Genomic DNA, 126,286 nt, shown 5'->3' on the forward strand with positions numbered 1-126,286 from the left:
TGCCAAGAACACCACCCACAGGTCCAACAGGAGAATATGGGTCTGATTTAGACAGGGAGGGAGGGATCTATCCTGTTTGCTTTGGGTTTGTATGTCGTGTATGTACATACTGTTCCATGCAAGTATGTGTATCTTATTTTATCAGCATGATTGTCATTTCTACATTGCTTTGGATATTGCAAATGTGTCATTCATGGAAATATATGAATCCCAAATAAAATGGATTGCATAAGCACTTTCCGAGTTTTGGCAAGCTTTTACATCGACAGCATTTAACCAGTCATGAGCATATGCAAACATTGTCTCCTGAGGCTGCCACCTGCTAATCAGTTCAGACTAACATTCACATGTATTCACATCCTATTAGGAGCCATTTGTGGTTCAGCATATTGCAAAAGGACACTACTGAAAACTGAATGTATGGCGCCACGGATCAAACCACCAATCTTCCGATTTGTGGCCAATGCTCCATCTCCTGAGCCACAGCCAATATGGTTCAAGATATTGTCTTGAACATTATTTTGAGTTGCTTCATTCAGATACTGTATAACTGAAACGCATTGGACCTGTCTCTTGGCCTTATTGCTGGACTCCTGCAGCGGGGCCAAACAGCTGTGCTGTTCGGGGCAGCAGGCCACGGCCCTGTATGTTTTCTATCTACGGTGGAATTTATATGAGCCCAGGGTTACAAACACATGAATGGGCCCCAGTGTGTTGGCTGTTTTGACGTCACCTCATCAGTGCGCATGTGATACACTCGTTAAAACTGGGACACTCATGGCTAGCATGTATTTCAAAGGGAACTTGGCCCCCTTTGAAGGGCCAGTGTGGTGATTTGAACAATAGACAGATTTGTTTGTGCCACTTTTAGGTAAAGAACATTCCAGAATCCCCTGTTCATTTTAACCATGTATCGCTATTATTATCAATATATGTTTTGCATCTGCCCAGAGATATTCTTGTACTCTTGACAATTCTGAACTTGACAATGTTGAACTGCATCAAACAGCAAATGCTTTCCAGAACGCTAAGTTTGAGGAGTCAAATCACATGTCATGCAACATGGTTTTCTGCAGAAAGTATACAGTAGCACAATGTTACAAAACGGTAACATTTAAGTCATTGCTAAATGTTCATAATACTGTATTTATAGTATTGTATATGCTAAGGACCTCGGATATGTGGTAATGTTAAATAGCATAGTATAGTAATAAAGTGCACCCAGGAGTCGAAATAGTAACACCACACAAGTAGGAAATCTTTGTTCACATATATTTTATAACATTTTGAAGTACATTAAGTACATTTTAGAAATAGAAGCTACAGTTTATAAAACCTTTCCAGCAGAAATCATTGATGGGCCAGCATCAGCCTTTTTTTCTCTAGCAGACAGGTCTGTTTTCTATATATAAAAAAATAATGAAAAACAAAAACAAAAGAAAACGCTACATTATTTTGTCCTGCGCTACCTTTAAATTCCCATGAAAGCACCAGCTGTCTGCATCTCTTGTCTTTTATAAAATATAAATTATTGAAAAATATTCAAATGTTTGTGAACTAAATACAATAAAAATGATCTCATAACAAAAATACAAAGACACTATAAAATATACAAAAAACAATAACATCCAACAAAAAAAAAAGTTCCTTCTGAATCCATTCTGAGATATGCCTATGACACAAACTAATGGTGTGTATTCACTTGCACAACAAAGGTTCATTAATACATAAGACCTGCAGTAGATTGTAATCTGTGACATTTAACAATAGTATATTTCCCGACAAAATGATTCTTTAAAATACTAACATTTAAGGTAACGGAAGGAGTTCTTTAAGCACAGTATTTTGTGAAGCCGACCAAACTGATATTATGACCTTTAGTGGGGGAAAAGAGGAGTTATTTCAATGGCACTGACAAACAGTATAATTATGTTTGAAAATGTGTAGAGCTTTCAGACATTGTAAAACTATTCTGAACAAAACAGTCTTTTGAAACCTTGACATCAACATGCAGAGAACAATGAAAGCGCAGTGCAGCTTGTTACTAATTGTTGAATTACTCATGTCAGATGATGTGCATGGGTGAGAGTTTTACGAGTCGGTGCTTGATAATGGCGGACAAGCGTGTTACCAATTAAACATCAGCACATATCCAGCATCTGTGTTCTACACTCAGTGGGAAACCCATATCAGCAAAGGCATTTATCTTTGTCCTAAAGCTTGTGTGCTTTCCATCATATTAACAAAAGATAAAACAAAAGTCAACACTTTCCAAAATTGTGAGAGAATTCTGGTCCTCGTCTTCCGATATTGTGGAGGATACCCGAAGCACCGTGACCAAAGACCTCACAAGGGTTTTGGTTATTTTTCCTGCTTTGTATCTTGCTTATTTGTGTAATCTGGGTCTCAATAAAGCATTATGAAATACAATCTGTACAAATAGACATCTCAAAAGATATTTTCATCCATATGGGTAACATTCAGCCACTGTAAACAATAACATTGTATTCTAGGATGATATTCCACTTTGGCATTTCCCACAAGGCCAGTGTGCAGCCACTGTTCCCACTGTTGGTAGGAAACGACTACCTTTTTGCTCAAATATAACCAGTTCATATTCAGTATGTATTATATATTGTTTTGCTCATACATAAGTAGGCACAGATCTACAAATGAAATGCAAATGTCTGCCACTAACTGTAACCCTAACACTAGCCCTATTTGCAATGAAGTTTAAGCTGCATTCATGCATCCAACCTCAATGACAGTGGAAAGTAAGTACTCTACCAATGTAATGCCAACTTCCAAGCATCCACCAACTTGCGTCATTTCTGTCAGTCTTTCTCTATCAGATCTTACAAGTGATCATCAACTGCAGTATCCACAGTTTCCTTTCAAACACCTTCATCTATCCCGCACAACTTCAGAACCTTTCTGGTCGCCATGTTTCTATTGCCTATCCCTTTTTCCTACACTTTACCTTCACATACTGCAGCCGCTTCCTAATGGACAAAATGTATTGCATAACAAAAGAAAAATAAAAAATAATCTGACATACTTAGGATTTGAAAAATCACTCAAATATTTCACTTGTGATTTCATTTTATAGACAGTCAGAAGACTATTTAAACACTTCAAAAGCAACACTAACATGGACAGTGAACCGACAAAGTATGCATCTAATCTGCACATTAAACAACTCTTTTTACTAAAGACTCCTGAATTTCCCCACATAGATTGTCTACAGTTTGCTAATACTGGTGGTATATGCAAAAATGCATAAGTTTCAGTCATAATATGTGTCTCCGACGAGGTGACAAACGTATGTATAGGCGAAAGCGTCAGTTCCAAAAGCAACGGCTACTTTCATATGTCTGTCTGTCAGACACTCTTGCTATGAGTAATCTCATCGGGTCCTCAAACCCTACAAAGCATAGGGCCAGTGTCTAGTGTTGTCTGATAACAAATCAGCACATTTCAGTTAAAGGCTCACCTACTGTAGAGAACTAAACAAACAAACTTGGCATCTAATGTTTGGTTCCACTGTAATACCTTAATTGACAACAAAAATGAAAACAACTCTCCAATATATGCCTGGTTTACATTGGGTGTTCTCAACATCAATAATATAATACTGGCACAAGCATATACGCTCCTCAAACCACAAATTAGAAACGACACTTTTTGGTCCAAGCTGAAAATCCTCTCTCATGTATGTAACTGTCATTATACCTTTCGTAGTTTGGTATTCATGTTTTGGCAACAGGAACCTTCTGCCTGCTCTTCCCCAATATTTAATTATTCTGCTTTTCCTCTCTTGGTCTTCTCTGACTTTCTGTCTTTATACTTTCGTCTCCAACACTGTGCTACTTAGGCTGGAGGGAACCTGAACTATACCCGAAAGCGCTCCCTCTGCCTTGAGCTGCTAAATAATTCCGGTACATAATTACACATACGCTCACACACACATGCGCACACACATCTCAAATGCAACAGGGTATGAATACAGGCGTTTGGCTTGTGCCTTCTTTTAAAACATGGTCTGAGAGGCAGGAGGTTGAAATTAACAAAGCCATGGTAAGTCGTTTAAAACATTTTTGGTCCCCAAAAAACGGTTTACCAACTCTATCAAAAAAGTTAAGACCACTTTATGAGCCCCAGTCCTTGTGTCTCCTGAACTTTAGTCTTCACTTCTTGTTTCTTCTTTGCTTTCACTCGTCCGTATCGGGCTTTACGTCCAACATTGCATGGAGCTCCTCAGGAGTGTATCCCAGCAAGCTTTTTAAGTCACAGACAAAGCGGTAGACGTAGCGTTTCCCCGATGTCTTGTGGATGATGTTCTTGTCATAGTAGTAGCGCAGGCCACGGCTCAGCTTCTCGTAGTTCATCTTGGGCTTGTTTTTCCTCTTGCCCCACCTCCGAGCAACCTAAAAGAATGCAGAAAATAAGCGTGTCAAGATGTGTCATACCAAATGACTTCAAGTGAAAGCCACAATTGTTTGTTTTCTGAAATATGGTTAGCTCTGAGAATGTAATAATCTACATTAAAACAAATAAACAGTTTTTTTGTTTGTAGTCTTGTTGCAATGAAATACTACAGATGCAAAACCAGACACCCGTCCAAAAAAAAGATTGATGGAGCCCAACAAGGCATGCAAACATTTTCACAAAGGCAGAAGATATCTTGTTCATCTGGCTAACTGCTTAGGACCTCCCAGTAGGTGTGCCAGTGGCCAGCAGGGTCACAGCCTCTCACCTCATCTGGGTCAGAAAGCTTGAACTCCCAGCCGTCACCTGTCCAGCTGATGAAGGACTGGCAAGACTTGTCGGTCAGCAGCTCCAGGAGAAACTGCCACAGCTGGATAGGCCCGCTGCCTGCACAACAGATAAGAGAGGGAGAGAGAAGGTGTTTGTTTAATAAAATAAAAAAAGTACACTGAGGAGACATATTGTGGTTGCGTAGAAACTCGTTGGTGTGTGGTTTTAGAATTAGATAAGTGTGAGGTTCGGGAAAGATATCAAGATCCAGACTCAGGGTATAATCTCAAACTCTGTAGTCCTATTTTAACAATGCTTGAAGTACTGTTTCTTTTAATTATATTGCATATAATATATTTATACACAGTATGTTGATGCTTACCCTTAACCTGAACTCAAAAGTGGCAAAACACAAAAAAAATCCTCCAGTATTGGAGTTTACAAAAGAGAGAAACATTGCATTGAACTATGCAAAATCTATATCGTGTTAATGCATAGCGTGGATAAGTACAAAACCCCTCGAAAAGTGAAGTCATCTCGAGATCAAAAGGAGGAATTTATTATGTCTCTACAGCCTATACTTCTGTGCTATGTATGACCGTGTTAAATATGCATGCCGATTATTCACTTATGTCTGAAGAGGGACAAAGTAAACCTTCTAATGTGGGTCAGACTGAAGTACAGCAAAGGGACCAAATGTCTTCGTAAATACAACAGTCCCATTCTTCATGTATCTCCTTGTCTGGCAGTTGCCCTATCCAGTATGTGAATATAGAGTCTGTGTCTGTATGAGTTCCATACTGATGAAATCACTAGTTTAAAAAAAGAAGGGGTGTATCTAGATGTTAATGCAGACTGTGCGTGAGAGAAAGAAAGGGTTTGCTAGGTCATCCATAATGTAATGATGGATAAAGAATATAGTAACCTATAAATACAGCGCTAGAAACACTGCTTATTACATCTCATGGAAAATGGAGGGAAAGCAGAAAGAAGATAACCAAAAAGGTCTGATCTCTGAACTAGATTCACTGCAGCGTATTTTGATCTTGTGGTTTTTTTCCGCACATACACTCACCCACCTACTTTTGAGGCTTGCATGCTGAAATCACACCTGCCTATGCAGCACACAGCCTCAGCAAAACTGAAGCTACGCAAAAGTCACCTCTCTCGAGTGCCTAAGAAAACTAAATGTACCTTTATGTAACACAAACAAGAGCTTTCAGGGAAACAGACGTGTGGGTTGAAGACTTGAAATTGTGCTTGTGAGCTCCTGCAAGGATTGGAAGAAGGTGCATGACAACAGCCACCAAGACTTTGGAAAATGAGCGGCTGTGAAACACTGGGTCTCTTTCAGACAGAGGGCTTTCACTCACATTCCAAAAGTCTGCTACTGTAAAATAGCGAGCCCTCATAGGGGTGATATAGTGCCCGTTTACCAGCCCTATGAGCTCTCACGCCAGAATGTACCATTTGACAAAAAAAGAAAGTTTCCAAAAATATTTTACAAGTCTCCATGCACAATGGGCCTCACAGTGTGGCAAAAGGGAAGGTGGGTGGGGGCTTGAATTCACAGCAGAGTTAAGTATCTGACCCATGGTTTGCTAAATGAGTCTGGAGTATATGGCTACGGCAAGAACGCTGGGTGGGGAGTGAGCTGCAACTAAGGCCACATTTTACTGAATGTAGAAAAATGAAAAAAGGTACAAATTCAAAGAAAAACAAATCATGGATTCCAAATTCTAAAAGAAAGAACCTGTATGTATTTTAGTGTTTTATCTTAACTAAAACACTTTTTAATCTTAACTTTAAAACAATGTAATACACTTGAAAACAAGTTTTAACTTGACTTTTTAGTCGAAATGAATTGTAATATTATAGTTGTCATGATTATGTGCTGGTATAGGTTTGATAGATACGTACGTTGATGTTTCTTCATATGTGTTAATGGGATAGAGAGACTCAGTCATGTTAGTAAGTGTATGTTGAATGGTATATGTGTACATGCCCAGGGATAGCAGATAGAAAATAGCTGATCTGGCATAAACCATCTCTTCTTTTTTTAGATGAATGTATTTTTATGCTTGATACTTGTTTAATAATAGACATAATAACAGTTACGATATTTTCCACTTCACTAAACCGACAGGCAAGGCAAATGAAAAGGCAAGTATCATGTAACAGATTCAGAGTTTAGCGTGTGCAATGTGACTTTAGAGAAAGGTGTAAATGGCAAATTGTCACAGGAAACCACTGAGATGACAACTAGAGCTTCACTTATCTCTCTCAAGCTTATCGGACTCCCTGTAAAGTGTCACCTGTCACCCTGTGACTGGGACAGGAAGCCGAACAGAGCAATCTGTCATAAACATCCATTTGGAATCTTAAAAAAAGTAATATTTGAGGTTTCTCTCTTGCTCATCCTTATACTTTTTCATCAACCCACACATTTGCACATGGGCAAACACACAAATACTTCTTCCATCTTTGAAGGACTACACTCGCCTTTCAGTGCTCTTAATAACAGCTTGGACTGCAGGCTGCTCCACATTTTTCCCTTTCAGAACAATTGGGGTATATTAAAATTATTTGTTTTAATCTTTCCATTTTTTCTTGGTATAAAAGCTTAGAGGAAGCACCTTCTCCTCAGCTGAGTACACTATGCATTAGGCTGGAAACACTCACCAGTCTTTCACACATGTGCTCTTCGGAGACATTTATCCTGTCGTAACAACTGATACATGTAAGACGTCAAAACCAAAACGGTAAATGGAGTGAGAAAGCTGTGGTGAACATTTGAAAAAGGTTTAGAAAGAAGATATTTCCACATCCTAGGGTTTACATTCTGATCTATTACAGACTTCGGTCAAAGCTTATTTCATAAAGCCAGATGTCATATTGTTGAATACAAAATAAACTTCCAAAAAGCTTATCTGGTTTCAGCTGATTTAACAAAATGTATATTTAGTTCCTTGGTTCATATAGGGTGCATGCAGCAACTCAGCCTAATAGTCACTAGAGGGGCTTTTAGACAGTGTCTAAAGCTTTATTATTTGATGATATGTGCATTACGACATCTTTCCGACATCATTATGAATGAATGACTCACTGTTCTATAAGAAGCTTTTGAACTAATAGCCATACAGATGACCAATTCACTTGTGCATACCAACTTTAGGACAGTCAGTTGAGATCTGATGTATGCATTGTAAGTGTTGTTGAAGAATGTGCTCGGATTTCCCCTTTTTGAATGCTGGCAATCCGACAGCCGTGTGACTATAATTTAAACACAACCGTCTGAAAAAGTCCCAAACACTTTGACCCTAAGATATGATCCTCAAAATGTATTTTTAAAACAGCAGTGTATGTCATAATAAGGTTAACTTGACCCTCCTAAAAGGTTCAAAATGCATTTTCTTCCAAATATATAGTAACAGTAGTTTTTTTCTTTGCACCTTTTGAGACCAAAAACCCTGACAGATGCTAAAATAGTGCATTTGCTTGAAAAGTGTGCAGTTATCTTCACATCTGACTGAAGTTGGAGAACATATATGCCTGCTCTTAGAGCATGTACGAGTATGAAAATGCCTCTTGTGATGAAGAGATAATGTTACTCCGGTGCTATGTGCAGGGGCAGGCATCCTTTTTATGTTTCACCAGCGTTGCCAGGACGACCTCGGAAAAATAGGTTGAGATGCGGGCTGCAGATAACAAGGAGGTAGATGAGAAGTGAAGACAAAACACAAGAGTGTGAGACAGAGTGAGAGAGAGAGAGAAAAAAAAGAAGAAGGTAGAAGCAAAATCTATTTTGCTTCCTGTAATGTGCATGACTCGGGTTGCCAAGGTGTTCTCTTTGGTCTAAAAGTGGTGCATTTAGACACCCCCACATCTGGGGCTTTTGCAGAGCAACAAAAAAAAAGTGTGTTACAGCTGCACAACATCTTTTAGAGCCTCCTCATAACATCGATGGAAGTAACAACATTCTACAACTTCTGTGAACATTTCACGCGAATAACATGTTGTTTATCTTCATGGTTATGTACAATAAATACAACATTAAAATATGAACGTCAACAATAGGATCTTCTAAAGCTAGAGTAACGAGAGTAGGACTTGAAATTCAGATGGCATTCAGATACTATCAGAAATGAGCGAAAATACATATTGTACACTCTACATTTGTTTTATGTGTACTAGTGCCAGCCCTGTGATTGTGCATGCTGGGCAATGTAGCAGCACAACTTCATGGAGCGATTCTGTGATTAATGTTATTGGTTACCCTGTGATTTAAAAAGAAAAAGAAAGATGTCTGCTGTGAAAAGTTTCTGTGGAAAACTACAGCCCTTTTCAAGGTAGGGCTTTCTCAAAATCTAAAGGTGGACCTGTGGACATCTCACCTGTGTATCCTGCCAGTGCTGCCGCGGGGATGACAGGTTTATCCTTGCTGAGGTCCGAGCGCTCCCTCACATAGTCTTTGAAAGTGCCCTTGGGCTTGTGGCTATGCAGGGCAGTGGGGTAGTCTTCTGAGTCGAAGCTGTCGTACGAAGGTACCCGCTGCAGGCTGCTGAACGAGGACTGGCTGCTCCATGACTGGGTCAACCGGTCGCAGCTCTCAAAGCTCTCAATGCTCTCAAAGGAGTCCTGGCCTCCGAGTTTACCTGGGAGAGAGAAATAAAGGTGTTAAAAAGATAATAGTAACATTTGATTCAACCTGAATTTGTATTATGTATGGCTTTCCTACTCTACTTTTCAAGTCAACACCTTAGAAGTAACTTGTATATTATTCTGTACAGTTCAACATCTCTGTCCATTTCACACCTCATTTCATTTTTACAACCACCATTTGGGTTTGATTTTAAATTGAAGACAATCACACAAATTGCCTTGCTATTTTTGGCCTTGGGAAAGATAAGAGGAGCCTTTGAACGGCGAGCTATTAGCAAATGACAGATAATGCAAGTCAACTCGATTGATGCTGAAATGTTCTACTGCTGAAATTGAAGCCACATGTGGATAGCAGTTGTGCTACGAAATACTTTCCCACGTTTGGAGAGCACCATTCAACGCTCAAAAGCTTTGCATGTGTGATGCGTAAGGATCAGACCACATACCTTGCAGGCAAATGCTTAGAGCACTAGCAGGAGACTTGCATGCATGGTGTACAAAGCTATTCATTTATACAGCTGGGGATTTGTGAGAAAGAAAAATCCTAGGTTTATGGCTTTAAATGTAAACCATGCTACTAATTCTTCTGTAAACTATCACTGGGAGAGAAAACAAGCATGCACATTGAAAAAAACAAACAGTTGCATGAGAAAACCCCACGCTTGCTTGCTGAGGATGACACCTCTATCTCCTTACTCAGAAGTCGAGGAAAAGAGGCCAACAGAAACAATAAAAGAAAAAAAAATGTCTTGAAGGTTACACCACTTGAACTGTTTTACATAAAGGACGGGCGGCAAGAAGAGAACAGGTTGTGGCTTTGGTTCGTGTATCACACTGACAGAAACAATAGAGTTTTCTTTTTTTCTCCCAACCAAGTCTAGATTGTGTGAGGCGGGTTTGCTTGAACCACAAACCAACCAGAGGGCCTGCTTTTCTTCTCTTCTAATACTTGCAAGCTGATGTGGCATGACAAGATTCTGGTGGCCTCAGCACAATCACACGCACTCACAAACCCACACAAAAACATGTACCTGCACTTTTGTCGGACATATTTATCACAACACATCGGTTGAAAACGCTGAAATGCAGCACATTTCCACTGCTTAAATCTCAACTATACTACGTGTCTGGTTTGTGACCCCTCACCTCGGCTGAGTCGTCCCACACACATGTTGTCATGGGATACCACCTCCTGTTTGACGGTGAAGTAGTCCCCCTGCAGCGGGTTGAGGGGCGTGTCCCGTAGGATGACAGCAGGATATTCACTCTCGTACTTGAGCGTCAGCAATTCCTCCGAGCTGATGGGATGAAGTGTCTGGTAGGACTCTGTGATGAAGCCGGGCTCTGAGTATTCAGAAGGAGGGACACATTGGGCATGTTCAATTCCGTAGCCTGGAGACACAAAGGGAAATGAGTGTGGATAGAAAGCAGAGAGGAGCAGAGCAGAGGAGGAAGATCAATCATAGAGTGGAGTCATTATATATATTGTGCTCAACTGCTGCCCAATTGCTTAGTGTTCGAAAAGCCCATCACAGAAACAGCCCTGAGTGCACAAGATTGTCCATTTGAGGAAAGATTATTGATTTGTCATGCACCCATCTTTAGCAGAATTTACATTCATGCCATATTGCTTCCTATAATATGTCATCAACAAACCTAAACAGGCTTTTTACTTGGATATAAATCCAAAAGTGAATTTCTTCCTAACACTAAATCCCCAAACTCTTTTATTCACTACGCAAAACCACACCTCTTTTTCTATTCAAGGAGGCTCACGTCTTGTGCTATTACGCAGAGTGATTTTAGTACTTACTGACAAAGTAGTCTGAGGTATAACGGGATTCCTGGAAGTTGGAGGTCAGTCCATTGATGGGGTAATGCTTTGCATCCTCTTCATGAAAAATAGATAGAGAAAGAGCGTCAGTGACCTCACCATTGATTTCATGTATTGTGTAACTGCATCCAGCATTATCAAAAATTAATGACCTGAGCTAAATTGTGTCTTCCCGTTTGGCTCCTGTTACTATAGCAAATGTCAACACTGTCCTACTCTAAATTGGAAAGAGAAGTGATATCACCCTGCGTTGGGATATGTTTCCTCACATACTATATGTAATTTATAAAGTTGCTGTCTTAAAACTATCTAATAAAGGTGGCATGGACAATTAAAAAAGAAGAGCATTATGACAAATGTGGCATTACCTTTCTGAAGCATTTCTAAATGTTCCCAAAGGATGTCACCCACAAAGTCAGGCGCTAAGTCTAGGAAGCGATCCTTCCCCATCGCACACAGGCTGGCTCCGTTCATGCAGAATTTTTCAAAGTCGACATTCTTCAGACTGAACTCGTTCACTGTCCATGTTAGCCACTCAGCCACATGGTTGTCTGTCCACTGTCTGGGATCTGAAGACGAGCACACATAATAATTGGAATACACAGTTAGAAAAGGCCCTTAAGTACATGTGCAATTCATTGAATCCTAATCCTCATGTCCATACAGAGTATGGCGCAAACCACATATTCTCTCTGAACTACAGACTGTTTTATTCTTCATGCCATCAAAGATTATGCAACCAACTTTCACACCGCCTCTGTGGTCAATGTATCTAACCATGACAAGTCAATCAAAAACAAACAGGGAGGCAGGGGTGGATGTAAACAGAAGTGGTAATGACAAGCTAAAACCAAAGTTTGCACATATAGTACGATTACATGCTGAGAGTCCTGCCGCTTCCAAACAGCTTGAAGAGGCTCTGTGGTTGACTTCCTTTTAGGAAACTAAGTCATTATTTTAATGTCTGTCTCGAGATTCTCTGGAAGCTGCAGTCAGACAGTCTGCCTGTACTGAAATATATGTAATGTACGGCCATTTCTAGAATAACTGGGTGTCTCCTTATGTTCAGTCCTTAAGAGATGCCTTCACAGAATTATCTAAAGCGGGCTTCATTGCCTGACATGTGACACGTTGAGATTCTTTGAAAATGTTATGAGGCAATTATAAAAAAGCTGACAGTCTTACCTTTGGGAATACCAAGCCGCTGCTGTTCCTTTGTGAAGCCGCTGAAGGTGGCCTTCAGAGCCTGGGACATCATCTCTTTACTTCCTGGAGTGAGAAGGGGAACATCTCCACACTCCGGATCTGCAATTCACAAAGAAAATTGATTATGATATTATTTCGAATTTTATATTTCCTTTATTTGAGATTGCAATATGTTAACATATGCTTTAATTATAATTGACAACCCAAGATATGAGAATGCATCCTGTATTGTATGTCATGCCAATAGGTTTCCTGAATGAAAAATACAATTGAATCAGAGAAGAGGGCGGGAAAGAGTGACTTGTGAATGTAGTTCAGTGTTCACACACACACACACACACACACACACACACACACAAAATAGACAGTTGTATCGGACCGTGATGAACAGCAAGGCTCAGCAATTACATTTCGTCTAGACAGAAACTGTCTACATATCTGATCCAATCTATTTTAAACAAGAGCTGTCTACAAACGGAGGTATAACTGCATGTGTCAATTTGTTTGCTTAATATTACACTTGTGCATGTTTTTCAGGATAAATAGTACAAAAACACTTTAGTGCATGGTCATTTTGGATAGTTCACAGGAAGTCTTTCTAACACTTTTCTTTTTGACTCTTGTCTACAGTTTCTGCTTTTCCAGGCAGATTCCTGAGGCAACTCCCACTCACCTGGCATGCTGCATTAGTATAAACACACACGTTTATTTACAAGTACTACAAACATTAACCTCTCTCCCAGCCGCACATTCTGGGTGGGGGAGCAGTGCGTGGTGCCCATAAGTGACACCCTGACCCCTGCTAGCCCTCCTACCATGTTGCCCTGACACAGTGGGCCTACTGTCACCCGACCAAGCATGGGGTCAAACATTCTGAGAGTTCAAAGGTCGAGGGATGAGGTGATGATGTCACCGTGGCTGCTGGCGGGTGGCTTATAAAGTTTGGGGGTGGGCTGTCTCAAGGGTCTTGGTCACACACACTAGGGTTACTGTTCTCTGATCACAGCCAGTGGGCACCCTTTGTGGAACAGAGCCCCCTTTGATGGCTTTAAACAGTGCCTGATGACTCGCACTCATCTAATTAGATTGACTAGGCTGCAGAAGTGTGGGTTGAGGGGGCAAAGCAGGGGAGATGATAAGGGGAGAAGGGGAAAGATCCCCGGGCCACCAACACAAGAATAGAATAATCTGGCCAAGACTCCACGAGCGACTTGTAAATAGACAATAAAGGCCTTATAGAGTTCCAATTAACTGACATGTCTTTATCAAAGCACCCACCCTCATTTACACAACAAAGAAAGACATATATCGTGATCAAGTCTGCAGAAAATAATATAATCATCTTGTCTAATCAACTTGTGAAAGTAAAGTGTGTGAAGCAAATCTTCGGCAGGGTTAAGGTGCATGCAAAATGAAGGGTTCAGCAGGCTTTGATTTGTGCAGCATGTCTTTCTCCTTAGCTCATCCCTTTCCGTCCGTCTCCATTGTGCATCAATTAAAATCATTAAAAACCAGATCAAAAAGGCTTAGCCTGAAGGCAAAATCATGATGAGGATGAGTTGTGTAACTCCTCTCTTCGAACCCAGATGTTCTGGCATCTCCACTGGCTGGTGGTTTTATCTGCCAGTCGAACACTGGGGCAACATACAGTTCATGCTTGTTTTCACCACTCGTTGACGTCTCGACCTCGTCTGGAATGCACAGCAGCTGCTTCGCCCATGTAACCAATGTCTGTCTGGCTGTTTGTCAAATAAAGACTCCTAGTTTCTTTTTTCTGTCTATTTTCTCTCCCCAAAGAACAAAGCCTCATAAGAGGTCAGAGACAGACAAGAGCTCTTAGCTATTTCATGTAATTTAATTAGGGCTTGTTTTAATATACAGCTCTCTGTTACACTGATGAACACAGAACGTTATTCATTCAAGTCAGAAGTAAAAGCAAAGCCTAAAAGCTGAGAACAACAATCTCACATTGTAACTAGTCAGTTTGCACATCAAAATAAATTGTGCAGTTTCACAATGAAAATAAGACCAGAGCTAGTCTTTGTGTACAAGTTGCCCCTCATAGGAAGGTTGTCTAGGCCTCTGCTGAGCTCATTTTTCTTTTAAGTAGTGTTGGAAGTGTAAAAAGGAGGGCACTGCTAACGGCTGCAAACTGAGATGGGACTGGGGCTCAGACAGTCTGCGCTTTGATGTGAAGGCAGGGCCGAAATGTGGCAGTTTATTTAAGCTGGATCCAGAGGAGTTTGTCTGCACTTTCGAACCGATTTCCCCCTCCCTCTTCATCGCTTTTATCACCCTAGCCCCAGTGTGCTTGCCCACACAGACTTGAGTCCACTTTAACACGAAATCCTCCATAGAAGAAACTCAACACCACCGTGCACGAGGACTACCATTAGACCCTCCAGAGGGAAATATGTGAACCATGATGATAGAGCAAAATGTGAACTGGAATGTGTGTGATTTCTTTAGTTATTATTTTTAATAATATGGGATTTTTGTTTAAATCTTGAACATATTCAAAGCATAACAAATGTTTTTTTAGGTTGTGATACTACAACAGTCTCTTAAAGACACATTCCTCCTTCAACTAAATCATTGTAATAGTACATTATACTACTAAAGGTGCATTGCTTTGCTGTTTTGTTGTCTATCCCTAAAACAAGATACAGAGTACACAACAAGGCTGAGAGGCAAACAAAAGACCTAAAAGTGCAAGGATAATAGAGCAGCCTCCATGGCGAGTGATCCATATGAAAGTTATCTGCGGCAGAGCTAATGTACAGTGTGCATCCATTAGCGAGAGAGGCGAGCTTGGATCTAGACGATCTCTAGTAAATGATGAAGTCCTGATAGGATTTCAATGCCTGTGAGTCCCATTAGATGCAGAATGGTCAGTATACTGAGAGTTAAAGCATCCACAAGTCATCACTTTCCACATTAGATGGTGTGGGTCTGTCCGCAAAATGAGTCCCATCCACTTAGCTCACGAAATGTAGGAGTGGGTGTAAATCACAGGGAACATTATGGCGGTTCACTAACAGCTAACAAAAGTAAAAAGAGCATCTTGAATGAAAAGTATGCAATGAAACCAATTTCTCTGAATGATGTAGAAGGAATAATAATAAGTACATCTATTCTAATAATTGCTGATATAATGAGACTGAAGTTGAGTCTGGAATTCACAGTTAAACATATTGATTAGCCACTCCCATCTTCCCATGATATCAGTAATGTTCAGGCTGCTCAGTGCGACAACCATACTTCTCCAAGGGATTCTCCATGTGCCTCTGTGACCAAGCCCTAACTCAAGCCCATCGTAGGTTCTAGCTCTATGCTGTTAAACTGACACACATTGATACACACATACACACACATGAACCAAATTAGCAGCCTTCTTCGCCTGTGCGCAAGAGCGTGGGCGTGAAATTGGGAATGTTTGCGACTGGGGCCAAAGTATATGGGGCTGGAACAGACATGGCTGGGCAGGGCAGGGTAGGGCTGGGCTGGGGAAGATAGCAAGGGAGCATCCCGGGTGGGTGAGGGGTGAATGAGCAAGGGGGGATGACTCACCGGCCTGTAATATGAGCCCATCACAGGACAAGAGAACCGGGGGTGGGCACAGTGGGGAGAGAGAGAGGCAGGAGAATGAATGGGAGGTCTCATAATGCTCTCTCTCTTCTCCTTGTCTCTGGAGTGACATCACAGTGGGATCAATGCCATCTCCCAGCCTCTGGCGGAGACTCAGTTCATTCATAAAGCCTGGACTACTGCCTCCACTCAGAATGATGCAACGATACAAGCAGAGCAGGCTACCAGACCCAAAAAATGAGGGACAATATGGTTTCTGTCATGCGATTGAGCTATAAATAGCCCTATAGAGTTTATCCAAAGAGTGGGAGTGTGTTGGCGTGAGGAACGAGAGTCGGCTGTGAGAGAAATTGAAACAAATTACAATGAGGATGACATCTGAAAGACCATTCAGAGATGTTAGGGTCATGGAGAATGTTAAGGTCAAATAGTCATTTATTTATAATGGTGTCAAAGCATGTGGTAATTCATGCCTCTATTTCTATGCCCATCTGTAGTGAATGGTGGGGTTTATTTAAATCTGCAAAAAAGTCAATTTCCTGTGGCTAAGTCGCCACTTCCTGTGGGAAGCGAGGTGAGTTGTGGGTTCAGTTAAGGGTCATATCCCTACATGCATGCAGGTATATTTCAGCACACTGCAGGGAAAATGAGAGGAGGTCTTGGATACTTGCCAAGGGTTCATAAACGACTCTTTAAGGCAGACCAGTCTGACCACAGCAGACCAGAGGTGGCACTGGTATCTGAGAGAGCCTTTGATGGAGATTTGTATCTGGACCCCTGATCTGAAAATCCGGGGTCATAAACCCGACCAACATGAAGGGTCCCATTCAGCGCTACAGGGTGATAAAGTGGTGGCTGAGGGTTGCAGTGGAGCAAGAGGAGGAGGATGGGGTGGCAGTCTGACTTTGAGAGGACCACTTGTTCAGCCAGCCGCTCCGCTGTTTTGATTTCCATCTCAATGCCAAGGTCCAGGAATAGATATTTAGGCCTGGCTCAAGCCAACGTTGAGAAACCAAACCAAGCCTAAACCCAAGTCTGCTCAAGCACAGGACAATGTTGACCAGAACAGATCCTACAGACAACCGAGGTCCAACCCAGGACCAACCCACCATCACAGAAAACCCTGCTGAAACACTAGTTGTATTCTTAGGTCACCGCTGGCTTCTGGCTGCACTCTTAAAGCTCAAGCCTGTGGTGGTGTTAAACAGCTGTACGCCACGAGGCCACTACTGCTGACATCTGTCTTTGACCATGAAACTATAGAGTTGTCTGGGATCATCAACACCACAGACATACCGGCTACTGAAGCAGACAATAATCCAGACTAATACCCTGAAGCTGCTTTGCTGTCTTTCTCTCTTCCACTCTCTCCATCTCTGAAATCATATTAGCTTATGATTTGAAAGTGCATTACCTCTACTGTTTATGCCAAAGTCTCAGCACTTGATATGATACGCCATCGGCAACAGACGCTAAATATGTTTTTGCTAAAAGCTTGATGGAAAGCCTTTTTACAGAAGAACAAGTCATTCAGAGGCGCTTTCAGTAGGATTAAGGCTCCTTCTTACTTATAAAATTGCCTACAAGCTTTGTTTTTCTGTAATCTTTAATGGTGTCAAAAGGCATGTTTAAGGTATGCCTCAAGTATTTGGTTGAGCAACAGTACCGTACTTCTCTCAACAGCTTATTGCACAACCTTCAACTTCTCTATTACTTATAGAAGACAAACTCAATTGGGAAAAAGCTAAAAGCTGGCTTACACTGAGACCTGACAAATTCACACAACTTGATGGTTTTCAATGACCTCCTCATATGTTCAATATTTAGAATGAAAGCACTACTTAATATATACTTGGTATAGCAGTGAGAAAGGGGATCTGACAGGAGCGTTATACTGGAGAGTGCAGGTGGTGTTAGCCTAGCTGTATCCAGGCTAGCTGCCCTCCCAGGCTCCGTTGCTGTGTAAACAGACAGGGGATGCTCTGGGGGAACTGTTTAGGCGTTAAACCAAACACACAGCATATCTGACAAACAGTTTACTCTCTGTGTTGCATTTTTTCCACAAAACATGGTGCGGTGTCCCTTTTTTGTCCAAACTGATACATTCCACAACCAGGTTCCTGATATAAGTGTAAATTATGTGGGACGACATGCTGGCACACATTCTCACACATTGATGAATTGTTCGCCCTACTCAACCATTCTTTCAGGCAACACATATGCATATAAGTCTTGCAGTGGCTGGCTCTAATTATACATCGCATATATAAGAGCTTGTTACTTGTTTGAAGGCAAGTTATGGGCGACAGATGGATTCTTGATAAATAAATTCCCCCCCAGACCAAAGTGTTTTCATGCTGCGTGCCTTACATTCCACCTCTGTTTTACAATCACTAATGTGCTTCTCACAGCTTTCTTGTTTTCCTCTAATGCGACCAAAAATGACTTGTGGTCTAAGTGGCAAAATGGTTTCAGCTCAGGATGATAAATTGTCCTTCTATTTTAAGCCTAGTGTATAGGCTCCGTGACTAAGGAGTATTACACATCAAGCGTATGACCATATCTCATTTTCCTTATCTTATTTAAAGCTATGGGTGTTTTTTTATTTATGACGCTTTGAAACATCCAAGCTTTGGCTGACTTTGCTGCCGAGAAAAGATGTGAACTGCGATTTGACAACTGGAAAGTTACAACTTAGTGTTTTGCAATAACATGCGCATTTCTTTGCAGATGTGGAAACTCATGATCACCTTGTCATCCATCTAACTCTCTCTCTCTCTTTCTATCTCTGTTTATCTTGTTCTGCCTTTCTTTCTCACACACACACACACACACACACACACACACACACACACACACACACACACACACATCACACACACACACACAACACACACACACACTCACACACACACACACACACACACTACCACACACACACACACACACACACCACACACACACACACACCACACACACACACACACACACACACACACACACACACACACACACACACTACACACACACACACACACACACACACACCACACACCACACACACACACACACACACACACGACACACACACTACACACACACACACACACACACACACACACACACACACCACACACACACACACACACACCCACACACACACCACACACACACACACACACACACACACACACACACACACACACACACACACACACACACACACACACACACACACCACACACACACACACACACACACACACACACACACACACACACACACACACACACACACACACACACACACACACACACACACACACACACACACACACAGGCAGACTGTGACTCATTCTATCAAATAATGACTGGACTTCAAGGGATACCGTGCTGCTTCATCTGAAATGTGACTGGTCATGATGAAAGCATTGACCATATCTTGTGAAGTTCCTGCTCAATGACTCAAACTCAAAATATGTCACAGTTACACATGTTTTAGGAAACAAAACAGAGCATATCTAATATGCATTTGTGAATAGTCAGAATTTTCATTTCCGCTTGGACAATGGCCTTAGTGAAACCGAATAATGTCAAAGTCAAGTTCTTATAATGTTTCGGCTTGTCAGGCCTACAGCGTAATAGTGAGTAAAGTAAAACATGTAGGAGGTCAGGCTAGGCAGACAATGGAATCCAGCTTTTTTTACACTCATAGCTAAACTCTAGAGGCAGTCTCAAATCGTACACAAGTCCCATTCCTCGACCTCCTCCATGGCTGCCAGAACACATGTACCTCCCATTTGACTGCGTCACTGAGGCCCAGCGCATCATGAGCGCCACAGTGATAGCAGAGCCAGCAACCCACACAAACGCATCCTTTTTCATCTTCATTTGCTTAGGCCAATCAACCAATACAAGTCTGATGCTGGAGGTACACATAAAGTAAGTTGCTATGCCCCATGTATGCTCTTGATTGCAAAAGCAGCGTTCTGACTCCAAAAACAGGTGGTGTGCAGAAAACGAAGAAAATCTTGAACATTAACTCAACAAAACTAGCCTGATTTCCACCCCAGTATAAGAAACACATGTACTAAATAAGGAATCATAAAACAAAATCGAGGACAAAAAAAGTTGTTGAGATGTGTGGGAAGTTGTGGAGCCATTTGGGTGCAGTGTCAGGCCAGTCAAGGCTCTCAGTCAGAGTGGTAAAGTAGGGGGGGGAGGGAGGGGCTGTGGTAGCAAAAACTAGTTAGCGGGCCAAGCAGACACACAGTGGGATGGCCAATGGCGTGTGGTGCAGCAGGCGTCTAGTGGATGACTCAGGGATTACAAGCAAGGAATGACTGGGGATTGGACACCAGGAACTCACTACACTATACACCACATCAAGGTGAAGTTAGAGGAACCCATGTGGCCAACAGAGAGACTTTGTGAACAGAGGAAGAAAGGGAAAGGAGGGGGAGGAACATTTGAAGGAATTGTGTGAGTGGGTGGGTGAATGATTTAAAAATACTTGTCTGGTACCAACAAAGCTTGTTAATGCTTTATTTCCCCAGCCAAGGAACATATTGTCCTATGTTTTTGTTGTTGGCTTTTTTTGAAATGGGACTAAAAAGGGAAGCTGTTAAGCGACAAATTGTTTTGATTTCTTGTTATTTTTTAACTATTCACTACCATCAAATCGGCCACACCTTGGAAGGCCTTTCTTTCTCCATCCCTCAAACACCCAACCCCCTCTCTCTCTCACTCACACCATATGCTTACTATTTAGCAGCCTGCTGTATCTGGTACTAACACGCCTTGCTTTATGACTAAGCTTTATAAGCAAAGATTAAGGCGTGTAGTCACCAGGGAAGCATCGAGATAGGACACACGCGGTATAATGGTTTTATGCTTATATGGGCAACACGGGAAATGACGGGCTGTATGACAGACCAATGAATGAAACACCGACTGAATGGAGGGATAACCCATTTGATGTAACACAGTGGCTTACTGAACAACGTGGGGACGGAAAAAAGACAGGGTCATTGTGGAAACTCACAGATAGCTCCTTTACTTCTATTCACCCAGTCTGTTGACAAGTCTGACCAGCACAGGGAGGCCCATTGAGGAAGCTGGTATCAGTTGCCCTCTAGGCATATTCATGGCCTGGTCAAACACTACCCAATGACATTTGGGTGATGTACTGAACATTGGGCTGACTAATTGAGTTTTGATCCGGCAAATCATATCGTCCTCATTTTGACATGGTGTACATTAGATGAGAAACCGACCGGTTTTGCTATGTTTGGCCCGATTCATTGACAGACCACATCAAGAGGAACCTGGATCACCCAAACAGTGTTTGCACAGCTGCCAGGCAGCCACGCACACTCAAACATTGGCATATATTACACAGCACTACTGAAGGAGTGCTGACACAAACACACCAAAGAAAAAACCTGATCTTATGTAACAACCTCTGTTCTGACACAAGCTACGTACCACTCTCCACAACCCTACCAAACATAGGAGGCACCTTGGAAACGAAAATCAGTGAACCTTTTCTGAGGGTTTTTCGTGTATGTGCTTGTGTGCATAGTGTATGTGGCGGGCGTGGAACAAGATGCCTTATAAGGGCTCTCAGAAGAAGCATCAGGCATGCCATAACAAACATCAGCGTTTTGATCAGATAAAAGTGAGACTCCCACTCAAGCTCCTGCTATGCCTCCATGCATGCCACCCAGCGGGGCATGCTCACAAACATTCCTGTCAGTCACTGAACCTCGACCTTCAGGCCTGACCAACAGAGAAAGAAAGTAAAAGATGGACGACTCACTCAAGTTTAAAGTGGACAACTCCTTGTATTGTAAATGATTGACAACTCTCTTGAATAATAAATCTATTATCGGTTAACGCCAGAACAATGTTACTTGAGTATACTTTAACACTCATAAGAACTTCAGCAATACAAGAGCACTTGTACTTTCCTGTCAGTCGTTGTTCACAATCCAACACCTTCCCTGTTAAGTAATACCCTCTCCTATCTGTAAACCTTGTCTCTGTAGAGCTGAGAGTTTTGTTATGGCTACATGATGCTTTCAATAATAATTTTTAAAAAGCTACCATGGTCTGGGTTACATTGAAGTAAGTGTGCTGTGTCAGGAATTGACTGCTATAACTGAACAGAGGAATAAAAGCTTTGTGGAACTTAAGATGGCTTGTTAGGGGGCACCTATGACCCTGGCACAGTGTGAGCGCTTTAAAAGGAATTACCTCCGCTGCATGGAGAGAGGACAGGCCTTGGGTAAGCTGACACTGACTTCACTTCCGTCGCAAAAGAAAACAAACAAAATAGTAAGGTGGGTTAAGCTACTTAAGCCTGTTAGTGGGGTATGTGTGTATGTGGTTGCAGGTGTTTAGAGAGAGAAAAGACAGCATTTGAAGTTCCCAAAACTGCCATGTCCAATGCTGATATCACAAATCCAACAAATGCATTCTGGCCTTCTGTGGAGCACTTATCGCTCTCAGCAAGTTTTAGGCAAAGAGCCTGTCATGGTCCTTAACAAGCCTGCAACACTGAACATCCCTGTTTTGTATTATTAAGATCAGGAACAGCCTTGGACATTGGTAGAACACTTATCTAGTGAGCATGGAACTACCAAGGAGTGAACAGAACAGCATGTGAGAGAGAGGTGGGGAAGAAGAAGTGTTTGTGTGAAGTTGTGATCTGCTCCTTGGCAGCCTCAGCCTGACCCAAGTAAGAGTATGGAGCGAGCATTGCGAAATGGTTTTGCAAGATAGCACTACGCGTTTGGCAACTTAACTGCGGCTGTCAGCACTTTGTATGTGAGTTTGTGAGAAGTGTATGTGCAAGACTACTCTCTGCAGGTATTGCCAGAAAAGAGATCATGGTTAATGTGGTGAGTCACAGCTCCCTTAGTGGGTCAACACAAGCAATTAGTGTCACATTTCCATGATGCACCAATGCTGATTACTGCCCTACTGAAAGGCTTAAGGCCACCTGAGCTGCAAAAACACAGGGGATTTGTTAATGTAAAGAAAGCTGCTAAATGCAAATCACCCAAACATGCCACCATGTGTAACATCACTCGCAACAAAGAAAAGAGAAGTGAAACCACACAATGGATTGAACCCAAACACTGCTCACAGTTGTGGGCTTCCCTGCATGTGCCCTGGACTATCCCTGGAGCAAGCCAAGTCTTCCAGGCAGCAGGGTCAGAGAGGCAAGCCTCAGCCCTGCAGATTCATCACCTCAGCCTGCCTCTCCTTCCCTCTGGAAAATCAGTTTCAACCACCACAGAGCAGGAGGAGGAGGAGGTGGATAAGGAGGGAGGGAGGGAGGGAGAGGAGATAGTGGGGATGGTGGGGAGGGCAGTGACGGCCTGTCTCCAATGCCGGCAGGGCAAAATGCCCTGGCTCTCCAAGTATGGCACTGAATATAGTGTCAGAGATACTGTAGGTGTTAAGATGGGAGAAAGGGAGATGGAGAAAAATCGCCAGTGAGATCAAAGCAGGAAGAGAGTACATCAAAACTACAAAGCGTCAATTTGAGCAACACAGGTTCTGAATACAATATAATTTATTAAAAAACAAACATTTATAAGCCAATCGTAATTAAAACATTAAGAGTGTTAGAAAGTATCAGCTACATGAAAGCAAACACATTGAATAAGTAATGTTTTAGAATTACATTAAACATTGTTGGAACTATAATGTGTGACAATTAATTTAGCCTACAAGACAACATTAAGTCTACTTTTGTGGTGTGTCCACACATGTAGCCTACTAAATTAAAGCCCTCGTTTCACACACATCATCAGATTTAATTATAAAGGCACGCTGGTCAGAGTCTGATTCATTCAATAAGAAACACACAAGCTTGTTGTACTGTATAGCCTTGTGCATGACTGTAGAGCCTCCGGCGTGATTGCAATTTCTCAAGTGTTGTGTATTGTCCGATATTGAGCAACCAACATCGTCTTCACAGTGAAATATGTCCAGGACGTTGTGTCCCTCTGAGCGCATCTATTAGCGAGAATTATCAACATCAACGTAATCTTCCAGCAGCCGGCTACGTTACAAGGAAACATCCAGGAGTAATGTTAGTCTCGTGTTAACTGTCAAGCTCTCACAGAAGAGTTGTAGTACTCACCGTCCATTTTTTCAGTCTTTATGATTGTTAACGTCGGTTTCATATCGACAGCTGCCGTCATGACCATCAGTTCAGTGTGATTTAATAACGCCGCGTCCCTTTTTTATTCTAACAGCTCCAAAAAACACAATATAAGGAAAAATCTTCTCTTCCTTTGGCGCCCCGGTCAATTCTACTGGCTGGTTGTTTTACCTTTTCTCTCACACACAAAAAAACAACGATTCAGTTTCTTTAAGTCCTAACTTCTCTTTCCCTCTCTCCGGTACTTGTACACACACTCCCTCTTTTCCTCGTTCTTTCTTACACACTCACTCACTCACTTCTTCCTCTCTATCTCTATGGGCGTTGCATTGCTGAGAGCCAGAGAGCGACGACAGCTGAAGGGGGCGGTTTTTGGGGCTGACTTGCCAGTTGATTCACAATTCAATTACAAAGCCCCCCACACCCCTCCCTCAAACACGCACACGCACACACACATTATTACCACCTCCCCCGTGTGTCTGTGAACCTTCTTGTACTTCACGTCATCACACGCAGTTAAGAGTCTACATGTTCCCGCAAATTACTCGCGTTTTACAGGGATGAGAAAACACCCTGGAGATGTGAGGTCTCCTCAGAATCATGGGAACTAACTGAAGTATTGCGTAACCACATTTCTTCCAAAATACAACAGCAAGCGGTTTATTAAAAAACTCCATCATACCACCTCACATGACAAGAAAACAATCAAGTTTTAACACATATAATATTATTATAACACCATAGGTTCCTAAATTAATTATCCACCTAACGTTCTGATTTACTGCACATTTGATTTTGTTCTTGTTTTCTTTCCTTATTGTACTTGTTTGTATATTTTGTATGTAGGCTATATACAAATATAAATATATATTTTTTTATTTCTTTACTTATCTGTTTATTTTATAAAGTTATTTGTTTGCTCCTTTTTTCCAACCTAATTCCTCTCACTATATTTATGTATTTTCCATGTTACACTAAATAAATGTCCTATGTGAACCTACTTGGCAATATGCCTGATTGTGATTGTGATACTGGAATAGTACAATCAAAAAAGCGAATGGAGAATGCAATATTATAGCCTATAGGAATGTGTTTTTAAAGTATTGTGATATATGAGGGTGAGTTTAAAAGCAATATGTATTTGGAGATGTTTTTAGATCCTAAAATAGCTACATACAAACAGTTTAGCTGATTTGTATGCGTGGACGACCTTTAACAAAAAGGAGATAAAAGGAAAGTCCGGCCTGTCTGTGTCCTAGATGCTGCCGGTCCAGGCTTCCTCATAACTTGTAACTCACCCTCATAAACACCTCGGAGTATTTCCTGTTCACCTTGTACTGATCAATAAAAAACATGTATTTTTTCTTTACGCAGCTGCATCAGTTAAGTAAAGTACATCTTTACAATTGTTATGTCACAAGTATTGTTAAATGAAAATTAGGCAGGTTAAAAATAGTCATAACAGTCATACTGTTATTAAAATCAATCAAAGTGGGTCTGTCACTAAAGCAATCAATACAAATTGAGTTTGAACAGGGCAAACTGTCTGTCCTAATTCTCAGTTTGCTTTGCTTTTCTTTTTACTTATGTTCTTTCTTATCTTCAATAATCAGGAACAATGACCATGCCTTACTGGAAATTGAATCATGAATTTGTTCTGCCACTGGAAAAGAACAAAAACAGTAGAAATACTGGGTGTTTTAGCCACAATAAGGCTCCACTCTGAGCAAACCACTGCCAATAGGGAACACCTCCGTTGGCAACAGATAACCATAATAACAAATTATAATAGTTAAAATCACGTACATTCCTCTGAAAGCAGCATGATAACTGCAGTGATAGTCTGTTGTTCATTAAAAAGAAAATGTAAATGATTTTCGCTAAAGCTTCAGCCCCCTTTTCCTGTAAATCCAACTACATCATAAGCGATCCTGTTAGAGTAAGTCAAATGGCACCACCTATAATGCACGCCAATGTGATACATCTGTATGAACTGTATGCATGTATGTATGGAGGCTGGGGAGCCAGGAATATTGATCACACATGGATTTTTCAACCGGTGGTACTTGGCCAGCTCCATTAGCAGCCCTGGATCAGGTTTCATTGGCCTGATAGGAGCCTCGTCTGGGAAGAGTGCTGGTGGGTTCTGTGGTGAGAGGGGCTGCCGCACCAGGGGCAAAGTAGAAGGGGTGATGGAGGATAAGAATGGAGGGAGGAACAGTACCTCTTACTTCATCTCAGTCAGTCTCTCACCCTCTCTGACTGGACCTCTTTGTTTTCTGTTAATGAACTCCCTCGTATCTGTTCTTAAAAGGACAGCCCGGGTCCTTTTGTGCCTAGGGGCAGCCATTAGGGGTTTAATGGTGTTGCTGACTAATATCTGGGCTGGCGTCACTGTAGCCCATTTGAGTATGGGTTTTCTTCTGTCTGTCTTCACTACTTTACATCAGACTATTTGAGTATTACATGAAAAGCATTTTTTGTACTGATTATTCTCAGAATGCATACCGAAACTAAGCTATTGAAGTGAAATTTAAATTGTAAATGGGGTGTATGAGGATAAACGAAGTTGATTAAATTCCTGTTGCAGGAAAGGTTCTTAATATATTTGTGTTTTTCTATATCAAAACAGTGTGTTAAATGTCTCTCAGAGCAATGACCATTTCTAGACAGCTTGGTGTACAATGACCTTGAATACAAACACATTTTCATTAACACAACACTGTTGTGAGGAAAGAAATGTGTTATCAATAGTTTATCACCTCAATAATAAGTGTTGGAATTTGTGTAAAAGTTTTGCACATACATTTTTTTTAATACAAAATATAAACAATATACAAAATTGTACACAAAGGGATTATTAATGATCTCACACTGATAATATAACCAGTAGCAGTCATTGTAAGTACACTTTAGACATGTCCCAGATCAAACACTTTTTGGTTTCAATGTGTCTTTTCTTCACCTGGCAAATGCTGTTGCCATGGTTTTGACAGTTAGCTGGCTTCATTCATTTTGTGTTGCAACATAGCACCCTTTTCTAAAGCAGCTTTCTCTCTCCTGCTCGCTGTCTGTGTCTCGCTGGCACATCTGTGTTGTCTGCCTGTCTATAATCCCTAGATGTAACCGTTGCACCTGCTACTTTTCACAGAGTTAACTGAAAGGTTATTCGATTTAGAGCAATCCATACAGCTGTCAAGCGATATCGGTCTTTGATGCGTGTGCCCTCGCAGCAAGTCACAAGAGCATTTCCATTTCAGCCTGATGCTTTCATTCTCATTTACAAACCTAAAAGCTGAAATGATGACCGAGCTGACATAAACTATAAAACATCTCAGAAAGTGGATATGGTGGGTTTGGTATGTGTGAATTCAGCATGTAATCTCTCAGTCACTTATTTACAGACACTAGTAGACGCTCAGATGGCTGATTGACACGCTCACACACGCACACACACTGAAAGTGAGACAGAGAGAGCAGACAGTAACACAGTAAAACAGTGGGGTCCAATATGGCCCCTGTCTAGTAGCTCGGTGTCAGCTCTATCTGTGGTGGAAGCAGCCTGAAGGTGCCACAGGCTGGATGCACTCCTGCTGAGATCAGAGAGTAAGCTGGGACAGGAGTATCTCTAAGTATGTGTGTGCTCATGCATGTATGTACTGTGCTCATGTTCATCTTTCTCTTTTGCCTCACATTCCAAAGTCTCTTCTGAGAGCGTGTGTGTGTGTGTGTGTGTGTGTGTGTGTGTGTGTGTGTGTGTGTGTGTGTGTGTGTGTGTGCGTGCATGCATGCGTGTGTGAGTGTGTGTGTGTGTGTGTGTGTGTGTGTGTGTGTGTGTGTGTGTGTGTGTGTGTGTGTGTGTGTGTGTGTGTGTGTGTGTGTGTGCGTGCATGCATGCGTGTGTGAGTGTGTGAGTGTGTGTGTGTGTGTGTGTGTGTGCGTGCATGCGTGTGTGAGTGTGTGTGTGTGTGTGTATCAGTGAGTGCAAGTGTCTTTGTGTGCACGCTCTTTAAATTGTGTGCATGTAAGTGCACTGGGAAAGTAGCAGGGCCTCCCTGAACAAAGGCTCAGCTCTTTTCTGAACAATTAGCTCCGCTAAAAAGGACATCTCTTCCTCCATTAGTGGCACCACGTGCCCCCCATCACTCCATTGTGCAGATAATTCAATTATCCCCACCCCCCTCCGAGTCTCTCTGCCTCCCAGACCTCCCTCTTCTCATCTTGCCCTCCCTCCTCTCTGTTACCACCACACTCTCAGATAAAGCTAATACTAAGACTGAGGGGAAAACACATCTGTCTGCAGTTTAGATTAATTTGTCATTGAATATAATGGTTGTACATCATAATAATTAGAACAGTACACTCTGAAAAATAGTAATGATACAGATGTGATTATACAGCTGCAGTTTGTTGTGTTTTGGTGAATAAATGTCCATTATTTGAGTGCTTTTAGGGAGATATTGACCTTTACCTATAATAGGATGGACTCAACTATGTTCATGAATTCAACTATGAACTTCACACACAGTAAGAGGTATTCTCTTACCATCACCGGTGTACACTCATTACAGCTAACAGTCTGTGACTACTGCTATACTCATGATATAAACATTAAAACAATGGGAGGCCTCTCTTAAGATTCATTAAAGCGCCACCTTTCCTGATGAGCTGGCATATGTTGCATCATCACCCGTCAGTGATTGCATGTGTTTTAGAACGATTTGTTCTCAAACTGAAGTGGTTTGTAATTAGTCACCAAGCTATGAAGAGGAACTTACCACACATTATCACTTGCTCGAAATAAAACTCCTTGAACTCTGGGAAAGGGAAGTTTAACTGTCGGAAATTTTGGATGATGCTTTGGAGCAGAGCATCTTATTAGATCGTTAAAAATGGCAGCATGAAAGTGAGCCGTCTTTCTTGAAGCAGGGTACAACTTTTAGCAAAGGAAAACACTTAAATATGTCTTAAGGTCAGGAGTATTACCATTTTGGGGTAGAAATGCCAGAGTGACTCAACTGTAAATGCCGATTTCACTGCAACCACTTCTCAGAAGTCTAATGTGGAAACTCAAAGTTCAGATGTTTAAAATTACTTCAACATGAACAAATGCACGAGGTAGTAGTAACTGATTGCTTCTTTCCTCTGTTTATTGACTAACACCCCTTGCTACAGAACTGTCATCACACTATGCAGTTCAAATCTAGGACCATGGCAGCGTTGAAGCCCATTCCTCCATAGTTGTCTGTCGCTTTTCCGTGTTTCCCTCTTGTTTTGTTTTATTGTTGGAGGGGGAAGTGTGCACCGGCCTGATTAGCATCACTATTTCCTCCTTTCCCATAACCCCCCAGACCCCCGCAGGCTGCCTGTTTACTTTTAGAAATAAAAAATGGGCCTGCGCCCGTGAGGACGTGCCCCTCATCAGAGGCGAAGCCCCCCGTCTCCCACCCCTTAAGGCTCCACATCCCAGATCCTCCCTCCCTCCCTCCCCTCGTCTCCTCTCCTCCCACCAACCCCAGTCCTGTGACTTATCCGTCTTCTCTCCTCAAACTGTATTCCGCCCACTCCTCGCTGCTTTCCACCCCGTTCCCCTCCTCTTCCAACTGTCCAGCTGTCAAATCACATCAAATAAAACACAGGCCAATGGTCCCTGAGTGCCAGATCACAGCTGTGTCTGCGTGTACTGAATGGGAGGGCATGTTTAAATGTACAGTGAACTCATGAGTGCCTGGGAGTGTATGTGTGTGTCTCTCTGTGTGCTCTGTGTGTGTGTGTGTGTGTGTGTGTGTGTGTGTGTGTGTGTGTGTGTGTGTGTGTGTGTGTGTGTGTGTGTGTGTGTGTGTGTGTGTGTGTGTGTGTGTGTGTGTGTGTGTGTGTGTGTGTGTGTGTGTGTGTGTGTGTGTGTGTGTGTGCCTGCTTAACTCTGAATGGGAGGATGCTGTAACACAATACACACCAGAGTGCAGGGTGTGAATTTAATGAATGAATATGTGGAGTGTGCATCACTGCAGGATGTTTGTGGAGTGTGTATGAATGTGTGTGTTACCTGTGCCTGGTTTTCAATGAGATTGCACAGAAATACACCCCAATACCGTTTTTTCCCACACATATACACATGGATTTCCACAATGGGAGTTTACAACAGGCCACGCAGTGTGAGTGTTGGATAGTGAAGAGTAAGCGGGGATAGTGTAAACATCACCGTGGCATGGCTGTTGTCAGGAAGCAGTGTGTGTGACATTGGGCTCAGGGCCAAACATACGATGGTCCTTTAACATCCAACATCCCCGCCTCACATCTGCTCTGTACTCTTTCTTTCTCACACTAACACATTTCATTTTAACAACACCCAATCCATTCTCCAAGAAGTGACTGGAGCTGTAAAATCCTATGTAACCTACCCAGTTTAGAAGTTAAATAACATATATCAACTCGTATACCGATGACAGTTGAGTTAGTGTGTGAGAAAGTTAGACATGTCAACTAAAGATGTACATACTGTATGGTGCTATATACAACACATAATGGGTTTTATGTTTAGAATATCTTTCATACATTTTACTGAACTTATGTAATGAACTTTTGTTCTAGTAAAATACTTTTATTTCAGTCTGGTTTCATTCAAAAAGACCAACATCGAGAAAATATTATACTGTCTTGCATTCATCAGGTGGCCACAAAAATGACTCCATTTGAAAAATAACTACTAAATGTGTCAACAAAAGTTTGCAGATTCATCAGGTGACAATATGCCAATCTTGTGCTGTTATGCTTTCCCAAATCAGGCCAGAGAAATCAGGTAAGAAGATTTAATGAATACTATGTGATAAGTTTGAAATGAATGATATTTTGTTATACATTTGAATATATTATAGCAAATCTTAGGTTGATTGGCTAAGATTCCAGTTTTTTTTTTTTTTTTTTTAATGAAGCAGTTGCTCACTCTTAATGAGCAAACTCATAATTAAAAACCGGCACAACCTCTTTGGTTAATTAATAAATGGTTTACACTTGTAACTTCTAAGTAGACATTTCAGACAGGCCCAATGACTTTCACAGCAGGAGAAAAGCTAAAATAGTTGGAGCCCCATATTCTAACATTATACACATTGAATGGCTGTGCAAAAATTGCAAGTGCAGAACATTTGAGGTGAAGCCGTGTTTCAGTTTGAGAGATATGAGTCAAAGCAACGGCTGCAGGGTATGAGGACTGTGTCAGAGGTTATGTGGCTGCTTTTAACGTTAGCTCAGACTCATATCAGCATATACCACACAAAAAACTCAACAGACCTTTGTGACACTACCAACAGGAGCTAAATGACTCTAACAACATCGCCAGGTGGCTGAAACGATCTTAGACCTGTTGTCTGCATAGTGTAGGATTTAGGAAAAGGATGAGAAAGAAGAAAAAAAAGGTCAGTGCTCGGTCATTTGTTTCCACTCAGCAATGTTTATGTCAACGGTTTAGCGCTGGGAGCAATGAAGAGAGGGCTCCAAAGGAGTGTGTCTCTGGCAACAAACATCAGCAAATCCCATCAAATCCTGACTCCCTCTCACACACACACACATGCACACTCAGGCCCCCTCCATCTCTCCAGAGACCAAACCAGAAGCTTGGGAAAAAGATGGCCGCCCTTTGGCCCCCTGTCTTGCCCCCTGCGTCCAGCTCAGGGAGGTGACGGAAGAAAGCTTGTGCCCCCCAGCACCCCCACCCCACTCCCGTGGCGTGCGTCCCAGACCGCTATCATCAATCACTTTTGAGAACAAGAAGGGGCCAAAGTCAAACACAGGCAATGCACTAGAAGGAATGTTCCAGTTTAAAATAAAACACATATGAAAAAAATGAAAGAAAAAATAAAGGATTGAATAAGAAATAGTAGTTGTCCTCGGTAGAAAAGATAGCGGGGGGGGGGGCAGAGAGAAAACAAGGGAGAGGGGGTATCTGGTAAAGGCATTGCCCTCAGGGTCAGCATCACCAACATCCCCCCCCCCCGCAGCAGACGCAGAACAGCAGGCCAAGTTGAGACTGTGTGTGTGTCTCTTCTAAAACTAAATGCTGAAGTTGATATGTGGGTGTCAACATAACAGCCACATGAAGTCGTTTGAGACGAGACTTTGTGTTAATGTTCATTTAAAGGTTATTTTATTGTGTTTACTCACAATTAAATGTTGATCATTATATATTCAAATGTGTATTATGAGTAAAAGTAAAGGTTATTTTTTAAAGATGTTAAATGTTAGATGTTACCATAGTGGAGGTCAGGCTGTCGGTGTGCATCTCTTACCTGTAGGACCCATATCGTGTCCATTGGGCACCTCCTGCAGGGGGATGTCCTGGATGTAAAGGGGCTGTGATGGGTGGTACTGGTGCTGGGATGAACCACACCTGGGGGGTGGAACTGAAGGCCCACTGCCATCCCACCACTGTGCCTCTGCAACAAACAACACCAAGTATGCATAAGCCTTAAAGGTCTCCTATTATACTATTTTATATATTATAGGTCTCAGATATATACAAAACATGTCTCTGAAGTGTTTGGCTGGAAATACCAAACAGATCATTGCAGCATTACCCATAATCCCCTCTGTTTCAGCCCTGTTTCAAAAGTGCTGATTCTCTGTCTGTTACTTTAGATGAAAATAAGGAGCCCCTCCCCACGCCCCTCTGGGAGATGTTTGGTTAGAAAGAACACAATGGTGCTCTAGGAGGAGATTCAGGTGATAAGGGGGGGGGGGGGGTTACCTTGATTCGTGATTGGCTAATGGTTACACAAGCCAAAACATCGTTATGACATAAAAATCATAAAGTGCCCAAAATCTGATCAGCTCATTTTCAGACAGGTTTTTATAGAAATGGATCAGGACAAAAAGTGTGCAAATCTTTTTCCTGAAATGTTCAGAATCTCTTTACACAGAGGGGACACATGGTGATGTATGAAAGACATGAAAAAGTGGATTTTGCACAAAAGGTCCCCTTTAATAAACCAAAATAGATGCATAATACTGCTTGTTTGTTTAAATCAACATGCAGCTGAAGAGCAATTATCCACAGCTCATATGAAAGTCACAATAAGTTATATTGTTATTTTTGTTTGAATTCTTAAACTCTTATGCCATGAATGAATGAGAGTTATAGTATGCACATCTCTTAGCTCAATAAAAACAAACACAGGGTACATTTATAGTTACAGAGTATGTTATATGAGCTCAGTAAGTGCTTTTGACAGTAACTGATGGTGTCTTCCTAACTCTTACTTTAGTTATGACAAGGATCCAGCTCAACTTAAATCAAACATTTGAGCTTTGGATAGAATCCAAGCTATAAAATAAACTATAGCATGAAAAGCTTAAATAAAGTTAAATAAAGTTTAATCTAAATTCTAAGCACATCAATCATACTTGACAGTGCATGGGCTTGTGAAACATACCAGTGTTTTACTCCGCTGAAAATAAATCAGTGTTTTTATGAAAGAAATGTTTAGTTTGTATCTCTTAACCAATGAAAAAAAGGCAGCGGGAAGTATAGAAAAAGATTAAGCTAAAAACAACTGATCAAACTACCCAGTGGCTTTGACCGTCAGCGTAACCTTGGATTTTGAAAACATTGTTTTCCTGTACAGATAACCCTCGCTGCTAAATTTGACTCATTCAGTTTATCTTTTGCCGTGTTGATTTATCGTGCTTATCATAGAACTGTTCACATAAGAGGTTGCACCAAAAGGGAAGTCTAAAGTCAGCACTTGACACAGGAGCAAGAAGGGATATGAACTTCTATGTGTATACAAGAGATAGCGGGGTAGAAGATAGCCACTTGGCCATTTTTAGCATATCAAAGCGCTTATTTGACAACAAACTTAAAACTCAATAGATATTGTTGGACCTTTCTGTTTGATGAGAACAGGAGACTAACATTTTCCTCACAAGAGTCTAACTAGCTTTTTTAAACCATGTTTTAAAGGTTTATATAAAGTCTTTGTTATATTCTTCACATTCGCCATCAGCTTTTTTATTCATATTACAAGAGTTTCAAAGACAAAAAAAATTATTATTTGTTATTTGCAAAAAAGACAGTAAAATATATGATTCAGCTTGCCAAATATAGCCTACAATAAGATGGTGTTTGACTGTCATATTCTATACATCATAAGTAGAACTGACAGTCTGTCTGACAGAGTGACTGCTGATCAGATAAGCGACCCAGTTTAAGCACTGTGGCATTTATCAGTCAGCTTTATGGATGGCAAACATGAGCAGATGATCGGGTTGGGGGGGGGGGGGGCAGTTTACGAGGTTCTCTTCAGATGTTGGCGTGGGACGCAGCCTTCTCCTATCAGTGCAGTCAGCAAGGGGGGGAAAGTTAGATAGGCGTGTAGGGAGCCAGATGGAAGATTTATGGATTTGACAGAGAGACTGATACAGATAAGAGTGAAGATAACATCAACACAATAACACTTTTTGATCAGTGCAAGTGCAAATAACTTTAAATGCAGAGATCAATCTGACATACGTCAAAGTATAAATAATACTTAAAACATTCTATAAACATTATTTTTTGATATGTAGTTCCAGTCCACAAATAAACATTTACATTTTTGAAGACATATCTGGCATTGTTATGTATTGATTTTATTGGCTCGCTTTATTTGATGTTATTTGTTTATTTGTTTCTACCAGTAGTATGGGGAAAAAGCAAAGCACAGACACCAGCATGGTTCTTAACTCAGATTAGGCTTTAAGCTATTTTACATACAAACACAATGATTAGTATGGGAGCGTACAAAACAGACACGATATTTGAGAACTGAAAACACAGTAAATAAAGAATAAAAGTATGTATGAACAGTTTTGCAATATGGGAAAATAAATCATTACAAAAAATAAAAATCAAGTAGAAACAACATGTTTATGAATGTGAATGGGAACTATGACATTTAATTTAGGATAATGAATTCATGTGTTTGGTTTCTCTGCACCTCTAGTGGTTATTAGAAGGAATTTCACTGTCCACAGTCATTGGACAGATGTGATTTAATGCTCTTTTATGTTAAAAGGAAAAACACAGGTGTAATAAATAACAAAACCAATAGGCTACTGTTTGAGGAGGATGCACAAGTCTGCTCATTTACAATAATCTTTATGGAACTGTTCTGTCTCTAATATTCTGCCCTTTTACTTAAATTACATTTATATATCTGTCATGAAAAAGTCCTAGGCTGACTGAAAATCACTTCATATTTATCATCTAGTATATATTGGTAAACCCGTTGCAATATGTTTGGTGTGACATTATGAGGCATTACCAAAAAAACATAAATTACTTTAAGTACCCGTTTCACATTTTATGATTGCTTGACCAACACCAGTCGGTAATGACGCAAAACAATGCTGATTCATAAATGCCTGAAATCTTAATGTACTACTTCCTTAGCGTCTGGTGTACACTGCCCTGCTGAAGCTGTTCTGCTTATAGCCTAAATCTGTGTTATATGATTTCAAATATATCCTTTACAGTCAAGCAGCTTCTAGTATTTTAACTGGCTGCTTGAAAGCCCTATTTCCCCTTTCCCTTTCCGCTCTCTGCATACAGTCTTTTTGAAACATATCAGACACAGTAAATCACTAAAGTGTAAATATAACAAATAAAACACACCATGCCCTGCTGCTGTTTGCTAATAATTCATGTAAATTCAACAAAATAGAGCGACCGAGGTGATCCTGGTTCACCTTTCAGCCAAGTCTGCCCTGGTATACATAGTCTCAATTTCAAAGGCAAGCCCCACCACCTGAGCCAATTAGGATCCGGGGAGCTGTATCCTTCTCTCTATCAGGCCAGGGTGGGGTTGCCATTTGCATATAACCTCAGTCTCTTATCCTAATGTGCCGGCGCTCTGCATACAAATGGAGGCATTTATTTTGACGCTCCTTGGCCTTCACCCTTCAAATGCTCATCTGACAGGAATCCCAATGTTCCCGGCTAGCATCGTCTCTGACTCTGTCTTCAGCTCTCTCATTTGGAAAGCGTTAACAGCCTTGGTGTTCTTGCAAACAGACTGCTGCAAAGCGCTGTGCGGGTGGCTGAGAAAAGTGTTATTCATTGGGGATGGTCTGACTCCAATTTGATTTGTTAGTGGCAAGGTTGGAGGCCTACAGTTCTCAATATTTACAATATTACTCACTAAAGAAGAAGTGCATCTTGCCGCAGGGTGGTTGTGCAACACAGAGGAGTACATAAAGGCGATTTCACAACCTTGTGTTGTTCAACAGCTCTGCTTCCTAACTTTTGACAACATGATAAAGAACAGCATGTACACATACAGGCACTATTAGCGCAACTCTGCTGGACTCCACCCAACAGGAAACATTCTCAGATAGACTGTGTTCCTGTGAGGTGATGGAATCCAGAGTTGCAAATGGTGCTCATCTGCTGCTGCACATATTCCAGCTAACACACACAAATGCTCATTCCCTCACACACTCCCGGCCGGCTGCGTGGCAGGTAGCTGAGGAAGCCTTAACACAGAGGTAATTTATGAGGGGGGGGTCTTACCATTGCGCCCAGACGGTCACAGGGGTGAAGGGCCGGGTAGGAAGAAACTGGATCCATGTAGTAACTCATGGTGGACGCTGCGGACAGGAGAAGCAGGGCCTGCTGAAGGGATCAACACGCAAACAGACGGGGCCGTGTGGAGTCCTCCTATCTATCACAAGCTGTTTACACTTGGTGTGCAAGATTGTGTGTGGTATATACTATGTGTGTGTGTGTGTGTGTGTGTATTGTGTGTGTGTGTGTGTGTGTGTGTGTGTGTGTGTGTGTGTGTGTGTGTGTGTGTGTGTGTGTGTGTGTGTGTGTGTGTGTGTGTGTGTGTGTGTGTGTATATGGAGGTGTGTGAGAGAGGGGCAAAAAAGAAATAAAGGAAAGAGTGAGACATTTGAGCTGGGATTCAAGTGCCTGTAACATCAGTTCCAAAGTTAGTAAGGTTATGGGCTTTTTCTTAAAACAAGTCATCCCATCCAATCTTTATCTAATTTAGTTTAATTGGTTAAGGAGTATCATGTTTGTATTTATTTATAATCAAATACTGCACATTTGTATGTGGAAAAGAAGGTATTTCAGCTGAAACAAATCCACCATTCCAGAGGCTTGTTAACTTAATCCATCTCTTCTCTATCACTCTCTTCTCCCCTGATCTGCCTCTTCCTCCTCCTCTCTCTCCTCCTCTTCTCCTTCCTCTTCCTCTCCTTCCTCCCCTCCCACACACTTTGCTTATCACTTAACATTGTTGACTTGAAGCAGCATCAACAAAAGAGACTGGAAACTGAGCTGAGGGATTACATTAGAGGAGGAATGGTGTACATGGGCAGTGGCAGGTCCCATCCTCCTCACATTCATATGTTAAGCAATTTGGCATATTTAGTTTGAGGCAGCTGCTGACAGACTGAGGCAAGATGTGCCACTGCTCAATGCTTGCAGATGTTCATCAGCTCAAAAAGACTCAGATGCGCTTGTTTCAGAATAAAAGTACCCATACAAAAAGTGAATAATGTGCAAATCAGTTGTGTCATTCAAATGCATGCACCACCTTTAGGCTTTACTTACATTTCATTGAATTGGCATGTACAAAAACATAAAAACCAATGGTATAAGAGTTAAGCATTCATATTAACCCAATCTCCATTTTTGTATAGGCTATATAAATAGATACAGTGTATGTTTTGAGCGATTTTTGAATGCCCACAAAGTGTAGGAAATAAGAGGAAAATGGCGAAAAGTTGTTTTTAAAAACATACAAAAATGTTCATGCAACTTTACTTTGCGTTTTGAGTGCTACTGCGGCGTCACAATAATACACCGAGATTAAAGAGCGCATCTTAATTAAGAAGGCACGGTGCAAGAGAATTCCTATCGGGAGAAACAGAAACTTTAAAGCCCCACACACTTTCACCCTAATGCGTGAAAAGGAGCTTCGAGCACCGATGTAAGCTTCCTGCTCATGTGCAGTTAATTGCGGTAATATAAAACTTTGCACTTACCGACTGCGGTGTGAGAAGTTTCCTGTGGAGTGGACGCGCGGGGAGCTGAGTGTGACAGCTGAGCGGTGGACTGCAGAGATGATGTAGCTACCTGCTCGCAGCGAGTCCTACAGAGGAAGGAATATTATGCACACTTTTAGTCCCTCCCTCAATCGCACGGTGATCCTCTCCAAATTCTCTTCCCCTCTGTGTGTTGTCTTTGGACTTCACAGTACAGGTGTAAACTTGTAGAGAGTCTCTGATTGTCAATTTAGTGTGACTTTCCCTGTCTATCCTGTGGGTGAATATTTATCCAATATCAAGTCAGGCTTTAAAGTCCCTAAAACTATCAGCAGATTTATAATCTCTCATCCATTCCTGTGGCTTATTTTCGTTGAAGCTAAATATGAATTTCGTTTGTTTACTTGGTTGATTGTTTTCCTCTCACATAGTCGTCCTGGGGAAAATAGCAGGAAAGAGGCAGGAAAACATCACACAGAGAAGGGGGTGCGATGATAATGACAATGGCTGATCTTCCTGTCATGTTGTCATCTTAAAAAAACAACATCTGCATGTACAGTACTGTATGTGTGTCACCTATATGTGTCACATCAGCTAGAGGTTTGTTTTTAACACCATTTAGCCATTTTTAGACATCAGTATGTTTTTCGGTGTCCTCTATTGAAAATGTGTTGCTACATTTCTCCTGGCATATTGTCCCTGCATGGTGAATCTTTCAAATCTGGCATCAAACCAGGCTAAAAGAACCATTTGAAGATGAGTTGCCGTCAAATCAATTTGATTCAGGTCTTGCCAGAGTGCATCTGAGAAGCATCTGCTTCTTGAATATTTATTTTCTGTACATCACTGACTATCACATCATCCTCCAGCTCGTTCCTGAGCCAGACCATCAGCCAGTGCATGTGGGACACTGATTAAAGCTGTAGCAGAACTGTTGACCAGTCTTCTGCGAAATGAGAAGTTTCTCCTGTACAACAAAAGATCTACATCCACCTGCTCTGATAGAGGTTGGTGATAGTGAAGGATTTATCTATTTGCTTATTTATCGCTATATATATATATTTTTTTTTTTCCATGCTGCGAGGTTGCAAGCTCTCCGCTGCATTGCAACCCAAGTGCAGTCCCCCGCTCCTTCTATCAGCTTAACACTCAACACTTGCGAGTCATCTGAAACACCTTGTGACTCCACGATAATTCCGTCACCCAAGTGCAGCATTTGTTTGAATTTGAAAGTGCACGGTCCTGACAGCCACTGCTCTTAACAGTACATCTTTAAAGTATTGTGGTAAGAAGGTGTGTGTGTGTGTGTGTGTGTGTGTGTGTGTGTGTGTGTGTGTGTGTGTGTGTGTGTGTGTGTGTGTGTGTGTGTGTGTGTGTGTGTGTGTGTGTGGTGTGTGTGTGTGTGTGTATGTGTGTGATAGTGAAGAGTTGAGGTTGAGGATGGGGGGGTCAAGTCCAAGGTGAGAGGCGTGGAGAAGTACCATAAGGGGCTCAGTGGCAGGCAGCCTGCATTTTCTCAAGAGCTCGGCTGTATCCCTCTGCTTTTCTGTGGGCCTCAGAGCCCCGGGCCCCCAGGGGACACAGATGGGCAACATGTCGAGGGCAAAAGGCGAGGGGTATGACTTATTGCCATGTGGAGAGAAAAGCACGGAGCCTCGGCCCTGCGATGGGACTAAAATTGAATAAAAGGGAGGATGAATGCGATCCAGATCTTCAGCCGGTGCCCCGCCAATGCTGTTTCAATTAGCTGGCTCACCAGTTCAAAGGCGAGGCTCCTGATGCACTTCTGCTCCGCATGAAGCCACTATCATCGTGTTGCCCCCTCGCCTTTCACCTCCCCATTATGATACCACCTTTTTCCGATCAGAGCCTCTATCTATGCTCCGGTTTGTGCTCATGTTTTGCATTAAACAGATAGTGAACGCCCTGCCATCACCGGCAGTAAAAGCCATTAGATTATGGCTCTCAACATCATGCGCTTAGTAAAGTTTTACAGTGTTCTTGAATCTAGATCAGATTTTGATTAAACCAATGTGGGTCCATTTCCAACTGAATTTCCAACTAATTCAAATAATGTTCAAACAAAAAATATCCTCTAAACTTCTATTTTAACATAAAGTACAGCCCTCAATGCCAAATTCCTCACCTAAAACAAGGAGTTTGAGATCTTGACCATTATAGTTAAACTCTAAAATGTGAAAGAAAGGTTCTCGTGACACGTTCATCCTTGAAAGATACAGTGTCTGGAGTCAAGTAGAGGTCATATAACTTATCATTACCATCTGTTCAGAAGTGACAATCTCACTATACTCTGCGGAACATCAACTGGATCATCTCTCAGAAAAAAAAAAGATACATTGAGACTTTAATTCAACAACCCAAATGTTTTGTATTTGAGACATCAGTAATCATAAATGGGACAGTCCTGTATCTCTCATATTTGGCACATTGATTGATTTCTGTCAACACCGAACCACACTGTCTTCCACTGGTTTCCTGTGTTTTAGTGAGCAGCGCCAGACTGTGAATCCCATTTTCTCCTTTTGGATCTTCCAAAGATAGCGCTGACAGGTGATATTAATGGTCTTTTATTAGCATCATTCTGATTGCTACAGATTTTTGGAAGAAAGAAAGAGCAAGAGATAGAACAAAAAAAGAAAAGAGAGGGAGAATATGGAAGTCCTCCGCCCACCGCTTCTCACAGGAGATCGCCTCTCTCTTTGATAGCCTGCCCGAATCTGTTCCTCCCATAGAAACTGCCCTGCAGATGTTGTTGCTGTATGCTGACTACAAAGAAGGAGCCCTTTATGAGAAGAATATCTATTTTGGGCCTCAGTGTTTCCGAGCTGTGGCGCTCAGTGAGAGACGCACAGGCCTAATATGTGCCGCTGAAAACTCTGTTTTATTCCCTGCCCGTGATATTTTTAGATTAAAGACAAGTCCTAATATTTTATGACAGTATCAATATGCCATCACCACAGTGGGCTTGGCCCTCAAAAAGCCTGCGTTGCTATTGGCATCGGCAGAGAGAAAGGGGGGAATATGGGGCAGGAACCTCAGTGAAATAAAGAACATGGAGAGGCCTTTGTGTCAAGTCTGACTATATTCATTTAGAAGTGGATAAGACTCTCACCCTCACCCCACAGAACCGTGACTTTGTTGCACTGTTGACTGTGAGGCAAAGGTCTTGGGGGCAATATTAGCTTTTGATATTATCTTACAATTAAAGCAGCAATCCCTCAGCCAAGTTGTCCAAACAGTCCTAAATAGGCCCTGTAAGTCGGACAAACATCCTCAATATTTGATGGGTCGAGAGTGTGCACTATAGCCTCCAGATGGTCTGTGTTTCTCAAGCGTTTCACAAGGGATGGTACGGGACAGCAATCTTCTGTTCCGAGTGTTCCTATTGACAGAACGAGTTCCTCCGAACCACACGCTGAGTTGTTGGATTTCTGCCTAGGTCGCTGTCTTTCTTTTCTTTTCTCTGTCTGTGGGTTTATCTGTAGGCTCTGTGTGCGCATATACTGTAGCCTTTGTAAGTAAATGTTGAGTTTAATTAACAGCCTGCCCATGACCAACTGATTTAGGCTATTGAAACCAACACTTCACATTTAGCTTTTGATGCAAAAAGCCAACACAACACACCAAGATCAGGGATTTTATTTATTTCTTCAAAGACTGAGAGAACAAGTCTTTAAACCATCTTAAATAAGCGCTAACATTAATGTTGCTTGACAAAATAACGCCTTTATGCTGATCTTTTATGAGGGGAAAAAAATGATGTGTAGTTAGATGAAAGGAAAAATCAGGAGGGAGGGAGAGAACGAGATGCCGAGTCCAACATGCCCCGGTTGATAAGCTTCTGGACTGGTGCCAGAATACTCCCACCCAACACACACACCAGTGGCCAGCTTGACCCCTCTTTTTTTTTTTACACACACACACTATTCCTCTTCATTAGCGTTCTAGAACGAGATGCTTGTCATGTAATTAGCAGAGGAGGTTCTCTGAATGCCTGTGTAACACACGCTCTCATTAGAGGAGTTAGAGAGGAGAAGTGCAGGCCTGGGAGGCAACTAGAGGGAGAGCAATCAGTGAGAAAGATGTGGGGAGAGATAGACAGGGGGACAGAGGGCACATGCCAGAAAGAAGTGTTGATAGCACCAAGAGAAATGGAAACTGACACGATGAGGGGCGAGACTTTTTGACTTGAGTGAGTAAACTACTAACAACCACTTGGTGTGGACTAAATAATAAGGATTAACAGTCAATTAGCCCTTCATTTGTGTTAATAAAATCAGCAACATGCATTTAAATCAACTTTCCTTCCTGAAGAGTCTTATTAAATGATATTAAAAAAAATAATGTAAACTGTCGGGCGGCCATTAAAACCAACTAATATCTCTCTAGCAACTCTGCTTACACTCAAAATATGTAATCCTGAAGTGTGTATTCATCCATATTCCGAACCCTAACTTTGGATTGTTATCTAAAATCGGAGAGCAAAATATGGAATCACCCAAGGTAGTAGACAAGTCAATGCTTTACCTTTTACCAAAACCCTTGACTTCAAAAGCAATCAGGAAACACAGGTTTGTTTACTGAGAGGCAGAGACGCGTTTCAAAATAAGGCCGTTTTTATTCATTGTAATCAAAACAGAGGAAACTCGTGACATGTTGCTGCAAGAAATATTCAGTTAAAATGATCTTTATTACAGAATGTAATGTAATGTTTCAAATGTGATATTAAAAGTATGTATAAAGGAAAATCAACTAAAAAGGTGAGGCAGTAAAAATGCTGGCAGGCTACGTTGAGTGAAACTAGGGTGCTACCAAATACTCACCAGGTGCAGTCAAGCCACACACACAGCAAATGGGTCACTCACTCCCCAGTGCTCTTCACCACAGCAAACTGAGGCTAAAGGCCAATAACTAAAAGGCAAAACAGGTATACACACAAACAAACTGAGCAAAAACTATAAGACAAATGCAAAATAAGCATAACTAATTAATACAATCAAAACGTAAACAAAAACACAACAACAAAATAGCAAAGACAATATATTAAAGGCCAAAACAGCAGCAGGTAAACCTGAAAACAAGTCAAATGTAGGTTACAAATGGCTCACCATGTGACATACAAACAATGTGTGTTCTGGCCCTACTTACCACAGGAATGAGGTTTCAGCAAACGACTGATGTGCAGGACGATAGGTGGCTAGACACAATGTAAGGAAGCAGCAAGTGAGCACAACAAGCAGAAAAAGAGACCAATTTATCAATGTATTGAAATAGACAGCCTACCTGTACCACCGACCACGACAGACAGAGCTAAAGGGAAGAACAAAATGCCAGGTGCCTGTCATACACAGCTCTAATGAGGGGAGTGGTTGGGGGAGGAGTGAGGCCAAGAGCATTACCAACAACAGCTGCAACATATAGAATAAATAGATCAAAACGTAAAAATACAAGACATACAAAAGTGCAATACAATAGTGCATTAGACACATGGTTGAAGTAAGTTGCAGAAATAAGAAAACTATGTAGATAAATAGAATAAGATAATACATACAATTGAGTATACAATTAAATAATGTTCAATAGAATAATCGTATACTGTAATGCTATATAGAATTCCTTCAATCAATCAATCAATGTTTATTTATATAGCCCAACATGTTACATTTGTCTCAGTGCACAGTTTGCACAGAATATCAATATGACAATACGACACCCTCTGTCCTTGGACCCTCACATCGTACAAGGAAAAACTGGGGGAAAATGGAACACCTCAGGGAGAGCAACAGAGGAGACTGCCCTCTCCCAGGACGGACAGACGTGCAATAGATGCCGTGTGTAAATTTAAAAGATAATACATTGCATCAGGTACGATGGTTTTGAAAATAAACAATCCTGACAGAGCATTTCACACACATACATTTTGGTGGCACAAACCTTTTATATACAAAACCAGGAATGATTTCAGTTTGTCAATCGGATTTCACACTATGTGAGACATAATTAAGGTCATGGTTGTGCCACAGTGTTTCAGTATTTCCCTGGTCACTTGTTGTGAGAAAGAGGTATCATTAGTTCCACTACATCCCTGTTGTGTTCACACTGATAACAACATCAACGCGCTGGTAGACCTGTCGGCTTTGTTCAGGTCGTACAGCCGGTGATGAGGTGTGTGGTTCAGGCAGCAGAGGAGGCCTTATCAGCGCGATGAGAGGGAAGAAGGAGCTGCTTGTCAGTGGCTGCTTTCAACTGAGTCTGTGTAGTGTCCTGTGTCTGGTCTCCTTCACTACTGTTTCAACATCCCCTCTCTACCACCAGGCATGGGTCATTACAACAATTGGTTATATACTTTGTTTTATCAACCCAGGTGACAAGTAAGTAGTTAATAGTAAATGTATGTATTTTTAAATAATGTTTGCATATCACCATGTTTCTTTAGACAGGATGATTTTTTACTTTCTCTCAGCTTCTGAAACAAGCATGTTTTTTGTGATAAAAGGAGAAAATAAGAACAAGGATTTAAAAGTGACATCAAGATATTTTTAAAAAAAAATACATTTGTTTCCTTTATTAACATATGTACATGCTTACATGCTGTTACAATCATAACTGAATCTACCTGTGTGTGTTTTCACACTTTCACCTCAGTCTAAGTCCACCTAGATTCTGATTGGTTGGCTCAATCACATGTAAACCAGGAATAAAAAAGTGCTCTGGTTGGGAATCTAATCAAGCATGGAGCCCACTCAAGAAAGTTATCCCTTCTCAATCCTGCTGTTTTCTCTCATTAGGAGGAACATATCATACCTATGCATCATACAATCATGCTCTTGCAGAGGATATATGTTAGGATCAAAACCAGGGTAACGGCCAGGGTTGCCAACTCTCACGCATCTGGCGTGTGACACACGCTTTCACTCTCAATCTCACGCTCTCCCCCAGACCCCCCTGCAGGGGTTGGGTTTTCAGCATGTCAACTCTTTCACCTGTGGGGAAATTGCAAGATTGGCTCCAGGTCGCACTTTTTATTTAATACAAGACAAATGTCCCTTTTTATTTCATACAGTTCAATTTGGATTGAGACAGGGAAATAATCTAAACCTCACGCGTGGCGTTTCACTGTCAAGGGGAGCGTGTATGTAATTACATTGCAAATACTGACTTGAGCCCCACCACTGTATGGGTTAGCCCTACCATAGATTACCCAACAAAAATACTCTGGAGCCGCAACTGCCGACCCGTATTGCGCATGCGCAGATCTAAGATCCAGTAGAAATGATAACAAGTAAAAGTCTACTTCTTATTGTTCTACTAGGCCAAAATAGAGTCAGATACCTCATTCACACCAATGGTGTTTCAGGGCCGGTTCGGAGCTGGAGCTTGAAAAGCACCGGGTTTTGCTCTTCACACCGCAGCGGAGCAGCCTCTTAGCTCCGGAATCCGGTTAGTTTCAACCGGCCAGAGCAAAAGCACCGCATACTGTACGTCGAGGCGGAGGCAGGGGCGGGATCAACTCCTGAACAACAACAATAAGCCTGCGTTTTATACAGCTTGTACACAACGATGGAGAAACTTAACAAGCAGCAGTGGTCCACTGAAGAGACCAGCTACCTACTGGGAATCTGGTCTTCCGAAGAGGTACAGAGGAAGCTGCCATTGTTGTTGTTGTCGGTGTCAGCTGTGAGGGGTTTCTGCGTGGTTTGGCTTTATGAAGCAGGCAAGAGTAACCCCCCTGCACAAAAAGGGCAGCAAATTGGACCCAGGCAACTACCGCCCTGTTTCTATACTTACCTCCATCTCGAAAGTCATGGAAAAAATAGTATATGAACAGGTCGAAAAGTACCTCGCGGAAAAGAAACTAATCTATGAATTTCAATCTGGCTTTAGAACATCCCACTCCACTGACACATGCCTTCTTTATTTGAGCGACCACATCAAACAAGAGGTGGACGAGGGCAAGTACTGCGGCATGGTGATGCTGGACCTACAAAAGGCTTTCGACACTGTCAATCACCCCATTCTGATTGACAAGCTAAAAGCAATTGGTTTTGATAAACTATCGGTGAGCTGGATGCAATCCTACCTGGAGGGGAGAGAACAGATGGTGGAGGTAAACGGTACTCTGTCCCCCCCTCCTCCCAGTGAGCTGTGGTGTTCCACAAGGAAGCATATTAGGTCCGTTACTGTTCCTAATTTATGCAAATGACATGTCATCAGCATGTGACTGCAACTTGTTCCTGTTCGCGGACGACTCAGCCCTGCTGGTCTCTGACAGGAGCAGATTGCAGGTTGAAAAAACCCTCAGCTCCGAGCTCGGCAGAATCTGCACCTGGCTCGCAGATAATAAATGATCATTACACCTGGGTAAAACAGAGTCCATTCTCTTCGGTTCGAAACATAATCTCAGCAAATCCGACGACTTCTCAGTTGCAGTGGGTGACATTATTGTCACAAGTAAGAAGGAAATTACATACCTAGGATCTATTCTTGAGGCAAACCTCTCCTGTGACAAAATGGCATCCAATGTAATAAAAAAAGTCAATCAAAGAACTAGATTCCTATACCGGATCTCCTCTCTGGTAAACAAAAACACCCTGAAAACTCTGGCAGGAGCACTCATTCAAGGGTACTATGACTATGCTTGCACGTCATGGTACCATAGCACCTCCAAGGCGCTAAAAATAAAACTTCAAACATCGCAAAATAAACTGGTCAGACTACTGCTTGACCTTTCATCTAGAACCCACCTCACCTCTGCCCACTTTGACAATCTAGGATGGCTTAGAGTAGACGACAGAGTACAGCTACTTGCAATGGGACTGGTCTACAAGATCCACTACACCTCTATGGTACCCATGTACATGTCAAAATTCTTCCCAAAGGTCAAGGAATACCATGATCATAACACCAGAGGGAGCTCCACAAATCATGTGAAACCCAGATTTGGCACAAAAAAAGGGGAATACACGTTTCGCAATTATGCCACATCAAGGTGGAACGCTCTTCCCACAACTGTAAAGGAAAGTAAAACTATACTTACCTTCAAAACCTCTCTTAAAGAGCACCTTCGGGGGAGAGCATTGCAAAACTGGCCCCGGTAATGGTACAAATCTCAACCTGTAGTACAATGGACAGCTTCCCCCCCATCTATGTATATACTCGCATTTTAGACTCTGTTACTAACTGTATATCTGTAGACTTGGTATGTCTTAAATGTCCGGTTAGGATGTATTAGAACGAAATCTAAAATGAAAATTGTAAATAAGCAATCTGTATGTAAAAAACCACCTGTATGTAAATTGTAAATAAGCCATCTGTATGTCAAATATGTCTTATATGTCTTAAATGATATGATGAATTGGAAATGGGGGGACCCTGATGTAAACAAGACGAAAGTCTTTCTCTGGTCTGCATCCCCTTAACAATTGTATGTTTTGAGCTGTACTGTACTGTACCCAATATACAAGCTGTTAATAAACTTTTCAATCAATCAATCAATCAAGCACGCAAACGGTTACGTCATGACGCAAACGATGACGCAATGACGCAGCACCAGTCGGACTCTGCAGTGTGAAAAGAGCCGGAGCTAAACCGAAGAACCGGTTCTGAACCTGAAAAGCTCTAGCACGGTTGCGTTGGTGTGAATGAGGTAAAAGAGTATATGAGAGTGAGAGTGTGTTAATTAATATATTTGGCAGGTTGGAGTAAGTCTGTAAATTTGTTTGTGTGTGTTTCATGTATAGGCATCTCACGATAATTAATTTAGTTGGATACATTTTTCCGGAAATTATTGCGATAAACGATAATATTGTCAGCACCGTTGTATGACCATTTTAGACCACTGACATAATGATAATATATAACAGTAATTCAAGTACATCCTTTCAAACTGCTAGTCACATCCTCATGTAAATGGCAATTTATCGAGTTCATTTTTATTTATCGTACCGAAGTCAACTAATTGCTTATCGCGACAGGCCTATGCACACAATAAAACAGTGGAAACAAACATGTGTTTGACTTCCATTACTGAATGAAACTGTGTGCCCTTTATAGTCTGTGTCCAATATTGTGTATTTGTATATATTGTATATATATCCTATATATATATGCTAAGGTCCCGCTGCTGACACGATAGCAGTCATTTCGTGCGCATATCTGTAATCAAACCCATGATACCAAAATCTCACTCCAGCCAGGTACCCAAAGTTGGCAACCCTGGGTAACCTATTTTGGATATATCTCTCATAAACAAATAAAGTTAAACAGCTAACAAATGGCATTTAACTATTGAGAAAGGGTTCCTGTGGGGCCTACACCACTGGATTTATGGTAAGTGGCCTGTTGGTGACCAGAACTACAAGGAGTGTGCTTAAGATGATTGACATACAGTTTTTACTGCTGGTTGTGTACAGTTTATAAAGGCTGACTGATGTTTCTTGGTCAACTGTGCAACATAGTCTTCAGGAAAAACATGTATGAGCTGCTAGCTAGCTGATCTGAGGAAAGTGATTGAGAGCACAAATGTGGCCTATAGGCTACGGTTTTTGGGTGAGGGAGGACATCTCTTTTTAAATATATCTATATACAGAGTTTTGTAGAAGATATCAAGTAAGTATGTTATTCTGAATTGAGTTATACATGTGCCGATCTAAATTTGAAAAACTCACACACATCTTTGCACAACCTCTGTAGCTTTGGCGCTCCCCTAATGGACCCTATAGGAACCATTTACGGCCCGTCCACACAGCGGCGTGCGTTGACGCTTGGAGGTGGGCGTATCTGAAGCTTGGGGATTTTTTGCGAGCAACGCGACCAACAACCAATCACATGAATCTCCCGCCCCCGACATACAAAGCAATAGCAATGTTAAAACGAAGTAAACAGGATATAAAATCCCCAAACAGGCAAAAACCTACCAGTTTCACCCACTGTCTCTGCCACCTCCCTCCATGCCTCGCTCCTCCGGTTTGTATCCCGGTAGATTAACAGAGACTGATCATACAGCACCGGGTGATTCACTACCGCTATAATGAATTTTCCCTCCATTTTGTGGAATATGAGGAAATGACTTACGTAGTCTCTCCCAGCATACACGCGGTTTGATTGGCTAGCGCTTGTACTGGCAGATTTGCATAAACGGGATTTCATTGGCTGACGCCTCCGTTGAGGCGTCAAAAGTTGAACATTGCTCAACTTTTGAAGCCAGCAACGCCAGCAACGCTCCACGTCGCTTCCCAAAATGCAGTTCGGCTAAAAGTGACGTCACCCCATTCAAAGTGAATGGGCGAAGCGTTGAAAGCATTTTTCGATGCCTGTAGTGTAGACGGGCCGTTAGAGGAACACATTGAGGCTTTCAATGGAGCCATCAGAGCCAAAGTATTGAGTTTGAAATTCAGACATTAGTTGGTTGAGGAGAAATTATTAGTGATGTTATGTATTGCGCCGAGGCTTCGGAGCGTGTGTCGAGTAATCCCCGAAGCTTTTTATGAAGCATGTATCGAGGCTTGTATCGTTTTGGGCCAGTGACATCATCGATGACAAACGAAGCCTCGCTGCCTGTCGATACCACGTGACTGCTTCAGGAAGCCATTCAGATCGGTTGAAGCGTTGAACCACAACGCTCATATGGATGTATAATAAGAACCATATTACTCCTCCTGTACCCGGGCCCGGTGACACGATGGAATTAAGAGAGCTCAGACCATTACTTATATAGAGGTCGGAACATGTCATAAGTATAAATAGATACAAGCATAAATAAATGTAGGAATAAAAACATGAATAAAAACATGAATAAATACAGGAATAAATATGCTCCAGTGTTGTCAGGGAGATTCAGTGTGTGTGCTGTGGCTCGCTCAGCTGGAAAGCAGTTGACTCATGACCGCAGGGTCCCTGGTTCAACGACTGACTGAACAATTCGTCCTTTTTGTGGTTTATAAAAGCTACAGCTAAATGAGATAATGTAGTTAATAAATGTATTCTTTGATATGGTTTAGCCTTTCTCAGGCTACAACATGGTTACATATATGAATATTATTAAGGAATACAAATCCCTCTTTGTAATGTTTACCAGCCTCCTTAGGCTTTTCAATCACAATCATTCAACTGGAATTAAAACAATATCGTTAAGATGAAAATATGATTTAATGTTCGTTGTTTAGAGTTATTCTAATGCTTTACTCATTGGGAACTCGGTATGAGATAGAGCACACTGTTGAGATGTCCAATCTGCCTGTTTTACACACTTTGACCAACAGGGGGTTTGTGTCCAAATGAAGCCCATGATGAAGCCTATGATGAAGCCTCATGAAATGAACCCTTTTGCGAACCAATTGGCTGGAAAGCTTCATAAGGCTTCATCTCGCCATCACTAGAAATCATAGCTAACTGTCCAAAATGTAGAGTGTGTGTAGAAATAGTTGCTTAGAGTTACCTAAAGTTCTTTGCAGCCATCCCATGAATGTTTGACTGTAGGGTTGGGTCCAAGCAGGCAACAAAGCCTCCTAGTGCATTGTGGTCGATGTTGAGAAAGTCTTCTAGCAGAACATGAGTGAAGTCTGTCTTTCTACACATCCAATCTTTCACCTGTTTTACAAGAGTGAGTATTCACTTAAGTTTTGGGATGGCAGGGAGTAATTTGGCCCAAAATCTACTCAGAGTAAATCCTTCACTAAATCACAGTCTCTCTGGGTTTAAAGAGGGAGGCTATCCCAATAGAATTATGCATCCTCGGCTAGTGAAGTGGGAGGATGGAAGCCATTACTGTAGATATGTTCTGCTTCAGGTCATAGACTCCAACGTCAAATTGTCGAGACAAACTTGTTCCTTATTCTTTAAAAGAAAGTGGACGATCGATTTTCAGGGCCTGAAGACCATACTGGGGGCTAAATGAGGAACACTGGCCTTTTTAGCGTGTGCTAACATCTGCTGTTGTGTGGGAGCAGGCTGCAGCTCATTACATATTGTGTCAGAGAATTCAGAATCTGCATCATAACTAGCAACTGCAACAAATTGCTTTCCCAAGGATAGAAAAATAGTACTTCCATAAGACTTTTTACTAAGTGAAAACTACTGTGACTACTTACTCCCTATTTCCACTTTCACTATCTTACTCCTACTCCCTATCTTCCTCTATCTTAGTCACTCTCTCATACACATGCAGCCAGGAAATATCTGTCCAATCTCTCATCAGTCATCACCACTGTCTGTTTCTTTGTTTCCCTCCAACTTTTCACTCCCAGTCTCATGCGCTGATTCCCATTTCCAACCACCAGCCGCCCCACCCACACCTTACTCCCCCCTACTCCCACTTCTTACTGTGCAGAAACAGGGGCTATTTTTAGAGCCCCATTGATGGTTTAAGGATGTTAAGTCCATAGTGTGCCATGGATTTTCAGAGAGGAAACAGGCTGTTTCTCTTGTTGCCCCCTAACCTCCATTTCATTTCCTTCTCTGCATCCTCTCCTTCCTTCTCAGTAAACCTCTCTTCAAAACCCCCTTACACACTTTCTATTTCTCCTATACCCGAGCCTCAGCTTGTCTCTAACCACCCGATTGTCAACACAACACCACCACCACTCACACCTCACACCTACACATTTCTCTCTCACTCTTGTCTTCTTTCTCTCTCTTCCTATCAGTGAGATGTTTCTCTTCCTCTACTTGCAATCTGGGCCTGTCATCATTCAGACTGTTACCCAATCTGCTGTATGTCTATGGATGGAAGATTTTGCAGTAGAGAACCTCAGAGTTCTGTGCTACCAAGCCGTCCTTTATACAGCTTGTGTTTGTGATGTATGGATCAATACAACAAAATCAATCTAACTCTTGTTTTGTACACTTGTCACTTTAATTTGTTTTAGTTTTTTTATTGTAGGGGATTTTAACTTACAATTAGCTTTCTTCATATTTCCTTTGACTTGTCATAACTAGAGGTATGGGAGAAAATGATGCTGTAATGTGTAGCTAATGGTGCTAGTTATCAGAATTGTTTGTCTAAAAGGTTTGTAACTCCTTAAGAATTTTTTTTAGCACAAGCCTGACATGCCTTACTCGTTTCACAGCTCAACTCTGCCCTCTATCACTGGATCTCTGCATTGCAGACATAAACATAAACTATCATCTTTACCAGTATCATGACACAAGTTAAGAATAAATGTCTCTTTAGCTTTGAATAGAAATCTCTCATATTAAATGTTGATATATTTTTTTTTTACATTTAATCAATTTCTGTCTCTTTTGCTTAAGGGAAACAAAAACCTATACAGCTACTTTTTTTCTAAAAACACTACCTGAACATGTTGAGAGCTGGCACGGCCTACTAGCTTCTGTGCGTCTAACCAGCCATCTCAAATAGCCCTCACCATATGTTAACACTTTACTCCCCAAATACCCATGATGACAGCGTCGCTCTGTCTCTTTAAGACCCGGCGTGGAATGCTGTGGTTTTGCCTAGGCGTTTGGGGTAGTGCCCTCACCCACACATAAACACAACCCTAAAAGTGACTGTGACTCACTCTCCTTCTCCCTGTCCCCTTTCCTCCTTCATTCTCAGATGCCTCCTTCTCCTCGCCCCTGTGTGAGGATGATTTTTTTTTTGTGGTTTTGCTTTGCTTTGCGGCCTGTACTTTCATTCGGCTTCATTTAAAAGTGTAAGAAACAGGGAATCCTGCCCTGATCTAGCTGGCACTCTGTCAGAGCACTGCAGCGTCTGTTTCCTGTTACACTTGTTTGTTTGTGCCACAGGTGAAAAGGGAGGTTGCCATTGTTGTCTTTGGACTCAATAATCCCACATGGTATATGGAAGAGTAAAACATTCCATATACCATCTTGTAGATATTTGCACACATTATGTTCATTTTTGATACAACACATGTAAAAGTTTCTTTATGATTAATGCAAACATATTTTCTTTGGAACATTTTATTTTTACTTGTAACCTAAAAAATCATTTGAATAATGAATCAACTAATTTGCAGTAATCCGTTAATAGTCACTGATGGTTTATAATGTATCCCATTCTGAACAAAGGGGTACTAAAGTGCTCAATGAGCTGCTTCTAGCTTGAGCCAGAGAGCCCTCCAGTGGTTGCAGTTGGCAGTAGCTTTCCCCATGAATAGGATCAATAGACGAGCTCCCTTTATTAGATCCAGATTTGACCGTCTGAAGGCACAGATGAATGATTTTTGTAGTCTGGTGAGCAGCCCACATCGAGTTCAGCCTGTCAGACATGTCTGGGGGGACGTGGGGGAGGAAAGAGAGACGCGGGCCTCAAAAGCCTTGAGAATGCGGGACAGGGGTAAACCCTAAACCTGAGAGCTCAGCCCGGGCTAGCAGCCTTCCAGGGAACAACACTTTTCTTATTGAGCCAGCGGGCCAGACCCAAATGAGAGGTGACAGCATATTCATTTCACTCCATGTTTTTCTTTAAGGGCTTTTTAAAATGCTGCTGAATGATGAGCGGTCAGTGGATTTATAGTTCAGGGGATGATTTAGGCTTTCTAAATGGCACTGCCTTCCTCCTGCTCCTGCTCACCCTGCTTTTTTCCACAGAAGCAGTCATTTTCAGAGGCTTTATTTCAGCCGTATGCTGTTAAGGTAGGGATGACTCTCCCTGGCAACCAAGATTGATTTAAAATGTAAAGTGAGCACCTTGTTTCCCATGCCCAGTGGCATGGGAAACAGAGGCAGGGTGTGTCCACATTTACAGCTGAATTGACACAAGATAAGTAGTCTGGGAAATCCATGTCTACACCCTCAGAAAAATGGAGATACACAGTATTTTGTGGTGTGTAAAAAACGTATTACACTGTAGATGCATAAAGCACAGACACGCCAGACGCTGACCTAAATACACCCTCTTTTCTTTTGATTAAGTGCATACCAGAACATATTATATGCAATGATAACATGCATTTTGTCTCGACACCACATGTCCTTCCACAAATATCCACTCTCCCAAGCTCTCATCTCAGCACAACCCCCAGGGGCAAGAATACCGAGACTGAACATGTGAGGTCACATGGTGGACCTATCAGGGGTTGGCTCTGGACCTGATGAGTGGCAACACATCAGGAGGCATTGGGAGGTCGTTAATTTATAGGGATGCTGTTACCTTCATAAATGCTTGCCTCATAAAATGACTGGCTTGCTTTAATTTAATACTTCCCGTTGCTAATTATCACCGCACACACTATGGGTTGCAGTCTGCGCTCTGTGTGAGAGATTTTAGGAGTTTTGATAAGTTTATTTGAATGTTGTTCTTGGGTAATGTGTTGTTAATTTGGGAATAGCATTTCAAATATTTTCCACATGACAAAAGAAGCCGTATGAAGTTTGTGTCAAGGGAGGTGTTTAAATTGATGTAATAACATATTTTCTTTTTCTCGATTAGGTTTAATTAAACCCTAATTCAATAGAAGTATAAAGAACTTCCACTGTGTTGAGCTTCTTTTATGAGAGATATTTTAAACGGACAGGCGGTGTGAGAGTTTTGATACGTTTTTTTAAATTCTGTTGTTGGGTAAAGTCTTGTACATTTGGGAATATCATCACAAATCTTTCCAAATATTTTTCACATGACAAAAGACACCGGAGCCATTCCAATGTGTGTCAAGAGAGGTGTCAAAGTTGTTGATATACATCCCCTCTCTCCTTTTTCTTTAGGGTAAATCTTACAAACTGTAATGCAGTAGAAATATAAATAACTTCTACTCTTTTGAACAAGAACCCTGAGCTTGTGCTCTGTGTTAGATGTTTCATACGGACAAGCGGGTAAGAGTTTTGATTTGTATTTTGGTTGGTGGATAATATCTTGTACATTTGGGCGAACTATATTTTCCTTGTGACAGAAGAAGCTTTCCTGTAAAATATGTGTCAAAGTTATGGGAGTCATTCTCTTCTTTTCTGTCTCTCAATTACATTTATCAAACTCTAATGTAATAACAAAAAATCATGCGAATATTAAGATCTTCCACTCTCTTGAACATAAGCTTACATGCTGCTCCATGTCTGGCCTGGATGCTTGTAAGAAAATATTTGATACTCTGCCCTGCCTTCCCTGGTGCCACACTGCCATTTTCTCTTTCCCCACGGAGCAAAAAAAAAAGTGGGACCAGTCTCCATCTCCAGATCATCTCTCAGTAGCCCCTTTAACTAAATAAATAACTCATTACAGTTCAGAGTAAGGAGCTTCATTTACTCGAGGAGATGTAATCGCTGATTTAGCCCGCATCATCTCAAATACAAGTGTTTTTGGTAGAATCCCAGGAGAAGGAGCTCTGAAATGTTAAGTGAGGAAAGACTGGCTGTGTGGACTCAGCTGTATACATGAAACTGTTGATGGTAGATTGTTTGGTCTCCCCTGCACAGTAGGATTTAAGTTTGCAATAAAAGTGCATAAGGAGATTTTGTTTTCAATATCAAAGCGAATGTATGCTAAATAATTAGGGAAGGGAAACTGAAAGGACTTTTGTGTGAGCAGTCCACAAGAGGCACAATCACCCCAGCCACATTCCACATTTAATGTCAATACCATGGCAGAAAACAAGAAGTCATGGATGGTTTAAGGCTTGATGAAACAACCAGACAGAGGACCCGAGGCACTTTGCAAGAAAAAGAAAAAATAACATTTTTTTTCTTCAGCTCCTTAAAGAAACCCAAGAAAGAGTGTGGCCACATAGGACAAAGAGGACAGTGTCAGAAACTTTAGACGGTTACAGTAGATCAATTCAGCAACCTCTGACAAGTGAAAAAGCACTATACCATTATGCTTGCTTTTGCCATTTAAGGTTAGATAAATGCTAATGATTAACCTCAAATAGTAAATAGCTTTTACTAAGTGTGTCTAGTATAGCTTGGATTGGTTCTCATTTCTAAAAACAGTATTTTTCAAACAGTTATGGAATTTGACTATTTATTTTCTTTCGCAATGCTAACAGATAACAACCTATGTCCCTTTATTCTAATTTGAATCCACTGAAATGGGATTTAACTTAATCTGTGATGTTTTCAAAGCTGATGGCACATTTAAGAGTGAGTTTTGAAGTTCATCAAAAGTTGTTTTAGGTTCAATTGGGACCCTTTACTTTGTCTGCTGTCCCATATAAACATGTCTCTACCTTGTATTAATGTTACCATTAATATCAGCTAATATCAGACCACAACATATGCATTTTCTTTTTTACTTGAACATATACTAGTTGCTGTTCAAATGTGTTAGAAAACTTCTCCTACTGTATCCTGAGGAAGGCAACACAGCAGGCGCATGAATGCCATTTTTCAGTAAAACGGATGTTGGGATTTCCGTCCATTGTTTCGTTCTGGGAACATTATTATCAGTGTTGTTGTTTTTAATCATTGCATTAGGAAGCGGTGCCACAAACAGACGGTCTAGCCGGTGATGAAAGACGAACTTTTTACCAGATGACCGCCAACATTGTAAAAAATCAGAGAAGTCAGTCAGTGTAATGTTTCGTTTTAAGATTGCAGTGTTTTTATAAGTTATTGTTTTACATAAAGCAGTGTCATTAGTCTTTAAAACGTTTCCAGAATTGTTGACACGTCATTACCTCACGAAAAATGCACCTTTTTTATGATGGAAGCTTGTTACAATGAGCACATGAAATAAGTCTTAAATCCCACATCTCACACTCGTTTTTCGCATTATTAAAGGCCCTCTAATGCGCTCCAGGAAGGCGACTTCTTGGTTGCACTTTGGTTGCTCCGCGTGAAATATGGCGACCTTGATGAGGCTATAAAATGCCATGGTTGGGTGACTTTCCTCGCCGTGAATTGCCCCACATCCTTTGGGGGACCCCTGGTCTAAGATGAGGGCAGCAATGTGAAGGAAATGAAGTTAGTGAACTGAGTGGGGTCAACTGAGCAGGAAGAGAAAAGGCACTGCAAAGGAACTGCTGCTGGTTGTATTCCTGCGGGAACTGTCAGCATGAGGACAGACAGGAACATGAATGAATATCTTGAAAATCCTGAGTGGATGCTGCTGATGGCTGATTATTACATTACATTTTACTGAATCAAAATGAATGAATGGATCGTAGGCTATGCCTTAATTAATGTTTTTTTTTGCAGAGAGGTGTGAAAATCAAATGTTTTCTAATTGTTTGATACTTATGATTGATGCATTATTAAACATGTGTCAATATATACAGTGGGTGCCTAATTGTGTTTTTTGCCGAAGAAGGGTGGAAACAAACAATTCGGTTGGAAGAATAATGTTTTTGACAATGATACTCTAAAGTTGTCAGGGAGCAGTTTACGGACATGTCATTTTAGCAGTTTTGTGTATGCATTTGATCACAAATCAAAACAAAAAAATGCCTATTGCATTTTTCGACGCTGTCCTACTAAAAGACTGTATAAAGCAGATTTATGAAGCTCTTTCCCTGTCTGCTTTTCCCTTATTTCATGGTTCAGTGGCCTCTCTCGGCAGGCAAGGGGAGGTTTTCTCTCGCTGCTCATTGGTCGCGTCTCTCCCATCTCAGCAACATTTCCATTCATACACCCGGCGCTCCTTTTCAGCCCCTTTCAAAATAACTCAACTGTCATCATCATTGGAAAACGGCTTTGCCTGGACGGGACTAATTATTTAGAATTGGCTGCGGGGTGATTAGATCGAAACAGATCAAACGATCGACAGAAACACGACAGGTGAGTGAGAAAAACAACAGTTCGTGTGTGCTAAAAGTCCTGCTCAGACTTACTCTGCAGCGTATGTGTGCGTGCATGAAACAATAAATCCACTTGTTTTATTAGCCTACTATTGCTGATGCGCATTGTAAAAACAGATTGCAACACAATCGATCCGAAAAAGGTGGATATTTAGAAATGAATCCGATAAAGAAACTGTGACATATATTACAAACACGTTTGTTATAGTATGTCTTATCGCATCAGAGTTGTTTCCAGAGTGTTACCTTATTAAAAGTCTGCGTTAAATACCCATTTTGCAATCGAAAAAATACACCTTTGTTCACCTCTCTTCTCAGTCAAAGGGGTTTAGTCAAAAGGCCGATGTAAAAAAAAATGTAATTCGTATTAACTGGAAATCAGTTGGCTTTCTTAAATTATGGATAACAGCAAGGTAGGATGCTTAAAATGTAACACTAGAGGGGTCCCGGCCCACGGGGCTGTCTCGGAGCGAGGTTCACGCCGTTATTCACCAGCCCTCCTCTGCCTAATTGGCTGCAGATGCCGTATCCTATGCTCTTTTTACCGCGTAGAAATTTGATGCATTTGGGGAACTTTATGAGGCGAGCCCTGCGTTTGCCTGCAGGAGCAGAGAAGACAAAAACAAAAACGTTGGTGCTCTACAAGTATTTAAATCGTGCCACGTTCATATACACCCCCTTCTCCTGTCTCGGCTTATTTATCAGGAGGCTGGAATTCATGAAAAAACTTTAACATGAAATTACGCAGTAAAAGGGAGAATTTAAGTACTGTTAAACCTCTGATCGTGTGTAGGAATGTTTAAGTTCCCCTGTGTTTGTTAGCGTTTTATTTTAGTGTATTTCTTCCCTGTCAGGTATTGGCTTAAGATCACAATTGCATCCACACTACTAATTATACTCCACTCAGAGTCGGTAAAAGGTTGGTGATTGTATATTTATAATGCTGGCAGGTCAGAGCACACATGCTACTGAACAGGAGAATGATGTCCCATAGGCCTTGTTAAGATAAGTTTTTAACCTTTAGTGGTGAGTCCTGAATGCCAATGTAGAGGGTCCATATAGGTTTGCTTTTATCACACAGTCCATATAACAAGCATTTGGGATATGCCACTGCTTTCCTAATAATTGCAACAGGGAGGGAAGGGCTAAAGACACCGTCCTCCAAGTGCCCTTTCACCCTAGACTTTGTAAGCTGCACTTATTAAAGCGAAAAGTGTTTTCAATATGTGGTAAGCTTTAGGGGGAAACGTGATGGGGGTTGGGATGGGGCCCTTCTTCTTCATCTTGCTGCCCAGCTCCTATTGGGCGACTTGGAGTCATTCATCCATGTTACCAGTAGTGCATAAGTTAGTGTTGTTAATGTACGGACAGCAGGTAATTAAAACCTCCCCGTATACCTCTGACCACTTTGTAGAAAACGAGAGGCCTGAATGAATCAAAGGATGATGTGTGCAGTCAGACGTACACAGGGGGGACGTTAAGCAAATGTGACTTTCCCTTTATTTTGGTGGAAGTGGTAACCCATGTGTCGAAGTTCACAAAACCTGCGGTAATTTGCGTGAATGTTTGCTGTCACGTCACGTGTAGCTGATCTCTTGATGACAACGAGCAAACACTTTTCTGCGAGGTATTTTACGTTTAAAAGTGTACCAACATTTCAGATAACAATTAAACGACATGTAAATATAATTAAAACACATCAGGTAAAATCGAATTTATTATTACGTTATTATTATGTTTTTCTTTCCTCAGGACCCATTGGACACTGAACACCCTTGGGCCTGTCTGTCCAATAGACATGTTTCAAACTGTCCCTGACACGTCGTCTTACGTCAAGGTAAGACACCACCATCTCTTCGCTCAGGTAATGTAGGAGGAACAAACTGGGGACCTTTCTTTTTTTATTATGTTTTTTAGGCTCTGATATTCAAATATGTCTCTTTCTCTTGATGTGTTTCAAGTAGAATGCAATGTTTACACTGCGTTTTTTACACTGGTTTTATATGAGACAAATAAAGACTTTCTTCATTCAAAATTACCAAGGGTGTATAAGCTTTACGCAGGTGCCAGGCTTGTTGCATTTGGTTTTCACCTTGCTATTTTTTCCCCTTGTTGTGGAGAATGGCTGCATGTTTACGCTGTGAAGCCACTTGTTGAAATGTGGCTCTGTTGTGGTCTATGTGGAGTGCCAAGATACGTTTGATTTTGTCGATTTGAAAACATCTTAAAGTCTTACGAATCGCTGTTGTTATGGATCATTATTATGTTTGACGTCATACATCTCTCTCTCTCTCTCTCTCTCTCTCTCTCTCTCTCTCTCTCTCTCTCTCTCTCTCTCTCTCTCTCTCTCTCTCTCTCTCTCTCTCTCTCTCTCTCTCTCTCTCGACCGCAGTCCTGTGAATGTAAATAAAGCAAACAGTGCACATCTGGCTTTCACATAAAACGCGGCATCGCGTCACACCGCGTAAATACCTGCAACTGCTACATATCTGAGTCACTGAAACCATTACATATGTTTTATATATCAACATGTATATAAGTCCATTAATGTCAAGTTCAACGTGCACTTTGCTCGCATTTACTAAGTCAGTTAATTTGGCCGAATGACGTTTGCTCACATCCATTTTAATAATCTTCCGAGGGTGACTGCTCGGATTGTGCCATTATAATGAGCCATTGTGCAGAGGCGAGCTGCTATGGTAATATCTTCATAATCAAGGTATTTTTCCAAGGGCGACTGTTAATGTTTTGAAGACTTATTTCCCCTTTGAATAAGGGCTCTTTTCATCCAGCCACAGCGTTTGTGCCACTGCAGAGAGGCTGCGCGTTTCTGGGCCCAGAACAATTCCTGGTGTGTTGTGAGAGCGTTGAATAGCACAGAATGTTTGAGGAGAAAATACGCGATTAAATGAGTCTTTCTGCTCCCTTAAAAAAAGACAGGAGGCCCTGAAGGACAAACAGAGACTTCACTTGACCATGGAAATAGTTAACTTTCATTTTATCTTGCATAGCTGTTTTGATTTGCTGTGGAGATGCAGTCCGGATCATTTCTGCTTGTTCTGAATCCAATAATGTTATTTTTTTTATTCAAGGGTTAGCGTGTATTTTTCGCGTGCAAGTGCTGCACTGACTGGCTCACTCACATTCAGAGAGATATTGGTCAGAATGTGGCACGCCTCAATACGAGATTTAAAGAAATATTCCTCATTCAAGCGAATCCACGGCCCAACATTTGGTTTTGTTTGGTTAAGGCCAGGCGAGACTGGAACTCTCCAATAAAAATAAATCTCAAATTAATTATGGCCTAGAGCGAGGGGCCAGACAGTTCGTGCTTGACTCCACTTTTTGCCCTCAGTATTTTGACTCGGGCTGTCTTTTAGCTTGAGAGAAGGAATGATCAGAATACAAGTCTGCTGTCTGATAAAGAGCAAAGTTATAGGCTCATGTGACAGTGACTATTTTTCTTTGGAATAACACTCCGCTAAAAAATGTTTCTCTCAAAACTCAGTATTGGATTCTTAATTTCCCACATCGGGACTGATCAAATAATGTATAGTATACCCATTAAGTACCTTAATCTGTAAAATATTTTATAATCAAGTTTTCAACTGTTTTTTTTTTTTTTAGAAATGGTGAGGAGGAGAATGTTGACTTGTTTTGTCAGTTTTGATGAATCTACTCAGTTTTTGTTACCAAATTACCCTTAAAGAAAATATGAGTCCCTATAGGATGACAATTGAAAGGTTGGGCCTATTAATTGAAAGGTTGCTGAACATAATCTCTGTAAAGTGTCCGCCCACCTCTGGCTGGTTCCCCTGCAGAGAGACTGAGGAGCTACTGGCTCGTGGTGTAAGGAAGAAATGTCTGGCTGTCTAGTTCCAGCGTCAAGCCAGATGTTCTGTGGTTCACTGTGTAAACCAACTTGCATCTGTTTATTGGCCTTCCAAAATGTTTGTTACCACTGTATTCATTATGGTCTTGGTAGGTCCTGGACCCCCACTGTTCCTGATAATGTTCTATGACGGGATGGCAGGTATTTAAAGAGAGATTGTGTGTGAGGCAAGCTGTTGATGGTTTTTGATTAGAAAATCAGACTTATATGGAAAATGGGGGTTTGTTTTGTTCCTTGAAGAGCATACATACAATTATATCCTAACACCGCATTTTAATTATTTACTAAACCTAAATTAATTATACGATTATAGTTCAATGGAGGGTGAGCTTGTGTTTTTATCAATGGAACCTGGTGTACAAGACGCACATCCAAGTAAAAAAACTAAAATGATGTTAATATATTACTGGTCATAAAGGAGGTTTTGTTGTTCACCAATTGGGGGTGACGTCTTAAGCACCTCCTTCATTTGCCACGTTATCACTCACCTACCTAAAATAAAATAAGTATAAGACCGCAGACTTAGGAATGTATAGAAAAACAAAAAAAAGAAACCATAGCAGTCACTGAAGAGTTAAACAAGGTGTCTCCCTTAATTACCCGAGTCTGAACTGGCCTCAGGCAGGAGAAGCCTTGACCCTTAGCAGGATCCAGATGTGGTGGTCCCAAGGGTGGGGGCCCTCAGCCCCAACAGACCCCCAAGTCGAGAGCAGACAGGCCGGCCCTGCTGTCAGCCCAGCGAGTCTCTGTTTGGCAGAACCCCAACACTGCAAAAAGTATTCATCATATCAACTAAATCGGTTTATATTGTTAAACATCAGGCTATAACAAATGGCAGTGTAAGGAGATACATTGACTTTGGTCCAAAGTAAAGTTATCCCCTATATGTGATTTTCTTGATATGGATAAATGGTTGGTGATCTGCTAAAGCTTGTTAAAAATCAATGAAACAAATCAAATACAATCTGGGTTAGAGTGAATTTCCTTTTTATCTCTAAATCTGAGTTATACTTCTTGTATGAGTTTCATTTATTGTAAATAATATATCACTTAAATGCTAAATGTGCTATGAGCATTTCTTGCAGTGTTATGTCACGTTCAGAGCTGGCTCCATGTCTAGCATCTGCACCAAAATTATGCTTGAATTGATGAGGGCAATTTCATAGGGCAGACGAAGAGGAAAGAAAATACCTATGTGGGGGTGGGGATTTGGGGATTTTTTTTTAGGAGAGTAGGAAGGGACCTTTGGATAACTATAGCAAAGTCAACAATAACAATAATACATTTAAAACCCCGTTTACCCCTTTTTAAATGCGCCTGTGTGGAAGCAGGCTGCATTTCATCCATTCACTCCTGCGCTGAACAGCAGACGCACACGTGTAGAGCAGACCCTCAGACTGTAGTGCGGTTAGGAGCTGAATGCTTGGTTTTATTAATGGTGTCTCAGGAAAACTTCACAGAGAGCTGTAACAAAAAAAGACAAGGTTGCTACAAGTCCGTTCATAGGTGTTCAGGTTTGTCTCCTGTTTTGATTTAGAGCTCCATCAGCAGAAGGAGAGAAACATCTGTCCACAAAGAAAGATAAACTTTATTTTAATGTATGACTTTCATTATGAAATATAGGGTAAAATTGAGCATATGCTGATTTAAAGAGGGATGGAGGCATGGCCAGATGTAAGTCTGATGTGTAGGCGGGAACCAAAAGGGCTCTAAAACATGGGATCACATAACTTAAGAGTGGGACAGTAAAAAGTCATTCCCCAAATCCTCAGTTAAATGTGTGCAGAAATATTTCATAACTCGGACAAAATAGTAAACCCTTCCACACCATCTGTGACACTACTGGGAAAGCAAAACACACAAGCCTATTCTACAGCAGGCTACAACAGCAATGGCTGTGCACAACGCAGGCAGTCATCCTGTAAATATTTCCGAGCAGAAAACATAACAGCGGAGCGAACACTCAATTGTTTTCCCTGCTTATCTCTCTGGGACAGTATCCTGCTTTTTTGAAGGCAGGGCTTTCGGTGACACACAGCTTCCTTCTCAACCTTCTCAACAGTGGTGACTTCACTTCCCAAATTTAGAGGAAAGAAAAAACTCAATCCGGTAAAAGTGTCTCTTTCTCTCTGCCACATACCGGGGGCTGGAATTAATTCAGGAGCGTGTCATGTTTGGGATATTGTCGGAGTCCGTTGAAAATTGCGCAAAATGGACGGAACTATTAAGGTAAGGGTGGAGAACGGGGTGTATGAGTTTGTGGGAGACTGCTTTTTCGGAGTTGCGCCTCCTTTTTTAAAGCAATGGGTTGAAATGCCCCTCTGTGTCGGTCTGTGAGCTGGGACCTCAAATCTGACGACGATGAGCGGCTTTTTTCTCTCTGTCTGAAAGCGGTAACCAGATTTCCTCCTTTTTCTTTGAAAGTTTTTAATATGCTTCGTGGTTGTGAGGATACGCTACGGTTTGGATTAATAAATCAGAATATCACGCTTTGGATTTTGGGGACCAAGCGCACAATTACGCACGTCTGGGAAGGCAAAAAGGAGTGGCTATTTATATAAGACAACGTGATCATGTACTTTTATGTTTAAGTTATTCACGATTTTAGTCTGGGCAGCGGGGATTGAGCAATAGCCATGACTGGATGTACCGCTGGATACGATGTGTCGAGCTGCGCAACAGCGGTGTGGCACATCGCCCGGCTCGGTCCGAAGATCCTGTCGTGGGTCAAAAAAGTGTGATGATTTGACATTTATACAAGAAATAACACCTCTGTCTGTGTTTTTGTTGATAACTGTAACTTCTCTCTCGCCGCCACAGAGAGAGTTTTGTGAAAGTGTAAGCAAAGCTGTCATTTGGTAACTTCATGCGGCAGTTTGCAACACTTAAAACCCACAAGCATCACAATAATACCTTAGCCTGCTACTTCTAGAGTTGCACAACTATTTTGAAACGGTTTGTTTGTAGTCAAGAGAACTGGTGTATATTAACTGTTTCTACTGGCCCCCGACAGTTAAATTCCAGATGCATTATGGCAACAGCCACCAGATGTTGAATGGCAAGTCCCCGTTAGTTCATCCTGCACGCGTTCACTATGTGTCCTCCGGTTAGCAAGTGTATACTCACAAGAATGCAGTGTTTGCATTTAGGCTACTCGTTTTGTTACTGAAAAGTAATGCGACGTGTTCTCTTGGATCTCTTAAAGTAGCGGGTTTGTGGCGGCTGGGTGTGGTGTGAGCTTTGGGGGAGTGTAAACGTTGGGCAGACAAAAATGTCAGGCTGCATATAGTCACTTAAATCCCGTCATTCACCGCTCACAGAGCTGGGATTGTTTGTTTCGGGGGTGAAAGCCATGCTGCAGAAGGACATTCAAGTCTCAGCCATGGATTCCTGTAACAAAGCAAGGAGTTGTGACAAATGTAATCATAATTGAATCCTTGGGTGTAAATGACTGGCTGCTAGCTGCATTCAGGCACACTACAAGAAAGGAAGGGCTCTCTAACCATGAGAGCTTCCTGCTGCGCACAATCTTTTCCTGACAGGTTTCCTTTTCCTCCTTAAACAAAAGACAGGAATGCCCCCCCCCTCCCCTGGGTGGCTCCTGTTAGATGGCTGTGTGTGTGAACGCCAAACAATCACACGTGTAGTCTGGATGTGGAGCTATTGCATATATCCAGTCTGCGTCGTGACGCATTTGGGGAGATGGACTTGGTTGATGTAAACAGAATAGAGGTGGCTCCCAGCAGGTGTCACACTCGCACAATGCTTTTAATAGGGCCTGGAGCAACTGAGCCATGATTTATTTGGTGTTTTCCTCTCTTTGTCTGTGGCACTGCAGATATGTTTATACGAAATATTGCAAAAATAGAATACAAATCTTACGTATGCCTTCAAAAAATGACAAAATAACGTTTTATCCTCAAAAGCTGTATTGACGTTGTTGGGATCATGTTCACGAATGGTACTCAGGAGAAATTCATGATTGTCTTAGAGTAGAGACTTATCTTTGGACATTTTGAGACAGACAGAAAACTGCCTCTCACTGAATGTGTTCCATGCAGATACTGTAAGGAAAACATGGACACTGATCTGTCATCCTTTTAGCTTTCTCTACAAAAGAGTGGTGTTGTTCTATTTTTAAAAAACCCACTGCAATCTTGATAGGCACACACCACTTGCCAATCATGGTTTCAATTGCACAGGCTGATATGTCACTGTAAATATAACGTGCAACAGTCATAATAGCTCAGTGAGGCCTTATCAGACCGTAATGAGACATTCCCTCACTCTTACAATTTATCATCCGCAGACTAGCTGGTGTGCTCCACTCAGATAGCGAGCCCTGCTGCCAGGGTTCAGACTTTGATGGATCCACTGATGAAATCACTGGAAATCTAATTTTGGTGAGATAGATTAATACTCCAGAGAGTTTTATCCACCCACTAACCTGAACCTGAGTAGTATATTATTGAAAAAGTAAAGTTGTTTTTTTACATGTGGCATTAACAAAGCATTTATTTTGTCTGCTTCCTTTTACTCTTGTGTCTACAAGCTGTAACACTTTGCATATCTCAATCCTTACTTTAGGTACAGACAGTTGCGGGTCAGTGGCATTACAACAGAGGGCACTATTGTGCAATTACACATTGAGATAACTTGAGCAATATGCTTCAACTCTCTCTTTCTTTTATTATATTAGTTTTATCCAAACTAATTGGTTTAAAAATGTTGATTGAAATTAGTTTAACTTGAGGAAAAGCACCAATGTAATGGTGTGAGTATATGCTGCAAATATGATCAACTATATTGATGACATTTTTTTACGATAATACATTAACTGAGTAAGACAGTTTAGTCATACTTATTTGTTCAGTTTGAGAACTCATGCAACAGCATCATATTTTTTATTTTAAGTAAATTAGTTTTATTGTTGTCTTGATCATTTTTACAACCACCAAACAGACATAAGACACAGAGGTGGTGATTATTGGATAAGGATAACTGAGCGTCAAAATGGACTTGGCAAAAAAACATCTCTGCCATTCATAGTCGCTGTAGTGTTTTGGCATGTGCTTACATACGGCATACAATTATAAAGTCACACCCTCAAAAATAGAGATATTTATCTTCCAAACTGGGTTAAGTAAAAAGGTTTTTAACTTGCATACAATTTCTCAGAATGGAATCGAACTGAAGTCATTTGAGATCATGAGGATCTTGCTTTCATAAAAGCAACATTTCAGAGAATGCAAACGGCTAGAAATTGGAACTACTGATCAATGAATATCAAGTAGTATTTTTCCCCCTGAAGCAGATATGTGGCATTTTGGAATGAAATAATTCAGTCCTCTGGAATTAGACACGTCTCGGTCTAAGCTGTGCCATCAGATCCTATCAGATCCAGATGTACATCAGACCCGAGCCTAATCCTTATAGCAGAAGCATATGACTGTAATGATTTCACTTGATATTCTGACTTATTGTTTTCTTTTTGATTATTGTTACCAACGATGGATGGAAGAATTTTAACAAATGCTGACTCAGTAATCCCCATTCTGTGCCAGTTAAAGTTGCCTGGCACCCGTCTGAGCTGGTGACATTGCCCGACTTTGTTCACTGTCACAGTATTGAGTGACTTCTGAATGGTAAATGTATTCCACCAAGTACAGAACCCATGTTTTACTCCCAGGACGTTACACGAGGAGCATGTTGGAAAGCACGTAATATCTTGGCCAGCCGCGAGTGTCTGCGTTTGTTTTCTTTAATAAACTTACATTGCTCCAGCTGAGCCACAGCAGAGGGGTCAGTGTATCCGTGACCCCCCCTGCTTCTGTTGAGTCTTCAGCTGTGGGGGGAAGCCCAACGCTCAAAAAAGACAGACACAGCATTGCATGACAGGGGATTTTTTCAGTCCACGTATGATAATGCTAGAAACGAAAAATGAGTACACTATCACAAATCTGGGACATTTTGTATGGAACATGTTTAATTGTCAGCCCATATAGTAAACGTGAACATTTAAGAAGCCATTATGTTGGTTTATTTGTAAACCAGTGGGTCATTACTGTTAGAAAAGCGTATTGACTGATGATTTCAGAAAACCAGTACGGTGGTAGGTGTCTTACTCCATTGGGGGCAAGATTGAAGTCATGGTAACATCAACAGGAAGTTACAGATGGTACTTGGGCTGTGTACACAATCTACTTAGGATGCCAGACTGCGATATGACTCATAACTGCACATAATTGCTGTAAACAAAAAATACACAAGAGATTGAACATTTGACATCACAAGTTTCTGTTTACTGTCAAATGAAAGCCTGCAGTTGTATCTGTTCATGTTTGTGAGTTTATTCTTATCATATGTATTACATGAGTACATCTCCCAACTTCAGACATTTCCTTTCTTGCACGGAGTCAGATGAGAAGATTGATACCGCTGTCATATCTGTCTGTTAAATATGTTACTGCAGCCAGGAGAGAGTTAGCTTAGCATAAAGAAGCCAACGAAAACAGCTAGCCAACTCTCTCCAAATGTAAAAGAAACCAGCTGCATGCACCCTTTAAACTCTTTATTTAATGATTGATAATAATTTAATTTATTTGACTGTTTATCTTTTTTTTCCGATAGCACAACAAGTTGTTTTTTTCTACCAGGCAACAACTTAAAAAAAACTATAACACGTAAAACTAAAACACCTCAAATGTGTTGATTCACTTTTATTAGAAGTGTTAGATGTTGTTTTACGTTTGGATGGAGCTAGGTGTTTTTATTCTGAGCTAACTTCTGGCTGTAACCTTATATTAAAAAGACAGATTTAAGATTGGTGTTGATCTTCTAATCTAACACTGCATTTAAGCATACAAGTCTATTTCCCAAATTATTGAAGTACTCTAAGAGTGTATATTGTTTAATTTGGATATAATCGGCTTGCATGACTGAACACATAATAATAATAATGTGCTAGTATTGTAAAATGAGTCATGAAAGACATACCAAGTATTTTTTCCTTCTACCTACAGGAGGCGCTATCAGTGGTGAGTGAAGACCAGTCCCTATTTGAGCCTCCATACGCTGCTGCTGCCCCTCTCCCCAAGACAGACATGACTGCATCTGGAACACAGGACTACGGCCAGACCCACAAAATCAACCCCTTACCCCCACAGCAGGAGTGGATCAACCAGCCAGTGCGGGTCAACGTCAAGAGAGAATATGAGCACATGAATGGATCCAGGTAGGGCATGACAACCACTTCCTGGGTCTTACATTACTTTTTGTTCAGTGAGATATGAGTTTTTATCAATCTTAAATAAACACATAGGACAGTTGTTTGTCATTAATACAGCCGCTGCTATAAATGTTATTATTTGTCATTCAACAAGCCATTTCTTTTCTGCAACTAACCTTAGCTTTTTTGCCTCTAATCTTCAGTAGACTGGGCCCTGGCCTGTGTAAGGCTTATGTAACCATTGCCAAAGTCAATGACTGGAAAAGAAAACCAGCAACACCCAATTTATCTGCTGATAATATTTTTACAACTTTCTTGTATGTGTGTTTTTGTAGCAGGGAGTCTCCAGTGGACTGCAGTGTGGGTAAATGCAATAAGCTTGTCGGGGGTAACGAAGCATCTCAGATGAACTATGGAAACTACATGGATGAGAAGAATGCCCCCCCCCCTAACATGACCACCAATGAACGGAGAGTCATTGTACCTGCAGGTATGTTAGTATAGAAAACATGAACCCGTTGAATATGTGTCATAAAACAGTGAATCTGTATTTGCTGCGTACTTATACAGGTGCTAATTGTTCTAGCAGTTTTTCAGTGCTGCTGCTGCGTTTACAGACATAATCCCTCCTCTGTTTGGGTATAATTTAGCCAATGTTGTAAATACTATTTCTATTTAGCTGGGTTGTGGGGCATAGCATTGTTCCAATGTTTTGAGTCACTCGTGGGAGCACGGCTGAATGCATGCAGGTACTAATGTCTGTTTGTCCGCCAGACCTATATATCACTTCACTAGTTTCACAAATTTGATCTTCTATAAAGTGAAACAACATCGTTTGAGAAGTAATAAGTGTAGTTTAAATGTTCTGGCTTATAGAAAAGTTATTTTAACATGTTGATTAGGTTGCTAGACGTAAGCCAGAGAGCCAAACACAATGACTGTACTTTACCAAAAATGAGCACAATGAGCACAATTTCATTAAAATCGAATGGAGCCTTGGTTAATTTTCCATTGTTAAGGCTATACAAAAGTAAGTGCTAAACTGATGCAAACGTCCACTCATCCATTAACCTAATAAGATCTCCACATGGAGGCCCCTCCTAAACCACAAGTGGTGAGTTTGGGGTTTGGCTTCTAGATTGGCTGTGCAGTACATCAAACTTGGGTCAAATAGTACTTGCAAATGTGATTGAAAACATATTCCATAGTGTGTACAATCACAGGAAGGGATTTCAGAGCGTACTCTGTGGAAGATTATTTACCTGGAACATAAAATGAGTCATCTGGCGAATCCTGTTCATGTCGATACAACAAGACAAAGAATATGTACAGCTTTCTGAGCGAGGTCTGCTACTGATACAAAATCCTACATACATTCTGTTTCCAATTTGTTCATTGCCCCCCTCCGTTTACCTCAGACAGATACGAGGCTCTCGCAACTGTCCAACAATTATTATAAGTGAATTAACATTGTCTCTCTTCATTTTTTCTCCCTGCAGACCCCTCGTTGTGGTCACAGGATCATGTGCGCCAGTGGCTAGAGTGGGCCATCAAGGAGTACGGCCTGGTGGAGATCGACACGGCCATGTTTCAGAACACAGATGGCAAAGAGCTCTGCAAGATGGGCAAGGACGACTTTCTTCGGCTCACCACCATGTACAACGCCGAAGTGCTTCTCTCTCATCTCAATTACCTCAGGGAAAGTAAGTACACTGTGCAACAAATATAAGATTAAGAGTAACAAATACGTAGATATAAGCTTATGTTACTCGAAATTTGATTGATGATAAAAAACAGAACAATTAGAAGTTCAGAAAATTGAAGACATTTAGATTTTGAACAGTCATTTTGGTGAACTCCACTCCTGTTGTACATTCTGCAGTTTGTCCTTAAGTTAACGTCAGCACTGGCATCCATCTCTGCCAAGGAATCAAGTAAAAATTAACTTCCAGTGAAGACACAAGCCACTTTTCTCTGCTTTTGGATGAGAAGTGAGACCAAAACAATGCCAAACCCAAGCAAATAACATGACACTTTTCTTTTTGTCACCGCACTATACTCACATTACCATAAGACAAAACAATGAAATAGCTTTTACTGGAAACTAATTTATCCAAAAGGGCTACAAAGTATTAAGCAGAGCTGTGGAAACTAAGGGGGTTTTTCCCCCTTATCAAGATAACCATCAACTACATCCCCCACTTGACTTTGCTGCGCCTTATTCCACATGGTCCAGAGAGATGAAGCCCAGGTGCATTGCCTCAGGAATCACGTTAGGCCTGTGTGTTCAGCACAGCAAAGAAAGTTGATCTGCAATTCGCGATGGAGGCAACTACATTTGAGCTTCTAACCTTTGAAGATTTCCTCGCTGCAATCCATGCTTCATATGTTTCGGCTGGGAAACAAAGCCAGTTTTCTGAGGCGGTGTGCAAATTACATTTTGATATAAGATGTAACATCTGGCAAGGCTGCCGCTTGGAATACACAGAGATGTGTAGTTGAGACATTAGGTATGTCTACTGTTTCCGATTTTAAAAAAACATATAGGAGCAGTGTGATTGTTGAAAAGCGTGTCCCTTCTTTGAAGTCTTTGCATTTTGTACTAAACATTTTAAGTGCTGGTTTTGCTGCGGCTGCACAATATCATGACACCACGCTGGGTGGAGTGACTGATGGCTCAACTATATTTAACATTACTCCCAAAGAATTGCGATGGGCCTCCGCGTGATGTAATGGGAACTGCATTTTGTGGGTGTCAACAGTTTTCTCAGCGCACAGGGTCTGGGCAGAGAGAGATGCTTGTCATGAGTATAACAGCCTCATTGTGCAGCGGGTGGATCTGTCTGACCGCCACTGGGCAGCCTCTGCAGGGCAGTTTTCATTATGGGCTGTGCGACTTAGCCACGACTTAGGCGTGCTGCACCGCGACTCTGCCCGTCGCTGCCCTGTTTATGATTCAGACCTTGTGTGTTTTCGAGACAGAGGAGATGTCTCAGGAATTCTCTCCACTTGCCCAGTTGAAATTGCTTTGGATCAGTTCCCGACAATCACAAAGATGAATGCTGCCGTCTCGTGCCTGGACTGACTGACCTGTTTAGGGGCCGTTCAGGGAAGCGAGCAGCGTGTATTATTGACACTGAGCGCCGAAGGGCAAGAGGAACCATGTTAGTAAATGAACGTCTAAGGGAGGCTGAGGAGGAGGAGGAGGAGGAGGAGGAGGAGGAGGAGGAGGAGGAGGAGGAGGAGGAGGAGGAGGGTTGAGGCTTTATGCAGACCCTGCAGGGCTGATGATTTGGAAACTGAAGTCGCTCTCTCGTTTCCCTGCAGCACAAACAAACACAATCATAGACGAGGAATAACCCCGTCCAGAGAATAGACCTCTGGCTTCACTCACAAAAGAGAGTTGGAGCTGAGCCGAGCTTCCAGAATACAGAAAAAAGAAGAGGGAAGGGAAATACTGAGCCAAGCCCTGGAAGTATTAGTGATTACAGGTCATGTGATGACTTCCTCCAACCCCAATCATTCTCTTACTAATACATTACCCCCCATTCTGATCCAACATTTTCCAAAAGGCAACTGCAATCTTTCATACACATCTGTCTGCATTATGTGTGTTTTTGGTTCTGTTTATTGAACCTCTGATTAACATTCCTCAGAGTCATTAAGCCCTGTACGTACACTCGGCACGGGGCAGGGACACACTTCCCCACCCTACAGCCATACCATAACAAAAAATCCTGCCACGTCATACGTCAGAAATATGGCTCAGACGGCCGCACTGGTGCAACCGCGGGCACAATCTGAGCATCTGTCTGGCTACCCAGCTGCTTGCAGTAACAAGGGTAGTTGCCCATGCATTATTTTGGCCTCATTGTTGGTCACTTATCCAGATTTTTATAAGTAATGGCCGCCCGCACCCCAATGTGCTTTCAATTTGGGGTGCAATTTGAGAATTTGTTCAAATTAGTCTGTCAGGGAGGGACCACGGACTGTTTGCTTTATCGCACCCATGTAGGTCGGTTTGATACCACATGTGCTGGAAACGGAGCGGAGCAAAAAGAAACCTCAGACAATGAAAGACCGTATCCTCCGACGCACAGAGATGTGAGAAGAGACGGGGGAATATGAAAGGGTCGTGAGGAGGGAAAGTGCAGAGAGAGAGAGTGGATAATGTGATATTGGATGATAGATTTTACAGTAGTATTTGAGGACATGAGCAAGATTGTGTGAGCAAGAGGAACAATTAAGTGAGGTAGAATGATAAGTCAATGTGGGGGAGAACTTTTTTTTGGAAATGTGTGGAAACGGTTCGAGGGGTTATGATTGAGTGTCGTTGGAGAATAGCAATAGTTCTGTTTCCCAGCTGTCGCCCATGCTTGTGTGTCTGGATGGATTTACAGCGAGGGAGTCAAGACAGACAGAGAGAGAAAGAGGGAGAGGAAGAGAGTGATAAGTCTGGGCTTCTGCACTGCTGCTGCTCACTCAAGAGTGGGGGACATTCTCGAGCCCTCAATAGTTTATACAGACCATAAACATCTGGGCTCGAAGGCTGAGTAGGGAAAAAGGAGGTCTGGAGAGCTATTTTCTCTCTCTCTCCCCTTTCTCCCCTCACAACATTTTTATTGAGCTCCCATTGCATTAGTTCCTTCTATTGGCAGATTATCACTGGTGCACAGGGGCTCAACAGCCTGGCTCTGCGCCCTTTACTGTTAGCAGTCTGCTGCTAGCCACCCTCACAGAGCAGTCTCACTTGACTGCTGGGGTTCAGCCACTTAGCATTACAGGAATGTATGTGCATATCGCATTAGCATAAGTGCGGGTGGATATTAAGCGGTTGCTATTCATGTAAACACTGAGATGAGCTCAGCTGTAATCGAAGCTAGCTGCTCAGAGGTGCATAATAATTATGCTCACAAAACAGTCGCCAGATTCTGTAGGAATGTTATTTTTGGGAAATTCTGCAAAAACAAGGATTTCAGTCAGTGATGTTTTTTAGCAGTAATCCCAACGTTTATTGCTTTTAATTTCCCCCAACACACCTTTCTGTCATGTAAATATTTCTGCAACTTCCTGTTGACCATATCCACTTTCAATTGGACAGGTGAGGTGAGTTAAAGAAATCAGCAGGGTTTGACTGATTACATTCATTATGCAATTTATTCTGGGTTAGGTTTAGGGTCACAATTTATTCTGGGTTAGGTTTAGGGTCACAATTTATTCTGGGTTAGGTTTAGGGTCACAATTTATTCTGGGTTAGGTTTAGGGTCACAATTTATTCTGGGTTAGGTTTAGGGTCACAATTTATTCTGGGTTAGGTTTAGGGTCACAATTTATTCTGGGTTAGGTTTAGGGTCACAATTTATTCTGTAATTTTCTCAGCATACAAAGTTCTAAAGGTTTGGTAACTAAAACACTTGGTAAAAATAGGGACATTTTGATTTATGTGAAGGATGCTCAAAATATTGTCAAAAACAACGTTATGATATGAAGAATAATCTCTGTATCAATTTCACACACTTTGTTGGTGTCCACCATAACCTCCTTTTTGTTCTTTTCTCATAGCTATAACAACATAAATCTACTTTTAGGAATCCAATCCTATTACATAATTTTCATGAGAGGAGGATCCCATAAACCAAGTGTTTTTACGTAGCGTTCAAGTTGAATAATTTCACAAGAAAAGATTTATGTCGGATGCCAAAATCCAGTGCCAATGCCGCTATTAGTGCTCCTTTATGTAGCAAGGTTGGAAGAAGAGTGAGACAGAGACACATATGGTGTTGAGCATTTGAATCCCATTTTTGTGCGTCATTTAAGTTTTGCTCGCTAAACCATACCAAACCTTCAGTAGTGGTAGCAATTCTTGAATATGACTAAAAATCACTGACAAAGAAAAATTACTAATTAATTTACGTTGCTGTATTTTGGGGATTTTATTAAAGGTTTGACATCAGTTTGGTTTCCCTTCAATTGACTGGACATGCAGCTTGTAAGGTGGTTTTGTTGGGCACTGTTAAGCCACATTTCTTGAATCATATGGTTTTGCCCAGGGTTGCAAAAAAGCCCCTTTTACCTCATTCACACCAACGGTGTTTCAGGGCCGGTTCGGATCTGGAGCTTGAAAAGCACCGGGTTTTACCTGTTCACAGCGGAGCAGCCTCTTAGCTCCGGAATCTGGTTCGTTTTAAGCACCAAACAATTGTCCGGCTGAAGCAAAAGCACCGCATACGTCACGCTTACGTCGAGGCGGGGACAGGAGCGGGAACAACTCCTGAACAACAACAAAAAGCCCGCGTTTTATCCAGTTTGTACACAACGATGGAGAAACTTAACAAGCAGCAGTGGTCCACTGAAGAGACCAGCTACCTGCTGGGAATCTGGTCTTCCGAAGAGGTACAGAGGAAGCTGGAGCACAATCGGCCATTGTTGTTGTTGTCGGTGTCAGCTGTGAGGAGTTTCCGCGCGGTTTGGCTTTAAGAAGCAGGCACGCAAACAGTTACGTCATGACGCAAACGATAACGCAATGACGCAGCACCAGTCGGACTCTGGGCGGTGTGGGAAGAGCCGGAGCTAAACCGAAGAACCGGTTCTGAACCTGAAAAGCTCTAGCACGGAGCTTGAACCGGAGTTGCGTTGGTGTGAATGAGGTATCTGTGACCTTGGTGCTTCTCCACAGCTCAGTTGTTTATATCGCAGCACACACTTTTTTTGTAATACCTGTTATCCGTCAGCGCTTTGCATCTTCTGTGGTATTGTTTATGAATTCTCAAGTGTTAACTATCGATCTTGTCTGAGAGCATCATTTCCTGTACTGTATAATAACCAAAGTTGCTGCCAAATTGTGTGTGCTGTTGCGGAAAGGCTGGAATAGATTTATATAAATACAAAACAATTCATTTAATTTGTAGGCAAATTCCTCAACACTGCTTACAAACATTGTCATGTTCACAGTTGGGAGTGTAATCTGATAAAACACTCATGAGTTGTTATGAAAGGCAATGACTAACATTTTTTATTTTGGATCAGGTGACTCGTTAAAAACATTTCTTATGCACTATGAAAGCCTAGTATGAAGTGGTAGCGTTATCAGATAGCGATAAAAGGATCCCTTTCTGTTGGCTCGAGCTTATTTTGCCGCTTTGAGGTGACAACATGCCCAAACTGGGCGACTGGTTCCCTCAGTTTGTTGACAAAGCTCAGACCACATGTATGAGGCAATGGTATCACATAGCTCCACAGAATAAACAGCAGGGGCCCCTGGTGGTCAATCACAATGCCGAGCCCTCAAAGATCTCTTTTGGTGTGCACAAACTGGAGCACAAGGCCCTTTGAAAGAGCCATCAGTCAAAAGAAGGAGAGAAAAGAAAATTGTTTGTGGATGTTATGTAATCTAACAGTCACTGTGCAGATGTGACTGGAGAAGGAACCGTAGAGAGTGAGGGTCTTAAAGGCTGAACGCTGGCCAGTCCTCCCACTGTGCTGTCAGATTACCGGGACGTGTTTGTTTTCTGAGAGAGGAAGAAGCCATCCAAATAAATAGGCAGCACAGCCAAGACTCCTTCCACCAAACTGTCAGCTGTGGTGTCTCTCTCTCCCTCGCTGACTCTCACTCTCTCTCTCTCTACAGCAGCCCTGAATTTCTCTGTGGGATGGTTTTGAGGTTTTCTCAGCAATGCTGCCTGTTTGCCTGTCTGGGTCAGCCCACATATGTGGCACACAGCAGGAAAAGGGTTAACAACCCCCTCCTTCTCCCTTCTCTCCCTCTATTTTCTGTCTGTCTGAACATCTTTCTCCCCCATTCCAAAGCTTTTGGTGGCTCGCTTGCCCCCGTGCGCTTACACTCTGCGTGTGGAATTATTTTTGTACGGGGAGCTGCATTTGATTGCTGTGCAGGGACCCTGCCTCATACAATGGCTCCCCTGTTCTGAGGCCCCCAGGTTTCTAAACTAGACCCAGAGCCTTGGGGGTGCCATGGAGTAGCTAGAGCTCAGAGGGGTGGGGTGTTGGGAGGTTAGAATACATTTGTGAAGCCCCCCCGCCCAGCCACCCCCTAAAAAAACAGACCCCTAGTCTGCCATCATGGGCCCCTTCATCCCCCAAACTTTACCGCCAGCAGCCCAGCGAGTGAAGTAGGGATCCTGGATTACATTTTAAGAAAAAGCACATCATAAATTCATTTTTGCCCCCATTCAGAAAAGGTGTCTTCCTTACTCAGCAGCTCTGTAGCCGTCTTGGTGCTGAATCTTAACACTGCCCATGCAGTAGCTGCTCTTGTGTTTTCTCTGTGCATTTTTGGCTCTGTTTTTCCACTCGCTGATTTATGCCTGGGGGCAGCTAAAATTAAGAGAGCATTTTGGTGCCGCCCAGGGTGCCTGTGTAAGTGGAGGAATGCAGTGCAGAGTTCTGCTCCATAAGGTGAAATGAATAGGCAGCCATATGCAGACTCTGACTTTATTATTCAGGAATCAGGTTTGCAGTTAAAATGCTGACAGGCTTTGGGGTTTTTCCTACAGTTAAAGGAGTGACTGTCTGCTGGATTTTCTCTTTTGGGACTGGGTTTATGTGTCATAAATTATTTTCTCTCTGACAAAACAGACATACAGGTACACAATTTAACTAAGTAAATGCAGTAATTGAGCTGAGCCTTGTACTGCCACCTGCTGGCTTTTGTTATACCTTTCAAACTTTTTGTCACACTTCAAGGGTACACCAGGGTAATTACATTTTACCGTACGCCTTATTTATCAGAAGAATATACAAATTCACATCTCAAATTACTCATTACTTAAACTTACTTAAAAACGTATTTCTGAACCTTAATATTCATTTAAACTGTGTACTGTTAATCACTGCATGCTTCCTGAAATGTAAGGATTTATGAAAACGACCATATTTTCTAAAGGGTTTCATGCTTGTTTTTGGATTGTATTTGACTAAATATTGTTTTGTCTAACTAGGCTCTCTTTTATCTCACTTTATTACAGGTAGCTCATCATTATCCTACAATACGCCATCTCACACAGACCCTTCCCCACGTCTGGCTGCCAAAGAGGGTAGGGACTACTATTTTTTATAATCTTGCTTTATTGTAATATTATGTCCGTGTGTGTGTGTAGTATTTGGGCTGATGAGGTAGTTGTCAATCACAGTGAGAATAGTCTTCGAGCTGAAGTTAAAGAGAATAATGTGAGCTGAGCTATGTAATTTTATATTTTATGTATCTCTCGGTACAGCACTTTGGTCTGGAGGTTTTAAAATGCTATATAAATAAAGTTGGATTGGATAAAAAAGAGAAAGAAACAAAGGGCTTAAACCATGAATTCATAGTGTTAAAAGAAATGATACGTGTCAGCTTCATACAAACAGAAACATAGACAGCGCCCACTTGAGAATAGAGACACACGGATCCAAAGCACATGCATTTGCTGATTTCCACAAACAAAGCTCTGCGCAGGTGCTCCTTTTGTGTCGTTGAAATAATACGAGCCAAGCTGCCACTGCAGACCGTGCTATTCACGTCTACCTGGACGGTGTGACAATACGTAGTGGCTCATAGAGGCCGTGTCAGGATAAAGGCGTGTTAACAAAAGTGGGCTGATGAGTTCAGTCTACAGCAGCAGGGGTGAGGACAGACGGTGAATGTGGCAATTATCCGAGAGAAGGCGTGTGAATGAGAGTGTGAATGATGTTTGTTAGAGAGACGGGCATCAGGGACAGGTGCTGAAGCAAGTGTTCATAAGGTAAACATGGCGGGAGATCTGATTGGTTGCTTCAGACCGGGCTCGAGTGAAAAGGAGTGTGTGTTTCACTACTTTTATTACAGCTGTGTGTATAAGTGTATTAATGCCAGAAGGGATGGTGGTAGGTAAAAGGGAGAGTAATCAGATTTAGAATGAGAATCAGGTTTCTACATGAACACAATAAGAGGAATTCATTTGTAAAAAATAAACAAATATTTAAAAGCTTTAAAAAAAATATATAAAGTATGAATATACAAAAAGAAAGTAGAATAAGATTATGCCAATTTACTCTGGAATAAAAAAATATTTTTGACATTAGTGTTTGTAACTGTTAAAATTGACACTTCTTTCTCTAAAGGAACATTGCGTTAAATAAATACGATTTTAGGAGTGAACATAAAAGTAAAAGACACATTAATATGGACTTTTTGTTACGTGAGCTGCTTGGTGATTGTTTTTCCCAAGTTTCTTATGACCAAAAATGAAATCTGTTAAGCAATGCAGCAGTCAAATGAGAGCTATGGCAGTGTAGGTAATTTAGCACCAGTAAAATCATTCTTTCACAAGCCAAGCTGAGTTTCTCAGAACAACGCCCACAGCAGCGCTGAATGATTGTCTCTTTCCTCTGGATACCTTTTCACTCTACAAACATTATTTTGTGCTGACACCTTACCAGCTAGACGAAGGGTACAGAGCGTATCTGTAAAAAAAAAAAAGAAAAGAAAGAAAATCTACACATCCTTTACATCGGCTATATGGTGTCACCACTAGAGACGGGAGACAGGACTGCAATAACAGCGATAGGCTCGCTGGCAGGATGAGGGGCCCTATCAAGGCAGCAGGAGAGGAAACACTAAGTCTGATAAGTGTCCGAGAATGCCCTCTGCCGCTCTCTATCTGCCCCGGTGGTGAGCGTTAGCAGGCTTGTTCTCGCCCGGCTTCAGTACCAATAGTCCAATGGGCAGGCCCGATAAGATTCTGCTCAGTCACCCCCTGACCCCGGTCTTCCTGGTTCTCAGCGCCAGGTATTTGGACTGGCAGGAATACAGGGTCACTCCCTTCAACAGCATTTCCCTTTCACAAGAGGTGGCTTCTATTACGGGCTCCTGAAACCCTGACTTTGGCTCCAGTTGTGTCCCGTGATCGTGGACACTAAACTGTTTCTAACAGAGGAAAGTTTCAAACAGGGTGACTTTTCAAGAATCAGATTTTTAACCATCCAATTCAAACATTTATCATTTGTTTTAACGTATTTGGTTTCATACGGAAATTCTGCAACTTACTAACCACATTAATGTTACTTTCACGCAACATTACTGTAAGGAAATACATCAAAATTGGAGTTAGGAGTTGGTGACTCAACAATAAAAGAAACCTTCCTACTGTACAAGGGAAGCCTTTATCAAAATGTTCTCAGATCAGCTTTGCCAGATGTTCCAGTTCATATTGCCTTTCGAGAACAGTCAAATACCACAGCGGCTCTTTGGGGTAGAGTAAGCACGAGCATGCAGCAGGAGACAATCCTTAATCTGCCCCAGACTCTGTGGTGTAAAATGCAATGTTATGAATAAAAGAGAGCATATAAAACACGGAATGCAGCAGCTATGAAAGGGTGTGTGTGTGTGTGTGTGTGTGTGTGTGTGTGTGTGTGTGTGTGTGTGTGTGTGTGTGTGTGTGTGTGTGTGTGTGTGTGTGTGTGTGTGTGTGTGTGTGTGTGTACTCTCAGTTTGTACCTTAGGTATTTTACTATGTGCCTGTGAATAAGCGCGTGTGTGGCTCTCAGTGTGTACCTTAAGTTTTCAAGCACTATGTGAATAAGTTGTTGTCTGTGTGGGTGGTGGGTTTCTGTATTTATCACTATGTGTTACAGCATGTGTTTCAGTGTTGTTTGTGGTATTGTCTGGCTGTTATGAAACAGATTTTTCCCAGAGTCTTTATACCGTTTTCATGTTCTAGCTTCTGGTTTTGTCGCTGCTTTGAAATGTATGAATTTGATCATTTGCAGCAAGGCCACTCACATTCTCCGCTGCTTCTCACTGAAATAGGAAAGAGGATGATTCACCTCTGAATGCATTTATTCTGCTGCCAAGCCAAATTGGCAACACAACTTGAAGAGGGACATTATGTGTACAAGCTGTTCTTCTCTTATGACTTTGAATTAGCTTTCCTGGGCTTTAAATTAAAAATAAAATGCAGTTTTCTTTTTAATATGAAAACAATACTACTTCAAATGTTGCCCTTAACTTAGAGAATAGGTTGTGTGCTGCAGTGTGGCATCTTTTGACGTTGATGCTTCTCCTCTGCCATCATTCCTTCCTCTTATGACTTCCTCCTCGTACAGATGGCTTTTACTGCACCTGTATCATTGGTATTACAAAAAAAGAGTGCCCCGTCTGGGTTCCTCTCCCTGGCTCAGACTCCAGGTTGAAAGCAGTCTACCACTAGACAATCTACCCGTCTTCTATATCTCAGTCCGTCTCACCCTCTTTGCTCAGTTCTCCTTTATCTCCTTCTCTTATCTCCCGTCGTCTTTCTCTCTATGTCTCTCCCCCTCTCTCTCCCTCTGTCTAGCGCTCTGGCCTTGTTTTGACTAACTGGTCCTGCAGCCGAAGTCTCCCAGGAACATGCACCACACCCCAGACCAGAGTGGAAACTGGCTCAAGTCGCTGTCAGAGCGAGGCCTGGAAAAATGAAGGAGAAAGGGGTGGGGGATGGCAAGAGGAGGCTCTGTGTGCACATTTGGGTCTGTGTCTGCGTGGCTTCTTTGCCCCGAGTACCCCTGACCTCTTGGGCTTTGTACAATCTGCTTCCGTCTTCCACTTCCCTACCCTTCATTCACTCCATTAAACCCTGAAACAGATTGATTGTATTGTTAAAACCCTTGAATTGTTTCTGGTCTTGCTTGAAAATAGATTTGAAGGTTTCACTTATTTGGTTTTCAACAACACAATTAAGAAAATGTAGTACTGGACATCCCTTCCAGCCCAGTAGCCGGGTTTGCCGCCACTGTTTTCTTTTCAAATTCCACAGTTGTGTTTCGTCTGACATTTTCTCACTCTTTCTCTCTTTTCTCTTGGTTCCGTTCAAGCCTTTTTCAAGCACTCTGTCTCCATCCTCATCTGTCTGCTTCTCAATACTCTCTTTCTGTGACTCGTTCACCTTCTCTCTCATCTCTTCTTCATCCATCTCCCCGCTTCTCCCCCACCATGTCCTCTCCTGCTGTTTGTAACCCCTCTCTGCACGTATGGAGGTAGCCCCGTTGTGTTTTTTTCAGGGTGGTGAAGAGTAGGATGGAGGGGGGAGGGGGAATGGGGGGGAGGCTGGCGGTGAGTAGAGGGGAAAAAAGGGCCAGTAAAACAAAGAGAGGTTGTCTGCAGGCGAGGCAGGCAGGAAACGCAAGTCTCCCAGGACTCTCCCCCAGTCACTGCTCCTTGGCTATCCTGCCGGCCCACACCAGATTGAACCTGACAGCGCCGCTGAGCCACGGCAGCCCGCTTGCTATTCGTCCCTCTTCTCCCTCTTTTTGTCTTCCACTCTATTACACTCTCCTTATGATCATATTATAATGTATTCACGTTTCTTTGGCTTTGTTGCGAGCTCATATCCTTCAACTTTACCTCATACATTGTACGGTCACTTTTAACTTGATTTTGAATATCTTCTTTTTTAGTCACAGAGATTAGAACCCCTCTTGTGGTCTCCAAACAAGAGTGAGCCATTTTCGGAAACCCCAAAGAGTTAAAAGTTTAACATTTTGAAATGAGTGGGATGATCAAGCGGTCCCTATGCAGCAGAGGATATTATATGAAACACTTAAGGAGCAGAATATCAGGCGAGCTATGCTTTTATGATAGCAGAGAGACTGTAATCTTAAAACCAGTTGTGCTTAAGTAAGAATAAGGAGTTTGAATTGATGTATTTTTATTATGTATTGTTTATTTTAGGAATACCAATAATGTCCAGAACCACAGGAGGGCAGTGTTGTACCGTGTTTAGAGAGGGTTGAGGTGGAATCTGATGATAAATGCTGTTCCTCTGGTGTGGTTGCATAAAGTTATATTGGTCATTACAGCAAACACAGCCCTAGTGTGTTGTTGTGGCGAAGATGTTCATTTGTTCTTGAGACATAATAGCTACAAGCCCCTCAGTTTTTCCAGTCAATCATTTTGGAAGTGTGTTTTGCTTTCCAAATTGATGGAATGTTCAGATAATATAACAAACATAAGATCTATAAAGTTAAGACAAATACAGGTGCAGTAATTCAGAGTTTTTGATTAGTGGTAGCTCATCAGCATGCCTGGGAGTTGAACGCACTAGTTGGAACACTTTTGAGAATAATTTGCAAACACATACATATTCATGTCTGGAAAACAAACACCTACTCACACAAATACACACAGATAATGCATTAAGGTTCAACACACTCACTCACTTTGAAATTGTAAACAAAAATACTGAAATGATCTCTTCAGGTTGATAATTAATCGTGCATGTTTTGTAAAAGAACAATGATGTAAGCCACCATTTTTCAATGCTAGACAGAAACACCTGGTGATATTTATCAGCCATGAAATGCTTGATATCCACACTGGTTTTACACTGAGTAGTTATTAGCAATTACTAATTAGGTGTCCACTTTGCTATAGCAGGATTGAGTCGAACAACCAACTCATTGTCAATTAGCCAGCTTCTCAAAATGGTTACATACACTGATGGGAAATGGATTGCCGCTTGGCTTTCTAACACCTTTTTTGTATCCCTGCAACATCCCCATTACATTGTCTCTGCCCTCTGGGAGAAACTGCTGACAAAAAGATGTGCAGGTCATGATAAAACTGTGAATAGCATGTGGCATAAAACACAGTGCAAAGCCCATCTAGCTACACAACGCATCATATTTCCATGTATTCTGGCAACTGATAGAACTGTTTTAGCCCACAACCATAACAAACCCATTAAGGGTGCTGCCCAGGTGCACTATGAGTGTACCAAGTTGTTTTGAGACAATGCCATGGGAAGAATACCGTTTTGTCTGCTTGTGTCAGAGTAATTGATTGTTACTGGATACTGTCCAGCGTAACACTCAGAAGTGCAGACACACAGCAGGTAGAACTCATGCTAACTGGGCCAGTTTGGCCCAATGTCAAGGTTTCATAAAAGCTGCTCTTGTGGGGAGAGGGGTGAGAGTGGGTATCATGCGCAGGTATTGTCTATGTGTGTGTCTCTGTTGTACGATCATTTGCATCAGTCCCTTTATTTGTGGTCAGAGTGTTGCAAGCTGCTCAACCAACTGTTCTCCGTTAAGATTGTGCCATCTACTATATTTAAAGCATCACAGCGAGCCAAACAAAACCACATTGCCATGTCCAGGTATCCTGTGAAGGGCATCTAGAACGATGTTTTGATAGATTTATGGATGCCATTTGGCACTGCATTCCCAATGTTTTGCTGCGACAGTTGCAGTCCTGTAATAGGCTAGCACACAGTGAGATGGAGTCCAACCACACAGCAACATTTAAATATTGTATACACAATTTCTTAGCCTCTTTGAAATAAATGTTTTTTCTTTAAATATACTCAAACTTTGCCTTCCTTTCTTTCCTCTCTTTGTCAGACCCTTCATATGATGCTGTACGGCGGACAGGCTGGTCAAACAACATGCACAGTGTCAAAGGTGAGGGCACAAAAGTCATTATGTGTTTTTATCTAGACGACGAGTAGTAGTACGAAAGTAAAGATACTTTCTTTATAAAGGGCCAATGCAAAAACTGAGTTACAAGGTGCTGTACAATGCAGATTAGAAAGTAGGCTCACATAATATGGTGAACATTATCTGTCTGTATCACACTTTAGAGGCAGTTCCAACATCCACAGAGTCTAGACGTGTGGGAAGATTACAGCTTCTGTACACTTATTTATTTTGGCCTCAGATATGTAGCCTGTATCTGTAACCACCCTTCTTTCCCTCTCACTTTCCGTCTCCCCGTTGTCTTCCACTGATTGCTTTTATTTTCTCTGCAGGTTCACCCGTGGTTCCTCAGAATGTGACCAAGTCCACTGAGCAGCCCAGACCTCAGCCAGGTAACCCTAACAATCTCAACGTTATGTTTCAAACTCACTCCTTTGAATTATCATCATTATTTGTTGTCATCAGTTGTTGCTCAGTTACGTGTTTATGTCTCCTCATTACTGTGTGTCACCACAGTAATCAGTGTGTAGACCAACAAGCTCTCCTTTTGTCCACAGATCCTTACCAGATTCTGGGCCCCACCAGTAGTCGCCTAGCCAACCCTGGTAAGTCTTTACTATACATCTGAATAGGCAGTTATCATGGAAGTTTCTCCAACACAGTATATCCCTCGATGCAGGCTAGATAATGAGTTGTTCCGGTTTATAATGATGCTCATCTATGGTGTTGCATCTTTGATCACCGTTTGTGTGTGTCCACCATCAGGTTCAGGTCAGATCCAGCTGTGGCAGTTCCTCCTGGAGCTCCTGTCTGACAGCGCCAACGCCGGTTGTATCACCTGGGAGGGAACCAATGGCGAGTTCAAGATGACGGACCCTGATGAGGTGGCGCGGCGCTGGGGTGAGCGCAAGAGCAAGCCCAACATGAACTACGACAAGCTGAGCCGTGCGCTGCGCTACTACTACGACAAAAATATCATGACCAAAGTGCACGGCAAGCGCTACGCCTACAAGTTCGACTTCCACGGCATTGCTCAGGCGCTGCAGCCGCACCCCACCGAATCCTCCATGTACAAGTACCCCTCGGACCTAGCCTATGTGCCTTCCTACCACGCCCACCAGCAGAAGGTCAACTTTGTATCGCCACACCCTCAATCCATGCCCGTCACCTCCTCCAATTTCTTTGGACCCACCGCTCCCTACTGGAGCTCGCCCACTGCGGGCATATACCCCAACCCAAACGTTCCCCGCCACCCCAACACCCACGTGCCATCCCACCTGGGTAGTTATTATTAAACCTTCCACTCTGACCATCCAATCCTTTCAAAATAAAGTCCACAATTGCTGACCTGCACTCCCAAATGACGCAGAACCAATGAAGACTGACTTGATCGAGGCGTCTGTCCTCTGAAGAAATGATGCTCCTAAATGAAGGATGATGAAAATTGATGGAGAGTTTTTTTTTTTTTTATATTTGTAAGAAAATATAAACAACTGGATGCTATGGTCCAAAATGGAATACTACTTACCCTTACCGGACTAGCAACTGTTTGTTTATGCTTTTTGGATGTGCGTCTAAGTTTCTTTCTCTTTCCTAAAGCTTTTACCTTTTAAAAAAACCTCCCCAAAGCCAAAGCAGGACAGGAGAACAACTCGAGCCTGTCTCCCTCCTCGCCAAGCTACAGCACCAGACATGGGCCTTTTATTTATGGGTCTCAATCTACATCCTCCTCAGTACATTATGCACGTTACGCTTTAAGCATCTGCCTTTTCTGCCTGTCTACGGCCTTGTTGGGGTTTCTTGTTCCCACCACATCTTCTGTTTCCACTGTCTCCGTCTGCTCGCCTGTCCATCTGCATCGTTTTATGTGTGTGTGGAGAGTCTTCTGGAATTCGCTGGACATGGAGGAGCTCTCAAAGAGATGGACTTTTCTCAGCACTGAATGAAATTTGGCAACTGGAATATGCCATTCACAAATTTATTTATCCTCCAAACTGGAAGGCTAGAGAAGAGTTAAACGCCAGAGAAGGAAGCGCTGTATGTTTTGCTGACCTGGGTGAACTCACTTACTTTAAAATCTTTCTGTGTGTTGTGTGCAGAGTTCAAAATGGGCGACGAGTGCAGTTGACTCGAGTGTGCTGCGGAAGCTGAGTCAAGATTGAATTGAAGTAATTTGCAACAATAATTCAACCCAGGTCAGATGTTTTCAGGGGGCCACACACTAGGCTTTTAAATGTTTGCCATGCTGTTAACCCTTCAGCCATGCCATTTCCAGATGTTCTGTTGCTCGACCATGTCAGTATTAATGTGAATGTTTTCTGGTTTGTGAAACACATGTGAAAGGGATCGCCTGCAGCAAAATCAAAATTTGTCAGATGTTTTCATTCTGTCTAATGAAAAAGTCCTTAATTTTAAACACCATGTTTGCTGTACATTTCTGTATCCAAAACATGAAAGTGCCTTTTTTTGGAGATGTTGTCTAAACAACAAGTCTGTATGTTTTTTTTATCCCAAGTGTCTTACAGTGAATCCAGCTTTAGTACATGGCATAATAAGAGATGTTATCCTCACAGTGCCTTAACTGCTGTTTTATACTATATCTTTTATATTCATTATACACAATACAGCATTCAATCTTTTAATGAATAGTAGTACATTTCATAATGATCTATATCCGTGTCTCACCAGAAATCTGACAATTTTTGATTTTGAAGTGCACTCTGTCAATAACGGCTGCCACAGTGTCTCCTTCCTCCATATGTCAGCTCAGAGGAGTGGCCTAGCGTTATGTAATGTTAGCAGACAGTTTAGGTTGCATTTTACCAGGGCTGGATCCTAGTTTGAGAGCAGCATGTGTGTTTGAATGTTAGTTTCTCACTGATCTGAAGCCCAGCAAAATGCACATGAATCTCAAGTCAGGATTTCATCATCATGTAAAAGTATCATGTCTAAATACATATCCATCTTCAGGTGTTCAAAGCTGTTAATAGCCAAAGTATTCCTTCAGAGTTACTGAATATGGACACTTGAAAATAAATTACTTGGGACTGAGTAGTTTAAGAACAAAAACCAAAAAGTATGACGAGATGAAACAAAGAAATCCTCAGATTCGCAAACGCTGTGCGTTTGTCAGACCTATTTTTTATTATTTTATAAGCATCAGTCAACTAGGCATTAAAGCAACTTACTGTATAAATTATGCAGAGTTATTTTCATATGTGACACAGTATAAAATGTCATGAGAATTAATACGAGTTGACCTCGGTCAAAAATGCAAACCTTTTAAGTCCATTTCTGCTAAGTAGTTTGTTCAGCATGTTAAACGTTTTATATCTGTACATTTGGGCAATACATTGTATCATTTTTGTTTTCTTGTTACTGTTATTATTTCTGAAATTTGGTTGTAACATAAGTATCTTTATGTGCACAAGATATTTTCGTGTATTCCCAAAACCACAAATGCCTGCTTGAATCATAATCTAACAGCCTGGAACTTCTCTCTTCTACGTGATTATGATGGATGCACCATTTTGAATCACTTCTTAAGCCAAATAGCCCTGGAATTAATAGCTTTTCATTTAACTAATTCAGGTATTTTTATGCAAAACAATACAAATAGTGTTACTATCCACAACCAGTTTCTGAAAGTTTATAGCTTTAAAAAAAAAAAAAAAAGGGAAATTGTAATTTGTAGCATAAAGAAATGGTTCTGATGTACCCTTAACCTCCATGTTTCACAAGCATCATCAATGAAAAGGGAACTGTGCTACTTCGTATATGCATTGTATTTTGGATAACAAATATATATAAATATATATATATATAAATGTGTATAATTTTTACAATTAACCAATGTATTATTATTATTGTCATTCCTGCAATGTATGAAGTAATAGCTTTTGAAAAAGGGCTTTTGTATAGGGAAATGTGACAAAATAAATGTTTTTACCTCTCAAGTTATCTTCCATTTCCTGACTGGGCTTCACATGATAGAATATTTGGGGAGTAAAGCAGCTAATTACATATTTTCAAAGTGCCTTTCTTCGCCTCCTTATATTTCTTTACATATGCGTCTTTGCATAATTTCAGTGCTTTTTTATGAAGCTGAACATGTACTATTTACACCTGCAGAAAGAAAACGGCTTATAACAAGGAACAAATAACAATTGTAGACTGGATTCAGTTGTGCTTTTAGGAAAGAAAAAGTGACCATCACAGTTTGTGGTTATGCAGCTTTATCTTGATCATCCCTGCAGGCTTGTTATCTGATTGAAATGTAATCAAATGTACGTATGCACAAACTAACCATGAAAAGGTACAAGTTTGAAATGTTGCAGGTTTATTACAGTAGGTACACCTAATGCAGTATAATACAAGATCAATGTAATAATGCATATCTTCATGAAGGTTATAACGTTCAGCTTTTTGTAACTGTTGTTCTTGATTTAGCTTTAGTAATTATTGTAGGGTAGAATTTGTAGTGCTGTTGAATTACATTAACATTGTTTAAAATATTAAAATAAAAATGTCCACCCCAATCAACAAGTAGTAATGATGATAATATATGATCATTTTAGCTCGGAGAAATTAATAAACTCGCGCTAAATGTTGTATTTAAATGTAATTCAAATAAATCATTTCCGGTTGTTAGACAAGAAATAGGAAGGATAATGCAGCATTATTACAGGCTTCCTTTTTATGACGCAATATTTTTGCCATGATAATTACAAATTACATTTTGTCATTGCAAAAGCAGTGACAAACCATGTTTACACCTATCTTCGTTTGTATCAGCAGATCATTCAAGGCCACAAGCAAACGAGGACATTGTAGGTGTAAAAGCACTTTAGGCCGCTGCACGTCAATTCTCCTGAGTGTTTTCTCTTTGCATCATCAAAGTAACTCTGAGCACAGATTCAAATCATGGGTGTTGGGAATGTAACAACCTGTGTGTATCTTTGATGACAGCTACAGCCTTGCCAAATGATATGTTAGTTTCCGTGAACCATGTAGACAAAATATGAATCACATACCCAGAGAACATCCGCCAAGGGACTGTTGTAGACTTGTTTTTATAAAAAAATCTGTCTATGAGGCATCATCTTTAAGCTGCTCTGTCTCTTCATATGATTGCCAATAATATTCACAATCTTTTACTGAGTCCTACTTATTATACTATCACTTGCTACAGCAACATCTCTGGGTGCAGACACACACATATCACACGCAGTTCATTAGAGCGGTTTTAGTGAGACCTTGGCATTCAACAAAACCTTCTAAATCTCAATTAATTCTTGCGTACACTATGTGCTGTAATTTCTCTAATTGGATAGATCTGGTTTCGTGTTCATGACCTGCAGGAAAAATAATGGGCAGCAAGCTCTTGTCTCCCAAACACTTCCACTCTTTTGTGTTTGGATCCCTGTTTGCTGTCACAACTTCGCTTTGTTTACATATGAAAAGCCTCGATAGGGGTTGGCACCTGTCATTACGCCACTTTCACCTTTTTGATCACAGTCCTAATGTGACATTCAGGCTCAGTTATCTAGAGAATAATTAATACAACAACACAAACATTTTTTATTAAAAAATAGCCTTTAATTTACTTCCCCTGAGATAAAAAACAAAACAAAACGTAACAAGAACATAGACAATTGATTTCCGTACTAAAGTCAGTGCTGCATGCAGGCATATTTTAAGTGTTTCCGGACAGTGATTTTCTCTAGCAATGTGTTCACTCAAGTAGAAAAGCACAAGTAAATCACCCACTGTTTGAAAGGAGTGGCCCCTGAGCCCGGCCCTTTACTAGTGCCTCGATGTCTGAATAGTTAAACATACTCTAATGGTTCAAGTCGAAGTGTCTCTGTGTACAGCAGGCTGCATGCATTATTAAAAGAACCACCATATATTTTCTTCACCCTCGTCAAAAGCATGGCCTTCAATGTTGGTCCTTCAAGTAATTGAAGGATTTATTCACGGGGCAAAACATTTGCATAGTTATTCAGCCTCTTTATACTCAGTAAACCTGTTCTGCAGCCAGAGGTAAATACGAACCAATCATCTTCATTTAAATTAAATGCACACAATGTATAATCCCCGAGGAGAGTATTTGGGAAAACTCTGTTTCTGTTGTTGAATTGTAGCTTCACAATCTTCCATGGCCTGACCTCACTTTTGAGAACAGGTTTTTTTGTCATCAGACAGTGACAGGTGTGGTTTTTAAATACAAGTTCTGCATCTGACCCACAGACGGCTTTCTAATCTATGTTTAACACAATAGAATAACAAATAAGCAGGTTGATGGGAGGTTAACGGCCCGTCCACACTACAGCTTCGACAGCTTCAAAAACGGTTTCCAACGCGTCTGCCCATTCACTTTGAATGGGGTGACGTCACTTTTCGCCGAACTGCATTGTGGGAAGCAGAGCGGAGCTTTCCTGGCGTTTCATGCTGCAAAAGTTGAGCAATCTTCAACTTTTGAAGCTTCTGAAGCTTTCGGTGGAAGCGTCAGTCAATCAAATCATATGCCAGTACAAGCTCTAGCCAATCAAACCGCTGCTTGTGTGTCAGGGGCGGGAGATTCATGTGATTGGTTGTTGGTCGAGCTTCAGACACGCCCAGCTCCAAGCTTTTTTTGAAGCTGTAGTGTGGACGGGCCGTAACAGTTTCTACTGTTCATTGCAATGCGTCTTACATCTTAGTGACACTGGGGGGGTCATCGATATTGATCACATCAAAGCCCTGGTTGTCATGTCCATCTCTGGAGTGGTGATGGTGACCCTTGATGTTGTGGTAACAGTAGGCACAGTGTGCGGTGGCCACTGGCACCACCTTGGAAAAGTTGGAGAAATCTACTCTGTACTTGCCCTCCTTGTTTCTGGAGATGATAGGTAGGAAGTTGTAGCCCCACATGATCTCCTGAGGAATAAACGAGGTCCGAACTTGGCAGGCAGAGCTTGTGGACTCTGCTGTGCCGTCTAGGAAGACTACTAGCTCAAAATCTTGTTTATGGAGCGTGTCCACCGCCATCTCGAAGAATGGGCTGCTCTTGTCAATCATGTGGTAGAGCATGAGGGGACACACAAAGAAGAGGTTGTCCTTCCCGGCATCCACTATGAAGTCGATGTTCACCTGGTCCATGATGATTGTCTCCCCGTCAGGTGAGTTTGTTGTCCTCAGCAGCTTGCCGTAGATCTGGCTTCCAATCATTAGGGTCTTGCGCAGGTTGGCCACTCTCATTGACAGGCAAAGAGAACCATTTTTGATGCTGATGACGGCCATGTTACTGAATGAGATGGTCTTTGCTCGCTTTTTGGGTAAAGAGATTTTGGACAGGATCAGTCCACACATGAAGCAGTTAATAATGGCTCCAAGGAGGGACTGGATAATAAGAAGGGCCACAGCACCTGGGCAGTTATGGGTGAGCGATCGGCCTCCATACCCAATGGTTGTCTGGGTTTCTAGGGAGTAGAGAAACGCTGTGGTCAGTCCAAAAATATTTTCAATACATGGAGAGTGGTCTAGTTTGGGGTTTTGCCAGGGTAGATCTCCATTACTGCGGGCTATCCAGTACCACAGCAGGCCGAAAAGGAACCAGCTGAGGGTGAACGAGGCGATGAAGATCAGGAGGACAAAACGCCACCTGATCTCAACAAAGGTGGTCCAGAAGTCAGCCAGTAAGGATAAGTGGTTGCTGTACTTGATGTTTCCATATTCAATGTTGCAGCGACCGTCTTTGGTCACTAGTCTGTTCCTGTGGATTTTTCGCCTCGCCAAGCAGCCATTGATATATTTGTTCAGAGATCCGAACATTTTTCACAAGCCCACGACCTAAAAAACAACAGAAAACAGCAAATGAGTACAAAGTAGAGCACCTTGAACAGTCACTTGAACAGTTATGAAAATACAAAAAGTTACTATTCAGTACATGTGAAATCTATAACAATAGACATCTGGAGCCCAAAAACATTGTGCGAACAATGACAGAATGTTCTAATAACATTGTACAATACAGGTCATTCGCAAACTTGCAGGTTAAAATGATGGTAGCAATAATATTTGATGTTACATTCATTCTTAAATACTGAAATTCAAAAGTCATAGAGCAAAATGTCAAGATGATACAGGAGGACGTGCAGGCACATGTTGTGCCAAGGATCAAACGTTTATAAGCACAGTTGGTGAGGTACAAGATACAATATTTAGGACAGATTAGTACAACAAAGGAATCAAACAAGTTAGGTCAGCTGATGTGAACATTGTTTTAGTATTAAAACTTGGGGTATTTCAAGTATCAAGATTAGTAATTTAAGTACATCAGTACATGAGTACAGAGAGAATAATACATATAATGTCAGTATCTGTCCTGTTTTCCTGCTCTAAATGTGTCACTCCTCTCCCCTGGTTACTTTGCTGACTCTCCCTGCGTATTTGCAGTCTCACATGCTTCCAAGCCGCTCTGTCCCACTGCAGCTTTAATCCTAACTGAAAGGCTATAATCCTGGGTGGAGGCAGCACTGAAGTAAAGACCTGAAGCTAATGGGAAACAAAACTTTCCAATGAAGTGTAACACATAAGTGCCTCGAATAAACCCAAAAGATTTTGGTCGCATGCAAGTGTCTCAACACAAGGATCTGCTTTGTTTGCTAGAATGTAATGCTGCAAAAAATAAACGTGGCATTACAATAATTTAGGAGCCCAGCTGCTCACAGACATAACAGTCATTGATGTATTCAAGCTCTCATAACTCTGGCGCTTGATGGATGGTAACTGGCAGTATTGGCTTTACAGAGGTTTCCAAACAAGTATGGACTCTGTTCTTGCCAAGCCAAGCAAACTGCCCATTTGGATCATGGTGTGCTTGTTAGTGAGTGTGAAGAAATACACAACGAACAGTGCTGTGAGTTTATGGTTTTGTTTTCAACCCTTAAAGCTCACATCCAGTCATTTTGCCAACAAAAAATAACCTGACGATTATTCAGTGTAGCTCGTTTGCAAGCTTTAATCTTTTGGAAGCACACTTAGTCATTACACACCTAATCATTAGGTCAGCATGTTCTCATACCGTGACCGGATAAATGCTTAAATCATTTCAGCTATTTAGTATGTTAATTGTATGTTTCACAATGTACTCAAAATGACTGCTTTGCATTGGAAAACAACTGGGCGAAGAATGGAAATGGACTCTTAAAAAGCATCCACAGAATATACTGGAAACACAACTTTCACTCTACTTTACTCTCATGACAACTCTAGCATGTCGACCTTATGTAACATCTGAATTTATAGACTTAAATGTGTTGCATTATGTTGTGTTCATTATGTTATTTTTGTTTTAGTTGTACTAGACTTTGTTGTAGCTTTACTTGATGCAGTCTTCTTGAATGTACCTTAAATGCAGTCATTGCGGCATTCAAATAAATGTCTCTTAGATTAAAAGCTTTGAGACTCTTATAACTTTTGTAGATCTGGATTTACCCTGTATATTGTTTTACTATCTATTTACTGCAGACCCATTTAATGTTGAACTTATTTCCCACTGTAATATACAAAAGTTAAATTAAACAATTAAAACAGACAAGAAAGTATGTAAAAAGATTATCAATATTAGACTTACCTTTTTTAAACTACCTAATTATTTTCCTTATAATTCTGAAAAATGTTTAAGGCTCATTCTAATATAATAATACCCACAATTATGTGCAGGATATGTGTTACATAATTCTAGCTGCAGCATGGATTGAACAGTTGGCCAACTTTTGATTTAAAAGAGATTATTTGAAATACATCACTAATGAGCTTTAACGCCTTATTTGTACTAAATGCTTTCATTTGTCAGTGCATTACAGCTTAAGTAACAAAGAAAAAGTTGTAGAAAAATATTTCCCTTTGTTTATTTCAAAAGCATTCGCAGTGGCAATCCGATTTACAGGAGATCAAATGCACTACTACTGAACTTCTCACACAAGACATCACACTATCACCATAAACAATCAAATATCTTACCCTGAAAGCACATTTCTCTAGTTCAAACTCACCTCTTCAGTTTGAAGTGAAAGTAGGTTGCAGCACATCCAAAGGTTGTTGAATAGCAAAACACAGCTCCACCTTCCCCTGTCTCCGTCTGTGTGTTTCTACTTAACAATTGATTGAGACAGTAAAGGTGTGTCCTCCTATAATGCGTGTTCACCGCCACCTGTGGGTTTTATACTGTCACGTCCCGTTGTACTGGGTTCATCCAGGTGATGTTTACGCCCACAGAGACATCAAGCATCCCTCCGCCCCAGAACACACACGCATATCCTTCCCCCGCTCCTAATAAGATGTTTACCCCACATACGCCTGGCACCAAGGGCCAAGCTGACCTTTATCCGCCACACTCCCAGTCTGAGCTTTGCTCTGGATTTTCTTTTGGTTGTTCCTATTTTATGATATATTTGAAAGTAAGCTTTTTTCTCACAGTTGCACTCATTCTAAGAAAAAGGGAATGTTTACAATGTAAATGCAAAACCATTATGTTCTGTATACTCTGCATGAAAGACTATGTTTGTATTTACTATAGGCATACACACCTTTATTGGTATGTTTTTGGGATAACATCATTTTTTCTTGTTGTTTAGTAGTAAAGATGTAAGCTGTAAAGCCGGAGGAGGGTACAACACTGCATGTTGTTCCTAGATTACTGTATGTGCCCATGTTAGAAAAGAGCCTATAACTCACATTCATTTAAACATGTTTTTTTCCCCGTCTCTGAGAATGATCATAAAAACATGTGCAACACATCCCGTTGTCTTTATTAATCAAAAATCAGCGCTTCACAGCCTAGTGCGGCACAATGGTCTTCCTCCAAGCAACAAACATTTCCCCCCGTCCCCCCGAACCACAGAGCTGTATGGTGATGAATTGTAGTGGCCGTAAATAGGTTATGCTGTGAGACAGCAAATCTGCAGAGATGCAAAAAGAAGATGCTCCATATCTAATCAGATTGCTCCCCAGGGTTGTTCAGGAGCTGAATCAGTTTGTGAATCCAGGATGCTCTGAAAGCTGAGAGGAGAAAAGTTGTGAATTGTGATGGGAGTCATTTTTCAACTCTATTGTTCCCAGAAGAAAGTGACAGAAGTGGCGTGCAGTATTACCTTACATGCTGCAGAATGTGTATTCTATTGACAGCCACAATACATAACTGTTGACACACAACAAGAACAGGCTTCTGGGTTATTTTTCTAATTACATGCTATTGTAAAAGGAAGACAAGCCTTTTGTATCAAGCTTTTTTATTCAAGAGATGAATTGTCTGTCAAAATGACTGGCTGTTTGGTTAATCAACCCCCGTCATTGTAATCTCTTTTATATCACACAAAAGGATTGCGAATAGCCACCTCACCAAATAGCTCCACTGATTGCTGGGCAGGTTTAGCAACTTAAGAGCTGTGGAGGCTGCCATTGATTGACAGCAATGCAATCTGAGAAAATGACTGCCAGCAACTAATAATGACACAACAAGCAAATATTTAATGACATTTTATGACAGGTAAAATATAATAATTGTATTTGTCAATAAAATCTGTGAAGGTGAATCGGTCCATTTAAATGGTAGAAATTGCATTATTGAAGCGATTATACACTGCATTAATGTACAAACAGGAACAATTTGTCCACATATGAACACATTAAAGACCCTACTGTTCACTACCTGTTTTTACTGCCTGCTGCAACTTTTGTTATAAACTGAGACTGTTAATAGATGTTTACTTTTGCAATTTCACAAGGCAAGGCAAGGCAAAGCAAGTTTATTTATATAGCACCTTTCAACACAAGGCAATTCAAAGTGCTTTACAAAAAATGAAAGACATTAAGAAAATGGCATTTAAAATCAGTCATTAAAAAGAAAAGCTAATAAAAGAAACATTAAAAGAAAAATTACATGGTTAAAAGTTACAGTGCAGTTTAAGATGTGAATAGTTCAATTAAAAGTCTTCAGCCTGGATTTAAAAGTAGTCAGAGTTGCAGCGGACCTGCAGGTTCCTGGGAGTTTGTTCCAGATATTTGGAGCATAATAACTGAACGCTGCTTCTCCATGTTTAGTTCTGACTCTGGGGACAGAAAGCTGACCAGTCCCTGAAGACCTGAGAGATCTGGATGGTTCATAATTTAGCAGGAGGTCAGAAATGTATTTTGGGCCTAAACCATTCAGTGCTTTTATAATCACTAAGCTGATTAGCACATGAAAAACATGTTTGAGAGATCAGCACCTTGAGCGCTAGATGTTCCCGAAGATTGTAAACAATGGTAGTTTCTCCCTTCATCAATTGGATCACTCAAGTGTAAATGTTAATATCAGTTTCTCACAATCGGCTTTAGGGTCAAGAGTTCACCTTCACTGTAAAGAGATAAGTACAGAAATAAGAAAGATTAAAAAAAGATACAATGGAGAAGAGAATCTGTCTCATACTTTTATGTTGAATGCTATGTACTCTTATCTTAATCTTCAGACTACCCTGTATCTGTGATGGAATGGTTTTTCACTGTTCTACTAATGATACGGTTATCCTGTAACTCTGTACATTTCCCGTCTGTGGGACTCATAAAAGATTTCTGTTTCTGATCCAGAATCAAAACCAAATTGAAACAATGATAACAATCACAGTCACCACTTGTTAAGAACCGAATCCAGACAATAACTTTATATATTTGTTATAATCTCTGTTATTACCTCTGCCAAGGAGGTTTTGTTCTAGGCTTGGGATGTTTGTTTGTTTGTTGATCTGTTTTTCAGCAACCATTGGGAAAACACTGGCTTGATTGTCCTGAAACTGAAAAAGTTGTTGCATGGGCCAAGAAACAACACATTACATTACTATTTAAGAATACTTTTTCAATTTTAGAATCGGCTTGGGGGGTTATATGCGTTCTCCAAGTGCCCTTACAATATTATAAACATATCATTGATTTTAATCAAACAAAATTAGACCTGAAATTAAAATGTTATGGCAAATTCGGGGCAGAAGAAACACGTTGTGAAAAACACTGACATATTATCACGTTTAGGTTAATGTTTGAAATCTATTAGCAGACACATAGCTAAAGTATATTATCATACATTTGGAGTTTCTGTCAACTTAAAAATTGTAAGCATAATAAATCTCTTACTGTATGCGCCTTCTTTTGGTCTCTTCTTTTGGTCTTCTTAGTTGCTTTGTCGGTCGGCTTTTTTGGGCTGCAGCTATTTTATCGGAGCTCTTTCAATGAAAAGCCCAGTCAAAAACCAAAATAATGAACAGACATTATAAAGTGTCTCCCACTTTTAATATTCAAATTGAAAGTCACAGTCACCAATATATTGACAAAGTCAATATGTATTCTAGTTAAACCCCACGGCCCCGCGGAAGGGGGCAAAACGCAACATCTTGCAAGAAACAGCGTCTGAGGGCTTCTTAATATTTAACAAACTATGAATGTGTCATACCCACTTAACGGGAAGAAACTCAGCTATCAGACAATATTAACCGTTTTTAGCTAAATTAAACAAAAGGGCAATAACAAAGGCTCTGAATTAGCCCTGAGCGAAAAAATTCTAACGCACTTAGCACAGAACTCAAGGTAAAATACCCTTATTACTTATCGGATCTGCACCAAAAAGATTACACAGATTCCAGACATATAAGTATCATCACTGAGCGATCAGAACTCACGGCCAAACGACAAGAAACAACAACAAAGAAATGTGCTTTACGGAGCCAAAACGGCTAAAAACGTCTTACCTTAGCTGTTGTTCTGATCAAAAGTTGTGTTCAATGGCATTAAAACGAGAAAAACGCTGCTGAAGGTTAATCCAGAGGTTAATCCATCATCATATTTATGGCAATAAATGTAGTTCTCATTCATAACACTCCGTTCGATGTCTCACTATGGGATGCGCCTCATCACGGAGCAAACAGAAGCATCAATCTCATTACGCCAATCCTGATTGGCTGGTGATCTTGATGTCAGCGTCAGGGAATCCACCCCCTATAAGTAGCTTGCGCTACGTCGCATGCGTCATTCAAACACCTCTTCTCGCTTCAGAGCACATCTCGATGGTAGCCGGGCTAGCTTAACAGTCCACAGACTGAACCCAAAGCTAACTTTCGGTCGACGGGCGCTCGCCGGCTACTCTTCTGCTTCGCAAGAAGACTGTTAATGCTAACACACCAGTTAGTATTACAATCGACCTCGCCGTTTCTTTCCTCGGAAATTAAGGTAAGGTTTTGATTTTTTCAAACACACCTGTTGCTAGCTTGCTTTCCCTCTCTACTGACACCACGGTAGCGAGGAAGTTTTTTGCGTCGACAACGTACCTGTTACGAGCGGGTCCTCTCCACGCCACGCGGCGAACAAGATGGACGCCTCTCTCCCTCACACCAGAGGAGTCAGGGACTCGGAGGCTCGGCTCTGCGGCTGCGGGTTGAAAATATCAGGCACAGGGTCTGCTCGTCCTGCCTCGGGCTGGAACACGCCCAGGAGGCTATTGACAACCCCGGCTCGTGCGGGCATTGTGCCCGCTTCACCGTAAAGAGCCTCCGCCGACGGTTAGCACGCCAAGCTAGCTTGTCGGGACAGGACCCCCTCATGTCCGCTGATTTGCCGGCTGGCAATCAAGACGCAGGGGCGTCCGCCGCAGAGATTGAGCCCCGCACTGTGTCAGTCTGGGGCTCATCAACAGCGGCAGCTGCCGAACCGGAGTCCCGCGCCGTGTCAGGCTGGGACCCGGTGGCGGCAAGAGACGCGAGAATGGAGCCCCACGCTTTACCAAGCTGGGGCTCCCGGCTGGACCTCACCATGGTTTCGCCCACGGGGGATGTCCTGGAATTAGATTATATGGAGGAAGAAGAGGGTGCCTCTGAGTTCCTCCTGTCTGATTCGGATGAGCAAGAAGACGATATCTTCGTGTCATCGGCTCAGGCTGCAAAGCCGGGAGAGATGGCTGCTCTCCCGGGCGATAGCACCAGCTTCGCCCTATCTGAGCATGGACCTGCAGGCCGTGTGTCAGCGTGCCGCGTCCAGACAAGACATCCCGTGGCCCGAAATGGCCAAGGAGACCTCCAGGTCCCGTTACGAGGGGAAACATTTCCCCCAAGCAACGAGGACAAAGAGGCAACTCCTTCCGGTCTTCCCGGAGATGTTGGATGAGGTGTCGGTCTCGTGGAGAGACCGGCCCTTTAGCAACAAGGCCCCAATCCAGGGTGCCTCCTCCCTAGACTGTGACGGTATGGAGAGGCTCGGCCTGCTCCGCATACAGCCTATTGAACCGCTGGTGGCAGCCCACCTCCTACCGAGGCTGGTCCCGTCACCAAGCAGGAACCCCACGCTGCCAGCAAAGGCGGACCGATTCCAGTCGACCATGACTGAACGGTCCTACAGAGCCGAAGCGTTGTCCGCCAGGGCTTTGAACGTTTCCTCGCTGCTAACCGCATACCAAGCAGAGCTCTGCGAGGATCTGTCAAGCAATCCTGGACCGGCCGTTCTGGACGAGATGACCGCGATCACAGACATTTGTCTCCGTGTTCAACGCTGCGCCGTCCAGGCCACGGGCAAGGCAATGGGGATCATGGTGGTGCAGGAAAGAGCTAGATGGCTCAACCTCACCAACCTCCCAGACCGGGAAAAGGAGGATGTGCTAGACATGCCCATCGTTCCCGAGGGGATTTTCGGCTCCGCTCTCGCCTCCATGCAGAGGAGATGCGAGTCGAAAAAGAAGGAGGACGAGGCCCTCCACCTCTGTCTCCCTCGAAGGGTCCAGCCGCTGCCTTCACAGCGGCAGTTCTTCGCCCAAGCTGCCTCGAACCCTGCTCGGTTCAAAGTACCAAAACAGCAGAGGTCGCAGCCCGCCCCGAGTCCCCAGCCCAGGCAGGAGACGAGGGCGGGTTGGCCTAGAAAATCTCCGGTTCCGGCTGCAGCCCAGGGCGCAGCCAACCCAGAATTCCGGCCAGCAGTCGAGGAAGAAGAAGCGGGCGGCCTGACAGCCCCCCCTTCTCCCCTCTGTGACAGAGCTGGAAGTCCACGGTTCCCCAGCTCTAGATGTGTTCCCGCTGCCTCGAGAGATGCCTCAATGCCATCCTCAAGTCCGCAAAAACACATGTCACAATATTGTTGTTGTTTCTCACATAAACCATTTTCCGCTGACGCATCCAGGCTTCAGGCCAAGGGCGCAGCTCAAAAAAATGAAAAGAAAAACAATAAAAACAATAAACAGTCCGTCAACTGTTCCCCTTCTGAGAGCAGCTACGGCCTCTCTCAAAAGGCGGATAATAGACGGGTCTGTGAAGGCACCACCGTCACGCGCATGCGCAGTGTCGGTGGGGATTGTCGAAATGGGGTACCACCGTGTTCAGACACTAGAGGGCCCCGTAACAACAAATAGAGACTCAGAGGGGGAAGAGACGTGACATCTCCGCTGGCTCGAAGGAGCATATAGTGGAAGATGCTCACAACATCTGCTTGGGTTTTCAAGACAGTAACACGGGGCTACAGACTCCAATTCGCTGTCACCCCCCCTCGCTTCTCGGGCATTCTGTATTCACAAGCCCGAGGAGAGTCAGCTCATATTCTAGAGAGAGAGATCCTCTCACTTCTAGAAAAGAGGGCTATATCTATTGTACCCGCCGAGCAGAGTCAGAGCGGCTTTTATTCCAAGTATTTCCTCGTTCCCAAACGGGGAGGGAACGGGATTCGGCCAATACTAGATTTGAGGGTTCTGAACAAATATCTAAAAAGATATAAGTTCAGAAAGCTCACTCACACATCTCTGCTGCGTCTCGTGCGACAAAACGACTGGTTTACATCAGTCGACCTGAAAGATGCGTATTTCCACATCCCAGTATATTACCCACACAGGAAATATCTGAGGTTCGCATTTCAGGGGATCTGTTACGAATACAGAGTAGGCCTACTTCCCTTCGGTCTGTCTCTCAGTCCAAGAGTGTTTGTACGATGTACGAAAGCCGCGATAGCCCCGTTAAGACAACAGGGTATTCGCCTGGCGACCTACCTAGACGACTGGCTGCTTCTCGCACAGTCGGAGCAGGAGGCTATTACGCAGACAAATGTCCTTGTAAAGCACCTGCTCAACCTGGGTTTCATAATAAACACAGAGAAGAGCATGTTGTGCCCAGCACAGACTGTAGCCTACTCTTCCTGGGTTTACACCTGAACTCGGTGCCCTTTTCAGCTCGCTTGTCAGCGGAAAGAGTGAAAGCTTTCAGAGCTTGTCTCGCTCATTTCCAGCTGCGCAAACATGTTCTCTTCAGATCATGCCTGCGGTTACTGGGGCTCATGGCGTCAGCCATCCTGGTCGTACGACTGGGACGCTTACACATGAGGGAGTTTCAGCCCTGGGTAGCCGATCTAAAACTAAACCCCTCGCGTCATGGCGCGCGGAGAGTAATGGTTACTGTGAAATGCATAATGGCACTGCGCCACTGGCTGAACCCGACTTTTCTAGTACGGTGCGTGCCTATGGGTGCTGTCCTTTCACGGAAGGTGGTCACCACGGACGCATGTCTGACAGGCTCGGGAGGTATTTACGAAGGTCGTCCGGTGAGGGGTCTCTGGAGCAGAGACCTCCAGCGGGCGCACATAAATTACCTGGAGCTTTTAGCGGTGTTCCTCGCCCTAAAACGCTTTCTGCCTTTTCTCAGAGGACATCATGTCCTCGTGAGGACAGACAACACGACCACAATATCGTATATAAACCGCCAAGGGGGTTTGCGTTCTCTCCAGTTATACATGCTGGCACGCAAACTGATCTTATGGAGCGGCAGACGTCTCCTCTCTCTGAGAGCAACGCACGTACCAGGAGTGATGAACCTCGGGGCGGATCTACTGTCCAGAGGCGCACCACTATATGCAGACTAGTGTTGTCACGATACCAACATTTTGGTTTCGATACCGATACCAAGTCAAGAATTGCGATTCCGATTCTTTTTCGATACTTTTCTTAAAAAAGGGGAAACAGTCTTAAATGTAATTATGGGGCTTTATTTCACACCAGAACCATAACCATAACACAAACTTTTAAACAATGAGAACAATAAACAAAATAAATGATAAGAATTCGTATTAAATAAAATTCAGCATCATCTCAAACAACTTTTTTATTTTATAAAATATAATTGTTTTTAATATTTTATTAACATGTAATAGTACAGTAATATAAATAATTATTAACAAAATATATATTGCAGATGTTAGCCACATTGGTAAGTTAGCTAAAAATATAGCCATATTAGACAGTTATCATTGCCATTAATTGCCTCGTTTGTCACAAAATAAATTACACTGGTTTGACTTAGATTTGAGGGCATGGGCTTGAGCATGATGTAATTATGTTATCTATCACATTCGCTAACCTGTCTGGATGCTGGTTGGCGAGGTGCTTAGCCAAGTTTGATGTGTTGGCTCCCTTGGTTTGCAGGGATCTAAAACATGTCTTACAGACAGGCCTCGTGGTGTCCGTAGGCTTGCCCTCACTGTCAGAGATATAGCTCAAATACTTCCAAATTTCGCTTCTGGCGTCTTTTTTGTCAACAAGCCGAGGCGCAGCGGCAGTTGCACTCCCACTTGCAGCCATGCTTCTCGTTTTCTCACATGCTCTGGCAGCTAGCGCGTGGCCGAGTGCACGAGAGAGGGGAGGGACTTAGAACGTGCTTGAGAGGGGCGGGACTGCAGGCACGGCTGCGGTGCAGGGAGTGGAAGCAGAGCGCTGAACACACACGGGTCTTTATTAAAACGGCGCTTTCTCACCGGAGTACTTTTCTTTTCCCCGTCATTCTTAAAGTACCGAAACTAATGAAACGGAGGAATCGTACCGTTTGTAACGGCAGGGTATCGCGGTACCTTTCAAGTATCGGTACACCGTGCAACACTAATGCAGACTGGACTCTACATCCAAGGATTGTGAGTCAGCTGTGGGTGCGTTACGGCAGAGCCGCGGTAGATCTGTTCGCATCAAAAGAAAATGCTCAATGTCAGCTATTCTTTTCAATGCGCGATTGAAACGGACCGTTAGGCGTGGACGCGCTCGCGCACGTCTGGCCTCCGGGCCTTCTGTACGCGTTCCCACCCCTGGCTCTGATACCCCCAACTCTGGTCAGAGTGAGGGAACAACGCCACACACTTATCCTGATAGCTCCGCACTGGCCCGCAATGTACTGGCTGGCGGAGATATATCAGCTGCTGTGCGGGCAGCCATGGCAGCTCCCACTACGCAGGACATACTGTCTCAGGCGGGGGGAGCGATCTTTCACCCACACCCAGAGCGCTTGGCACTATGGGCCTGGCCCGTGAGTGGTACAATCTGAATACAGTGGGACTCCCTCAGAAGGTGATAAACCAACCCAGTCTCATAAAAAAACGTGTAATAACTACATTGGTCCACAACGTAGGACGTAGTATTTCTACAAAAACGCCTGTGAAATTGTAAAATCCCTACGTTTTTTTTTCACCATTCATTCCAATGGCTGACGTCTATGTCACGTGATCTTCAAATTTCTCCCTGCAGAAAAAAAAACATGGCCGAACTTCGTTTTATTCTCGGTGGAAAATGCCTATTTTAAAGTTAGTTTGGCCATTAAAATGCGTTTTGATGTCATTTGATGCGAGAAATATGAGTTGTTATTTCAGATTATGTGTGCAGTGGATGTACATGATCTTTAGTTTGCTAGTTATTACGAAGATTACTTCAGGAAATTGTGTCTATACAACGTTTTCATTGTTACCAAGGTGGTTGCTAGGGACGCTGCTATCGATATTATTTCTGTTATGTTGTGTAACTGTTTAATGGTGTTATCTTTATTGCTACCCCCTTCCCCGTCAATGTATAGTGTTGGTCCACAGCGCAAACGTATTAGTTTAACAAAATCCGCAACACAAGTTGGAGTCCGTCAGGACCGAGGGTCGGAGCAGCTCATTTTCTTTACAGAATATTACACCCGGAAGTAAGTATTCTCTCCGCTTCACTTGACAAACCCCGTGATAGTCCTCAAGCTCTGTGATTGGAGAGTGTGCTGAGCGTCGAACAGCACGTGAAATGGGATGGAACCACGGCAGACTGTACAAAACTGGATTTGAACGGGTCCACCGCGTCCCCCCCTCCCCCACCCCGTCCCCAGAACTACACATGCTGGCTATTGTGTTTCGCAATATGTTCTATGGCACGTCTCCTACTGGGAGTTGTAGTTTTAAAAGACGTTTTCGTATTTCCCATAATAAGAAGTTGCCAATATTAAACTGTGTACATCCCTGGAGGTTTAGGGGATAGGAAACACTCAAATTTAAAACATATAATTAATAAATGGGTGAAAATTGCTTGTGCCCATAATGGGCAGCATTAATATATATACACACATGCCAGCTAAAGTCAGAAGAGCTTTATTTAACAGCTGGTCTTATGTTTGTGACCCCTCCTGTTGTTAATTGATAATGCCTGAAACATGCACTTGTCAAGGTTCAGAGGCACATTTTGCAAATATGGCAGTAGCCATCGATCATCTTAAGATAAGATATACTTTATTGATCCCAAGTTGGAAACATTTGCGTTACATCAGCATGTGTAACAGTTGTACTATGCAGTGGTGTTTATTTGTAAATCATTTAAGTTGGAAACATTTGCGTTACATCAGCATGTGTAACAGTTGTAAATATGCAGTGGTGTTTATTTGTAAATCATTTAGTATAATCACACAAATTCTGTGTTTTATATTTAATAATTCTGTGTTCTTTATTTATTGATTGTTCAATACCTGACAAGGCCGGAGATGAAAAACTTTGGTCACAGGTTCCTCAACAGTGCATTACAAGACATCTATCAATATCAGTAGCGTGGCGTGGGGAAAAATGTAGGGGAAGCCCATTTTTTGGGTCGGGGGGCGGTCAATAACGTAACCAGATGAGTGATTACAGCGCCCGGTATCATTTGACACACATTTGTATCACACAGATGCAGGACTTGCACACGCCTGTTATCTAACCGACAGGTCCGCACGCACTCTCCAGCTGAAACTCTCTCCTTATTAATTTAAGCATTTTACTTATTAATGTATGCAGACAATCACACAATCTATGTGATTTTTGGATTTACCGTGCCTCTCAATTGCCCGTGGCAGGTTGGCAAGGTCGATGAATCCTGAAGTTGCCCAAGGATTGTTCAGGGAGCACGAATCCTTGTCAAAAAGAAGACATGGCCAGCAAAATAGACGCTGAAGTTTAGCGCTTCCAGTTAGCCACTCCGTGCGGACATAATTGTCCTCATTGAACATCCGATTATCTCCCTTTTCCCTCTGTGTACACACAGCTCGAGTGCGGGCATTGGCCTGTCATCTGATTTAATTTTTAGTTGCTGCTGTAGCGGAAGTTTAGTAAAGTTATGTTTGATTAAGTACGCCAAATCTCCACCCTCCATAATGCTTAATTTGCTTGATAATTTCTAACGGCGGTGATGACAGTTACAGTATTAAAACTGATGTTGATGTGATTTGATTGGATGGCAGTGTCCAATTAAATCGCCAGCCGCCTCTGAAGGGAAGCAAGAGGCGGCTAGCTTCCCTTGGCATGGCCCTGACCAATCACAGGTTGGCAGGGGCATCACGTGGGCCTCATCTGATTGGTCAATCCCTCCATTTTTTTTCACCAAAGGAATACAGATTCGGCTGGCCTCCTCTCACAACAGTGAGTGCAATCTACTGTTTCACCATAACATCTAGAGGGGCGCTGTTTGTTTCACTCTTTGTAAAATACTCAATGAGAATGGGGGAGAGACGGGCCGGCAGCAACACACAGCAAAGGAGAATTATCGAAACAAAACAAAGTGTTTTTATTTATTTATTTAAATTATAACTACAATACGAAAAAACAGGGGAAGCCTGGCTTCCCTTGACCTTCGGAAGAAAACGCCACTGATCAATATGTGTGTATACCTCCACCATTAAACTGTCGTATTCTGCACATTTCTTATACTATCTACATACATCTTATATAAGAGTATAATACATATGTATAATATCAGTTAAAATAAGTGCTTCAACATAGTTAACATTGCTGGAGGTATACACAAAGTTTTTCATTCATTGCATAACTACACCGTTTGTGTATATGACGGGGTTGCCAACTCTCACGCATCTGGCGTGTGACACACGCTTTCACCCTCAATCTCACGCTCTCACGCTGCCCAAACTATTCTCACGCCAAAACAAGAATACCGAAGACTAGAAACGGTTTTGAAAACTTTTGTCACGTAGTGATCGTCTTCTCAATAGAACATCTTTGATAATGTCTTCTGACCAATCAGAATCAAGATAACGGCGTGGTGTTGTTGCAGGAAGTCCCGACGGAGAATACTTTTGCTGTAGTACATCTCTATATACATCGATACAACATTACGTGTTGATAGAAATCAACACGTAATGAAATAAGACCCCACGGTTTGATGATTGATAGGTGTGTGGGCTGTCTTTCATTTTGACACACAGAACAATGGGGGCTATCCACCCTTATCCACAATGTAAAGTGATTCACACAGGCTCTTCCCTCTTCTCTCTGTGAGGAGCAGCAGTTTCAGCTTTCAGAACAAAGTAACAAAAAACAAAAATGGCATTCATTTTTTAAAATATGTCGTGTAGTAATATATGTATTTATTTTTCTTCTCAAGAGAGTACCAGAACGTGTATTTTATGTTAGTATTTCAAACAATCTCCTGGGGGAGAATCTCCCCAGACCCCCCTGCAGGGGTTGGGTTTTCAGCAGGTCAACTCTTTCACTTGTGGGGAAATTGCAGGATTGGCTCCAGGTCGCCCTTTTTATTTACTACAAGACAAATGTGCCTTTTATTTCATACAGTTCAATTTGGATTGAGGAAATAATCGAAACCTCACGCGTGGCGTTTCACTGTCAAGGGGAGCGTGTATGTAATTACATTGCAAATACTGACTTGAGCCACACCACTGTATGGGTTAGCCCTACCATAGATTACCCGACACAAATACTCCGTGGCCGCCACTGCCGACCCGTATTGCGCATGCGCAGATCCAAGATCCAGTAGAAATTATAACAAAGTAAAAGTCTGCTGCTTATTGTTCTACTAGGCCAGGGGTCGGGAACCCGCGGCCCACGGGCCGCATGCGGCCCTTTAAACCCTCTGCTCTGGCTCCCTTGAGTTTAGACAAAAATAAGAAGGAAATAAAATAAAAGTATTTGTAGGACTATTTATATTTTGTTGCATGGTTGAAAATGTTTCGTATCTTGTATTTTGAGGTGATACTGTGACACATAAATAAAAAACAAAACGGTTTTAATTAGGTCAACTAAAATATGCGTCACATCCTGCTACGGTCCCGTGCGAGCACGTTTTCTTGGAGGCGATGAGCGAACTATGGATAAATCAAAGAAAAGTACCGGAGGAACACAGGATTTCATTCTGTGTGGACAGAGTTATATGCTTTCACAGCAAACGATGCTGGTTTACCAGTATGTTTGATATGTAGAGAGAAGTTGTCAACGGTGGTGCAGCCTTTACGTATCGAGGAACAACAAGGGAGAGGAAGACAGCTGACGATCTTCAGTCATAATTCAATGGGGTATGTAATTTATTTCAGAAAACACTTGTTGTTATATTCCATGGAATGCTCTTAACGTCCCGATAGCAATGAATATATTAAATGCTTTGACAATAAATACATACAAAAATTAATCTCTGGAAGCCGTAGCGCTGTAAAAAGCACGACCAATCATCTGAGCCGGCCCGGCTAAAATAACTGGATGGCCTACCTGCCTGTCAGCCTTCCATCTGTGCACAAACTTATCTCGTGCCCTCATTGGTCATGTGCGTGTTCGTGTGTGTTGGAGGAGGGACTCTGTAAGAAAGTCTGAAGGAAGAGGCATATTTTTTCCGGTTGTGTACTTTCAAATTCTAGCGCACTCGAGCTGGTTTCTCCATTCTTACCTACCCTACCTTTAACTCTTTTTAGGGTGCAGCTATATGTTTTATTTATTTCAAAGTGGGACCATTTTAATAATATTTTTTTTCCCTTCAAATGTGCAGAGGACTCCCCAAGTGCTGTGTTTAATTTATTTTAAAGTAGGCCTGTGTATTATTTTTAATTCTCCTTATAAGAGTTCTTTGTTTCTTATTAGAGGTTAACAGTTTTATATCATGTAATAAATAGCCTAATAAATGCAAAAAAACTAGTTTTTGTCTGATATAACAATAAAAAACTATGAAATATGTTTTGCGGCTCCAGACAAAAAAATGTTTGGGAAAAAGGAGCAAAATGGCTCTTTTGGTCAAAAAGGTTGCAGACCCCTGTACTAGGCCAACATAGAGTCAAAGCGTATCAGAGTGAGAGTGTGTTAATTAATATATTTGGCAGGTTGGAGTAAGTCTGTAAATTTGTTTGTGTGTGTTTCATGTATAGGCATCTCACGATAATTAATTTAGTTGGATACATTTTCCCGGAAATTATTGCAATAAACGATAATATTGTCGGCACCGTTGTATGACCATTTTAGACCACTGACATAATGATAATAATAATTCAAGTACATCCTTTCAAACTGCTAGTCACATTCTCATGTAAATGGCAATTTATCGAGTTCATTTTTATTTATCGTACGATAAGTCAACTAATTGCTTATCGCGACAGGCCTATGCATGCACACAATAAAACAGTGGAAACAAACATGTGTTTGACTTTCATTAGTGAATGAAACTGTGTGCCCTTTATAGTGTGTGTCCAATATTGTGTATTTGTATATATTATATCTAGGGCCGGGACTCGATTAAAAAAATTAATCTAATTAATTAGAGGCTTTGTAATTAATTAATCGAAATTAATCGCATTTTTAATCACATATAAATATTTGACCTGAGAACAGTGAGAAGCATTTTTTTTCACATGGATTTTAGTATACCATTAGGCGCATTCACACCGCAGTACTTTTCCCACAAAGGTTCATGATAATTTATTTCATGAGAACTCTTTGAACCTGGAGGTGGATTTGGCAAATGAAGCCACTGACGTCACTTCCGGCCCGTACACACAGCAGCTTTTGGCGATTTGTCCACCGCTTCCAGCGCGTCTCCGCCCATTGACTTTGAATGGGGATGACGTCACTTTCCCTCGCTTGTCGCCGAACTGCATTGTGGGGGGGCGAGGCGAAGATTTCCAGGATTTCCAGGATGTTCAGGATTCCAAAGTTGAACAATGTTCAACTTTTGAGGCTGAGCTGGAAGCGACAGCCAATCAGATCCGTTTATGCAAATCTGACAGTTCAAGCGCTAGCCAATCAAACCGCGTGCAAGCTGGGAGAACCAGACCGCAGTTCATTTCTATATTCCACAAAAATGGAGGAGAAGTTAGTTTTTGCGGTAGCAAATCACCCGGTTCTTTATGACCAGTCCCTATTTACTTACCGGGATACAAACCGGAGGAACCAGGAACAGGTTTTCGCTTGTTTGCGGATTTTATATCCAGTTTACTTCGTTGCTAGTTTACTTCGTTGCTAGCAAGCATAGACAGTATCATTAGCCAGCATGGAATGTAGCATACAATAGCACCATAAACATTAATCTCATAAATGTTAAAAATGTTAAAAAAAAGAAATAGTGGAGAAGAACCGGGGTTTTTTGCTTTGTATGTCGGGGGCGGGAGATTCATGTGATTGGTTGTTGGTCGCGAAATCCCCAAGCTTTCAGACACGCCCAGCTCCAAGATTTTCAAGATTTTTGAAAAGTTGCTGTGTGGACGTACCGTTCTTCTTCTTCTGCTTTGGGTTTACTGGCAGGCCGCAAACCACTTCACGGCGTATACTGCCGCCCAAAGTCCCCGGAGTTGGGGACTGGCTTCAGTAGAAGCTGCTGGGAGTCCCAGCAGCCTTCCGAGTAAATCGCCAGAACGCCGACACCTCCTCATCTCCACCGCTCCCATGTTTTATTTTGTGTTGCCATAAATTAGTCTCTCTGCGTTTGTGCGCTGGGCTAATGCTAATAATGCTAATGCGAGGATAATAAAATTCACAAAACGTTTTGGGAGTTTTACGGGGCGTGGTTTGCAATCCGCCCAGCCAATCAGAAATATAGCTCTTTTCTCACAAGAGAAAAAAGTCCCTGCTCTCTAGCAGCTCTCTGCTCTCTAGCAGGGACTTTCGTGGGGGTAAAAAGGTTCTCATGAACTAATTTTAGTACCGGCTCTTTTTGGTGTGAACGCGATAAAAGAGGCTAACGTCCACGCTAGCTGCTATATGTTTTGCATTGAGGTGATACTTGAGGCTTGATGTGCTGCGGTGATATGCGAATTCCTTTTTGCATAATTTGCACACAACCGTGCTCTTATCGACGCTTCCATCCGTCCGTTTTTTAAAACAACATTTCCCACTGTTGTTCACTGTGGTTTGTTGTTGTCCGAAGTCATGAACGTTAGTTGGTGCTCCAGTATAATCGGTACGCCTGAAACTCATCCAGTGAGAAACGTTCCGCGGTGCAAAAATAAGTGCGATTAAAATGCGTTAATTTTTTTAACGCGTTAATTTTTGTGTAATTAATTAATCTTAATTAACGCGTTAAAGTCCCGGCCCTAATTATATCCTATATATATATGCTAAGGTCCCGCTACTGACACGATAGCAGTCATTTCGTGCGCATATGTGTAATCAAACCCATGATACCAAAATCTCACTCCAGCCAGGTACCCAAAGTTGGCAACCCTGATATGATATGTCAATAAACCTTAGAAAATCTTTAAATCTTGAAAGGGATGTGCAAAATAGTCATTATATACAGTCTTTAATTAACTATTAGTAGAGAATAACGAGTAATGAATATACTTTATAGGGATCCTATTAATATCTAATAATAAAAATAATGAAATTCAATAACATGCTTTAACCACTAGGTGTCCCTTTATATCAGCTGTGCACCTTTATGGTGTAAATACAGCCTATCTACCAATTGGATCAAATATAAAAGTCAGCCGAATTAGTGTTGATACTGCAAGGAGACATATTGTGTGAAAAGAAATGTAAGATGTTGTTTAATGGCTGATATATTTATGATCCATGTCACGTTTTCAGTGTTGGCGGCAGTTCCTCATGTTTGTCTAGAAGTCTTCTCATCAGGGCTCTATAAATAGAGAACTACGGCATATATGTAATATTTAATGCAGCCGAACGGTGTATTACAATGCCGTTGGACTTTCAAAGAGAAAAGCAAGCACACCCGGAATAAAGTATTTTCGGTCTGTTTCCGGTATTTGTTTATAACGATGTGCTGTGAGATGTGAGACTGGAATTGCACAGGGGAAAATAACTATCTATGCCACAATTTTAGATGCGGATTTTGTTAAACTAATACGTTTACACTATACATTGACGGGAAAGGGGTAGCAATAAAGATTACACCATTAAACTGTTACACAACATAACAGAAATAATATCGATAGCAGCGTCACTAGCAACCACCTTGGTAACAATGAAAACGTTGTATCGACACAATTTCCTGAAGTAATCTTCGTAATAACTAGCAAACTAAAGATCATGTACATCCACTGCACACATAATCTGAAATAACAACTCATATTTCTCGCATCAAATGACATCAAAACGCATTTTAATGGCCAAACTAACCTTAAAATAGGCATTTTACACCGAGAATAAAACGAAGTTTGGCCATTTTTTTTTTCTGCAGGGAGAAATTTGAAGATCACGTGACATAGACGCCAGCCATTGGAATGAATGGTGAAAAAAAACGTAGGGATCTTACAATTTCAGAGGCGTTTTTGTAGAAATACTACGTCCGACGTTGTGGAACAACGTAGTTATTACACGTTTTTTTATGAGACTGGGTTGGATAAACACTATTCAGAGTGCGAGAGCTTCCTCCACCAGGTCTCTCTATGACAGTAAGTGGAGGGTGTTTGAGGAGTGGTGCCTTCAAAAAGGACACATCTCTTTTCAATGTCCTGTCGGGGTGATTTTATAATTTCTACAGGACTTAATTGATAAAAACAGAGCTTTCTCTACGATCAAAGTGTACCTGGCTGCTATTGCTGCATGCCATGTGGGCTTTGAGGGAAAGACGGCTAGCCAACATCCTTTGGTCTGCCGTTTTATGAAAGGGGCTCACAGGCTCCTCCCTGTTTCCAGGTCACTGGTGCCCTTATGGGACTTGGCAGTGGTTTAGATGGGCTCACTCTAACCCCATTTGAACCCCTTGAAGAAGCTGACATGAAGCACTTGTCACTCAAGACAGTGCTGTTACTGGCCCTGGCATCCGCTAAGCGAGTCAGTGACATTCATGCGCTATCTGTACATCCTTCATGCACTCAGTTCGCCCCAGGGCAAACGAGAGTGTTGTTGAAGCCCAACCCTGCCTTTATACCTAAGGTGCTTGGTACCCCAATTGACATAGAGGCATTTCCTCCGCCGCTGTGTTCCTCCGGGGAACAGCAGCCGGAATTGCTGTGTCCAGTCCGTGCTTTACGCACCTATATGGACAGATCAAAAGAGTTTCGTCATAATGACCAACTCTTTGTGTCCTGGGCTAACCCTCAGAAGGGCAAGCCCGTTACTAAGCAACGGCTCTCCCACTGGATTGTGGAAGCAATTGCTTTGGCCTATACGAGTCAGGGTTTGCAGGCACCTTCGGGTCTGCGTGCTCATTCGACTCGTAGTCTGGCTACATCCTGGGCTTTGTTCAAGGGTGTTTCCATCCAAGACATTTATGCAGCAGCGAGCTGGTCCTCGCCGCTCACTTTTGTCCGCTTTTACAGGCTAGACGTCTCTGCTCCTAGTGTGGCCCGAGCAGTGCTGGGCACTTTGTTGAGTCAGAGCTCTACCTGTTAAGTTCTGGTTGGTTTGGTGAATTTCAAGATAAGCTCGTCTGGCAATACGGGAGCTACAATATCCCATAGTGAGACATCGAACGGAGTGTTATGAATGAGAACTATAGGTTACTTACGTAACCCCAGTTCTCAGAGTAACATGTAGTGAGATGTCTCACCAGACGGCCCTCCTTGCTATGGTGAAGCGAGAAGAGGTGCTTATTTTGAATGACACATGCGACGTAGCGCAAGCTACTTAAAGGGTGGGTGGATTCCCTGACGCTGACGTCAAGATCACCAGCCAATCAGGATTGGCGTAATGAGATTGATGCTTCTGTTTGCTCCGCGATGAGGCACATCCCATAGTGAGACATCTCACTACATGTTACTCTGAGAACTGGGGTTATGTAAGTAACCTATAGTTTTCTATAGAGTGTAACATAGCTTTTGGTTTGGGCAAACTGCGTGCGCATCACACTCAATCCTCAATGGTAATGTTTAGATCAGGGGTGCCCAACCAGTCGATCGTGATCTACCGGTCGATCGCGGGGAGATTCCCAGTCGATCCCGAGATGTGTCTAAAAATAGAACAACAATATTCTGTTTTATCGTTAATGTCCTATATAACATAATCTTCCTGTGCCAGAATAATGCTCTTGAACGCATCAAAGCTTTGTGATTGGCCGGCGTGACCCCATGTGTCGGGGCGTGGCTGGTGGGCAGTGGGCACTATTTCGCTGACGTTGTCCGTGTCAACCAGTGACAGTCCGCACACCGCAATTATGGCAGAAGCAAAAAAGCCCAAAACATATCAAATTTTCACTCCGAGTGGGAGGATGATTATTTTTGTATATATTCCAATTCAAAGTCCATCTGTCTCATCTGCAATGCGAGCGTGGCTTTATCGAAGAAGGGTAATTTAGGAGCGGCATTTCAAAACGGTGCACAAACGCTACAAGACGGAATTCCCTCCTAATTCTGCCCTACGCCAGAGTCCTGCATCGGGTCGGGTACCCGCGGGTACCCGACGGGTGACCCGCAAAAAAGGTGTTTCGCGGGTGGTATTTTTTCAAACGCTTTTTTCCGGGTTCGGTTCTGGGTAAAACAAAGATGATGCGGGTCGGGTTGCGGGTATTGCATAATAAATATATTAAAATAATAATAATTTAATCCTCAGACCTCTCCCCCACGAGACCGCGCATAATAATTGCGGAAGTTTATGAAGAGAATTATGCAGAAGATGTGATGCAGCATATTTTTGGTATATTCATTTTAATCTCACCAATATATAAGAGGTGTATTGCATCATGTTATCCCTAAATATATGTGTGGGTATATACATTCCTTTGTATTAATAGTTGAAGGAACAAAATACATTTTTCCTCTTAAATATAGAGAGGTTTTTTATAGATTCCTGAAACAATGTTCCCTTTTTCTTTAAAGTAGATTAGCGCAATAGTCTTTTTCTTTCACTTGTACCCTTTTCATCAAAAGGGTGGTTTAGGCTATTTTTGAGGGGTAAAATGCAGAATTACTTGTGAGTTCTGTTTTGAGTAAAAAGATTACCCTTTTGAGTGTTTTTCTTGGTTAACCATTAGATATAGTGGCTAAATTTGTTCTAAGTTAATTATGCGCATCCTGCAGGCCTTGAGAATTTAGTCACACAGTTAAGAGAGACAATGGTCCTTTTAGACTAAGGGTGAGCTTACTTCGGGTGAATAAAAGTTCAGAGATGATTGGGGGGGTATGAAGACAGTTAGGCTTGTTGGTGAGCTAGTTCTGAGGATGTCATGGGATAATGACTGTTATATTCCCAACAAGTATGGCTTTCATAAAGAAACACATGACTTGGGTGATAAGATGTGTTTTGTTGTAAAATGGGCCCGTTTGGTTTTCTGCTGGCCAGCGCTGGGTCATTGTGACAAAGCATATTTTGCGTCTGCCAATGAGAGGACCTGAAAAGATGACCAGCTGACCTCACCCCTTCCTTCTGTCTTCTGGTATATATTCTGTTGATTCCTGAGTTCGGCCTCTCTTCACATGCTGTCAGGACCGGAAGGATCTCCGCAGCACGCGAACCAGGGCAGAAGTGGCCGGCTACTTCTTAAAACATTACAATATGATTTTAGTATATTGTATTATATGGTGTTGTAATGTATTATAGTGCATTGCATTATTACCTTTGATAATTAAAACAGATTGTTTAAACTGGTATCTGGGTGTTCTCTGTCTGATTTCCTTCCTGTTATGATTTTAAGCAGGACTCGTCAAAACGACACGCGGAGCCGAGTGGGGTTGTAAAAACCTCAAAACTCCAACATCATAACCTCTGCAGCGCATCAATCTGCTGCTGTGCGCGCCACATTCGAAATGGCTGAGGTGAAGCTCTCTAGCGGAGAATACAGCATTTTCAATAACACTTCCTCAAGAGCGAAATTCAACGTCTGGGAGGCTTTTGGTGTCATCCTAGATGGAGAAAATAACCAACATCCCACGCTTTTTGAGACAAATATGCAACTGCGTGTGTTAATAATTGCACGTTTTCACTGCTCATATATAGGCTATGCGGGTTCGGGTCGGGTTGCGGATCTTGTGCCGACGAGTCGGGTCGGGTTGCGGAACTAATTGGCAATATGTGCGGGTAGCGGGGCGGGTTCGGTATTGCACGTCGCAGGTGCGGGGCGGGAGCGGGTCTTGAAAATCAGACCCGTGGACTCTGCCCTACGCTCCCAAAAGGGGAGGGACCTGAAAGGACAGCTAAATTTGCTCCTGTGGGTAATGTCCGCAGTAATGACTCTTACATGTCTAATATGTGTAATGTGTACTTGTAAAGCGCTTTGAGCACCTGTAAAAGCGCTCTAATAAAAAATGTAATGCATTATTATTATTAAATGCACAGCAGTCCATTTTCACCAGGCCCAACAACAAGAGCAAGGCTGCTACCATAGCATCTTATCGTGTTAGTCACGTTCTTGCGAAACACATGAAGTCTTTCAAAGACGGCGAAGTTGTGAAAGAAGCATTCCTGGAGGCTGCCGACGCGCTTTTTGGGGACAGTAAAAATAACAGTAGTATTTCAACAGGTTTTTGATATAATAAAAACTCAAGTTAGATACCGTTATTAATCAGCTGTAAGTTTTAGTTTGTTTGAACTTATTCATTATAATTATTGCACAAAATGGTATAAGAATGCAAACATTAAGATCTGTTCTGTTTAAATTGATTATAGGCTATTATAGGGCTGAACGATATACCGCGTCATGGCAATAACCGCGATATGCGCATGCGCGATATTCACACCGCAGGGACGTGCGGTTTTATTCATTTTTTTTAAAAAAATGCTAACGCACTTTAGCACAGATATTCAAAATAAAGATACCCTTATTACTTATCGAAACTGCACATACAATATATCCGATTAAAGCTGAGACTCCACAGATTATTTAAGTATAGTATCTAAGCGATCCGATCTCGCGACAGGGGAAGCAAACACAGACATCACAACACGTACCTTTTACGGAGCTTTTACGGGAGATTGTCTCACCGTAGCTGTCAATCTGATCAAAAGACGTGTTCAATGGCATTAAAACGAGAAAAAACGCGGCTGAATCGGTTGATCCATAGGTTAATAATGTATCTGTGGCTTTGAAGCAATTGTTTATAATCCATCATTCCATTTTTATGTAAAAATCGGAGCACAAAAGTTAGCTGCTAATGGTAGTCACCAGAGTGTATGCAGCTTCCGGTTTTGGCTACGCGTCACTCTCACTCCTTATTTGGTAATGTGTGTATTAGACTGCTGCATAGCCGAGACCGGAAGCAGCAGCCACTCTGGTGGCTACCATTAGCAGCTAACTTTTGCTCTGCGATTTTTACATACAAATTGAATTATGGATTATAAATGAAATAATTTGTTTATACAGAGACGTTAAAAACCTATGGATTAACCGATTCAGCCGCGTTTTTTCTCGTTTTAATGCCATTGAACAATTTTGATCAGATTGACAGCTACGGTGAGACGATCTCCCTAGAAGCTCCGTAAAAGGTACGTGTTGTGATGTCTGTGTTTGCTTCCCCTGTCGCGAGTTCGGATGACTCAGTAATGATACTATATACCTAAATAATCTGTGGAACCTCAGCTTTAATCGGATATCTTGTATGTGCAGCTACGATAAGTAATAAGGGTACTTTTATCTTGAGTTCTGTGCCAAAGTCCGTTAGCATTTTTCGCTCAGGGGTCATTTAGATGCTTCTTATGAGACTTGTGTTTTGTTTTGGTAAAAATGGTTTGTATCGTCAGTTAGCTGAGATTATTTCCGTTAATCTGGTATAACACATTAATAGGTTCTTAAATATTAAGATCCCCTGAGAGACACAGTGTCGTGAAAAAAAAAGTAAAGTACCCGCCGGGACCTTGGGGCTTAACAGGTTTAAAAAACCGCAATATATATTGCAGGGGAACAAAAAACCGCAATGTCAGTTTTTTTCAATATCGTGGAGCCCTAGTCTATTATCAATTCAGGTTAAGAAACTAGTGTTGCTTGCATCCTATTTTAAAGGCATTTCTTTTTATACTCTACTAAAATGCAACAACAAAAAAGGGTTTGATTCTATTAATTTTGTCTTTTTTATTGCACTTTGGCAGCAGATTCCTGTGTAGCTTCAGATCTCAGTTGTCTTATTAGTAAGCCTAATTTATACTTTTGTAGCAACACTATTTTTATATAATGACAAAGAAAGGGTTCAGAGTCTTTTCTTTTTTTCCTGTGTCATATGTGGCAGCACTGTTCAATGTTTCTTGAAAACATTACCCACTGTAGTATGCGACGTGTGAATAAACTCCAACTCTGTATCAACAACACTGTTGTGTAACTTCAGTTAAATATTTGTATGTGTGTAGATTAGAAAGAGGTAAGATAAAGGATCTGCGGTATTTTATGAAGTATTCATCGTACAAAGGTCAGTTTTATACAAGTAGAAGTGTGTATTTACCTGGTAGTAGGCTGTCAGTAGTGGCTACGCCTCTCTATTTGGACTGGTAGATCTCGGCAGACTGGCAACTTCAAAAGTAGCTCTCGGTTCAAAAAAGGTTGGGCACCCCTGGTTTAGATGGATTTAGGAACCCCCCCTCAATTCTATTGGCTCTAACGGTTCACAAGAGGTGTCAATCACCAAAATCGACCAATGGGTTTGTTGGAGTCGGGAGGCCTGTAAATTTATTCCGGCAATTACTCAGACCTACTAATTAACCTAACATAAGCTATTGAGTCTATGTAAGTTTACTGCCAGGCTCGGATCCACCTGGATCTTCAGCAAGGTCTCACCTCTACTGAAGAACCAGGTTAAATTAACTGCTGTTTCAATTCAGACTCCCGAAGGATTCTGGTATCAGTAATGAGGTGTGGCCCTGCCTAAGTGTGAGTGTGGCAGTTGTGCAGTCTTACCTTTAAGCAGGAGAGGAGAGCGCAGATTTCTTTTAAGTTATCCCAATCCAAAAAGGTGGGATGATTTTATTTGAAGAAAATGGTCCACACTTTTACAGGGTTTTTACCTTTTCTCGTTACAATGTGACAATCATACAAATATATCATGCTGTGGTCCTTTTCTAATATAAAACCTCAATTCACAGTTTTACATTTCTTACATTAAATCCTAAATTCAACTGGCTCACTTCAGTTGTGACATTACATTCTAACTTCAACTGGCCCATTTCAGTTGTGTCTGTAAGGATTTGCAGTACTCCCTCCTTCTGCTTCCCTTTTTGTTTGTTGTCTGTTGTTGTCAGTTTGTCTCCCGGGCTGGGCTTGGCTGACCTACTTCTGATTCCCGCCAATTCATCTCCGCAGCTGCTTCTCATTCATCCTGATCATCTACTCATCCACACCTGTTTATTAACCCGGTCTCCTCATCCAGTCTTCACCAGTTCGTCGTCAAGATTACACTGGTAAAACGTATTTGCTTTCTAGCTTAGCCTGACACAACTCCGGAATAAGTTTTTGTCTTACCTGTTTGTCTCTCTGTCCAGAATCCATCATCACCTCCTCCGCTTGCCACGTCCAGCCACTTCCTCGTCGGATTCATCCGCTCTCCACGCTACCTGATCCAGCCTGCTCGCTCCCCTCGGCTCTGAAACCCCTGCTCGCCACACTCCAGTCTGGTAGGACAAACACAACTCCTACTCCAACCAACTCACTCTCGGGAGCGTAAAGACTCAGGCTCTAGCCACCTTTCGTCTGCCTGGCGATATCCCCAGCTCACTCCGGAGCCTCGGCTGAGGATCTCCATTCCCTCGCTGATTTATTCCCTTTCCTGGAATATATCAACACAGTTAGTTTCCCCTGTCACCATTGGAAATAAAACCTTTTGCTGCAAACTCCTGTTTTCTGTCCGTGTTTGTATTGTGGGTTCAGTTCTTAAAAGCAATTACGTAGCTTAACAGTGACATTACATTCTAACTTCAACTGGCCCACTTCAGTTGTGACATTTACATTCTAACTTCAACTGGCCCACCTCAGTTGTGACATTTACATTCTAAATTCAACTGGCCCACTTCAGTTCTGACATTTAAATTCTAACTTCAACTGGCCCACTTCAGTTGTGACATTTAAAGTCTAACCTCAACTGGCCCACCTCAGTTGTGACATTTAAATTATAACTTCAACTGGCCCACCTCAGTTGTGACATTTAAATTCTAAATTCAACTGGCCCACCTCAAATGTGACATTTAAATTCTAAATTCAACTGGCCCACCTCAGTTGTGACATTTAAATTCTAACTTCAACTGGCCCACTTCAGTTGTGACATTTAAATTCTAAATTCAACTGGCCCACCTCAGTTGTGACATTTCAATTCTAAATTCAACTGGCCCACCTCAGTTGTGACATTTAAATTCTAAATTCAACTGGCCCACCTCAGTTGTGACATTTAAATTCTAAATTCAACTGGCCCACCTCAGTTGTGACATTTAAATTGTACCTTTTAAATTATTTTCCGACAGAATTTAGAGGAATATCCTCATAAATGGTCGGTGATAAAAAACACATTAAACAACATGAAATATAATGCATTTTCATTGTGGGTTATACAAGAATATATTTGATTATTATTTGATAATATTTGATTATATTAACTTTTGTTTTAATTATTCAACTTAATATGGAGACCTCAACAGGTTCCAGAGATATGGCAAATATACCCAAAGGACCCCAGAGGTGGGTTTTGTTTTTTCTAAATCTCTCTAAAAAGGTCACATTTCACTTGTTTTGCATCAATCTTGATACAGGGTACTTATTATATGTTTTACTTTGGATTCCTAAAGCTTTTAGTCTATTATCCCATCATTCAAGGGTGGTTTTCACTATAAGTAATGGGTTTTTTTTTGCACGGAAACTATAATTTACAGTTTTTTACCATGTTCAATCTGAATTTACTTTAAAATAAAAACATCTATATTGATTCACAGGTTTCTCATTGCTTTGAGAAAAAATATATAGTCATTTGTTCTGGGCATGTTATTTTCGAGCCTGAAACCTGTAAAAAAAATGCTCAGGGCTTAACAGGTTAAGGAAGTGAAATCAAGACCAAAGACTGTTGTTTAAAGTCTGTTTACTCTTTATGTAGGCCTTCTTTTGATGCTGGTCAACATGTTGACATGATCTTTAAAGACTCATATCCTGTCCACTTTGGCACCGTTGAGCCCCAATTGCTGACTCTCTAACTTTAATCATTGGATATAGTTTATGAGAAGTTGATGGTAAGAAAAGTTACTTTTAAGGATTTGATTAGGCAACCCTTCACTCCAGCTGCTCCTTTCACAAAAATCAAGTCATTTTTTCCCTTTACAAATGTTAAAAAGATCTTTAGATGTTAACCATATCTGAGTGTTTTAATAAAAAAAATCCACTGCAGTCAGAAATAATTATGAAATGTAGCCTAGAGCATTGAGCTAAAACCTTTTAATTAATTTTGGTGTGAATAAAAATGAAGCCTTTGTTTTTAACTTTTGATTAGTGGTTCAGTCATGCTTTGCAACACATAGCTTTACCATTCACCATGTGCCTTCATAACTGTGGTTTTTCTCCGGAAGTGTTTCCTTGTACGATGTGAGGGTCTAAGGACAGAGGGTGTCATATTGCCATACTGATATTCTGTACAAACTGTGAAGTCCACTGAGACAAATGTAACATTTGTGATATTGGGCTATATAAATAAACATTGATTGATTCTCTGATTTGCTTCAGTTGAACAGTAAAGATCTATACTTTGGGGATGACGGTTGCGTGTGTGTTTATCTCACTTTGCTGGGTCATCATGCCACAGATCATTCATATATTCCATATCTGTATTCTCAGAGTAAAAATGGCATTGTGCTAAATTCCAGGCATTGCAATCCTAAAATGTGCTTGTCAAGCATTTGCCTCCACAAACATATGCTGCAAAGGAATTCTCAGCAGAAGTCCATGCACTTTGCTGCCTTCATTTCTGGATGTAATTTTTCACTATATCTGTAAAGCGTCTTTGAGCACATGTAAAAGCGCTAACAAAATAAATCTATTATTATTATTATTTGTGCAAGACATCTTGTGTGTAAACTCTGAGATGCAGGCAAGCTGAAAAAGGCACACTGTTTGATAATAATGATTGTATACTGTGCATTCAGTAATGATGCCTTAACCCTAACCCTAACCCATATCAACAGAAGCCTATGGACATTAACTTGGACCGTCAGGCCTGAAGGAGAAACCTGGTCAATAACGTCTTTGGGGATTTTCCGCAACAACACGTACACGTACACAAAACTAAAAGAATCATGTATTTTTTGTACCTTGCCATACTTCATCCCTTGATCACGATGGTTGTTGTCTAAGACTGTCATAGCCTATTTCAGCTTCATAGACAGATGGCCGGCATGTAACTGCAGTAGTGGGTAATGATGTGTAAAATGAAAAGCATGACGTAAACATTTAGAGTACAGCTGTGTGATGTGTTAGGCAGCGCTGGAGGGAGATGCTTTTCAGTTATCTCTCTCTTTTGTTTTTTAAACACCCGGGTGGGATTTTCCGTCTGCCCTGTGGACATGAGTACGGATAAAGAGTAGTAAAAAGCTTGGGATTCGAATCCAGGAATTCAAAACAGAAAATCTTATTTAGACATTGTGTTTCATTTATTTATTTATCAGGGCATGACATAATGATAGTATAAGTAATGGAGTGTAAACTCCATGCAATCGGTCTTTGGGGAATTCCTCTTTCCTTGCTGATTCAATCAATTTTGGGTTCCCAAGGTCACAGGGGGATCCCACATGTATTTGTATTCTGCACTCAATATTCTTAGGTCACATATTGCTATAGTCTTTTTTCTTCAGCCCACAACTCAAAGGACTTTGGCCTGACGAGGCAGCCAGAACAAGCAACTCAATGAAAGGGGAAAAAAATATGAAACCCCTCTTAAAAGCTTAAAATCACCTTTCACTTGACCCTTTTTCTCACCCTCTCTGCTCTGATGTGGCATGGTCAGCGGCATGAGAGTTCTGTACAATGTAAAGTGAGACTCAGCGACAAAATCCACAAGAGAACACTGACCCATTGTTCCACTCGAGGGATTTCACCTCTCTCAGTTGTGGATACAGCCGCTATATCACGTTTCATGTTTTTTTCACGGGTCTTTTATTCCTCTTATACTGCTGCGTAATTTCTTTGTGTATCGAAGAGTGGTGTTCTCCGAATAAAGAATAAATGGTGCTGCAAAGACTAATCTCTGCTTTGCAGTGGTTATAATGACTGCCTGACAGCACTTCTCTTGCATATTTAAATGGCACTGTTGTAAAGGAGGTGTTTCTAAACCCGTATAAAAACCCTTGGAGCTTGAGGGTGCTAGAGATCTCAAAGATCTTCCTGCCTGCAGGGATGCTCAGAGGGAACAAGACTTTGTCTCTCAGTAAGAACTCAACCTGACAGCAGTTCCCGGTGGACTATATTTTAACACACAGCCATTAGAGAAGGAGGTTGCTCGAAAGCAGGAATGCCAACACTTTTTGACATTTGATGGACTGAAGCATACGGAAAAATGGGCGAGTGGGCAGTCGGACTGAAGCCGTCGAATGGACTATTTATTGCATTTTAGAAATACGCATTCTAAGGCTACATAGCATTGGAATATTTCTCCATATTATTGCTTTTAAAATAAGTACGGTAATGTGGTAGTTACACAAGCATATGCATATGGCCCTGCTTCGCACTCAAATAAACGTTATCTTGTTATAAATAATCTCTAATGAAATTGAAAAACATCTCAATTAATGTTTTTACAATTGGTTTTAGTCTGCCCTTCACTGAGCATGGCACATCAAACCACTGCCATGCACACCATTTTTGATAAGACTTGGACTCAGCAGCAAATCTTTAAATAAGAAAAACAACAGAGAAAATAAAGGTTTTAAATGCAATTTAGCAAGCTGAAAGGTCATCAATTATACCAGCCACTACATGTAAATTACTGTACAAGAGTCACACTTAATTCCAAAGTAGCAAAGATTTAGGGATGCGTTACAGATGCATCGGCTAAACGTGCAGAGAATCTGACAGTTTTCTGTTAAAACCCTTTCTGCAACACCTCATTCCTCCACATAGTGTCACTGTGTCTGGACTGTAGTGGCGTCCAGGCAAGGATCAGTCACATTCTGTTAACCCACTTCAAAATATAAAAATGAAAGATAATTTATGCTTGATCCTTGGACACAGCGCATTTGCATGGTACATATTCTAATCATACCATCAACTAATAGGTTATACATGAACAAATATTTTTCTATGAGCCAAAGAGAAATACTCCAAGCTATGTAGTTGAGTCATGGCACCCGCTATACATCATACATTTTACTATGAAGCTTATAATATGTAGTTTTAGAAGTAAAATGTTCATTTGTTATGATTTTACGCAATGCTTCTATAGATTTTCTTTATGTTGAGACATCCACTAAGGGTACTCAACTTTCTGTGCATAAAGTACAGTATTTCTAAATAATGTATTCACATATAACAAGCACAGTGCTGTGCTGTAGGTCTTTATGTTCATATCATTCATTATTTAAACATTAATAGATGTACTTCTCTTTAAACAGTACTGCATGAATTTGACAAAAAATGGAGTATATATTGTGCAAGTTGATTTATATTAGCATTTTGTCTATATGTTTTTAAATGATGCATTTGACCAATATGTTGACACGGATTAATCTGCTAGGCTAAAGCTGTGCCAGCTGGATCAGACAGATTGTTTAATCATTTATCCAATTTCCATTGAAAACATACCTTAGCTCATGCTTTCAGCCGGTTCTCCATGCTATTAAATGTTGCCCTCCATCTTTGCTCTTCGTGTAAGACCAAATGCAAAGTAGGCCCTTGGATGAACAGTTAAATATTTTAGATAATACAATACATAGTGTGCATTAAGAGCAGCTTCAACTGCAACTTCAGCAATTCTGCAGAACTATTCACCCCTGACATGTGTGATGCATTTGTTCCATTTCTTATGGAATATCTCCACGCACACTCTGACGCACATACTCATCTAACTATCTCCATTATGCCCTTGTAGTGATATTTACTGTGGTTGTCCTCTGATTTCCTTCCACGCTCCTTCTTGTTTTCTGGCAGCTAGTAAGAATGCAGTTCATCGCAGTGCCATAAGCCCTGACAAGAGGATCAATCAGAGCTAATGACGCCTGGGAGGAGGTGAGAAACCGCAAAGAGGGATGGAGCTAAAGGAGGAGTGAATGGCGGAGTAAGGATGGGGCTTCGGGGGGAGGGGGGAGTGTTGGGGTTGCAGGATGAAAAAGAATACCGGAGCCAAGGGAGCAAGCGAGAGGATTAAGAAAAATGACACTTCCTTCTCCCCTCCTCGCTCTGTGCAAGGAAAAACTAATTCCCCCTCCTCAATTATGACCTCTGAAATAATCATTTTCCTCATCTGATGGCCTGACACACACTATCGACTGGGGGCTGCTGTTGCTGAATTAAAATGAGGCATTTTGATACTACTATCCCGTCTGAACTGTTTCAGCAGAATGTTTAATTTCTAAAAATGTTGTGACGTATTTCCCATTTACTATCTCTTTTAGGCAAGGCAAGGCAAGTTTATTTATATAGCACTTTTCTGTACGCGACAATTCAAAGTGCTTTACAAAACAAATTAAAAGACTTTTTAGGAATAAATACAGTAAAACACATTATATAATGGCATTTTACAACAGGCATTATAAAGCAAAGATAATAAAATAATTAAAATAAACACCACAGTTATACAATACATGTTTAAAAGGCATACTGTGTGAATATGAGCAGCTCAATTAAAAGCAGCGGCAAAAAGATATGTTTTAGTCTCGATTTAAAAATAGTAAGTGTTTCTGCGGACGTGCATGATTTGGGTAGTTTGTTCCAGATTGTTCCAGATTTTTAGTGTCGGATCAAGCCATAGTATACATAGAATGCCTATAAACTGTGGTGATATGAGTAAGTGCTCAGTTAATTTCATATAGAGATTGACTGCATTGATGAATATCAAATCAGACTCAGAACACTTCAATATTTATGTTAAGACGTTTTCATCCCGCAGTTCATTTTAGCAGGATAATACACAATTTGCTTTCTAATGGATCGTCTAATAAAGCACAAATGAAGAGCCTATTATTTCATTTCTAATGATGTTCACTATATTACACATGTTTCCTCCTGGCACTGGTAATTATGAATGTGCCAAGAAGTGATTAATGTGAGGTGGTACGGTCAGACAAATAGATTACACCATAGAGTGAACAGTGGAGGCAATATAAGGTGGAGCGAGGGGGCTCTGCTTTGATCAATAATGGTGTAACCTCAGGAGGGGAAATAATTACACATGCCCCGGATCTGAACCACCTGGGGTTGA

At 41.7% G+C, this 126,286-nt stretch overlaps 3 protein-coding genes and 1 long non-coding RNA gene across 10 annotated transcripts; 2 read left to right on the forward strand and 2 right to left on the reverse strand.

Annotated features, from left to right (window-relative positions):
- Positions 1 to 1,258: 1,258 nt before the first annotated feature.
- On the reverse strand, positions 1,259 to 38,380 carry ets1 (v-ets avian erythroblastosis virus E26 oncogene homolog 1). The gene is given in 11 exon segments (XM_034224681.1): positions 1,259 to 4,427; positions 4,757 to 4,875; positions 9,153 to 9,413; positions 10,567 to 10,812; positions 11,234 to 11,311; positions 11,623 to 11,823; positions 12,440 to 12,559; positions 32,512 to 32,598; positions 32,601 to 32,658; positions 36,774 to 36,973; positions 38,258 to 38,380. Coding segments are annotated over 10 exon segments (1,455 nt in total). The 5' UTR covers positions 36,843 to 36,973; positions 38,258 to 38,380; the 3' UTR covers positions 1,259 to 4,211.
- Positions 38,381 to 57,768: 19,388 nt separating this feature from the next.
- fli1 (Fli-1 proto-oncogene, ETS transcription factor) lies at positions 57,769 to 88,474 on the forward strand. 7 transcript variants are annotated; one of them, XM_034224718.1, is made up of 10 exons: positions 57,769 to 57,949; positions 59,722 to 59,806; positions 68,884 to 69,095; positions 69,425 to 69,579; positions 70,589 to 70,792; positions 78,074 to 78,142; positions 84,444 to 84,503; positions 84,851 to 84,910; positions 85,076 to 85,123; positions 85,284 to 88,474. In XM_034224718.1, the coding sequence occupies exons 2-10, from the start codon at positions 59,768 to 59,770 to the stop codon at positions 85,811 to 85,813; spliced, it is 1,377 nt and encodes a 458-aa protein (XP_034080609.1). In that variant the 5' UTR covers positions 57,769 to 57,949; positions 59,722 to 59,767; the 3' UTR covers positions 85,814 to 88,474. The 7 variants fall into 7 exon arrangements, with proteins under 7 accessions (XP_034080609.1, XP_034080610.1, XP_034080608.1 ...); XM_034224719.1 differs by having other exon boundaries at positions 69,428 to 69,579; XM_034224717.1 differs by having other exon boundaries at positions 57,790 to 57,949; positions 59,722 to 59,833; positions 69,428 to 69,579.
- A 1,620-nt stretch (positions 88,475 to 90,094) lies between these two features.
- LOC117551676 (ATP-sensitive inward rectifier potassium channel 1-like) lies at positions 90,095 to 94,733 on the reverse strand. The gene is made up of 2 exons (XM_034224629.1): positions 94,556 to 94,733; positions 90,095 to 92,348 (listed from the first exon to the last, which is right to left on the reverse strand). The coding sequence occupies exon 2, from the start codon at positions 92,328 to 92,330 to the stop codon at positions 91,209 to 91,211; it is 1,122 nt and encodes a 373-aa protein (XP_034080520.1). The 5' UTR covers positions 92,331 to 92,348; positions 94,556 to 94,733; the 3' UTR covers positions 90,095 to 91,208.
- A 24,016-nt stretch (positions 94,734 to 118,749) lies between these two features.
- LOC117551674 lies at positions 118,750 to 119,735 on the forward strand. Its single transcript, XR_004569840.1, has 2 exons — positions 118,750 to 119,306; positions 119,388 to 119,735. It is a non-coding gene; the product is annotated as an uncharacterized LOC117551674 (long non-coding RNA).
- Positions 119,736 to 126,286: the final 6,551 nt, after the last annotated feature.

Source organism: Gymnodraco acuticeps, unplaced genomic scaffold (genome assembly GCF_902827175.1).
Source record: "Gymnodraco acuticeps unplaced genomic scaffold, fGymAcu1.1, whole genome shotgun sequence".
Lineage (NCBI taxonomy): Eukaryota > Metazoa > Chordata > Actinopteri > Perciformes > Bathydraconidae > Gymnodraco > Gymnodraco acuticeps.

Excerpts from the sequence above, each read along its gene's own strand:
- fli1 (XM_034224716.1), top strand. The coding sequence starts at position 59,768 with ATGTTTCAAACTGTCCCTGACACGTCGTCTTACGTCAAGGTAAGACAC. Across the intron at positions 69,096-69,424 it reads GAGCACATGAATGGATCCAG|CAGGGAGTCTCCAGTGGACT; the intron begins GTAGGGCATGAC and ends GTGTTTTTGTAG. Across the intron at positions 78,143-84,443 it reads ACGTCTGGCTGCCAAAGAGG|ACCCTTCATATGATGCTGTA; the intron begins GTAGGGACTACT and ends TCTCTTTGTCAG.
- LOC117551676 (XM_034224629.1), bottom strand. The coding sequence starts at position 92,330 with ATGTTCGGATCTCTGAACAAATATATCAATGGCTGCTTGGCGAGGCGA.